This window comes from Procambarus clarkii, chromosome 6, assembly GCF_040958095.1.
Source record: "Procambarus clarkii isolate CNS0578487 chromosome 6, FALCON_Pclarkii_2.0, whole genome shotgun sequence".
NCBI classification, from domain to species: Eukaryota; Metazoa; Arthropoda; class Malacostraca; order Decapoda; family Cambaridae; genus Procambarus; species Procambarus clarkii.
Genome location: NC_091155.1, coordinates 31,181,307 through 31,306,306, shown reverse-complemented (window position 1 = coordinate 31,306,306; position 125,000 = coordinate 31,181,307). Strand labels below are relative to the sequence as shown.

The following is a 125,000-nucleotide window of genomic DNA, read 5'->3' as shown; positions in this document are numbered from 1 at the left end:
GGTCTCGAATTTCATCACGGTCAATTAGAATCTCCTTAAAAACCGCCCCTGAGCATCTGGGTGTTTTACCGCGCCTCGGAGGGGAGGTGAGGCCACGGGCCGAGGGGAGAGGGATGGGCGGGTACCCCCCCCTTGAGTCTGAGGGGAGACGCGGGATGAGTGGATAGTGATGGGTACGGCTACTGGGAAGGGAGTTGACGTACGAGTACTGTGAGGGGCAGATGAGGGAAGTATGGCTACTGTGAGGGGGGGAGATGAAGAGGGATTGGAATGGGAAGAAGACCACATGGAAGAGGGGGAGATGGGAAGGAACCAGTGTGAAAAGAGAGACTAGCAGTCAGAGGGGAAGCAGGAGCACACAAGAGAGGTAAAAGACGGAAGAGATAATTAATAGTTTTGTAAACGACATTCGAGCGAAAGATATATTTAGTGGCCGCAGTACACGGACCAATGAGCGTTAACCCATCATTTATCGCCTTATTTTTGCAGATAATGTGCACTATACAGGTGTTAGGTTTAGTTAACACAAGCCATGATTGGTTAGGTTAGATTATATTTGATTAGATTGAGTTAGATGAGGCTAGGTTAGGTTATATTCAGGTTATATTAAGTTAGGTTAGGCTTAGGTCAGTTTAGATTAAGTTAGGTTAACTTAGGTATGGTTATGATAGGGTAGCTTGAGTTAGGATAGACTAGGTTAAGACAGGCTAGATTAGGCTACTATAGACAGGCTTGGTTACTTTAGGTTCATATAACTAGAAATGGTTCAGTTAGGTTAGAATTTTAGATTAGACAATTGCCTTTTCAGAAGTAAACAGAACATGGAGGCTGCGAGTCCTTCCTCCAGAGATATCAGGAAATAGTGCAGATGGCGCTCCCGTCAGCCCTCAGTGCCGGTATCAACAACCAATTAGAATGCAGCCAGAGAGCGTAAATGTCACGTTAGGTAGAAATAATAATTAGACAGTAGATAACATTTATAAATACTGTGTGAGGGAGAGAGAGAGAGAGGGGAGGGGAATGGATACCTTTATGACGAGATATCAAGAACGCATACTTTACATTTTCTAGAAACACGAAGTAAACAAATGGATGAAAAGGGTGTAGCACGGAAAGATCAATATGTTCCGGATAACGTGGGTTTCCGGAACGTGTCTAGTTGTTTCTTGAACACATGTTTGTCGGAAGATATTGAATAGCCGCGTGGACCTCTGATGTTCATAGTGTTTCCTGATCGTGCTGTTGGGCCTCTACACTTCACCGGGTCTATTCTGCGTTTCCTTATATAGTACATATTATGTTATATATCTCTCTCGTTTCCTCTTGAGAGAATACATATATACACAGAGGAAGGCCAGGACCCACCCCCCCCACACACACACATACAAAGGAAGGCCGGGAAACCCCCCCCCCCCCTACAGACAGGAAGACTATGACCCCCCCCCCCCCACACATACACAGGAAGACCAGGACCCCCCCCACAAGGGAAGACCAGGACTCCCCCCCCCACAAGGGAAGACCAGGACCCCCCCCCCCACAAGGGAAGACCAGGACTCCCCCCCCCCACAAGGGAAGACCAGGACCCCCCCCCCCACAAGGGAAGACCAGGACTCCCCCCCCCCCACAAGGGAAGACCAGGACCCCTCCCCCACACAGGAAGGCTGGGACACCCTCCCCTCCTGACAGTATACACGTGATCTGACCCAGGTAAACAGCACGGTGTATCCCACGCCTGCCTGGGTATACATGCCTATCCACGCCTCTGGAACACATCCTATCCACGCCTCTTCGTCTGCACACCTATCCACGCACTCTCTTACACTCATCTTCCCCCCCCCCCCCGGCCCTCCTCGTGTACAAGACTTCTCCACGCCCATCAACGCTAAGTTTACACTCCACGCTCATCTAAGCCACATTTTATACACGTACATCCACGCCTGTTCTTTGATGGGAATATCCACTCTCGTGGATATCTATCTCTCTATCCACTCTCGTGGATAGTCCGTAAATCCTAGCTTCCTAATTTAGGCGTCTGTGAGCGCCCAACTACTTGGGCTGGACGGTAGGGCGACGGTCTCCCTTCCTGCAGGTCGGCGTTCAATCCCCGACCGCCCAAGGGGTTGGGCACTATTCCTTCCCCCCCGTCCCATCCCAAATCCTTATCCTGACCCCTTCCCAGTGCTATACAAGTCATAATGGCTTGGCGCTTTCTCCTGATGTCCTCTCCCTCATCAACGCCATCTCCTGTACACATTCATCAACGCCATCTCCTGTACACACTCATCAACGCCTCTTTAACATACTTAGGTTATCGATGCCTCATAAACATCCTTCCACACATAATGTCTATCCACGCCCTCATACATGATTATACATTCCTCATGTATATCTATACAGAGCTTATATATGTCTACCGATTCCTCATGCGTCTATACATGCCTCATGCATGTCTATACATGCCTCATACATGTCTAAACGCACCTCATGCATGTATATACACGCCTCATACATGTCTGAACGTCTTAAATCTATCCACTCTTCATACATATCCACGTCTCATAAATGCCTATAGACGCCTCATACATATGTATCCATGTCTCATACTGTCTATACACGCCTCATACGTATCTATCCATACCTTATACATGTCTATACACGATTTATACGCGTCTATCCACGCGCCTATCCCTCAAATTATCCCTCTCCCTCTCCTCCATCCCTGGGACCCTCCACGTCCCATCCCACAGTCATTTCCCCACCTCATCAGCTCTTATCATCTATGTTGACCAGACCACACACTAGAAGGTGAAGGGATGACCACGTTTCGCTCCGTCCTGGACCATTCTCAAGTCGATTTCGGTCCAGGACGGACCGAAACGTCGTCGTCCCTTCACCTTCTAGTGTGTGGTCTGGTCAACATACTTTAGCCACGTTAGTGTGTCTTATCATCTATCTATACTCCCACGCAGAGCCACGCCTTCTATCCAAACGCATACCACGCCCTCTCCTTCCATTCCGCCCTGACCCCATCACCTCTCTTCTGTTCGTCTACTGCTATTTCAACACTGTCTATCAGTCTTCGGTCTGTCTATGCCTGCGTGCCGTCATCGCCGTCTTCTCTTTCATCTCAAGGTGGAAGTAAACCTCTTAGGACAGCCTCTTAGGACAATGGACAACCTCTTTAGAGTGAGAGACTCTATTAAGATATAAGTGGAAGCTGGCTAATGAGTCGAAGGAATGTAAGGAAGTACTCGTACCCCTGTACAGGCGGTCAACAAGTGGAATGCACTGAAAGTAGTTGTGGAAGCCACCTCCATCCACAAAGCCAGACTCGATAAAGAATTCGATCAGCAGAACAGTTAAATTATAAAATTAACAGAGCAAGGCTAGCAAGCGGGGGTAGAAAGAGCTAGACCCTGCACTTGCGTAGACTCTGATAGGTAAGTACTTCTACCACCACTGCCGCCGCCGCGGCCTCCAGCGGCCGAGCAGAAAGCCATTGGGCAACAAATCTGGCGACTACCTACCTTACCTTGAGGCTACCTTGAGGTGCTTCCGGGGCTTAGTGTCCCCGCGGCCCGGTCGTCGACCAGGCCTCCTGGTTGCTGGACTGACTAAGCAGCAGGTAGCGACCATCGGGGTGTAGAACAAACCCAGCAGGTAAGTGTCAAGTCGGGCAGGGGGGGGGGGGTAGGCGATTATACCAGTGCGGGTATTATAGATTATAGCAGGGCGCGGATTATAGCTTACAGGAGGACGGGTATTATAGATTTAGGGTAATAGAATCATGGTGGTTGGTGGGGAAGGAGGGAGGGGTATGGGGTAAGAATAAGTGGTAATAGGTCATATTAGGGGCTATAGGAAGAGGGTTCTGGAGGGGGGAGGGGGGAAGGTGATGCTTGTTAAGAGGTAGGAATTTAAACAATCATTTTCCGGCGTCGTGTGTATTTTTTGTTGTTGTGATAAATAGTGCGGAAGACGAGTTATAAATAGGAAAATATGCAGTAGAAGTAGTAGCAACATCACCACCATCACCACCACCACCACCAGGAGGCATCTACACCATACAGGGTCGGCAGCTACAGGAATCAGAAAGAGAAGGATCTGGGAGTAGCTACAGTTTTAACACTACACCGGAGGCACACATAAACAGGATAACATCGCCAGCATATGGAACGCTGGCAAATAAATGAACGTTGTTTAGAAACTTGACTCAGGATTCCTTCAAGACAGTCTACACAACATTTGTTGGAGCAATACTGGAATATGCAGCACCGGCATGGAAGCCACATCTTGTGAAGCATAAAGCCAAAACTGAACAAGTACAAAGGTTTGCAACAAGACTGGTGCCGGAGCTAAGAGGTCGAAGCTATAGGTTAGTGGAACTGTCGCCACAACTGCTTAGGTTAACATATATAGTAATATGAAGACTATAGACAGGTTATCAAAGTTGAATTTTGGTTTGCGAAGTCGACTCACAACTAATTGGTCCTGGGTTCGATTCCCTGGCAGGGAAATACATCTGGCCTGTTTTTTTCAGCCCATCCTCATAAAAAAATGACCAAATACTCATTAATCCAACAGCCACACCCCCTCCCCAATGTTATGAGTGAAAAATACTTTACACATGACTCACAACTGATGACGTTCGAACTTTTCTCGAAGAGTGCTTCGCTCACTTCCAATGTTCGAATCCCACCTCATAAATGCTTCACTCACAAGCTGCAAATACAAATAATTGCCAACAGAACCAAAACACCTACCCTAACCTATCCTAGGTCTAACTATACACACACAATAATCACACAGTAATGTTAAATTATATATGAGAAAAAAATACGTTTATTAATACACTATGTTAAAATTGATGAGTGCGTCTTTTGTGGAGTTAGAAGAGTGTCGTTTTGAGTTCCATCCTGGAGAGTGCCAGTCGCTGGCCTAAGGGTACCTCGAAAAGCCTTAAAGGCTTCCTGTCCCTGAAAATGGGAAACCAGGTTTGTGGAGGCTTACTCTCGCTCTCAAGAGTCGCTAGTTTACAAATTATAGATAAAACGTAACGATATTATGCATGATATAATTTGGACATTAGATAATAATTATCATCAATAGCAATGTACAGAGTGAAGGCTGTCTGTTTCTCCCAGATGTTAAACACTAATGTGGGTATAGATTATATATAGATTACTAGTAATGTAGAGTGACTATGTAGTGTGTATGTTAAGTGTACAATGATCGCGGACAAGAGAGAGAGAGAGAGAGAGAGAGAGAGAGAGAGAGAGAGAGAGAGAGAGAGAGAGAGAGAGAGAGAGAGAGAGAGAGAGAGAGTTTTTGAACACCATAAACACCTTTGTGAGTGGGCATGTACACAGGACCCCCACGTATTGACAGAAGCAGCAGCCGCCCAAACCGCCATCACACTCACCCACTTCTGCCCGTGTTCCAACTACCTCTACCCCCCTCCCTCCTAACTGTCCAACTACACCCACCCTCTCCCCCCCCCCCCCACACACACAGCAGGGAAAAGGACACCACCTACCTGACGTAGTCTCTCTTGCAGTAGGTCTTGCCGTCCCTGACGAAGCAGGTGCAGTACTCGTCGAGGAACTGGTGGCAGTCGACGCACTTGAGGCAGGCGGCGTGCCACTCCATGTCCGGCGCCACCCGCAGGATGTACTGGTCGTGGATCACGGCTCCGCACCCTATACACACCGAGACTCTCCCGCCTCTCTCCGCTGCACCATACAGGCGCCAGTGGTTTGGGGGGGGGGAGAGGGAGGGAGGGAGTGAGAGGGAGGGAGGGAGGGAGGGAGGGAGGGAGGGAGAGAGGGAGAGAGGGAGAGAGGGAGAGAGGGAGAGAGGGAGAGAGGGAGAGAGAGAGAGAGAGAGAGAGAGAGAGAGAGAGAGAGAGAGAGAGAGAGAGACATGGAGGGAGGAAAGGAGGGAGGGAGACGAGAGAGTAAATGTATGTTAGTTGTTGGATTGGCTGATTTCGGGTTGCTTATACACTAGTTACTGATAATTATTTGTTGGTTGTACTAATAGGAAAATGCAAAATTAGTAATGGGTACTGCCTATTTCCACCACAAGCTCATACTCTACACCACACTTTCACACCCTAACCACACACACACACACACACACACACACACACACACACACACACACACACACACACACACACACACACACACACACACACACACACGCACACACGCACACACACCAGCCAGCTGCTATATCAAGGCCTCCCAGGAAAATCCAGTTGCTTAATTCTGTAGAAAAGGTTGATGACCGTGAGTGATGTCCCAGGAAACATGAAGGTATATGGAATTTGACAAATAACAGGTAAATCAAATATGCAGAGTGAGCGAAAAATTTGGATAGGTAAAGTTCATATTCTTAAAAAAAAAAAAAAAAAAAAAAAAAAAAAAAAAAAAAAAAAAAGCCGTGTCAACAACAAAGATGGCCGCCACCACCACAAGGCAACACAACACCAGATGAAAATGTCAAAGGTTTCACTGTGGAAAAAATAATGAAAATGTGTTTCTTTGGTAGGTTAGTGATTGACGAATTGCTAAAAATTTATGAAGGGAAATTTCTTAAATTAGATCAATAAAAATGAAGGTCTCAAGAGTGAAATTAATAATTTAAAAGAAAGTGTTTTGCAGCAGGACACGGAAATTACCAGCTTTACTGACAAGTGAAAATCAAGGAAATAGTGAAAGAAACCGAGATATGCAAAATGCAATGGGGCAAATTTGAAGAAATTAACAAAAATATATATACACTCCAAGGAACCTTACAGTGTAGCCAAAACAGGGAGTTAGTTAAGATATGCTACGAGAAATTTTATTGACAGGTCAAATAGATGACGTTACTAAAGGATTGGAAAAAGTGCATATAGAGGAACTCAAAGAAACATGAGCAAGTTGCAAAGGAGAGAAACACGATTAAAGCAATATAAGAAATGTACAACTGAAAGGGGACGTTTCACCAATACAGGATTTAATATTCGCCAGGAAAGAAGAGATTTGACAAACAATACCTTCCTCCCTTGGGTAAGAGCAACCAATATCCTCATCGAAATAAAATATGCAAAGTGTTATAATCCAGAAGCAAATATAAAAAATAAATTAGTTGAAATGCTTGAGTTTAGGAGAGGACACTATGGGGAACTTAGCAAGTTATTTAATGAATCTGATTGGAAAGACTTGGTGTCAAGAAAGGAAATGAGATGTATGCCAAATATCGTGAACTACATGAAGGTACACAAAATTTATACCAAAATAGATGCAGAACTAGAAAACAGGAATGGTTCAGCAAAAACTAAAAGAGAGCCTAATAACAAATGACAAGAAATGACAAATGACAAGGTTGCTGATGATGCTAAGCTAATAAGGAGGATGAGAGACTTGGACGATTGCCATGCCGATCAAGATAACCCAGAAAAAATAAGTGTATGGAGCAACACTAGGAAAATGGAATTCAGTGTGAATAAATGCCATGTTATGGAATGTGGAATAGGAGATAATAGGCCACGCACAACCTAAAAATTATGTGGAAAGGCATCAAAGAACTTACAAGGAAAGAGGTCTAGCGGGTGTTCTGAGGACCACATAAAGGACATTGTGCGAGGAGCCTATACTAAGCTCTCCAACTTCAGAATCTCTTTTAAATACATGGAGGGTGAATTATTAAAGCAACTGTCAACCTTTGTGAGACCAAAATTGGAATATGCAGCTGTTGTATCGTACCCATATCTTAAGAAACACGTCAATAAACTGGAAAAGGTGCAAAGACATGCTACGAAATGGCTTCCGGAACTGAAAACCCAGAGCACTTCGAGGAGAGGCTACAGGCGATAAATTTGCCAAAGCTGGAATATAGAAACAAGAGAGTCGATATGATCACTAAATACAAAATAGTAACGGAAATTGAAATAATTACAAAGGAATTTGAAATCTGCAACGAGGCCACAGATTCAAGCTAAAGAAACAAAGGTGCCGAAAAATATTAGAAAGTTATTCTTTGCAAACAGTGGTAGATACTCAGAACAAGTTAAGTGGGAAGGTGGTGGATGCCACAGCCTTTTGTTAGTAGTTTCAAAGCGTCACATGACAAAGAGTTTTAGGAAGATTGGACACTACGAGCCTTGCTCTCATCCTGAAACTACACTTAGGTAATTACACCCTCTACTACACACTTACACCCGCTACCACACACTCACACCCGCTACCACACACTCACACCCGCTACCACACACTCACACCCGCTACCACACACTCACACCCGCTACCACACACTCGCACCCGCTACCACTCTCTCACACCCGCCACCACACACTCACACCCGCCACCACACTCTCACACCCGCTACCACACTCTCACACCCGCTACCACACTCTCGCATCTTCCACCAAAAACTCTTAAACCATCCACTACACTCTCACATCAACCACCATACATCCACCACACCGTTGCCACTTGCAACAGGAAGACCGCCGCCAGTCAACCTCCGCTTGTCAATATGTCGCCAGACTAATTCCCATGAGAATGTTATTATGCCCAAGGCTACTTCAGCACTCCGGCTCTCGCTCACAATGCTATTTCCTCATTTTACAAATAGGCTATTACGATTCCGGGCATAAGAATCGCTTTTTCACATTTACTTCAAGCGTCAAAAACTGAATAAGTCTTGGTATTATTACTTTCATTTTAAATACAAGGCCAATATATATAATTGTTTCACTTTTGTCACGATACCGAATGAAAATGGCTATTCTAAGCGTTTTTACACTTTCCGGAAGCAACCTCGCACAAGCAATCTAACGAAGGTTTTTCCTGGTAGTCTAGGCTAGGTAATCCCGCGAAGGTTCCTGGTAGCTTAGGCTAGTCAATCCCGCGAAGGTTACTGGTAGTCTAGGCTAGGCAATCCCGCGAAGGTTCCTGGTAGCCTAGGCTAGGGATTCCCACGAAGGTTCCTGGTAGCCTAGGCTAGGCATTCCCACGAAGGCTCCTGGTAACCTAGCCTAGGAAATCCCACGACGGTTCCTGTAGCCTAGCCTAGGCAATCCCACGACGGTTCCTGTAGCCTAGCCTAGGCAATCCCACGACGGTTCCTGTAGCCTAGGCTAGGCAATCCCCACGAAGGTTCCTGTAGCCTAGCCTAGGCAATCCCAGGAAGGTTCCTGGTAGCCTAGGCTAGGCAATCCCAGGAAGGTTTCTGGTAGCCTAGCCTAGGCAATCCCACAAAGGTTCCTCGTACCCTAGGCTAGGCAACCCCACGATGGTTACCCCGTAGCCTTGGTAGCCTAGTGAGGTTTACTCAAGCACGTTTATGAACGTAGTTTTGTAAAGTATCTCCAGATACATTCAGCGAACCCCAGAACGTCACAGACGATGCGTCAATAACGTGGTTGAAGATAGGATGACCAAACCACACACTAGAAGATGAAGACACGACAACGACGTTTCGGTCCGTCGTGGACCATTATAAAGTCGATTGTGACCATCATCACAATCGACTTGATAATGGTCCCGGACGGACCGAAACGTCGTCGTCTCTTCATCTTCTAGTGTGGTTTGGTCATCACAATATATATTGTAGGTAGCAGTGTACATAAATAACTACTAAGAAAAGAAATTCAGAAATAAGTACAAAATATAGAATTTTGCTTGCATGGCTCTTAACTTTTTGAACACTTACATGGCATTTTTTCTGAATAATAATAATATAAATGCTACGAGTTAATGATAATAATAATTACATAAATAAATATATATCAGACACTCGTATAAAAGGATAATATGCTGGAAACAACATGGAAAGTGTAAGGAATTACTGAAATTATTCTCAATAGTCCCGACACCCTTAGACAGACATACACAACACACGTTGCCACAACAAAATGTATAATCCCGACAGTAATACAGAAATTACATAAGAAACGCTCTCTTAAAGCTTTTGTTCTTAGCTCTGCGGTATTACCAACTCAAAAACCGCCTTTGGTCTGCCAAATTAAATATCACGCATGCAAAATACATGTACAGCCATTTTTCTTGTTTGGGGTGGTATCGTTATTTGTAGTGCAGCTTATCCGGAGGGAGCGATATCCAGTGTCTCGCCGGAGGAGGCTATCGTGCCACACACACACCTGGATTTATGGTACAATATGCGCTTGGTGGAGTATAGTACAAGGACGGGGGCACGAGGGCGCTAACTCCATTTTGTGTACTCGCCTAGATTTACTCATCTAGATGTGCTTACAAGATCGAACAATAGCTCCTTAGCCCCCGCCTCACCAACTCTCGGTCAACTGAAGCAATGATTTTCAGTTCGTTTCTCTTTTGAAGCTCCTTATTGCGTTCACCTCAACCATCTCTTGCTTTAAGCTCGTTCCATTTTCTTGCAACTCTTATGCTGAAGAAGATTTTATGGCGTTTCTGTGTCGTCTGTCTCCAGCTGACAGTGTCCCCTGGTCCTACCATTTCTCATTTTAACATTGTCACTTTGTTCACTCTATCAGTTCACTTTAATATATTGTACGTTATCGTATCTTCCATAATTCTCGTTTCCTCCAAGTGATGAGGTTGATTTCACTCAGTCTTTCCCTATAGTTCAGTTCCGTCTGATGTGCGTCAAGTCTTCTCGCATATCTCTGTATCCTTTTAGGTTAATTTTATACATTTGTAAGTAAGGACTCCATGCCAGAGTTAAATATTCAAGTGTTGATCTTGTCCGGGTTGTATATAGAGTGCGCTGAAGGCCTCTTTAAACAAGTTTATGAAAGCTAATATTTACCAGTTTTGCTCATGTTTAAAACGTTATATTGTTAATGCAATCCTCAGGCGCCAGGTCTGGTGTAATATATTCTCCCACATCTTTATTTTTCTCTGGTTTCCGGGGGCAGCTTCCCTTTCAGCTTCTACTGTCACTGGGGGGTCTTCTCTCCCTCACCAATATCCTCATAACTTTTGGTTTGTTAGTGTTAGACAGTTAGTCGTTAGTTTGACCACAGCTTTGACGTTAGTACGTCTAGGTACTCCAGCTACTTCCTGAAGCATCTCGCAGCTCTTTGTTTCCACGTCTCGTCAGTTTTGTATTTGGTGGAGGTCTGTATTTACTATTTGTCCCGGCAGCATCGAGCTGTTAGCTCTTGGACCCCGCCTTTCTGTCAAAATCAAAATATGTATTACCAATTGTATCATACACACTCAAAATGTATCCCCCAATTCCCAGAATGTTATGTAAAGCGTCAGTCAAGTTTACTTTTCAAATTGCTGAAACTGAACATTTTATATACAGTTATCTGTAGCAATGCGGAGAATCTGTATTTTGAATACTAATGTGTGTTATTAACTAATCGTTTCCAAACTATTCTGATTGTGACAGTGTCAGTAGGTTTTGGTCTTCAGCCTCTTGCTAAGATTGCCTTCCATAATTGTGTGTGTTTTGGTGGGGTAAGAACAGCGGAGTTGTGTTTGCGTACCGGGAACGTCTCTGGTTGTCATATATCGCAACTCATTATCTCCTTATATTAATACTTACATCTTTATAAAAGAACGCTTCTGATAATTATTATAAACGGTTATAGGCCAACAATATATATATATATATATATATATATATATATATATATATATATATATATATATATATATATATATATATATATATATATTATAATATCTGATAGCAGATATCAGAGAATATCTGCTCAAAGGTGGAGGCCACACGGTTGGGGCTAGGCTCACCCAAATTGGCAAAGGGAATGGTCAGGGGTATGGGATGAACATAGGCTGCCAGGAGCCGCCAAAATTCAAATGGGAACAGCGTGCCAGTGCCACATTCAGACCCCCACGACGATTTTTGGCACTGCCCGCCAGCTACACAGCTAACTATTTTCATATCAAACTTTTGAAAAAATTACCTTTTGATCGTATATGCACCATTATTCACAGATCTCGGAAAAATTAACAGAAATTTCCTGACTGTAATTTGCCAGTACTCGCATAAAACAGACAATTCCTCCACAGCTTCAAAGGGGGGTTTCAAGGCCCCCTTTATCAGAGTAAGGGGGTTATCTTGAGATGATTTCGGGGCTTTAGTGTCCCCGCGACCCGGTCCTCGACCAGGCCTCCACCCCCAGGAAGCAGCCCGTGACAGCTGACTAACACCCAGGTACCTATTTTACTGCTAGGTAACAGGGGCATAGGGTGAAAGAAACTTTGCCCATTGGTTCTCGCCGGCGCCCGGGATCGAACCCGGGACCACAGGATCACAAGTCCAGCGTGCTGTCCGCTCGGCCGACCGGCTCCCCTGTAACTATTATTTGTTTTAGTATTTCACACCTCTAAGTTTCTCTAACTGGCGACCACCCACATTAGACATATTTTTTAGTGATGTGTAATATTTACACATTAGACATTTTTTGTAAGAGAAAGAAAGACAGAGACCGAGACAGTAGATAAATGGTTGGGTGGTTGGATGGGTGGAAAGATAAATGGACAGACAGATGAGTAGATGGATGGATAAGTAGAAAGATGGATAGACGAAAATAGATGGATAGATTGTTGCTTGGATAGAAAGATGAGTAGGTGCATGGATAGATGGATAGATAGATAAATGGATAGCAAGCTACATGGATATAGATGGATAGATAAATGGATAGAAAGCTAGATGGATGAATAGATCGAACAATGGATGGATAAATAGATGGATGGATAGACCGACAGATAGGTGAATAGAGGGAGAAATAGATGGATAGACAGATATATGAATATATACATAAATAGACAGATGTATGCTAGATAGATGGATGAGTGGATAAAAGGATAGATAGATGAAAAGTTTATATATTGATAGATGATGTTGATGGTGTAGTTGGTAGATGGTTGATAAAGATGAATATATATATATATATATATATATATATATATATATATTATGGAAAAATCACATGTGAAAAATAGAGAATACAAAACGCGTTTTCAGTTCAATTCGCCTTCATCAGAGCAAAAAAGAATGGCATTCTATTTTGCTCTGATGAAGACGAATTGAGCTGACAACGCGTTCAGCATTCTCTATTTTTCACGTGTAGTTTTCCTACATAACTACATGAACCACAGTACAGTCCCAACATAACTACATGAACCCCAGTACAGCCCCAACATAACTACATGAACCACAGTACAGCCCCAACATAACTACATGAACCACAGTACAGCCCCAACATAACTACATGAACCACAGTACAGCCCCAACATAACTACATGAACCACAGTACAGCCCCAACATAACTACATGAACCACAGTACAGTCCCTACATAACTACATGAACCACAGTACAGTCCCAACATAACTACATGAACCACAGTACAGTCCCTACATAACTACATGAACCACAGTACAGTCCCTACATAACTACATGAACCACAGTACAGTCCCTACATAACTACATGAAACACAGTACAGCCCCAACATAACTACATGAACCACAGTACAGCCCCTACATAACTACATGAAACACAGTACAGCCCCAACATAACTACATGAACCACAGTACAGCCCCTACATAACTACATGAAACACAGTACAGCCCCAACATAACTACATGAAACACAGTACAGCCCCAACATAACTACATGAAACACAGTACAGCTCCATATAATAAGATGTTAATTTTGTAAACCAAACTAGTCCTTTCATAAAATATTCTCAAGCAGTTTCCCAAAATAATCTCCCACGATTTACCAAACATTTCTTCACTGTGTAAATCAACGTATGTTGAAAATCACCGCCAACTGATGCAAATAGTTTCACTAACATTTCCCAGATTTGGCGAGAGCATATGTCAACCAATGCAAAACACTGATCTCCCCTCATAAAACGTATAGTTTTTGTGCTGTAAAACCTTGTACGTTGTACAAATGCCGAGAAGTAAATTAGCGGCAGTTAAAAAAAAAAACAGTCTTAAAAAGCCTTCGCATGACAATAATAACCGTTGTAAATCAACTCGCTTGTAAACGCTTGCAGGCGGTGTAAATATCTGCACACCCATGTACAGTATACTGTTCTCGGAGACGGCGAGTCTGTCAGCCTCAGTGTTGACGTAGTACAACTATTCCACCGGAATAATAAATAATGAGAAGAATTGTGCGCGTTAGCGTGCGTGCGTGCGCGTGCGTGCGTGTGTGTGTGTGTGTATGTGTGTGTGTGTGTGTGTGTGTGTGTGTGTGTGTGTGTGTGTGTGTGTGTGTGTGTGTGTGTGTGTGTGTGTGTGTGTGTGTGTGTGTGTGTGTGTGAGGGTATGGGTGTGTGTGTGTGTGATCCGCAGCCGGTCGATGAGGAGGAAGCACCTGCCACAATCACTCACAATGATCCCGTCCTCAATAAGAGGTCCCTTTCCACACACGGATTTATAGAGGAAGAACAGGAAACGCCCGGGGAAGGCAAGTATAGCAATCCAGCCTGAGAACACGGCGTATATAAGTATGTAGAGTGCAAGCGCGAACACGTCCCCAGAACACACGCGAGATCACATCCTAGGAGCGGGCGAGAGAACACGTCCAGAGTAGGACCACGTGACGACGAACACAAACGCCACACTATTTACAAAGCACAGTCCAGGTGTATCAACGCGGCAAAACAAAAAAATCAGCGCCATTAAAAAATATATTAGCTATCGCATTCACCATCATTGTTCTAAATTAGGCTATAACCACATTTGCTATAATCATCACAACTATAATCACCACTAGACCTGCGTAACTATCATTACCACCTTTTATCAATTACCTAATCCAACTATAAACACGCTCACCAAACCCCCTCCATCCTCCGTCAACCATCTACAACTAACCTCTTGAAGGACTCTCACTAGTCATCAAGACGTCCACCAGTGGTGTTACATCTTCACCACTGGTGGACGTCTTGGTAGTGGGTGGATGGGGGCACTGGGTGAAGGTGTGTTCCTTTCTAGGTCCATAAAGAACATCCTCCGAAATACTGGCATTAACTATTTAAAACATTAGCAGTTCATTTGTCTTTCAAAGCTTATGTAAAAGACGCTCATGTTAACTATCAATAATAAGCATATATGAATAGCAGGGTTCCACAGTTCCAGTCCCGCTCCTGTGCCAGGTAAGTCCACTACGGGCTCACCATAACCCGTGCTACTTGGAACTTTTTATTCCGTGTAGCTAAATCTAAAACGAGAAGATGAAGAAGAAGAAGCAGGGTTCAGGACAAATGTGTGTGTGAGCAACCAGTGCTCACACACAAGCAATAATTTGTGTAGCTCACTTCGCTTTCAGAGGATCCTTCTCTCGCAAATAATTACATTTAAATATTCCATAATATTTATTATTGTTCCTATAATCTTAAAATCATAATCACTCCACCACATTAGCACTAGGTTATCAGTATTTACATTATTGTAAATGTAATTACAATATTAAATATGATCAATATGTAAAAATATTGATCATACCCACATTCACCATAAAAAGGATAAATTATCATTTATGTCGAACAAATATATAAATGATAATTTATCTGTAGTATTATTTCATTGACTTATTACTATTATCATTTTTGTTTACAAAAGCACTGATGATTGTTATAGCTTCTGCAAGAACTTGCCTTCACCCTTATATTTTATAGTTTAACGAGGTGAACTTACAGTACGTCAAATGTATTGAATATCATGTTTAAATTAGTCACTCATATACAAGTTATCTGGAGTGCTGAAGTAACTTTTCATCACCAGCACACACATTCAAAATAAACCATGTAGTACCTTGCGTTCAGGATGATCTTAGCGTTGATATTAATATATTCGTGCAACAAGCAGAAGATGCAGGAGAGGGGATAAGAAATATTGAACGAGGATGATGGGAGACTGGAGAAGAGTGTATGTGAACTTGAAGGTAGGAGGACAAGAAGGAAGGCTGGTATGATGCGTGTCACTGGAAGCGAGGAGTGTGTGAGGCTTACACTCAGCATATAAGAAACGGGAGGATGAGGAGTAGCGGTACATAAGGAGGGAGTGTATTTCTATACAATGATGTATTATGTATTATGACTCGGTGGGGTGCTATTGTAGATGACTGCTGGCGTGTGGTGGTGCTTGCTTCTCCATGACGCTGTATATTAGTATTATTGTTAGTAGTAGTTGGCAGTAGTACTGTATGAGAACAATTCTTATATATATATATATATATATATATATATATATATATATATATATATATATATATATATATATATATATATATATGCGAACAAGCCTGAATGGTCCCCAGGACATATGCAACTGAAAACTCACACCCCAGAAGTGACTCGAACCCATACTCCCAGAAGCAACGCATCTGGTATGTACAAGACGCCTTAATCCACTTGACCATCACGACCGGACAAAATGAGGTGATAGCCGAGGCTATTTGAACCACCCCACCGCCGGCACTCGGATAGTTATCTTGGGCATAGCATTTTACCAAATCACCTCATTCTTTGGGGCAACACGTGAGGAACACAAATGCGGATTTGTGTTCCTCACGTGTTGCCCCAAAGAATGAGGTGATTTGGTAAAATGCTATGCCCAAGATAACTATCCGAGTGCCGGCGGTGGGGTGGTTCAAATAGCCTCGGCTATCACCTCATTTTGTCCGGTCGTGATGGTCAAGTGGATTAAGGCGTCTTGTACATACCAGATGCGTTGCTTCTGGGAGTATGGGTTCGAGTCACTTCTGGGGTGTGAGTTTTCAGTTATATATATATATATATATATATATATATATATATATATATATATATATACATATGTCGTACCTAATAGCCAGAACGCACTTCTCAGCCTACTATTCAAGGCCCGATTTGCCTAATAAGCCAAGTTTTCATGAATTAATGTTTTTTCGTCTACCTAACCTACCTAACCTAACCTAACCTAGCTTTTTTTGGCTACCTAACCTAACCTTACCTATAAATATAGGTTAGGTTAGGTTAGGTAGGGTTGGTTAGGTTCGGTCATATATCTTCGTTAATTTTAACTCCAATAAAAAAACATTGACCTCATACATAGAGAAAAGGGTTGCTTTATCATTTCATAAGAAAAAAATTATAGTAAATATATTAATTCAGGAAAACTTGGCTTATTAGGCAAATCGGGCCTTGAATAGTAGGCTGAGAAGTGAGTTCTGGCTACTAGGTACGACATATATATATATATATATATATATATATATATATATATATATATATATATATATATATATATATATATATATATATATATATAATATACATACACACACACACACACGCGTGTGTTTGTGTGTGTGTGTAACATTCTACAATACACTAATTATACAAGGCCAACATACATAATTGTACAAAGCTTCTATGTATAAATGTATAAGACTGTTGTAATTGTTCATTGCTATTATGTATAAAGTACAGTGCTGTAATGTACAATTGTACAGTGCTGTTATGTATATTTGTACAATAATAGTGAACGAGAATATATATAAATCTATAATAATCGGGCCTAAAATTTCACTAGATGACCAAACGGAATAATTACAGGCCTACGGACAAATAATAATTAATAAGCCATCGCGAGGGCCAAATAGAATAATCATGGACCCTATAAGAACACCAGATGTAATAATTCTACAAAAGGACCCGAACGAATAATTACAGAACTGAGGACCAGATGGTATAATTGCGCCACACCAGAGGAACGTACAATTCCCCAATAATCAGTGAGGCATTCGTGCGCTCGCCGCAGTCTGGCTCAATACACTTCTCGCTTCCTCACACAACGACAATCTCAGCTTCCCGGGGTGGTGGTGGTGGTGGTATGCCTGCTTGCCAAGCGTTATGTTGAAAATGTGTGTTGTTATATTAGTATGTGCTCAACTACTAATGGATATGTTATGAGTTTATCGATATACATGTCGGATTTAATAGCCAGAACGCCCTACTCGGATTAGTATGCAAGGCCCGAGTTGCCTAGTAAGCAGCGATTATCGTTATTTAAAAAAAAATCCATTGGGTTTATTTGAAATATTATTTTACTATATTAAGAACGTCAATTACTGACTTAATTATGTTAGCTTAGCTTTGGTTAAAAATAGGTTGGGTAGGTTAGGTTTGGTCATATTTCTACGTTAGTTTAACTCAAATAAAAAAATGAACTCGTATATAATGTAATGGATAGCTTTATCATTTCATAAAAAAAAAAAATAGAAAAATATATAACTTCAGGAAAACTTGGTTTATTAGACAAATCGGGCCTTGAATAGTAGGCCAAGTAGTGTGTTCTGGCTATTAGGTACAACATATATATATTGCCAGGGGCATATTAGCGGAAATATTACAATCGTGTCTCTTCACAATGTAATATTATCAAATCACATTATTAAATATAATGTGTAATATATATATATATATATATATATATATATATATATATATATATATATATATATATATATATATATATATATATATAATCAGTATAATGTACGTTTCACACTATACAAGGATACTATATAAACCACGGCGTCTCACCAGAACGTTGGTACACCAAGCCTGTGCGAACAGGCGTGTGAAGGAATTTCCGAACGCGGACCGGAGAGATCAGACACACGCCTCTGGTCAGTAGCACCCGCCCACAGGCACCATCAACCCTTGCACAAAGGGTTGTTGGTGCCTGTTAAATCAATGAATTTAACAACCAATGAGCATTAATGAATGCTCTAAAATCGCTTTCTAATAGTCGAAGATATCGCTTTTAATGTGCAAATTAAAATACATTAAAACACACATTCTTCATATTTTATGAATATTCTAAATTGACATTATAGAAATTATTTATAACAGTGATTAGATACAGTTTAATTAGTTGAAATTGCAATACTGCAAGATATGTAAATTGGCAAATTATACAGTAGCAGAGATCCATCATTATCTCCAGCGCAAGATAATACCTCTCCAAATTGTTTTACACCGACAATTCTACCATGTTAAATTGTTTGGTAAGAGAAACGAAGCATTCACGTAATTATATAATATGATCTAAGTATTAAGCATACCCGTTGAAGACATTATATATATATATATATATATATATATATATATATATATATATATATATATATATATATATATATATATATATATATATATATATATATATATAAATATATAATGTACCTAAAAGCCAGAACGCACTACTCGGCCTAGTATGCAAGGCCAGATTTGCTAATAGACAAAGTGATTTTCAATAGTTTCAAAATTTTGTTTCCAAATGGTTTGAATTAATATTATTATATTAGGAACATGAATTACTGAGTTATGTTAGTTCAGTTTAGGTTAGGTTAAGAGAGGTTAGGTTAGATTAGGTAGGTTTGGACATATTTCTACATTAGTTTTAAATCAAATTAAAAGAAATTAAATCATATATAATATAATGGAAAGCTTTATCAATTCCCAAGATTTTTTTTATAACAATTTATTACTTTACGAAAACTTGGCTTATTAGACAAATCGGGTCTTGCATACTTGGCCAAGTAGTGTGTTCTGGCTATTAGGAACAACATGTGTGTATATATATATATATATATATATATATATATATATATATATATATATATATATATAAATATATATATATATATATATATAAATATATATATATATATATATAAATATATATATATATATATATATATATATATATATATATATATATATATATATATATATATATATATATATATATATATATATAACACACACACACGTCAGACCACGGAGAAAGGATTGAAACAGGAATTTCCTTAAGTACTTTCGTATTTAATATATTAGTTGAAATGGAAATACTTTTTTTTTAATTTTTAATCATTCTTCTGAAGATGTATTATTAAATACGAAAGAACTTAAGGAAATTCCTGTTTCAATCCTTCCTTCGTGGTCTGACACCGTCATATATACATATATAAATATATACATACAGCCCATCCTCCTGTTTTGGTAGTACTTATAGTAACACAGAGGACCACAGTATATATAACCCACGTACAACGAAATTAGAAAGTAGAAATCGGCACTATTGAGTTGGACAAACAGGAAAACTATTTTTTACTTATGTTGCAAAGACAAACAAAACCTAACCTTCCAATGCCTAATATAGTAAAAATGTGTGCTATACTAGGCCTAGGATTATTTGAGTTTTTTTAGCTTCATTTTTTTCAGACATTATAAAGTGAATAGTACAAAGTTCTTCTATCAAACTGGCTTAGAACGGCAATCTTATTCCCGATCGTCCATGTGGTTGGGCACTATTTCTTTTCCCCGTCCCATCCCAAATCCTTATTCTGACCCCTTCCAGCTATATAGTCGTAATAGCTTGCCACTTTCCCCTAAGTTCCCATCCCTTTGTCCTATGGTGCCACATAGTTACAAAAGCTACTATGTAAACAGTAGAATGGGTTGATATAGAGCAACTTTTAAACCCAAATGTTCTTGGGAAAACAGTAGCCTAGCCGAGGTTAAGCAAAACATTAACAGAAAATGAGGATAACAAAAATATCCTTCGGGGAAGAACAGCCAAAATTTCCATCGAAGGAGGGCAGGTAAAATATGCTTAAGAGAAATATATCAAAAATAACCTTCGAGGAGGGGTGAGCCATATTGTTCCACAGAGTAGAATCCCAAAATATTAAATGTAACAAGAATTGACAAAATGTTCCTTAGAACACGATAGCCTCAATATTTGTTAAAACTCAATATCTCAAAAATATAACTAAAATTACAACTTAAATATATATGAAAGGCCAACCCGTCCTCTTAAAAAGAACGTCACTTTTGGCTGGTATGCGCGATATGGCTAAATTTGGACGTAATTTGAAATGAAATCGACTCACAAAAGTGACGTTGTGTTCCGTTTTCTATTTGAGTCGTCCGCCTTACGCGCAGAGGTTATAAGAGGACACTTTAAATTCACGTTTTTCATAACGTTTTGAAACTTTATGAGAATTTCCTGCCCACCTAACCTATCAGAGGACCCTTAACTTACTGTTGTTGAAAAAAGAAATCCCAAATTTATTTTAATTTTTTTTTCATTTTCAAATTACGTCCAAATTCGGCCATACGGGCAAACGGCCAAAAGCGACGTTCTTTTTAAGAGGACAGGTTGAAGGCAGCAGGACAGATAAAATATATTTACTGAAGCGATAGAATAACAATTTATTCTTAAAGGCAAAATATAAAAAACTGAGGCTAACATCTGGAAAAAACAAAGATATCCAAAAAATATAGCTATATTATAAAGATGGAAAAATTATATAGATATTTTAGAACGATAGCAAAAAAATATAGTAGCTATATTAGATAGCAAAAATATATAGCACTGTAGATATATTTAAACGCCAAAATATATTGTAACTATATTAAAAAGTTTAGCCAAAATACTGTATATAATAGCTACATCTGATATATAGTAAAAATATATAGAATCTATATTGAAAAGATAGCCAAAGTATCTAGAAGCTATATTAAAAACGATAGTAAAATATATAGCAGCTATATGGGAAATGTTGCCAAAATAGATAGAAGCTATACTGGACAGATAGCCAAAATATATAGAAGCTATACTGGACAGATAGCCAAAATATATACCATGTACAGCATAATGGTTGGGAAAAAAGCAAAAATATATAGTAACCCTATTGAAAAGATAGCCAAAATATTTACTGCAGCCTAACCAAAATATTATGGAAAGCCTGATAACACAATTGTAAATAATAATACAGTAGCTCATATATTCCTTGAGGCAGGATACCACAAATCGTCATAAGAGAATAATTTTAGCAGAAGACGATAATAACTGTACCCAAATAATACCTTTAAAATACCCAAAATATTCCTTGAAGTAGCGTAACAAAAATATTCCTTTATGGCCAAACGACAAATCAGAAATTTAAGAAACGACAACGTTTCGGTTCGTCCCGGACCTTTATTAAGTCGTGTAATGGTCCAGGACGGACCGAAACGTCGTCGTTTTTCCATTTTCTGATGTGTGGTTTGGTCAACATATCTTCGGTTCCGTTATTGTGACTCATCGTCTGCAAAAATATTCCTTAAAAAGTGATAGCCAAATTAACCATTGAAACAGGGAAACCAAAATTTTCCTTTAAGATTGATAGCCAAAATAATGCTTGAATAATGATAGCGAAAATAATCCTTGAATGATAATCAAAATAATCCCTGACGAATGATAACTAATATAATCCTTAAGAATAATAACCAAAATAATCCTTGAAGAATGATAACCAAAACAATCCTTGAAGAATGATAACCAAAATAATCCTTGAAGAATGATAACCAAAAAAATATCTGAAACGTGATAACGTACGTATTCGTGACAGGAACAGAGTATCTCACTTGAGTAAAGCGATACCCAAAAGTTCTAAAAATAAAAATCGCGATAAACAGGTCACTGTGATCAACTACCCAACAGTGCTAACGGTGGGCACGGTGACAAACTACCCCAACAGAACTATCAGTGGGCACGGCGTCAAACTACCCCAACAATACTAACGGTGGGCACGGTGACAAACTACCCCAAACAGTACTAACGGTGGGCACGGTGACAAACTCCCCAACAGTACTAACAGTGGGCATACCTGGAGAGGGTTCTGAGAGTTCTACTCACCGAGCCCGGCCTGAGGCCAGGCTCGACTTGTGATAACTTGGTCCAACAGGCTGTTGCTTGGAGCGACTCACAGGCCCACATATCCACTACAGCCTGGTTGGTCCGGCACTTCTTGCAAGAACTTGTCTAAGTGCCGCTTGAATAAATCCATCTTTGTCCCGGCAATATTTCCAACGCTTGCTGTAAGGGTGTTAAACAGCTGTGAACCTCTGATGTTCAGTGTTCTCTGATTGTGTCTTTGGCACACACCAGAACTTCACTGGTTCTATTCTGCATTTCCTTCCGTATCTTTCGTTCCAGTATGTTGTTATTCTACTGTGCAAATTTGGGATCTGGCCTTTAAAGATCTTCCATGTATATATTATTTGATATCTTTCTTGTCTCCTTTCCAAAGAGTAAATTTTGAGAGCTTTGAGACGGTCTCAATAATTATGATGTTTTTATCGTTTCTATTCGTGCCTTGTATGTACTCTGTATTCCCTCTAATTCAGAGATCTCTCCCGCTCTGAAAGGGAAAGTGAGTACCGAGCAATACTCAAGACGGGACAACACCAGTGATTTAAATAGTATTAGCGTTGCTGTGGGGTCTCTGGAGTTGAACGTTCTCATAATCCATCCTATCATTTTCCTAGCCGCCGCTATAGTTGCACGGTTATGTTCATATTCACTAAATGTCAGGTCGTCAGACATCTTAATTCCCAGATCTTTTACAAGTTGCTTTCCTCTATGTAGGTTTGATTGTGTCCTGTACCCTGTGTTTCGTTTAACTTCCTCGTTTCCACAATATCTAAGTACCTGGAACTTGTCACCAAATGATAAACTACCTAACAGTGGACACGATGACAAACTACCCCAACAGTACTAACAGAGGACACGGTGACAAACTACCCCAACAGTACTAACAGCGGGCACGGTAATAAACTTCCTCAACAATACTAACTGTGAGCATAGTGATAAACTACCCCAACAGTACTAACAGGGCACGATAATAAACTACCCAACAGTACTAACAGTGGGCACGGTGATTACCTCAGCAGTAGAAACGGATATGAGATTTAACATTTCGTTGGTACTACTTGCACATATTTTATTAGTAAAAACTATTAATTACAAAGTAATATGGCAAAATTGATCTTACAGAATATGTACAACTGTACATATCATATTTCTCCGCAGGAAATATGAACACGGGTATTTTTCAGGGGAAGATCTAAACGACAGATAATATCAGAACTTAAAGTTTATATTTCTCACAAGGTAATAGTGCACAGAATTTCCATTCAGTCACGCAGTGGATTTAATTATGATGACCCAATTGACGCAATGGATTTAATTATGACTCAATGGATTTAATCATGACTCAATGGATTTAATCATGACTGAATGACGCAATGGATTTAATTCAAGAATCGGTGATTAACGATGCCGTGACATAGACGCACTGAATGAAGAGAAATTGGCGAAATTTGCCAATTAGTTACACCATGTCTGATGACGTACAAACGTAATGGGTAAGAAGTCACGAACGTCAACGGACGAGTAGTGAATGAGACAACGGACGAGTAATGAATGAGACAACGGACGTATAATGAATGACAACGGACGAGCAATGAGTAACAACGGACGAGTAATAAGTAACAGAGGACGACAAATAGAGAAACCAAATAGCAGATCAACGGACGGTTGACGGATGAGACAGCCAGTGATGCAGTGACGGATGGACGGCACAAATAACAGGGCTGGACGCCAGTAGGTTGGTCGTGCCGGCAAGTAGCAGCAACCAGGGTAGTTGACGCCACAATGAGAGCCGAGGGTGACGGCCCGACACCGACACATTGATCGATGACACCGCTGCCGTGACACAACGTGACTGGCAGCTTAACATGCGATCGAAACTCGCTGCCTAATTACCTCCGCCAATTAAGTCTATAATTAGTCCATAAAATACTTTACACAGTAACTGTCACAAATAATCAATACATACATTTTCGATACAAGTCGGAAACTTAGAATAGCCATTTTTCAATTAAATTCAATCATTGAAATGTTGGGAATATTAGTCTCATCCACGAAGGTATTGACAGTATTAGTACACAATAGGCCACGGCTAAGATAATATTAGTGAGCCCGCATCACCCCATGATATATGCAAGCACTAGTTACCGGTAGCTCGCAAGACGTTCCTGGAAACACTGGCCAACATCCTAGTTCTTTGCTTTTTTTTCCGTGGCTAAGTAAAATTGTCTTAAGACACTGGTATATTTGTCTTTTAGCCCAGTCAAAGTTCTTTGCCAAAGCTCTCCAGTAGTGAAGGACTGTTAGTGCCGCCGCTAGAGGGCTCTTCTCGCTCCACTATCAACTTTCTCGCTATCGTTACACTAATTATTATTTGTTCCCATTTGACTGTCTCTTGTTCGGTTCCTTGTTCTAGTGGCGTTCTCGCACTCGGGACAGTTGTGGGGAGGGTGGGTTGTGATGGCCACCGAGGATTGGAGATTGGTGTGGGGACCGTGGGTTATGGATTACGGTGGGCAGTATGGGTTAGGGGATGTGGTGGTGATAGGAAGGGGTTGTGGTGGTGATTGTGGGATGCTGTTTGCAGTGGAAACAGTGGGTTGAGGACTGTGGTGAGGATAGCGGGTTGGGGTTTGTGTTGGAGACTGTAGGTTGAATGGCTGTGGTGGGGATAGTGGATTGCGGGGTGTAGTAGTCCAAGTGGGTTGAAGGTTGAGGTAAGGACAGGTGGATAGGGGTTGTAGTGGTGACAGTAGGTTGGGGGTTGTGGTGTGGAGGTGAGCCGAGGATTGTGGTGGAGACAGTGGGTTCTGTTGTGGTGGGGACAATGGGTTGAGGGTTGTGGTGAGGACAGTGGGTTGAGGGTTGTGGTGAAGACAGTGAGTTGAGGGTTGTGGTGAGGATAGTGGGATGAAGGTCGTGGTGAGGATAGTGGGATGAGAGTTGTGGTGAGGATAGTGGGATGAGGGTCGTGGTGAGGATAGTGGGATGAGGGTCGTGGTGAGGATAGTGGGATGAGGGTCGTGGTGAGGATAGTGGGATGAAGGTCGTGGTGAGGATAGTGGGATGAGGGTCGTGGTGAGGATAGTGGGATGAGGGTCGAGGTGAGGATAGTGGGATGAGGGTCGTGGTGAGGATAGTGGGATGAGGGTCGTGGTGAGGATAGTGGGATGAGAGTTGTGGTGAGGATAGTGGGATGAGAGTCGTGATAGGGACAGTGGAACGAGGGTTGTGGTAGGGACTGTAGGTTGAGGGCTGTAGTGAGGTTATAACGCCCGATCTCCTAATCACATGGCAAGCTCCTGGTTCTACCGCTTCTCCCACTCCATCTCACAGTGAACCTATACCGGCACATTTCGTTCACGCAGCTTGACAATTCAGGGGACGCAACGCTAGTGGCAAACGACGCACTCGTACCGATACGAACTGGTATGATTTTTCCCACAATATGAAGCGTTTAGCGGTCATTACGGCGCCTTGTTCGTCTGTAACAGTTAGCAAGCCCCGACGCACTCACAACCAGGGAGACGCGGCTCGGAGCTTACCTTTGATAGTTTCCGTCATAGCGGCGGGATAATGCCTACAGTCCAGCAGAATGGCCAGCGAAATTTCTCAACACTTCACTAAATCACACAGTCAACCTCTAAATAGGCAGCGCCAAACAACACTGACGACCCGCACATAAAGCCCGCCTGCCACAGCAGGACCCACCGAGCCCCGCCCACTCAGCGCCGATTGGTCGCCTCCGCGCATGCTCCACCGACATCTGACCAATGAGGTGGAGGGGCGACCTCTATACTGACCAATAGAGCGCGAGGGGCGGAGCCAGACTCTACCACTCAGGGCCACCAGCGCAAAAGGGCCACAAATGTCTGGTTACCATCAAAGTGAGGCGGCCAAGAAGGGCTTGTGCGGCAGGCAGACACTAATGTAGCCTGAAAATAGAAGAAAGAAAATTGTGTCCCTCAATATTTGAACTATATATCGTTCTAGGGCAGCCGCGGCGTCTCCTCTTACGCTCTACATATTTCTGGCAAGCGCGACGCATTGTTATCATACCAACTGTTGAGGATGATGAGGGATAGGATGATGGCAGCCAGTCCTGGAGCGTCTCTCATCCTGTTGATGGCTCCTTCAATACTACCCCAGATATCATACCTCCTCTCCTCTCCCTCCATTATATACATATACATTTCAGAAGTACACATATGCATACACAAATAAATACATACATTATATATATATATATATATATATATATATATATATATATATATATATATATATATATATATATATATATATATATAATATACTGGAGCACTGGGGGGATCCCGTGTGTGATCGCATATATTGTCGTCTACCACCCCCTTATATATATTTGTAATTGATTTATTTTATTTGAACTTTATTACACTAAATGAGTTACATACAAGGTACAAAGTTATTTGTTATAAGCTGTCGAGTTCCTCCAACTCGTCAGCTGGCGGGCAGGAACCCTGAATGTAATGCGGGTTCCCCCTCTGTATTGCCACGCTGAGGCGCTGGAAAATGAAGCTGGCAGCTCTAGGGTCTCTTGTTGTTTCGATTAGCTTAGAACTCAAATCCTTAGGTAAACTAGTGGCACTCTTACTCCAGGCGCCAAGTGTGTCGGAAGCAATGGGGACAAAATTGTAGTAGTGATACAGTTCTCTGTACTGGCGAGACTTGGCTGATTCCCAGTGAGTGGCAGCGCCACCCGGTTGTGCAACACTAAAGTCAATGCAAGGGTTAGCCAGGGTTGACTACGACAAGCAGTTACCCACGCTAACTGTTTGTCGTTCTTCCAGGGGTTCCCCGCTATCCCATCTGTGTGATCAACAGTTAATATATGCGTAAATTCCAACCTAAGATAAAAAATTACAAGACCATATTATTTCAAGGAATATATATCTAATATATATATAAGATATGTATAGAATATATATATATATATATATATATATATATATATATATATATATATATATATATATATATATATATATATATATATATATAACACGCTTGAATGATCCCCAAGCCAATATGCAACTGAAAACTCTACACCCCGGAAGAATTCGAACCCAGACAGCCAGGAGCACTATGCACCTTGGCGTATCTGATACCTTAACCGCTAGACCACACGACTGTAATATACAGTATATATATATATATATATATATATATATATATATATATATATATATATATATATATATAATGTGTCAATAAATAGTTTTCTTTTAAAACATGATTTTTTTTTGCCAAAACTTATTTAGGAACTTAACCAAAATATATCAATAATGACAAAACTCTGCCTATGGGAAGTAAACCTAGTCTTAAATGAACTAGAAATTAACGTTATCAATAAAATCTAATTACTAGAACAAAAACAAATACGTATTAGCTATTAGGAAATGCAGACACTGCCTACTAGCCGCAAAAATACGGTTCTGGCTATTAGACGATTTAAACCTGAAGCAGATATGAAGGCCATTCAGCTAGTGGCCTCCGTTGGAAATATTGCAGGATTGATCGATGCGGTAGCCATTATCCCGCTCGTGGCTCTTGCACACTCGGGACAACCACCTTGACTGATTGCATGGCCGCCTGCTCCTCATGCAATGATTATATTGGCCTTGTTTATTGCAATTATTGATCGGCCCGCGTGAGACGAGAATATGTGTCATCTGTACTCCACGTGTCTCCCGAGCACCGCTTGTCTCCTCTACTCCACGTGTCCCTGTTCACCGTGTGTCGCCTGTTCACCGTGTCTCCTGTTCACCGTGTGTCTCCTGTTCACCGTGTGTCTCCTGTTCACCGTGTGTCTCCTGTTCACCGTGTGTCTCCTGTTCACCGTGTCTCCTGTTCACCACGTGTCTCCTGTTCACCGTGTGTCTCCTGTTCACCACGTGTCTCCTGTTCACCGTGTGTCACCTGTTCACCGTGTGTCTCCTGTTAACCACTTGTCTCCGTTTAATAGTTGTACAACCTGTCATCTCATTTAATTCCTCACATTTTTATCGGATTCAATCAAACAGTCAAAACTGAACGGTTTTAATACAACTTGTACTACCGTAATATTAACGTTCTCTGACTTTCGGCCGCGATAGGTTAGGTGGGATAGGTTCCAACTTATCAATATGGTAAAATAATTGCATTTTTTACGGAGTGGCAAGTGGTTCGAATAGGCTGCACCTCAACGCTGAAGTCTGAAATATAAGCTTTGTAACAGTCACCTGGCGGTTGTTATCAGTGTTGTTCATTCTGTAACACTCACCCGGCGGCTGTTATCAGTGTTGTTCATTCTGTAACACTCACCCGGCGGCTGTTATCAGTGTTGTTCATTCTGTAACACTCACCCGGCGGCTGTTATCAGTGTTGTTCATTCTGTAACACTCACCCGGCGGCTGTTATCAGTGCTGTTCACTCTGTAACAATCACCCGGCGGCTGTTATCAGTGCTGTTCACTCTGTAACAATCACCCGGCGGCTGTTATCAGTGCTGTTCACTCTGTAACACTCACCCTTTTTCTTAAGAAGATAACCACCCGGCGGCTGTTATCAGTGTTGTTCACTCTGTAACACTCACCCGGCGGCTGTTTTAATGCTGCTAGGCTGGGAAATTGAGAGCGGGCAGAGCAGAAGGTCGAGACATCGGACAAAACAACCTCTCTATGTAAATTTGAGGCTATGTAAACAGCTTTTCGAATAAATAAACTGAATTTTGACGTCAAAATATTTAACGGACAAAATATGGTGTACTGATAATCATACCAGCTCACACACATTCACGTTTTCAGTGCGTGGTTGGCTTGGGTAGGTTAGGGTGTTTTAATATATTATTTTCTGTCCGTTGTGGCAACTTAAGAGAACGGGCTGCACTCTGAGGGGTGGTTTAGGCTGCTTCCCAGTGTCCGGTACCCTGGGAGAAGGCAGACTCTCCCAACAGTCACTGCTATAAGATCTGAGAGAGTGTAAGTACTCAGTATTGTGTCTAAAAGGTGTCAGTGATATGTTTAAATTGATGAGCTTATAGTTCAAGTACGTTTATTGAGACAATAAAATATATATCAAAGGGATAGAGTAGCTTAGGCTATTTCTACCCTCCCCCTTTTGATGAGGTATAAAATTTACACACCAGATTCATACACCGAGAGGGGTAACCCGCCACTCAGTGTGTTATGTCCAGGGCTAAGGTATCCTTGCTGGTTGGTCAGTAAGCCCGCCATACTGACCTTACATGAACTGGTAGGAGTTAAGTCCAAGACCAAACCAATTTAGTAATAGCAGCAACAATGTTGACCTTTCTTTCATTCATTTTATAGCGTTATAAGTGTTTGATGACTACAGATTGTTTACACAGGCTCCTAATGTCGTTTTCTTCGTTGATTGTAAGTTTACTATCCCTAAAGTTGAGGTGTTGTTGATAGAATGTACACACCAGGAATGTGTCAAACCCCTCGCATCAACGTTTTGGGATGTTTCACCTAGGTGTACATTGGTGACACATTATACAGTATACGCGCCTGCTGGGGCTGCTGCTGACGAGGCTTTTGGAGTGTAGTAAAGATATTAAACAGTAGCTAAGATGACTTTAGTGTAGGTATGGATTACGCTGATTGTCTTCCGTCCTGTCGGGAGAATGAACTGTCATTCTAGTTCTGTTCGGTCAGTGTTGCTATTGGCGTAGCTGTTGGCTCTCTGCAGTCACTAACGAAGAGCAGTGAGTATTTAAGGTTTAGGAAGAAAGAGGTGATGTTCTGACACAAGTAACTGCTGGCTACATGTGATGGAACCTCAGAAATGGCGTCACTGCGTCGTTCGTACTGTTGCCACGTCTTCCGTAAGACATGACTGTTGCCACGTCTTAGCAGTTAGACATGGAGGTTGTTTTCGTAGGTGGGTTTCGTGAAGACTTTGAACGTAAGTGCGTCACCGTATAATATTAGCGTCGAGGAAAAGAAATTATCACTATTTTTAAAGAAAACTTTTGCAGATTAAGTTTGTTCCTGAAAATGTTCAAGCCAAAATGGCGTAGTGTTATGATTAAAACATTAATACCTGAAAGCCATTTTACCGTACTGGGGACGATGATAGAGACGCGTCCTTCTTTTTAAGGATTCCGTGAATACATTGGAAAGCGCGCCACAAATTGGAGACCCCATTGCCATGGCGAATTGTTGATGACAGAATTGAGAGCCAAACCATAAGTAATTACAGCGTCGCATTGGTCGATCAGGTCGATGAAATCGTTAGAGAGTGAGAGAGAGAGAGAGAGAGAGAGAGAGAGAGAGAGAGAGAGAGAGAGAGAGAGAGAGAGAGAGAGAGAGAGAGAGAGAGAGAGAGAGAGAGAGAGACTAATGTTAAAGCAGGATAGTTCGGTTTGTCCTTCGGTAAGTTCAATGATTTCTTGACGAACTTTAGTAAAAAGTGAGATGATCCGCAGACTTCTTGTTCTTCACTGTAATGTTGCTAATTATATACAGTGAACCTCCAGGATGTTTAAGATGAGCATTGATAATAGTGCGTGATGTTATAGCCTAATGTTTCTCCCCGTCGCTGTCAACACTTGCTGATCTTCACTACTATAAGAACACAAGGAGGCCTGGTGGCTGAGCGGACAGCGCTTGGTACTCGTAATCCTATGGCCTGGGGATCGATCCACGGCGATGGCGGAAACAAATGGACAGAGTTTCTTTCACCCCTGATGCCTCTGTTCACCTAGCAGTAAATAGGTACCTGGGAGTTAGACAGTTGCTACGGGGTGATTCGTGGGTGTGTGTGGGTGAAAAAAGTAGATTCATTGACATGAGGCGGGGCGAAAGAGCCAGAGCTCAACCCCCGTAAGACCAACTAGGTGAATACAAGAAGCAAGGAACACTGTAGTAGGCCTACTGGCCCCAATCATGGTAGGCTCTATTCAAATTTAACCAATTTATACTTGTGAATTAATCTACACAAGTTTGCAGGCGATGAGTCACAATAACGTGGCTGAAGTATGTTGACCAGACCACACACTAGAAGTTGAAGGGACGACGACGTTTCGGTCCGTCCTGGACCATTCTCAAGTCGATTGTGAGAATTCTCACAATCGACTTGAGAATGGTCCAGGACGGACCGAAACGTCGTCGTCCCTTCAACTTCTAGTGTGTGGTCTGGTCAAAATACACAAGTTTTAAACATTACCAAATTGGTACTTATGTTTGTTGGTAATTTAGATCTACAACACTATTGCCGTGCCAATATTTGCACTTTTATCGGAATTTCTCCAGTTTACGAAACATTGTCAAGAGTTGTGAGGTGTTTGACACTTGCAAGACCATCTCCTTGTCTCCAGCTTGTAAACTGCCTTTCAGCCCAGTGTAAACTTGTATCTCATCTTCCCTTGTTCTAAGTCTCCCAGAAGAATGTAAGTTGAGTTCTCCTAACCAGACCTATGATTCATCGAGCACGTGTACACTCACGAAACCTATACATATTTTCGCAATTATCTTGAGATGATTTCGAGGCTTTGCGTCCTCGCGGCCCGGTCCTCGACCAAGCCTCCTTTTTGTTACACACCCCCAGGAAGCAGCCCGTAGCAGCTGTCTAACTCCCAGGTACCTATTTACTGCTAGTGAACAGGTGCATCAGGGTGAAACAAACTCTGCCCATTTGTTTCCACCTACATTGGAGATCGAACCCGGAACCTCAGGACTACGAATCCCGATCGCTGTCCAATCAGCCGTCAGGTCTCTTAATTGTTGGGGGCTAAGTTTGCATTTATTAAACAGAGTTGTGAGGCCGTCTATAACAACAATAACCTTAGGGCGAGAACGGCCTCGCAGCATTTTAAAGCTTGTAAACTGTTGAATACAGATTAGGCCGCCATGTTGATTGGGGAAAGATATACAGGATTCTTCAGTGCAGACGTAAATCCTTGACGAATCCCAGGCCTGTCTTAATATGATTCTTAATACTAGAGACTAACTTACTCATCCTAATATATTGACCAGAATTACAGAGCATTATACAAGCGAACACTTAATAACGCAATAGGTAATTGAAGGATAACTTTGACATTTCAATTAGACACTGATACAGTTATAGAGGGTTGTCAATGTTGGTCCCAAGAGACGCACATAACTAACACATCACTACTGCCAAATTTGCAATTATTTTAAATGTCAATAACACGTACCCTAAAAAAACACATTAAAAAAAGTCCCGCACCACAACTACAAAAAAAGACGATCATGTGTGAGAGATGAGGAACTGTGAGGGAGGAGGAACAGCACTGTGAGGACTAACTATGAGAGGATCAGGTAAGAATATGATTAGTTGAGTGAGTGTAGAAGGTGAGGTGATGAAAATATGAGGGGATGAGGATATATGAGGGGATGAGGATATATGAGGGGATGAGGATATATAAGGGGATGAGGATATATGAGGTGATGAGGATATAGCGAAACGGCACGTTGCTGCCATTATAACGAATAAGATTTTTATCTTAAACAACACTTCGCTTAGTCAACCTTAATTGTCATGTGTAGCGAGCTACAGGAAGGGAGAGAGACAGAGAGAGAGAGAGAGAGGTTATGTGATGCAGTAAGATGAGAGAGAGAGACAGAGAGAGAGAGAGAAAGAGAGAGAGAGAGAGAGAGAGAGAGAGAGAGAGAGAGAGAGAGAGAGAGAGAGAGAGAGAGAGAGAGAGAGAGAGAGAGAGAAAGAGAGAGAGAGAGAGAGGAACTGTGAGGTGTGGGGAGAGTGAGAGACAACAGGAGAGAAATCTCTCCTACACCGGACAACTTATATAAGCCTTAGCTGCCACCACCCTGAATTGAAATATGAATTCTATTATTAATATTTCCGGATCAGGAACCTGGAGGGAAACAAGGGAAATTGAATCTTAATATTCTAATGTCAGAGTAGAGGCATGGCTGGAGGCCAGGAGCCGTGTCCTTCTGAACCACTCACTGCTCACTGCGGAGGAGGTGGTGGTGGTGGTGAGGGGGGCTTGGGGGTGAAGGGAACGGTATGTCCTCGACACTTAAGTGATTGTTCAACGAACCTGGCAGCGTCTGGGAGGAGTAAATGTCACGGGGAAACTAGGTCAAGGACCAGTGAGCCCACTAGTACGTTGCTTCCCTGTTTAAGGTCAATAGAAGTGATGATGTATATGAGAGGGAGAAGAGAGAGCAGTACCTACAGCCACAGTGATCTCTACTCTGCATGCGGGGTTGACGGTCTATCCTCACAGGCTCCTGCAACACACCCCAAGACACTGTCCTAACTCTGTTGTTGTTTTTAGATTCTGCTATGCGGAGCAACAAATTCCAAGTAGCACGGGCTATGGTGAGCCCATAATGGACTTACCTGGCACTGGAGCGGGGCAAGTAGCACGGGCTATGGTGAGCCCATAATGGACTTACCTGGCACTGGAGCGGGGCAAGTAGCACGGGCTATGGTGAGCCCATAGTGGACTTACCTGGCACAGGAGCGGGGCAAGTAGCACGGGCTATGGTGAGCCCATAGTGAACTTACCTGGCACAGGAGCGGGGCAAGTAGCACGGGCTATGGTGAGCCCGTAGTGGACTTACCTGGCACAGGAGCGGGGCAAGTAGCACGGGCTATGGTGAGCCCATAGTGGACTTACCTGGCACAGGAGCGGTGCTGTGTGAGCCAGACCTGTTCTGCTGTTATACGTTATGCTGTTCTACTGTTCTTCTGTTGCAAGGATATCTAAGGTGATGAGGCTATATGACGTGATGAGGATATATGAAGTGATGAGATGTTGAGGATATATGAGGTGATGAAGTTATGAGGTGATGAGGATATATGAGGTGATGAGGATATATGAGGTGATGAGGATATATGAGGTGATGAGGATATATGAGGTGATGAGGATATATGAAGTGATGAGGATATATGAGGTGATGAGGATATATGAGGTGATGAGGATATATGAGGTGATGGTCGTGCACTGCCAGATTTTAGGTAGAAATGACATGGGTTTTGGTGTAGCGTGTCAGGTTGCAATGGGGAGGTTAGGGGTGAATGGAAGGGATGTGTGTGGTGGGTGGAGGCAGGGATGTGTGTGGTGGGTGTAGGCAGGGATGTGTGGGGTGGGTGGAGGCAAGGATGTGTGTGGTGGGTGGAGGCAAGGATGTGTGGGGTGGGTGGAGGCAAGGATGTGTGTGGTGGGTGGAGGCAGGGATGTGTGGGGTGGGTGGAGGCAGGGATGTGTGGGGTGGGTGTAGGCTGGGGTGGGTGGAGGCAGGGATGTGTGTGGTGGGTGGAGGCAAGGATGTGTGGGGTGGGTGGAGGCAGGGATGTGTGGGGTGGGTGGAGGCAGGGATGTGTGGAGGGCGGTGATGAGATGGGTTGAGAAACAAGATGGAAGAGGTGGACAAATGGATGATGGAGAAATGAGGACGGGAAAGAGATGAGGGGAGTGGAAAGGAGAAAGAGAGGGGAAACGAGGGGAATGAGGGTCTTGGGAGGGGAGGTGGCTGGGAGGGGAGGTGCTGGGAGGGGAGGTGGCTGGGAGGGGAGGTGCTGGGAGGGGAGGTGCTGGGAGGGGAGGTGCTGGGAGGGGAGGTGGCTGGGAGGGGAGGTGGCTGGGAGGGGAGGTGGCTGGGAGGGGAGGTGCTGGGAGGGGAGGTGGTGGGAGGGGAGGTGCTGGGAGGGGAGGTGCTGGGAGGGGAGGTGGCTGGGAGGGGAGGTGGCGACGCTCCCTACATGTGAAAGTAATCACCTAAATTGATCTTGTGATATTTAAATCGATAGGTGTTAGAAGGGCGTGAAGGGAGGGAGTGAGGGAGGGAGTGAGGGAGGGAGTGAGGGAGAGAGGGAGGGAGGGAGGGAGGGAGGGAGAGAGGGAGGGAAGGATAACAGGGTATGATCCTGAGAGTAAAAGGTGTAGTCACCTACACTGTACTCACCTAGACGTACCTGAATGGTCGAGCTAGGCTCCTAAACCCAGCGTCCCAACATTCATAGTTTAGTCACCCAACGCACACAGGAAAATAAAGGATGGGACGTGGATCTGGGCGAGTCCTCTCTCACAGGCGCCAGGCCTAACCTAACCTTCGTCCTGGCACTGTTACCGCTGACTTGTCTCTCTCAGTATAGTGGTAAATGCTCTAACTTTCTTAACAAACGTGATCTGACTTCAGCTTTAGCCTCTAGACTCTTATTCCTAACTTTCTCTTCTGTTGCTGTCTCTCTCTCTCTCTTGTCTCTGTCTTCACTTCTAAGACTTTGAAGTTATTCTTTCTGCTGTTTTCTTGATTGTTAATAACCGTTATGGTATTCTTTTTACTTTCTCATCTTTCACCTCACATTCTTACCTTATATATTGACTCTCTCTTCCACTCATTCTTTGTTGGGTCAATATACACACAGCACTGCTCCTGTGTCAGGTAAGCTACGGGCTCACCATAGCCCGTGCTACTTGGAACTTGTTCCGAGTAGCTGAATCTATAACAACAACAACACTCATTCTTTACCCGACGTGATGATGGTCCAGGACGGACCGATACGTCCTCACTTCCTTTAGTTACCGATGGTTGGGTTGGTTGTGTAACGATCAGCCAGGTTGTTGCCACCTGCTCATTGCACACTCACTTGAATACTCTGGCACAGCTCCCACGTTTTTTATTATCAGATTTACATTTATAATTGTGTACTGAGTGATCTTCTACGACATCTTCATCTATTCCTCTTATTAACAACTCTGACACTGAAGAGGTTCTCTATGACGTCAGGGTTTCAGCTTACCCTTAAAATTTTACATGACGTTATCATGTCCCCGCCCCTTTTATCCCCTCTCCTCTTGTTTCCTTTTAGCTCCGGTCCCTCAGCTCAGGAACGAGCATTGTTACTTATCTCTGGACATTTTATAGCTTTGTAGGTAGGGGCTGATGGAGGTAGTGTAGCTGATATCGGCCTGACAGCTGAGTGGACAGCGCTTCGGATTCGTAATCCCGAGGTTCCGGGTTCGATCCTCGGTGGAGGCGGAAACGGTAGAGCGACTGTCTCGCTTCATGCAGGTCGACGTTCAATCCCCGACCGTCCAAGTGATTGGGTACCATTCCTTACCTCCCCCCCCCGCCCCCCACGTCCCATCCCAAATCCTTTTCCTGGCCCTTTCCCAGTGCTATCAAGTCATAATGGCTTGGCGCTTTCCCCTGATGGTTCCCCGGTGGAGGCGGAAACAAATGGGCAGAGTTTATTTCACCCTGATGCTCTGTTCACCTAGCAGTAAATACGTACGTGGGAGTTAGACAGCTGCTACGGGTTGCTTCCTGGGTGTGTGTGTAACAAAAAAGAGGCCTGGTCGAGGACCGGGCCGCGGGAACGCTAAGCCCCGAAATCATCTTAAGATAACCTCAAGATATAACCACCCAGGTAATTTTTTTTTTATGCAAGAGATCATCAAAAATACAATGAAGTTCCCCGTCATCGTATACTGCTATACAGTTCTTCCCACTTGTGCTCCCATCCATACCCAGCATTTGGCAGGGTTAAATTCAAACAGCCATTTTTCATACCTCCTTTAAAATGTCAAGATGTGTTTGCAGGGTTTCACAGCCTTCTCTGTTCTGATTCTTATTAGTTTAGCGTAATCTACAAAATTGGTATGAAGGAGTTAGTTTAATTTTTAAGGTCATTGATATAAAGTAAATAAAGGATGGACCCCAGCACCGACCCATGAGGTACTCTGCTCGTAACCTCTCTCCACTCTCATACCTTCACTCTCTGTAACCCTTCTCTTCCTAACTGAGAGGTACTCTCTCTCTTTTTTTTTGAGATATACAAGAGTTGTTATACTCTTGTACAGCCACTAGTGCGCGTAGCGTTTCGGGCAGGTCCCTGGAATACGATCCACGCCGCGAAGAATCGTTGTTACAACCAAGTACACATTTTACTGTTGAGTTAAACAGAGGCTACAGTTAAGGATTTGCGCCCAGTAAATCCTCCCCGGCCAGGATACGAACCCATGACAAAGCGCTCGCGGAACGCCAGGGGGGTATCTTACCACTACGCCACGGAGACTGGTGGAGACTCCACGGAGTCTCTGCCACTAGACCACAGAGACTCTCACCTTAACACTCCTTCAGGTGCTGTTACCTGCTTCTCTAGCTCCTGCAGACGTCTCTTGTGAGGGACAGTAAATGATTTCTGACCTTCGTGTTGTCAACTTTTACAGCCATTCCTCTCTATCTTGTTGGATGTATGTCATCGTACGAGTTTGTGTTGTTACTTGGTGAATTAAGAGAGTAGTAAGTTGTGGCTACAATAAATCTTAAGGCACTAAAAGGCATGTATTGATCTATTAACACTTTAATAATGTATCTCTTTGTTATGTTCTTTCATCATTGTTCAATAAATCACTGAACTATATTATTAACAGATCTCTAACCCTGTCCATGGAGGACAGAAGAAAATGTTTATATGTTGGTTAGCATTGTAAATGTCTGGCCACGTCTGTGGTAGAAAATAATAATAATAATAATAATAATAATAATAATAATAATAATAAATCACCTTGTCATCATACTTCAATCACGTCACCTTTTACTTGTTGCTTTCTCAATTTTTCTTCATAAGGAAGGATTTTAATTCCTGGGATTAACTTAATCATCGTACGGTCAGCACGTTCTAGTGAATGTATGTCCATTGTATAGTATGGAGACCAAAACTGAACTACATTATCTAAGTTGGGCTTAACAAGAACAAGATATACCTGAAGAATAATATTAATTGTTTTAATGCAAATGTTTCTAGAAATATCATATTTAACTCATTCCGAACATTACGCATTGATTCTTTGATTTTAAATTCCTACTAATCGTGACCCCCAAATACTTTTCGCATACAGACCGCGATTTTAATACTAGCCAGCAGATATGTGGTAACTATCATCATTACTAACCACAGAACCTTACATTTTTCAGCATTAAACTGCATCTTCCAATCTTCCATTTGAAAAGACTACCTAGACCGTCTTTCTGTGATTTTGAATATTATTCCACTGCATTTATTTTTCGTCTAGATTTTGTGTCGTCTGTAAATATTGCTGCTCAATCCATCCAGAATCTAAAGAAAAGAATATATATGTTTATCATATATATATACATTATATATATATATATATATATATATATATATATATATATATATATATATATATATATATATATATAAAATGGTGAACAACAGAGACAGAACCTTGAGGCACTCCACTTACAACGGTTTCCTATCATGACTCCATTTATACTAATTCTTTGTTTCTTTTGATATATATCCATACCCTTATCCAGGTTAAGATACACCTCCAGTACCATGAGCTTCTACTTTACTAATCAGTCTATCGTGTGGCACTGTAGCTAAAGTTTTGCTGAGAGTCAGGGTACACAACGTGACGAGGTTTTCCACCATCAACAACCTCAAATTCTTCTGCATTGCCTGTTTTTATTAGTCCATTCTACTAAAATTAAAATCTTCTATTATACAGACAATCATACCTAGTTGCTTTATATACACACATATGACTTTCTTACATTCTGTCGAGGTGACCCATAGATTGTCAACGAGCAATCTGAGAGCAGCAGTACACCGAGAACTTCAACAAGATCTTGTAGATCTGAGGCAAAGTGAAATTGACACCAGTAATTCCATCTATCATCATACTATCATGCAAAAGGAGCCACACATATATGGATCATCCAATAAAATCAGCAGACTTCTAGATGTTACTACTGCTCGGCTTAGACTCGGTTACAAGTATCTCTGGGAATTCTCATTATCTGCTGATGTAGACCTGACCAAATGTAAACTGTGTCAACAAGATTATTCGCACACCCTCCGTCACTATGTGATGGAGTGGGAAAAGACACGTGAATTCAGAGACAATTCTATAACAAATGTTCCAGCGATGTGTAAATATTTCATTCAAAATGATCTGTTACCAGAAATTTTAGCCAAATATCCCCAGTTTGCTAACTGTAGGTAGTAACTAAGTGATTGTAACCTATCCACCGCTGCCCACTGGATGGGGGGCGGTGTGCAGGACAAACATACAAATTGTGACACTAGCTCTCCACATATGTCAGTTGCTTAATTTAGAAACTGTACTTGAGGTCGATCTCGAACCCATTGTTGATGTGACGATTTATATTGAATTTTGTAACTAGCTCATCAAGATTGTAACTTGCTTAGCTAAATGAATTGTGGGGTTCAGTCCCTGAGCCCATTATGTGCCTCTGTAACCCTTTCCACTACCGCCCACAAGATGGGTATGGGGTGCATAATAAATGAGCTAAACTAAAACTAACCCATGGCATAACTGGCCGACCCCTCACAGTGTTCAAGAGAGAACTGGATAAGCACCTCCAAAGGATACCTGATCAACCAGGCTGTGACTAATACGTCAGGCTGCGAGCAGCCGCGTCCAACAGCCTGGTTGATCAGTCCGGCAACCAGGAGGCCTGGTCGACGACCGGGCCGCGGGGACGCTAAGCCCCGGAAGCACCTCAAGGTAGCCTCGGAGAAGAAAATAATGAGTACTCAGAGAAGACCTTGTGGATCCTCACTGAACACCTTGATATTTTCTTCTCCTACAACCCCTATTCTTTTAGTATTTGTGTATATATATCTAACTTTATTTTAAAATTTCATTACACAAAAAGGGTTACAACATTGGTTACATGCAGGGTACAAGGCCGCTTGTCACAAGTTGTAGAGCTCCTCCAGCTCCTCAGATGGTGGGCAGGAACCATGAATGCAATGAGCATTTCCTCTCTGGATCGCCACACTAAGGTGCTGAAAGAGAAAACTGGCGGCTCTAGGGTCTCTAGTTATTTCAATTAGCTTGGACCTCAACTCCTTCAAAAAACTTGCCACACTTTTACCCCAGGCACCAAGTGTCTCTGAGGCAATGGGGACAAAATTGTAGTGGTGATCAAGGTCTCCGTATTTACGTGACTTGGCTGCTTCCCGGTGATTTGCAGCTCCTCCTGCCTGTGCAGCACAAGTTAACATAGGTGTTGGCTAAGGTTGAAACGCAAGTGTAGTCCCACACCAACTGTCTATCATTCTTCCAGGGGTTCACCGTGATCCCGTCTGGGTGACCGATAGGCTCATCAGAGTTCCGGGGCATTAGGTAACGGGTCTCTCTCTCTGCTGGACATCCGGCCATGGTAAGGCTTCTCTTGATAATGTCGTAAACCTCGCCGTGTCTTACATGCCATCCTCCTGTCCTTTGGCAGAGAAGGCCATGCCGTCCGTACCTGTCGGCCACTGCCTCGCCGCAAATACACCTGTATTCGGTGTGAATTGGGGCAGCGGGGCGGAGAGCCACAGCAATTCGGAGAGCCTGCGGTGTGAGATGGGTGCCGGTTGCTGACATTGGGGTTGCTAATAGGAAGTCCCCTGCATGGGGAGCTGCTACAGCTCTAAGTCGGGCAGTATCATGTGGTGTTGTCGCAGCTTCTAGTAATGTCGCAGCTTCTTGGTCGGCAATGGGGTGATCCCAGCTGGATTGCTTATGGGCTTCAGAAAGCAGTGGTTGGGGTGCTGGTCCTGCGAGAGAGACCCATTTGGTTGTGCAGTCTGTAAAGCTGGAATCATGTACCCCTGCCTGTTGAACTAGGTGCTCAGGTAGGATTTCCTTCACCAAGTTGTCAGACGCCACTGAAGAAGACAGGAACGCTGGTACCGCAATTTGTGTTGCTGTGCGCACGCCGAGGCCCCCGAGTCTGACAGGAAGGGAGGCCTGTTTCCACTGTGAGTCGCTGAGAGAAAGGTTGAGGGATTTTTCTAGCATTGATTTCAGCAAACTGTCGTACTCTTCTAATTTAATATTAGTGAAAGATGGCGAACATCTAAGAAAGTAGGTCAGCCTGGGGGAGGGACAAGCATCTGGTGATGAGGTAAAGTGCATCATGAGCATCGATGTCTTCAATCCTCTCGTTCATCCTCTTCAGGTCAGTGATCTTCTTACCAAGGACCTCGTCGATGGCATTCCCTCCAAGAGGAGCACCTAGGAGTGTGCTGTTCTCAGGGTTGGTTATGTGAATATCAGGCAAAACAACCTTTATTTGCTCTATTATGTTCTGGTTGGTGGAGGTTATTTCGCACTTGGAAGAGTTCAGGGTGAGGCCTACACTTGCTCCTGAATTATTTTTATGCCATCCAGGAGGGAGTCTGGGGAGCCGGCTAGAGTACAATCGTCCAAAAACCAAATGTTGAGCTCACTGGACAGGTTATCGGTGACTTCCTTGATGACTAGACAGAAAAGAAAAGGAGCAAGGAGGTCACCCTGTTGGACACCTTCTTGTAATTCAATTTCATGTTCCCCAAAAAAGCAGAGTTAGATTCTTGCTGTAGCATGAGTTTACAAACGGGCAGAGGGAAGGAAAAAGGTGATGAACCGCACTGAGTACTGCATTCCTTCTAACCAGATTGAAAGCATTTTAGAAGTCCAGTTTTTTCAGGGCTTTTTCATCTGTAATGTTGGCAATGCTGGCTCTAGCTGCATGAGCCGCTGCCTCACACCCTTGGGGAATGCCAAACCCAAGTTGTTTAGGCTTCAGCATGTCTGCTGCTGCCTGACTAACTGCTCTAGCAGCAACCTTAGCGACGAGGCGCCGGAGTGAATTGCCCACAGCTATCAGTCTGATTCCTCCATCTTTTTTCCTCAGGGCACAGAGTGAAGCACCAAAAAAGAGAGGCCGTATGGTCTCTGGTATGTTGCCAGCTAGACATGTGTAGACAAATCTAGTTAGTTCCACCAGGAGGCCCTGTGCAATGTCTCCCAGTGCAGGGTTGAGCATTTGTTTGATGTGGTTGGGTCTTAGTCATGTGAACCCGCCTGCTGATCCTGGTGGGAAGGATAAAGCTGCTTTATGCACCATGGATTCGAGCACACACACACTCATGCGTGTATATATATATATATATATATATATATATATATATATATATATATATATATATATATATATATATATATATATATATATATATATTGGTGTATACTGGCAGCAGGTTTTCTTTCAAACATGTTTCATTGAATATGACCAAGTAAGGACAAGACAAGAACATATCGATGCCAACACAGAAGACAATGTCCAACATAACAGGCCAATTACACTGGATTAATCTTTGTGTTTAGATAGGAGATGCCTCGTATGGGCCAATAAGCCTTCTGCAGCCCCTATGTTTATCCCTTATGTATCCCCCCATGTTTTCACCTTCATTGTATTATCACCTGACCTAATGCGGGTATAAAATCAACTAGTATTGTAAGATCTGTTCACTTGAGAATGAACCATGGAGGTTCGAAACGTCGTGCAAATTATACAAATAAGTGTAATACACTCTATAGTAAATCACTTCTTTTCTTCACCTTAAAAGTACGAAAATGAGTTTTGGAGAACTCCTATTTCAATTAAGCCCTGATGCTAAGAAAATAGTTAGAGGGATAGAAGCCCTAAACCAGAAAATAATAAATACAGAATATGCGGTCATATTCAATGAAACATATATATATATATTATATATACACTCTACATTTTACATTTTCTCTGATGTATATTGTTGGTCCTCTTCCTCGTCTATTCTCTCAGTGGAACATAACTTATACCTCCTTTATTTTATATTCTGACAATAATTCTCTGCATGGTACATTCGTCCATGTTTCTGTCAAAGCAATAATATCTATAGATTGAGAGCAGACAAGTGTACCTAGATCGTGTATTTGGTTTGTAATACTCCTACTGTTTGTGTATACACCTTTAGTGTGCTCCTGTTTATTTCACTGATCGCCTATTTTCTTATTTTTTCAAACTTTTTATATTTTCTTCACAACTCTCGTTTCCATTTTGATATGTATTGCTCTTATTAAGAAAACTACCTTGTTTGTCACAAACGGAACCAGGTTGTTTGTTTATGTTTTTAAAGTATTAAATCATGAAAAACTGTTTTGGTACCACTTTTTTATGTTGTACCAATTTTTACGTGGCTTCTAGTGGCCTTGACGAGGGACAGGGAGCCGGAGGCTTGTTAAAAGTCCCCCTTCCCCCCTCTTCCCCCATTTTTCCTTGTGATTTTATCCAGCTTAATTTTGAACTGCTAAGATAGTAGTTCGTTTAAAATTAAGCTGGATAATATCCTCATGAATAATAGGGAGGCCTTTGACAAGCCGCCGGCTTCATATCCCCATCGAAGCCACTTAAGATGGTAGCCCTCAGGTAAGGATTTGGTACATTAGGCTAAATTAATCTAACCCTGAACGAATAATAATAATATTTTAGTTATGCAATAACTCAGCATTTAAGAAAACGAATATTTTATGAACTTATAGAAGAAAACGGACATTTTTTCAAGCGGTAACTTTCTAAAACTTTTATGATTCGTAGAAATGTCTTTAATAATAATAATAATAATAATAATTATAATAATAATAATAATGAGGGGTTTATCTGTAGGCATAAAGAATACATATTATATGCAAAGCGTTTTAGGCATTACTTTATTTCGCAATATATTTTTTACAATTCAATAAATCAATAGCAGTCTCCGTGGTGTAGTGGTAAGACACTCGCCTGGCGTTCCGCGAGCGCTATGTCATGGGTTCGTATCCTGGCCGGGGAGGATTTACTGGGCGCAATTCCTTAACTGTAGCCTCTGTTTAACGCAACAGTAAAATGTGTACTTGGATGAAAAAACGATTCTTCGCGGCAGGGGATCGTATTCCAGGGACCTGCCCGAAACGCTACGCGTACTAGTGGCTGTACAAGAATGTAACAACTCTTGTATATATCTCAAAAAAAAAAAAAAAAATAGATAAACAACCATGAATTAATTGTTCTAGAACTTTAGCAAGTGATATATAATAATTTAAGTGATATAAATTATTATATCACTTAAATTATTATATCGCTCGTCTGGTGTCGAGCTTAAGTCCTACCAACCCCTAGAGAGCTATTAAGGCCGCCACAACAGCTGACTGACCAACTAGCAAGAATACCTCAGTCCTGAACTGCAGTAAATCTGAAGTTATCAGTCCCCGTGGTGTAGTGGTAAGACACCCGCTTGGCGAATTGCGAGCACTTTGTCCTGGGTTCGTATCCTAGCCGGGGAGGATTTACTGGGCGCCAGTCCTTAACTGTAGCCTCTGTTCACCCAGCAGTAAATGGGTACCTGGTTGTTAAACTATTTGGCGGGTCGTATTCCAGGGAACATATGATTAAGGACTTGCCCGAAACACTATGCTAGTGGCTGTGCACGAATGTAAAAACTATTGTATATATAAAATAAATAAATCTCAGTGTATACACACAGTGAAGCTGAGTACACCTCCCAGTGTATACACTATATATACAATAAATAGTATACACACTATTTATTGCGGTGCATCAACTCCTTCATCACAATCGACTTGAGAATGGTCCAGGACGGACCGAACGTCGTCGTCCCTTCACGTTCTGGTGTGTGGTCTGGTCAATATACACACTGGTTTGTGTGTATACATGTATTTTGTATTTGTATTTAAACAAATACATGTATTTGTATACAAAATACATGTATTTACAAAATACATATATTTTGTGTATACAAGTGTGTATACACACTCGTATGCACACTTAGGTTTGTAAACAAACATCAACATTATTTTTTTTTTTGGCAGGGATATTCCTGCGCGGGCCCTAAGCCTCTGGCTGGCCCACTAAGTGTTGCTTGTTTCTGTTTTACTTGGGCGGAGTATGAGTAATTATGACTCGTTTGGTCGCTTCAGTAAGATTTTGTCCCATGTGTTTAACAACTTCTTCTGCTCTGTTCAATCTAAGTTGAAATCTTAATGGGTTTGTAACTGTGCACTGTGTTAGATAATGTTCCAGTGGTCTGTCTGGCATTTCTCCACAGTGCTGACATTTCCTCTCATCTTCCGGAACCTGTATGCCTATTTCCCATGCACATGGGTATCCAAGCCCGTTGCGATGTAAGTGTACTGGTGTTGTTCTACTGCTCCTCTTCATCAAACTAAGTGGTTCGTAATTGGTTGAATTCTTGTACCAACTCGCAGATCCTGATGTTGCAACTGCTGTGTTGTGGTCACTGTACATCTTTTGCATTGCTCTGTTTCTAATTACTTTCTTAATCTGTGATAGACTCTGTGGCATGTAAATGTCTACATTTCTTCTCTTAGTTGCAAGTTTTGCAGCTTCGTCTGCAATGTCATTTCCTAATATTCCCACATGACTTGGCACCCAGTTGATAAGTTCCCATCGGCCTTGTCGTTTGAGTGTTTGCATTAATGATATAACGTTTGTGATCAGATGGATATTATCACATATGTGTTCTTGTTGCAAGGCTTCAGTGGCAGTTCTCGAATCTGTATGTATGATAACATGTTGTCGGTGTCGAGCAAGAGCATGTTCCAAAGCCTGTTGAATGGCTAGCATCTCTGTTTGTAAAGTCAAACACCCATTTGAGAGTCTCCAACTATTTACAGTGTTTCCTGCTTTAACTGCAGCTCCGGTTTCTTGTCCCTGCTGGTCTACTGATCCATCTGTGAAGTAAGTGAAGCTGTCGGATGCCATGTTTGCTTCTATATGCATCTGTGCAATGCTACGTAGCAGATGAGGATTTGTCTGGTTCTTTTTTCCTTCAAGAACCATAATCTTAAAGTCTGCTGGTGGAGATTCCTAAGGGGCTTGCATAACAAAGTCTGCATGTATTTCGTCGACACCCCTTTCAGTGATTGTGTTTGTTATATCGAATGTATTGATGGTGTTTATCGCACAATGGGTCCACCTGTTGCTATTGGAGGCTCTTCTGTCCAGAGTTAGTGCTCCAGTGATTATATATTTAAGTGAACTGATTCTAGGTCTAGTCAATATCTTGGTCAGCATGCATGCAGCAATCCCTTTTACCCTCATTTCAATCGACGATAGCTTGGTTTCTAGTCTTAGGTTCAGTATTTTAGTCCACCTGGGAGCTCCTGTTATGACTCGCATTGCATCGTTTTGAATAACTTCAACGTTTGCCCACTGACCAGGAGAAAGAGTGAGTAAGGGCAGGCGCTGCATAATCAACTAGGGAACGAACGGCGTGTATGTAAAACATTAACACTTTGTGTCCCGCTCCTAGACGGGGCCCTGTGATTGCTCTCATTATATTTAGTCGTGATTTTGCTTTATCCTTCAGATATTGAATTTGCTTGTTGAATGTAATTTTAGAATCTATTCACACCGAGATATTGATATTGTGTAACCCACTGAAGGTTAATGTCTTGAATGCGTAAGTGCCTGTCTGGAGTGTTGCCGCCTAGTCTCATTGCCTTAGACTTCTGTGCAGATATTTTTAGCCCTAAAACGCTGCATTCAGATATTACGTTAACTAACGCCCCTTGTGCTTTATTTAGAAGTGAAGGAACTGTAATGACTAATACTATATCATCAGCATAGCTTAGCAATTTAACCTCTTCTGTAAATGTCATGGTAACGAGGTTTTCCATAAGGATGTTAAAAAGACTAGGACTGAGGACTCCTCCTTGTGGAGTCCCATTCTCGTGCAAGTGGTAGTCCGACACTTGTCCTTGTAACTTCACTCTGGCATACCTGTGACGTAGGTAATCTTGAATCCATGCTAGCATAGTTCCCTTTACACCTTTATTAACCAAGGTGTGTAAAATTGCTTGCAGGGTTGCAAGTTCGAATACTTTTTCTAGATCAAGGATGATCACTATAGCTGGACCCGAGTTAACTGTTCCTAGTAATATTGCTATGCAGTTGGCAGTACCTACTCCTCTTGTGAAGCCAAATATGTGTTTATGAAGGTCTCCAGTCTTCCACAGTAGCCTATTTAAGACCATTCGTTCTGCAGTTTTACTAATGCATGATGTTAATGAAATGGGTCTGTAATTGCCAGGTTCTTTCGGCTTAGGAATTGGAATGTCTACTTTCTTCCAAGAGGTCGGCAGTTTGCCTTGCTGCCAAGGTGCATTGATAACCTCCAATATTCCTTGTTCTCCAGCAGAACCTGCATGTGCGATCATTGAGTGTGTAATGTTATCAGCACCTTGTGCACTGTCCTTACCACTTTTTTTGGCTCTGATTAGTTGTTGTTTGGTGAAGGGACAGTCACATTCGTCATTTGTAGATATGCTCTCATGAATGACTGTCAACCTCTCTTGTTTTAATTGTTCTTGCTGCCTTCTGACCATTGCAGGAAGCTGATATGAAGATGTTCTTTCTACAAATTGGAGAGCAAGTCTCTCAGCCTCCTGCAATGGTTGAATACATGCCTGTGGTCGGGCTGGTCGACCTGATATGGTTTTAATCTGACCCCATATCTTGCTAAGACTACTATGTTCATTTAGTCTTTGACATCACTCAAACCATCTTGCCTCCTTTAGTTCTCTAGATACTCGTCTTGCTTCAGATATCACAGCTCTTAGCAGAGTTCTTCCTTCTGGTGTAGGGTTTCTCTTTAGATGTTTTCTGAAGATGTTGACTCTGTGGTTCTGTTCTTTAACTTCATTACTATAGAACCAATAGTTCTTTCGTTTTGTGTTTTCCGTGATAATGATTGGAATAGCTTTGTTTGCAGCAGCTGCAATGGCTTCCTGCAGATTGGTCTCGTGTATGTTCAAATCCTCAGGTGGCGTATATGTTGCATACCATTTTTCAAGTTCTTCTTGGTATATATTCCAATTGGCCTTTCTTAAATTCCACCTAGGTTGTGCAGGTGGTGTAGGAGGTCGTTCTATGTTTAGTGTTGTGACACTACCATAGTGGTCACTAGTGATCACCGGGTCTACTTCCCACTTTGCCTGATGCTTGAGTGCTGTTGAGATTAATGTAAGATCAAGGGAACCTCCTAGAATGTGAGTGGGTTCCCCAGTGTTGAGCAGTGTAATTTCATGTACTTCTCGCAGAGCTGCAGCTAAATGGCGCCCATCTGCATTGGCTGGTTATGGGTTCTGTTACAGCCCTCTGGGAAGGGTTCAAGATTACGACTAGTATTGTAGAGCAGAGCGTGTACTCACCTAGTTGTGCTTGCGGGGGTTGAGCTTTGGCTCTTTGGTCCCGCCTCTCAACTGTCAATCAACTGGTGTACAGATTCCTGAGCCTATTGGGCTCTAATAGACAAGTCTAATAGACAAGTCACTGTGTGTGTGTGCAGTGACTTGATACTTAAATTATTCAAGGATTCCAGTAAGAGTGTTGAATGTTGTCTGGAACTGGAGTTTGCGTTGTTCTCATTGCTGAGTTATGTTGAGTAATTATGGGTCGGAGGAAATTCTGGATTGTAGATCCCTAGGCACAGATACTGAGGGGTGAGATGTGGTAAATAATTCATTGTGTCGGGGAACAAGCGGCAGCCAGTTTGCACATACAGTACATGTTAGGCTTATATCAAGGTCTCCCCCCACCCTTCAAGGGTCAAACTACTGACCCTCCCCAGGATGCAACCCCACAACGAGCTGACTATTGCCTCATGCCCGAAACGCTTTGCGTAATAGTGGCTTTAGGCATTGTATGTACTAGCTCTACCTATAAGTCAAACAATCCTTGTAAATATTTATTGTATGTATGTACCTTACCTAAACAAAATTGTATTGTATTGTATTGTATTGTATTGACTAACTCCTGGGTACCCATTTGCTGCTGGGTGAACAGTTGTATTAGGTGATAGGAAACAAGCACAACGATTTCTGTCCCGTCTGGGATTCGAACCCTGAATTCTCGATTGGGAATCGAGAGCGAACCAGACTGTTTACTACCGGGGAACAACAAAGTGTTACCAGGGCAGAGCGAGTGTAGGATTGAATTTCAGAGAGCATTTAAACTGCTTTAGAAACTCCTATTTTTTACATGACACTTGTGCTACACAGCCTCCCCGGCTTGGTGCCTTCTTTTGATAATTACATTATATGACAATTAAAATTTAGTTTGTTATCACTGTGAACATAAATAATTTCCCCTCAGATATATATATATATATATATATATATATATATATATATATATATATATATATATATATATATATATATATATATATTTTTTTCAATCTCAGTATAGTTAATTCTTAGTTCAATTTGATTTGTCGACGCTTTCATACAATATGAAATGCGGGTTTTCAATGTTAAGAGAGTTAGTGGGGAGGTAGACATGGATTTTGTTTATGCTTGCGGGGGTTGAGCTCTGGCTCTTTGATCCTGCCTCTCAACTGTAAATCAACTGAAGTACAGATTCCTGAGCCTACTGGGCTCTATCATATCTACATTTGAAACTGTGTATGGAGTCAGCCTCCACCACATCACTGCCTAATGCATTTGAGTTTCTCCTTGATATATATCACATCAGTGTGATATCTGTGTGTGATCCCACTAGTGATATTAGTTCCCTTACTGCTATTGTATCTTTACCGACATTACTGGAATAGTTCCGCGATTGATAGAGATTTATTCCTTATATAATCAAACTTCTCGTGAAGCCACAATCAAGATAACTTGTTTTAAAAGTGGAAAATGTCTTTTCTTTAAGATTAGCTAAAATTTAGCTCTTGTTTAATTACCGTCCCGCTGTGTGAGAGAACAGCGTGAGACTTTGTGAGAGAACAGCGTGAGACTTTGTGAGAGAACAGCGTGAGTCTCTGTGAGAGAACAGCGTGAGACTTTGTGAGAGAACAGCGTGAGACTTTGTGAGAGAACAGCGTGAGTCTTTGTGAGACTCTGTGAGACTGTGTGAGACAAGGGGACCTTTGTGGTCCGCGGTTTGTTATAAACATTTGTGAGAAGGATATATTTATAGGCTGTCAGTTAAAAACTCATGTACTCATTATATCTTTATTGGATATATCATGTAGGAGCTACATACATTCAGGAACAAAAAACATATTCAACAGGAGACAGTGAGACAGACTGACGGATATACAGAGACGCAGACAGACAGACAGACTGATAAGGACAGATACAACTTTATGTAAGTGACAGATTGGACTAAATAGATGCAGTATATTAGAATAGATTTTGAAAAGTAAGCAAAGAGTTCTAAGCTTATCACCTTGCTAAGGGCTCAAGATGCAACTTAGCTTATCACCTTGCTAGGGCTCAAGATGCAACTTAGCTTATCACCTTGCTAGGGCTCAAGATGCAACTTAGCTTATCACCTTGCTAAGGGCTCAAGAAGCAACTTAGCTTATCACCTTGCTGGGGCTCAAGATGCAACTTAGCTTATCACCTTGCTAGGGCTCAAGATACAACTTAGCTTATCACCTGGCTAGGGCTCAAGATGCAACTTAGCTTATCACCTTGCTAGGGCTCAAGATGCAACTTAGCTTATCACCTTGCTAGGGCTCAAGATACAACTTAGCTTATCACCTGGCTAGGGCTCAAGGTGCAACTTAGCTTATCACCTTGCTAGGGCTCAAGATGCAACTTAGCTTATCACCTTGCTAGTGCTCAAAATGCAACTAAGCTTCCTGTTCCTTCAAGATGGACATCTAGAAATGCATAGGCACTACACATCAAGAAGTCAACACCAGCAATCAACAGCCAATTAATGCACAACTATATTCTACCCACTTCAAGACTCCGCTCCAATATAGAAGCATCAAGAAATATGGGCCAATAAAAATAGGCCTTCTGCAGTTACCTACCTTTAATACCTGTTTGTATTTCATTGTTTCGTGTTGTGTCTTGTGTTAAAAGTTTATTTTCACCTCATCCAAAACTATTGTAACATGTCACTTCACCCAAATGTAGGTATAAAAACTCGAAAGATGTTTAAGCTCTATTCAGTTAAAGTTGTGTGTGTGTGTGTAAACTGAAGTCTTTGAAAATGTAATAAGTTTTACGAAACGCGCTCAAGTGTCGCGTCAGACTAGAAATAAAAATGAATTTTGGAGAATTGATCTTTGAATTACCATCAACAGTGAAAAGAAACGTAAGAAAGATCGAGAAAATTCGTGTTAGAATTATTAATCTTACTTTTTCGGTCATATTTAATAATATATGTCTACAGGAAAGACTGCTACCAAAATATACTAATATATATATATATATATATATATATATATATATATATATATATATATATATATATATATATATATAGTGTGTGTGTGTGTGTAAATCACGAAAATAAACACGTGATTAAAAATGTGACAGTGTCAGACCGCAGAGGAAAATTGAAACAGGAATTTCCTTAAGTACTTTCGTATATTATTACATCTTCAGAAGGAGTGATTTTACAGGTCAAGTATTGGACATAAATAGGCAGGAGAGAGTGATGGAGTGAGGTGAGGTACAATAACAAATGAATGGGAATTAGGTGGACACAAATGAGCCGCACAAGAAATGCTGAAGGCCTATTGGCCCATACGATGCAGCTCCTATCCATACCCACCAACAGGCCCACACATGGATTATAATAGCATAAGATAGTAAATATTTACAATGAATTAGGTAGACAAATGTGTTCCAATGATCCTACTTAAATCGCCCTTTAATTGATCTATCAAAAATGGATCTAAGTTATATAAACCACTGCTAATGTTCATATTACTTTCTTTTGTAATCTGTATCAAAGCAGATTCAATTATGTTTCTGTTATAGGTGCTTTTACAATTCGTTATTGAAGAAGTCATCTCCCAATCAATTTGGTGAGCACCTTCTGACAGATGAACAAACAAAGCATTAGACAATTGGTCATGTCTTACAGAGTATTTATGTTGCGAAAGTACTTCAGGAAATTCCTGTTTCAATTTTCCTCCGTGGTCTGACACTGTCATATATATATATATATATATATATATATATATATATATATATATATATATATATATATATATATATATATATATATATATATATATACATATATATATATATATATATATATATACATATATATATATATATATATATATATATATATATATATATATATATATATATATATATATATATGTATATATATATAAGCTGTCCAATATAACAACAGTCTTCAACAATTTGAGTAAAAGTGGCCTTATACAAGTAAGACCACATCGCAAATGGTGGAACCAGCCTAGAACCCCAGCTTCTCAAGTCCCAGGGGTTTGCTAGCAGGTTGGTTCCAGATCTGAGGAAACTGGGATAATAAGCTAGCCAAACATAATTTAAATTCAGCATTAGATAAAGGAGCCAGGGGAGACATGATCACAACATACAAGATACTCATAAGTGTTGAACAAGTAGACAGGAACAGACTATGACGAGAGGGAGCCCAACGAGGGTTCATTGATGCAAATACAATAATTACAGGATGTGAGAGACGTCAACAGGTGGAGTATATTAGGAAGGGAGGTAGTGGTGGCTGGCAGCATATCTGGATTCATATGTGGATAAAATAATGCCCAAATTACTCTGGATTCCTCACAGCAGGCGACCGATGGTTAAAAGACGGAGCCCAGGAGCTAAAAACGTAAAACCCTTTAAGCACAACTAGGTGAAATATAATCTCACTCACACGACCCCCCCCCCCCCCCCCCACACACACACAAACCATGTCCTCTCAATATCAAACGTTTTGCTTGAACTGTGAAGTAGACAGGTACGAGTCTTGAAGCTGAAGATTGTTCACAATTGTTCCTTAGAATCACCATCACACATTTCTTTACTCACATTACGAGGAGTAATTTCTACCCCCAATGAATGTTCTGTTTTTTTAATTCGATGAAAACGCCAAATTATAACTCTGGAAGTAACGACTGGAACTGTCTTTTCCAGCCAGGATCATGAGCCACGCAGTACAGTGACGATACTAAAATTATATCACACGGAAAATTGTGGAATCCTATATGAAATAGCTACCTGCTATATATCTTTTCGAGAACAAGTGATGTCTCCACTTGCTAGGACACATCCTAGTGAAGTCTCCAGCTGCTAGGACACATCCTAGTGAAGTCTCCAGCTGCTAGGACACATCCTAGTGAGATCTCCAGTGAGTTTAGTCAACAACTAATCGATGGAATACAGAAGTCTGCAAGAAGACCTCGAGAAGTCTGACGTGGTCATCATAGAGCTCACTAGAACCTAAGAGAACTTAAGGCAGACATTTGGTTCACAAGAACTAACTTAATTAAACATCTTGAACCGTCTTGCTCACAAAATCACGAATGAACTTGGCGTCGAGCAACAACGGCATCATTGCTCACAAGAACTTGAGGGATTTAGTGCTGTCGTGGGTGACCAACATGCTCTTGAAGGTCCACACGACCATGGAGACGAAGAAGCAGACCAGGAGGAAGGTGTCGATGGTGGGGAAGCCTGTGATGGGCGTCGTGCGGGCGTACATGATGTAGAGGGCACAGCGGACGACCTCTACCACCCCCGCAAACATCCAGTAGTCGTACATGGAGGAGATGTTGCAGATGGAGACCAGGATGAATCCGAACATCATAAACGCCGTTCCAAGCGTGTATGACTGGAAACAAATGGCAAGAGGTCAGTCTCGTGTGACGCATTCGAGTCCAATGGGATTTAGGTTTATACATAATGATGTGAGGCAGAAAGATATACATATGTATAGTTAAGCATTCAAGGCTAAATAGGTACAAGGCTAGTAGGCTAGCCTCTCTCCCCCGAAGTCACTAATAGGCAAGTACTGAGAAACCATAAGCTAGCACACAAACAAATGACAAACTATCCACACAAAATTTCCTACTGTCCAAGTGGATGCGCAACATTCCTATCCTCCGCTCTATCCTAAATCCTTATCCTTTCCAAGTGCTATGTAGTCCTAATGGCTTAATGCTGTTTCCTGATCATCACCTTACCTTAACTAGCCACAGCAAGAAACGAGAAACTAGCCAAGCAAGCGGCCAACTAGCCACACACATACGAGGACAGCACACACACGAACACGAACTCACCTTGAGGTTAAAGGTCAGGACCTGCTGGAGGAGGAGGGTGATGAGGTAGTGGATGAAGATGTAGCCCTTGTTCCAGACGGGGAGGTAGGGGTCGTACTTGGCTCTGGGGGCCTTGACGTCGGTGAAGGTGTCGGGGTCCCCGAGGCGTGGGGACCCGGGGGACCAGCCGGGCCCGTACATGAGGGACCGTAAGGTGTTGCCCCACGTCTCCTGGTTCCTCGCTTTCTTGATCACATTACGAATGTAGAAGAACTGTGAAGATAGACGCGTCTTAGTGGGTAATGTCGAACTAAACGGAACAATAATAATAATAAAAATGTCAACAAAAGCTTAGTTCAAAAGCATAGGAAATTAAAAAGCTGCCAAGACTATGCAGGAAATATGAGTAAAGGCTTTTGTTTTGAGAAGAGACGTGTTTGTACTCAGCGATCTGCGCTTATAAGTACTATCACTCTCCAGTGATGTGACGATACAGGGGAATTATTCCTGTCTAAAATACACTAGTACTTATCTTTTCTAGATAACGTCACTTTCATACCACGAGGAGAAGACCGCTAGTGTCCTAGGATACATATCTTGGTTTACACCACATCCTCCTCCCCCCCCCCTCCTCCATCCCCTCGGTCCCATCCCAGGTCCTTATCCTGATCCCTTCCGAGTGCTGTATAGTCGTAATGGCTTGGCGCTTTCTACTCATAGTTCCTTCCTGCCTCGCCCGGTCCCTGGCAGCGGAGTAGTAGTAGTTTGCTGCCAGACTCTTGATGCAAGTTGTCGTACGGTAAGTGTCGTACGGTAAGAGTCGTACTACAGTAAGTGTTGTATGATAAGTGTCGTACGGTGAGTGTTGTACGGTAAGTGTTGTACGGTAAGTGTCGTACAGTAAGTGTCGTATGGTAAGTATCGTACGGGAAGTGTCGTACGGTAAGTGTTGTATGATAAGTGTCGTATGATAAGTGTCGTACGGTAAGTATTGTACGGTAAGTGTCGTACCGGAAGTGTCGTACAGTAAGTGTCGTATGGTAAGTGTTGTACACTAAGTGTCGTACGGTAAGCGTCGTATGGTGTCGTACCGGAAGTGTCGTACAGTAAGTGTCGTACGGTAAGTGTCATACAATAAGTGTCGTACGGTACAGTGGACACTTACACAGTGACTGATCACTTAAGCTGCAGGTATGTGTACATGTACTTCTCTGCGGCAACCTGCAAGGTTGACCTCCACAGAGACTGCAAATATTAACCTCCAAAAGGTAAATGCGAAGGCTTGCAGGATTAATTGTTACCGTGCTGACTCAAAGTGCAGAACACATCATGGGTGAGGTGTGGATAGGTGTTCCCGGTCCAGGATGAACAAACAGTCGAGTGTAGCAGCAGACATCCAAGTTCAGTATGACCCAAAGGTCAGGCCCGGGACCAGATTCACGAAGCAGTTACGCAAGTACTTACGAACGTGTACATCTTCCTTAATCTCTCACGGCTTTGGTTACATTTATTAAACAGTTTACAAGCATGAAAACTTAGCAACCAACTGTTGTTATTGTTATGAACAGCCTCCTGGTGCTTCGGCGCTCATTAACTGTTTAATAATTGTAAACAAAGCCGCCAAAGATTGAGAAAAGATGTACAGGTTCGTAAGTGCTTGCGTAACTGCTTCGTGAATCCGGTCCCAGGTCTGTCCAGCTCACTATCACCCCCAATCATACACTATTTATTTGCTAATTAAATTATATTTCTTCAGTTACAGCCCCGCTCCTGTGTCAGGTAAGTCCACTACGGGCTCACCATAGCCCGTGCTACTTGGAATGTTTTGTTCCCAGTAGCTGAATCTTAAACAACAACATTATAACTGGGTCAGAGAGAACATTACCTGGGTCAGAAAGAACATTACCTGGGTCAGAGAGAACACTACCTGGGTCAGAGAGAACACTACCTGGGTCAGAGAGAACACTACCTGGGTCAGAGAGAACACTACCTGGGTCAGAGAGAACACTACCTGGGTCAGGGAGAACACTACCTGGGTCAGAGAGAACACTACCTGGGTCAGAGAGAACATTACCTGGGACAGAGAGAACATTACCTGGGACAGAGAGAACATTACTTGGGACAGAGAGAACATTACTTGGGACAGAGAGAACATTACTTGGGTCAGAGAGGACACTACCTGGGACAGAGAGAACATTACCTGGGGCAGAGAGAACATTACTTGGGTCAGAGAGAGCATTACTTGGGTCAGAGAGAGCATTACTTGGGTCAGAGAGAACATTACTTGGGTCAGAGAGAACATTACCTGGGGCAGAGAGAACACTACCTGGGTCAGAGAGAACATTACCTGGGACAGAGAGAACATTACTTGGGTCAGAGAGAACATTACCTGGGACAGAGAGAACATTACCTGGGGCAGAGAGAACACTACCTGTGTCAGAGAGAACATTACCTGGGTCAGAGAGAACATTACCTAGGGCAGAGAGAACATTACCTGGGTCAGAGAGAACATTTCCTGGGACAGAGAGAACATTACCTGGGTCAGAGAGAACATTACCTGGGTCAGAGAGAACATTACCTAGGCCAGAGAGAACATTACCTGGGTCAGAAAGAACATTACCTGGGACAGAGAGAACATTACTTGGGTCAAAGAGAACACTACCTGGGTCAGAGAGAACATTACCTGGGACAGAGAGAACATTACCTGGGTCAGAGAGAACATTACCTGGGTCAGAGAGAACATTACCTGGGGCAGAGAGAACATTACCTGGGTCAGAGAGAACATTACTTGGGTCAGAGAGAACACTACCTGGGTCAGAGAGAACATTACTAGGGTCACAGAGAACACTACCTGGGATAGAGAGAACATTACCTGGGAAAGAGAGAACATTACCTGGGTCAGAGACAACATTACTTGGGTCAGAGAGAACATTACCTGGGTCAGAGAGAACATTACCTGAGACAGAGAGAACATTACTTGGGTCAGAGAGAACATTACCTAGGACAGAGAGAACATTACCTGGGTCAGAGAGAACATTACCTGGGGCAGAGAGAACACTACCTAGGGCAGAGAGAACATTACCTGGGGCAGAGCGAACATTACCTGGGGCAGAGAGAACATTACCTGGGTCAGAGAGAACACTACCTAGGGCAGAGAGAACATTACCTGGGGCAGAGAGAACACTACCTGGGGCAGAGAGAACATTACCTGGGGCAGAGAGAACATTACCTGGGGCAGAAAGAACATTACCTGGGACAGAGAGAACATTACCTGGGACAGAGAGAACATTACCTGGGAAAGAGAGAACATTACCTGGGGCAGAGAGAACATTACCTGGGGGCAGAGAGAACATTACCTGAGTCAGAGAGAACATTACTTGGGTCAGAGAGAACACTACCTGGGTCAGAGAGAACATTACTTGGGTCAGAGAGAACACTACCTGGGATAGAGAGAACATTACCTGGGACAGAGAGAACATTACCTTGGTCAGAGAGAACATTACCTGAGACAGAGAGAACATTACTTGGGTCAGAGAGAACATTACCTAGGACAGAGAGAACATTACCTGGGTCAGAGAGAACATTACCTGAGACAGAGAGAACATTACTTGGGTCAGAGAGAACATTACCTAGGACAGAGAGAACATTACCTGGGACAGAGAGAACATTACCTGGGACAGAGAGAACATTACCTGGGACAGAGAGAACATTACCTGGGGGCAGAGAGAACATTACCTGGGACAGAGAGAACATTATCTAGGGCAGAGAGAACATTCCCTGGGACAGAGAGAACACTACCTGGGGCAGAGCGAACACTACCTGCGTCAGAGAGAACATTACCTGGGGCAGAAAGAACATTACCTGGGGCAGAGAGAACATTACCTGGGGGCAGAGAGAACATTACCTGGAGATACGGAACAATTGAACACATCGACAAAATTATAGAGCCATTAAAAGGGGAAAAAAGTGCTATGTTGTATTCATAGTTTTTTGCAAAAAAAAAAAAATGATATATGGAATAATATCCCGTATAATTAATACTATGGGAATATCAGGTGTAAGAGGGAAACGGATTTTCAATATAGTAATGAAGATATTACAGAGAACATATTACATCAGTCAGAGTTCCGGTGCTGTGTTCCAGCACGCTCGGTCCACACCTCCTGTGTCATGGCAGGCGAGGCTGTGGTGCTGGGGTACTGGCCCAGGGAACCTTTACTACCAACAATTAATCAGTAAAGCACTCAGACTACTGGGACCGATTCATAACACTCAAACTTTTTACTCCTTGGAACGAAGACGAGAGAAATATCTTGTACTACACACACACACACACACACACACACACACACACACACACACACACACACACACACACACACACACACACACACACACACACACACACACACACACACACACACACGGCCGGTGGCCGAGCGGACAGCACGCTATACACGTGATACTGTGGTCCCGGGTTCGATCCCGGGCGCCGGCGAGAAACATAGGGCAGAGTTTCTTTCACCCTATGCCCCTGTTACCTAGCAGTAAATAGGTACCTGGGAGTTAGTCAGCTGTCACGGGCTGCTTTCTAGGGTGTGTGTGTGGGGGGGGGGAATAGTAGTAGTTAGAAACAGTTGATTGACAGTTGAGAGGCGGGCCGAAAGAGCAGTGCTCAACCCCCGCAAGCACAACTAGGTAAATACAAAATTAATTAGTAGTTAGTTACAGTTGATTTATTGATAGTTGAGAGACGGGCCGAAAGAGCAGAGCTCAACCCCCCCGCAAGCACAACTAGGTGAATACACACATGGACAATTCTGAAATCTCCACATACCTGAGTGAGATGTGATTGGAAGTGTGAAATAAAGCCAGCAAAATGTCAGGGTGCAATAATGATAATGAGAAAACACAATGTCAACATAGCAGGTTAATTAATGGTTTTTCAAATTCCTGCCCAACACACATAAAAATATCGCTGGAACAACAGTGGAAGAATTCAAGAGGGAACCTAAGAAAATTCTGTTGGAGATACTGGATCAGCCTGGCTGTGATGGCGTTGTGGGGCTCCGGGCTACCAACACAAACAGCCAGACAGACCGGACAATCACCAGAGAAGGCTGGCCTCAAGCTTGGCTGTAGGAGTGGAAAACCTCAGGAAATTATCAAGAGATAGAGATAAGGGTACAGGCGGATGATGGTAGACGTTCAAGTATCTGAGAGATAACATTACCTGTAGATACAAGATACCGGAGGCCTGAGGCTGGTCGACGAGGCCGTACACGATCTCCTCGTCGTCTTTCTCTGCCGCGAAGGTCCCGAAGAGACGGTCCCAGATGATCAGGAAGCCGCCGTAGTTCTTGTCCAGACAGTACTTGTTGGCACCTGTCAGGGAGAGACCTTCAGCTACCTTCTCTTCTGTGTGCAGGCGATGGGTCACAATAACGTGACTGAAGTAGTTTGACCAGACCACACACTAGAAGGTGAAGGGACGACGACGTTTCGGCCCGTCCTGGACCATTCTGAAGTCGATTGTGAGTGTGAGAATTCTCAAGTTGACTGTGAGACAATCGACTTGAGAATGGTCCAGGACGGACCGAAACGTCGTCGTCCCTTCACCTTCTAGTGTGTGGTCTGGTCAAACTTCTCTTCCGTTGTTGTGACAACTGCTGTGCTACTGTTTCCTCTCCTACTGCTACAACTACTTTCCCACCATTAATACTACCATTTATACTACTACAACTGCTACTTCCGCCTCCAGATATGAATTAACACCAGTAACAGGTAACTTCATGCTCAGTTGCATCTAACGCAGCCTTGTATTTCTAGCATATTCTACCAATTACAAACCGCTCAAATTATATAGGCCTGGGCGATGACCGGGCCGCGGGGAGGCTAAGCCCCGAAACCAACACAAGGTATTCACAAGGTATAGGACTTCTGGGTCAGTATGTAAATATTACTCACTATTTTGAATACAACAGGAATAAGTAACATTTCTTTCAATGATAGATTTAGAAAGATCAATCTTTTTGAGGATTCTTCCAGTCATTTGGATTGTTAAAGTCTTGCCTAAAAAGAGTTCACTAGTTATTTTATTATATAGTGTAAGAGCTTACTAGTTTTTGTGATATAATTTATTGCCAGCTTTACTTTGGGTTTTGAACTCTTAAATTTAAATGTAGATCATATGGTATAATTATAATGATGACTTGTTATTCTATACATCATAACTTTCTTATATAAAATGTACTGAAATGTTGATTAACTCAATTGTAAATAAACAACTAATTATGAATAAAGTTTTTACATTTTAAATAAATTATTTTCTGAATAATTGTATAACTGTAATTTGATATGATTCCCAAATGGTCACAGAAAATGAATTTGAATTTTGATGATGAATTTCATCATCAAAATATTCCTGTTGTATTCAACTCACTGAATGAATTTATGAATGTCAATAAAGTTTTCATGAAATAACAAAATAAACGTATTTTTGTTTTTAGTAATTATCCGTAAATGTTTAAACTGTAGAAAGTGATTTGCAATTTCTATGGTTTTATCAATAAATATTATAAAACATATTATATTATATAAAATATTATAGAACAAATCCCAAAATAACAGAAACGCGTCAGTACCAGCTTGGTAGCTTCACCAAGGTGGTAGTGCCAGGTAGAAGGGTGTTTGAGTCATTAAGCTGTCAGTGAATGGTAGTTATACACGAGCAAGAATTTCTGTCTTAAACACGTGCATCTTTGTGTTCAGTTACAAGGAGCAGAACATCACCCCTCACGAGTCTCAGGCTCCCGGCCCACACAGGTTAACACATTGTATTATGTACGTTGTGGCGAACGAAGATATGGACGGCCTGGTTTATGTGAACGATATTATAGGATATGAACAAAGAGAACGGGTTTGGTGACGTTTTCTTTGGTGACGGGTTGGTTTACCAACCCGTCACCAAAGAAAGCCTCACCGGGATAACATTACATTTGTCAAGTACTGACATATTGCCGTTCGTGGCAGGTTACTTTGTACTTATTGAGTCCAACTTTTGTTATGTTGGAAACAATGAGTCAAAACGTACCCAGAACACCTGACATGGCAATATACTGCAGCGATGTGCGTTGTGGCCAAAACGGCAGCATTTCCCTTACCATGGTGGACGCGGTGGTGAGAAGGCGTGTTGATGAACCACTCAAGTGGACCGCACTTGCCGATCATCTCCGTGTGGATGATGAACTGGACCAGCAGGTTGAGGTGGAAGTGGACGCAGATGGCGGGTAGGGGGACGCCCAGCAGCGCCATGGGCTGGTAGTACCCGATGGCACACAGTCGCTGGAACATGGACTGTCTGAGGGCGACGGAGACGTTGTAGTCCTCGTGGGAGTGGTGGACCTGGTGCCACGCCCAGATCACGCTCACCTCTGTAGGGACACCAAGGGAGAGGTGGGTAGTGCCCAGCTGTGGTGGTGATGAGGGGGGGGGCAGGTCCTCTAAGGGAGTGATGATGGGGTACTCTGCGTGGGCATTGTAGTAACTAACCAGATAGATGACACAATGGGCTTCGAGTGCTAATACTCGACCCTGCAAGCACACTTATGTGAGTGTACACACACACACACACACACACACACACACACACACACACACACACACACACACACACACACACACACACACACACACACACACACACACACACACAGCTGCATATATGTCCCACATATATATCCCACAGTACATATCCCACAGGGCTCTGTACTCAGCCCTATCTTGTTTCTGAAATATGTAAATGATCTTCTGGAGGGTATAGATTCATTTCTCTCAATGTTTGCGGATGATGCCAAAATTATGAGAAGGATTAATACAGAGGAGGACTGCTTGAGGCTTCAAGAAGACCTAGACAAGCTGGAGGAATGGTCGATTAAATGGTTGTTAGAGTTTAACCCAAGCAAATGTAATGTAATGAAGATAGGTGTAGGGAGCAGGAGGCCAGATACAAAGTATCATCTGGGAGATGAAATACTTCAAGAGTCAGAGAAAGAAAAAGACTTGGGGGATGATATCACGCCAGACCTGTCTCCTGCAGCCCATGTCAAAAGGATAACATCAGCGGCATATGCCAGGCTGGCCAACATAAGAACGGCATTCAGAAACTTGTGTAAGGAATCATTCAGAACTTTGTATACCACATATGTCAGGCCAATCCTGGAGTATGCAGCCCCAGCATGGAGTCCATATCTAGTCAAGAATAAGACTAAACTGGAAAAGGTTCAAAAGTTTGCCACCAGACTAGTACCCGAGCTGAGAGGTATGAGCTACGAGGAGAGACTACGGGAATTAAACCTCACTTCGCTGGAAGACAGAAGAGTTAGGGGGGACATGATCACCACATTCAAGATTCTCAAGGGAATTGATAGGGTAGATAAAGACAGTCTATTTAACACAAGGGGCACACGTACTAGGCACGCACTAGGCACTCAGTTTCCACTCAGGTGGAAACTGAGTGCCCAAGTGAGACACAGAGATATTAGAAAGAACTTTTTTAGTGTCAGAGTGGTTGACAAATGGAATGCATTATGAAGTGATGTGGTGGAGGCCGACTCCATATACAATTTCAAGTGTAGATATGATAGAGCCCAATAGGCTCAGGAACCTGTACACCTGTTGATTGACGGTTGAGAGGCGGGACCAAAGAGCCAGAGTTCAACCCCCGCAAGCACAATTCAGTGAGTACAATTAGGTGAGTACACACACACACACACACACACACACACACACACACACACACACACACACACACACACACACACACACACACACACACACACACACACACACACACATACACGAAAAAAAGCGCGTACACAGGCGCGCACACATACGAAAATGTGATGAAAAATACCACACCAGCAACTTACCGTGAGAGGCGCGGTGGAACCAGTAGTAGACGAAGTCTGCGGCCAGGAAGCCTGCCCACCAGGCGGCCGCCGAGTTCCAGGGGATGTCGATAAAGCGGTACTGGTACAGCCACAGGTACCCGCTCATCTCGAACCACCGGGTGAACAACCTAGAGCACGACCACGTATGGTAATCAGCGGGAGCGAGCACACGTCTAAACTACTCCTTCAGGGGTTAGGGGGAAACATGTCTAAACTACTCCTTCAGGGGTTAGGGGGAAACATGTCTAAACTACTCCTTCAGGGGTTAGGGGGAAACATGTCTAAACTACTCCTTCAGGGGTTAGGGGGAAACATGTCTAAACTACTCCTTCAGGGGTTAGGGAGGACATGTCTAAACTACTCCTTCAGGGGTTAGGGAGGACATGTCTAAACTACTCATTCTGTCTATAGTATACATTGGGAGACTTTGATAGGAGTGCAATAAGAACAGGCTGGGTGGAGAGAGGAACATATAAGAACATGTATAGGGTGAGTAGCTGAAAGAACATTAAATAATATATGTGGGGTGACAATGGAGGGAAGAACATGAAAGAAGAATATATTCAACTAGCGGGAATAATGCACATCCAACAGGAAGTTTAATGTGATTCTACAGGACAAACAAAATGCAAACTCCATGACTGATTGTCAATCGTGGAGCTTAATTAATAAGCACCAGGACCGACCAGTCCTTATAGACGATCAATGGTGCGGTGGTCACGATGCTGTGTACATTTTGGTGGTGATCTGGACGCCATGGGTTCGAGTCCTGGTGGGTCATTTAGAGTCTGAACCATAAACAATGAATGCAAGCTGGATTTTTGTCTTGATTTTGGAAGGACATGGGTAAGAACAGGTCTGGGAATAGACATTGTATGGGCTTGCAATTTGCATTATTGTGGCAAAAAGTTTAACTGGTTACAAGAATATATTGGATAGGTATATAGGTGAGAAGGGTGACTTATATGGACCAAAAGGCCTCATATGGTGCTCCCTAATTCTTATCTTGTTATTGATCTGAGAGAATTGTTAAGGATTTGTATTTTGCACTACTATACGTACCTTAATTTTCTGCCTAACTGTTTTTGCTAGTTTGACAAATTGTTGATGTAGACAGATTTCCCAATTCTTAATTCGTTTGTATATAGCTTCCTCTTTTTCGATAAGATTTTTTAGTGCCATTGTTAATTTTGTGTCGTTATTATTGTTAAACATAATTAATTTGATATACTACATTCATAGGCTTCAAGTAGAAAGTTTTTAGTGTATTTTAATTTGCATCAACATTATAATTGTCAACTCACACGCCTCTGGAGTCGTGCCACATCCAGTTACCAAGTAACTTCTTTATATCACAAAATCAGCTCTACGGAAGTCTGGCATCCTAACAGTTTTCATTCCACACTCTCCCATGCTATGTTATATCTGGCCTCCTGTAACCACTGTTCTCTAACTAGCTCCCTATTCCAGTGTTCTTTAGTGTTCCTTTGTTGCTAGCCACTATGCCTAAAATATGATTTCCTCATGCTGGCGCTATAGTATGTTATGAAAGCACATTATTAATTTAGAGAAAAATGTATTCTACGTCAGTATTCCCTGTTTTATTATTCCAATTTATTCTATCAATATTAAAGTCAACGAAAATGTAACTTTTGTTACATTTTCATTTTCACATTAGACATGAAAGATAATCATTCCTTTCATTGTGTTAGTTTGGTGACCATCATATATTCAAATTTTTAGGCTAGCATTAGCTAGGCTAGCTAGGCTAGTTTGTGTGTATTACACAGTTCTGATTCCCTGTTTGACATCCTAGTTATATTTTCTCTGTGTATATTGCTACTCATCCTCCTCGCTAAATTAGTCTATCAGAGGGAAATATTGTGTATTCTGCTGGAGAAAGACGTAAAGCCTCATGCGGGAGCAGCACCAGGGTACATCATGGGCCAGTGACGCATACCAGGAAAAATGCACTAACCGGCTTTTGTGTGGAACAAGTTCTAGTTATATCCAGATAAACCTAACACTGTATTTTCCACCGTGGATCAGTTCTTGTCCTTGACTGCATGACTTGTTTTTCTGCACCCAATTTACGTCAATATCTGCCTGCTCCTCCTACCCTCTTGCTCCACCCTGAGTTAGAGGGAGGAGTAAGTACTGGCTGAAGGAACACACAAAACATGCAATGGAGTGCACAGAGCTTTGTAAGAATGTAAATAAGGGACTATAAGAATACAGAAGAATGCCGGATGCATAATAGTCCATGCGAGACAGTTTTAATTTTCAAAATAATAATTGAAATAATAATAATTAAAAGAACAGACGTGAGTGAATATGAATGTAGTAATATGTATGAATGTGCTCAGTGAGCCGTTGTCATGTATATTTAATTAATTGTTCAATAGAATCGATCATTGAACCGCAATGTTCGGCGTTGTGAACACGGGCACGAATTTTAGGTTAAGTGGGTTAGTTTACCTGTCTCGAATTATCAACCAGTTAGCTAATTGTGTATTGTGGGAGACTTGATTTAATCGATAATCGCAACGTGCATTCGTACACACCTTAGATAAAATAGATTATAGTAAGTATTCAGAACATGACTTTACTAAGGGCGCTCATGTTTGATAAACATTGATATTCTCTTTGGCATATTTGCTGTGGTTGACACTGGAGAGGAATGTGACGATGTGTACCTCGACTTTAACAATGGTTTCGATTCTGTACCTGACGAAAACTACATCAGGAAGGCATGGGTGTTTCAGTCAGCTTCACCAGGAACAACAGGGAGACTACCAGCTGGATATTTGGAATTAGGAAGGAACTACTGCCACAAGGAGATGGCTTACTGTCAGGCATTTGGAGTCATATTGAGATCAGATTCATGTTGTATGAACTGTGTTGTCTGAGTAATTTTGATCACACGTTAGCCCCAGACTCTGATGATGTAGAATGCTGAGGAGGTGCTAATTTCTATATCTTCATGGTATGATGGGTTTATATTAGTTCTCATTCAAATTGTCTCATCATCCTAATATTGTGATATTAAGTGAGTCAATATCTGTCCCGCCACTCTAATGGTAAACTACATTTTAATTTAATATATATCACTTTGCAAATTGTAGGCCGAATGTTACTGTGTGCCAAATATGTAAGATTGATTTAGATTACTGTACACCTGATTAGTCCAGCCATTATTCGTAACGAGTTACGTAGTTGTTACGGATAGAGCTTCTGATTCTAAATCTGAATGGAGTGAAATCCGAGTGGGGGAACCCTCTGTAAGTGGAGGACCCCAGATCTGTGTCTTCGGACCTGTGTTGTCTACCATAGACGTCGATGTTTTCGACTCAGGATTCAACAGCAACATTAATACATTTGCAAATGATACAAAAAGGACGATGAATAAATTTAAAAATAATAAAAATTGCTACGAAACGATTTCAGTACGCTTTTAAATTGGACGAAACATTGACAGATGCAGCTTATTGCTGACGTATGTAAGTTTAGGAGCCAAAGTGATGTTAGTAGAAACCGGATATTAGTAGCTGAACAACGTCTAAAGTTCAAAATCTAAATAAAAAAAACATCTAGAAATCATTATTAGTAGGGACATTAAACCAAAAACCAGCCACTGGTTTTTGGGTTAAAACCAGCCACATTTATGAAATAAAGCAAATAGGATACTAAGATTTGTATCTAGAAGCGTTAACAATGTGAACCTCTAATGTTATTTTTCAGTTTTAAATTGCCCTCGTTTTGATTTAAATTATACACTTTAGTTCTAGGTAGCCTACTATAGCGCGGGCATAAACTCACAGGAACGCGTACAGTGAAGAATGATAGAGTAAATCCCAGGAAGTAGAGACCTTCTTTACAAAGACAGACCAGGAGGGCTTAATAACATTCATCAGCAAGGCAGGAGAAAGAAGCGACATGACTGAAGGACTGAGCTGGATAAAGTGGTATTACAAATGCTAAATCTATAGGATTGTAAGTAACGCTAAATAGAACATGATATAATGTGTAATAGATTCTGAAGAGAAGTGGGTAAATATTGGTTTGGAAATAGGGTTGTTGAATTGTGGAACACATTGCCAATTAACATAACAGATGTGAACTCACTAGACTGTTAGAAGGCTAGGTTAGACAAATACATGAGTGGGTGGTATTCGGTGTTATAAAGGAGCTGCCTAACATTGGTGAGAAAGTATTCTGTAGTTTCCTCAGTTTTTCATGTTCTACTTCCCAAAGCGTTAATCTATTCTTCCTTTGCACTAGCTTGTAAGACAGTCTCGCGGAACGTCTACGATAGGCTGCGTAGCGGCGCATACTTAGCACATGATGTGTTGAGGGGCTCAGGGTTGTCACTTGGGTACATAGTGTCGGAGTGTACATAGTGTCGGAGTGTACATAGTGTCGGAGTGTACATAGTGTCGGAGTGTACATAGTGTCGGAGTGTACATAGCATCAGGGTGCTGGGGGGAGCACAGAGACCTGGCCAACTCCAACATGGAGGCGGAAGTCGACGGAGCGTTTGTTGACAAATGTAATTTGTGTTTCTATAATAATAATAATAATAAATAAATAATAAACTTTTATTCAGGAAAAGTACATACATAGTTGATATACAAACATAATGTTGGATTTATAGATAGAGCTCATACATACAATACCTAAATCCACTAATACGCATAGCGTTTCGGGCAAGGAAACTGTGTTTATGTGTTTTGCGTTTATGTCGTTACATAAACACTGAAACACGGTAAATATAACGTTAAGGTTATAATTATTAATAAAATGTTAAATTTTAGTTCCTAGTCCAGTCCTCTCTGCCACGGCAAGGTTCTGTACCATCATATACAACGGCAAACAGCCCACCCGTCAGCACAGTAAGCAACCCACCCGTCAGCACAGTAAGCAACCCACCCGTCAGCACAGTAAGCAACCCACCCGTCAGCACAGTAAGCAACCCACCCGTCAGCACAGTAAACAACCCACCCGTCAGCACAGTAAACAACCCACCCGTCAGCACAGTAAGCAACCCACCCGTCAGCACAGTAAGCAACCCACCCGTCAGCACAGTAAGCAACCCACCCGTCAGCACAGTAAGCAACCCACCCGTCAGCACAGTAAGCAACCCACCCGTCAGCACAGTAAACAACCCACCCGTCTGTGTCAAACGATCACATGAAGTGGTTAAAGCTGAATCTATTGGTCGATATGCTGACGATGAAAACAATAAATTATACTGTTGGTTTGGTCGTGAGGGTAGGCTATTTTTTTCACTAGGCTGGAAAAACAAATTGAAAAGCAGAGCTGAACCGGTAATTTTGAGATTTTGAACATTACACCTCAGTTTGCTGGAACATCTTGAACCCCAGTTCACGGAGGAGTGGTCGCGTGTGCCTCTGGAACATCTAGGACCCCGGTTCGAGACTTCCATTACTCTTAAAAATCACATTTCACACCATTGTCAGTTTGGTAGTTTTAATTTGGTGTTGGACCTAAGACCTATCAGCCGTGGGAGGGCTATTAAGGCCACCACAACAGATTACTAACCAACCAGCAAGTATACTTTAGTCTTTAACATAATCAAAGGCTAAAGTAAACTCAGTGTATTTGCCCCGGGAAGCTGGGTACACCTTAGTGTATATGCCCCGAGAAGCTGGGTACACCTTAGTGTATATGCACCGGGAAGCTGGGTACACCTTAGTGTATATGTACCGGGAAGCTGGGTACACCTTAGTGTATATGTACCGGGAAGCTGGGTACATCTTAGTGTATATGTACCGGGAAGCTGGGTACACCTTAGTGTATATGTACCGGGAAGCTGGGTACACCTTAGTGTATATGTACCGGGAAGCTGGGTACATCTTAGTGTATATGTACCGGGAAGCTGGGTACACCTTAGTGTATATGTACCGGGAAGCTGGGTACACCTTAGTGTATATGTACCGAGAAGCTGGGTACACCTTAGTGTATATGTACCGAGAAGCTGGGTACACCTTAGTGTATATGTACCGGGAAGCTGGGTACACCTTAGTGTATATGTACCGGGAAGCTGGGTACACCTTAGTGTATATGTACCGAGAAGCTGGGTACACCTTAGTGTATATGTACCGGGAAGCTGGGTACATCTTAGTGTATTCACATGAGTGTTGGCACCCGACGAGCCCCACAAACGCCTGTTGTCTCCCAAGGCCAAACATCACCGGTTATACCTGTTGTGGCGGGCAATAGATATGTAGCGGACATATCAAGTCTTATGCAATATAAGACTTGATATATATACTTTTGTACTCGGGAGCCCGCGAATAGCAGGTACTAATAGTATGGGGAAGTCTCAACCAGTGAGCCTCCTGTTGCTAGGAAGGTGTGGGGCGGATCCTAGGTAGTGGGCTGGGTGCTGGGTAGATGTTCTCTACTCCCCCACTATCTCGCCTCACTACCAGGAACGTGCCGGACACTACAGTAACTTTCTGTAGATAATTGAGGGCTCACAAGCCTCTCGAGACCGCACAGGAGACGGTAACCACAGCCATGGGGTCCAGAATGCACACACCTACACCCCACTACCCCACCACCCAGTAAAAACTCGCATAGCCCGGGGCTCCACCCTGATGGGTCTGCTTCAGAGGGCCTTCCCCGGTTTATCCCGACTAAGGTCAAAGGCAGGGGGGAAAGAGTGTGGGAGGGAGGGTAATAAAAGGAGGCCTGCTCGAGGACCGGGCCCCAGGGACATTGAGCCCCAAAATCATCGCAGGGTAACCCTGAAATAACCAAATTGGATAATAACATAAATAACTCCAAGAACATGCGAGGCGTGTAGCCTTTAGGCTTAACGCAGAAGTGAAGAGGGATTAGGTTTATATTCTCTTTGTAGTTTTACACTTGGGCTAAATGAAGGTTGAGTGAAGCTTCTCCAGGAACCGTGGGACGGAACACCCAGGGGTGACGGGGAACACCCAGGGGTGACGGGGAACACCCAGGGGTGACGGGGAACACCAAGGGGGTGACGGAGAACACCCAGGGGTGACGGGGAACACCCAGGGGTGACGGGGAACACCAAGGGGGTGACGGAGAACACCCAGGGGTGACGGGGAACACCAAGGGGTGACGGGGAACACCAAGGGGGTGAGGGGTAACACCCAGGGGTGACGGGGTACACCAAAAGGGTGACGGGGAACACCAAGGGGGTGAGGGGTAACACCCAGGGGTGACGGGGTACACCAAGGGGTGACGGGGAACACCAAAGGGTGACGGAGAACACCAAGGGGGTGACGGGGAACACCAAGGGGTGACGGGGAACACCAAGGGGGTGACGGGGAACACCAAGGGGGTGACGGGGAACACCAAAGGGTGACGGGGTACACCAAGGGGTGACGGAGAACACCCAGGGGTGACGGGGAACACCAAAAGGGTGACGGGGAACACGAAGGGGGTGACGGGGAACACCAAAAGGGTGACGGGGAACACCAAAGGGTGACGGAGAACACCAAGGGGGTGACGGGGAACACCAAGGGGTGACGGGGAACACCAAGGGGGTGACGGGGAACACCCAGGGGGTGACGGGGAACACCAAAAGGGTGACGGGGAACACGAAGGGGGTGACGGGGAACACCAAAAGGGTGACGGGGAACACCAAGGGGGTGAGGGGTAACACCCAGGGGTGACGGGGTACACCAAAAGGGTGACGGGGAACACCAAGGGGGTGAGGGGTAACACCCAGGGGTGACGGGGTACACCAAGGGGTGACGGGGAACACCAAAGGGTGACGGAGAACACCAAAAGGGTGACGGGGAACACCAAGGGGGTGAGGGGTAACACCCAGGGGTGACGGGGTACACCAAGGGGTGACGGGGAACACCAAGGGGGTGAGGGGTAACACCCAGGGGTGACGGGGTACACCAAAAGGGTGACGGGGAACACCAAGGGGGTGAGGGGTAACACCCAGGGGTGACGGGGTACACCAAGGGGTGACGGGGAACACCAAAGGGTGACGGAGAACACCAAGGGGGTGACGGGGAACACCAAGGGGTGACGGGGAACACCAAAAGGGTGACGGGGAACACGAAGGGGGTGACGGGGAACACCAAAAGGGTGACGGGGAACACGAAGGGGGTGACGGGGAACACCAAAAGGGTGACGGGGAACACCAAAGGGTGACGGAGAACACCAAGGGGGTGACGGGGAACACCAAGGGGTGACGGGGAACACCAAGGGGGTGACGGGGAACACCCAGGGGGTGACGGGGAACACCAAAAGGGTGACGGGGAACACGAAGGGGGTGACGGGGAACACCAAAAGGGTGACGGGGAACACCAAGGGGGTGAGGGGTAACACCCAGGGGTGACGGGGTACACCAAAAGGGTGACGGGGAACACCAAGGGGGTGAGGGGTAACACCCAGGGGTGACGGGGTACACCAAGGGGTGACGGGGAACACCAAAGGGTGACGGAGAACACCAAAAGGGTGACGGGGAACACCAAGGGGGTGAGGGGTAACACCCAGGGGTGACGGGGTACACCAAGGGGTGACGGGGAACACCAAAGGGTGACGGAGAACACCAAGGGGGTGACGGGGAACACCAAGGGGTGACGGGGAACACCAAGGGGGTGACGGGGAACACCAAGGGGGTGACGGGGAACACCAAAGGGTGACGGGGTACACCAAGGGGTGACGGAGAACACCCAGGGGTGACGGGGAACACCAAAGGGTGACGGGGAACACCAAGGGGTGACGGGGAACACCAAGGGGGTTACGGGGAACGGAACACCAAGGGGTGACGGGGAACACCAAGGGGGTTACGGGGAACACCAAAGGGTGACGGGGTACACCAAGGGGTGACGGAGAACACCAAGGGGTGACGGGGAACACCAAAGGGTGACGGGGTACACCAAAGGGTGACGGGGAACACCAAGGGGTGACGGAGAACACCAAGGGGTGACGGGGAACACCAAGGGGTGACGGGGAACACCAAGGGGTGACGGGGAACACCAAAGGGTGACGGGGAACACCAAGGGGGTGACGGGGTACACCAAGGGGTGACGGGGAACACCAAGGGGGTGACGGGGAACACCAAAGGGTGACGGGGAACACCAAGGGGTGACGGGGTACACCAAAGGGTGACGGGGTACACCAAAGGGTGACGGGGAACACCAAGGGGTGACGGGGAACACCAAGGGGTGACGGGGTGCACCAAGGGGTGACGGGGAACACCAAGGGGGTGACGGGGAACACCAAAGGGTGACGGGGAACACCAAGGGGTGACGGGGTACACCAAAGGGTGACGGGGTACACCAAAGGGTGACGGGGAACACCAAGGGGTGACGGGGAACACCAAGGGGTGACGGGGAACACCAAAGGGTGACGGGGTACACCAAAGGGTGACGGGGTACACCAAAGGGTGACGGGGAACACCAAGGGGTGACGGGGAACACCAAGGGGTGACGGGGAACACCAAAGGGTGACGGGGTACACCAAAGGGTGACGGAGAACACCAAGGGGTGACGGAGAACACCAAGGGGTGACGGAGAACACCAAGGGGTGACGGAGAACACCAAGGGGTGACTGGGAACACCAAAGGGTGACGGGGAACACCAAAGGGTGACGGGGAACACCAAAGGGTGACGGGGAACACCAAGGGGTGACGGGGAACACCAAGGGGTGACGGGGAACACCAAAGGGTGACGGGGAACACCAAAGGGTGACGGAGAACACCAAGGGGTGACTGGGAACACCAAAGGGTGACGGGGTACACCAAGGGGTGACGGGGAACACCAAAGGGTGACTGGGAACACCAAAGGGTGACTGGGAACACCAAGGGGTGACTGGGAACACCAAAGGGTGACGGAGAACACCAAAGGGTGACGGGGAACACCAAGGGGGTGACGGAGAACACCAAAGGGTGACGGGGAACACCAAGGGGTGACGGGGAACACCAAAGGGTGACGGGGTACACCAAAGGGTGACGGGGCACACCAAAGGGTGACGGGGTACACCAAGGGGTGACGGCGTACACTAAGAGGTGACGCAGGATGTGAGGGTTCGCCGCCTCCACAACACCCTTGTGTTGACCCAAGTCTGCGTAGAGAACGATGCTAATTCCATTCTGTTTACTACGCCAGATAATACGCAAACTACGCCACAGAGTACACAGACTACGCCACAGAGTGCACAGGCTACGCCACAGTGAACACAGGCTACGCCACAGAGTACACAGACTACGCCACAGAGTACACAGGCTACGCCACAGAGTACACAGACTACGCCACAGAGTGCACAGGCTACGCCACAGTGAACACAGGCTACGCCACAGAGTACACAGACTACGCCACAGAGTACACAGGCTACGCCACAGAGTACACAGACAACGCCACAGAGTACACAGACAACGCCACAGAGTACACAGACAACGCCACAGAGTACACAGACAACGCCACAGAGTACACAGACTACGCCACAGAGCACACAGACTACGCCACAGAGTACTCAGACTACACCACAGAGCACACAGACTACGCCACAGAGCACACAATCTACGCCACAGAGTACTCAGACTACACCACAGAGTACACAGGCTACGCCACAGAGCACACAATCTACGCCACAGAGCACACAGACTACGCCACAGAGCACACAGACTACGCCACAGAGCACACAGACTACGCCACAGAGAACACAGACTACGCCACAGAGTACTCAGGCTACGCCACAGTACACAGACAACGCCACAGCGCACACAGACTACGCCACAGAGTACACAGACAACGCCACAGCGCACACAGACTACGCCACAGAGTACACAGACTACGCCACAGAGCACACAGACTACGCCACAGTGTACACAGACTACGCCACAGAGCACACAGACTACGCCACAGTGAACACAGGCTATGCCACAGAGCACACAGACTACGCCACAGAGTACAGTAATAGTTTCTCAGTAGCAGGAACAATAACTTAAATTAAAAACACTTACAAGACTGTCAGGCAGAGACCCACCTTATCTTTGTCTCATAAGAAAACATTATAAATTGTAGACGTCAATCTCAGTATGGTCGAGGCCTAACTTGTAGGTCAGGCAACATGGTCGACGCCTAACTTGTTGGTCAGGCAACATGGTCGAGGCTTAACTTGTTGGTCAGGCAACATGGTCGAGGCCTAACTTGTAGGTCAGGCAACATGGTCGAGGCCTAACTTGTAGGTCAGGCAACATGGTCGACGCCTAACTTGTTGGTCAGGCAACATGGTCGAGGCCTAACTTGTAGGTCAGGCAACATGGTCGAGGCCTAACTTGAAGGTCAGGCAACATGGTCGAGGCCTAACTTGTAGGTCAGGCAACATAGTCGAGGCCTAACTTGTAGGTCAGGCAACATGGTCGAGGCCTAACTTGTAGGTCAGGCAACATGTCGAGGCCTAACTTGTAGGTCAGGCAACATGGTCGAGGCCTAACTTAAAGGTCAGGCAACATGGTCGAGGCCTAACTTGTAGGTCAGGCAACATGGTCGAGGCCTAACTTGAAGGTCAGGCAACATGGTCGAGGCCTAACTTGTAGGTCAGGCAACATGGTCGAGGCCTAACTTGTAGGTCAGGCAACATGGTCGAGGCCTAACTTGTAGGTCAGGCAACATGGTCGAGGCCTAACTTGAAGGTCAGGCAACATGATCGAGGCTTAACTTGTAGGTCAGGCAACATGGTAGAGGCCTAACTTGATGGTCAGGCAACATGATGGAGGCCTAACTTGATGGTCAGGCAACGTGGTCGAGGCCTAACTTGTAGGTCAGGCAACATGGTCGAAGCCTAACTTGAAGGTCAGGCAACATGGTCGAGGCCTAACTTGTTCGTCAGGCAACATGGTCGAGGACTAACTTGTAGATCAGGCAACATGGTCGAGGCCTAACTTGTAGATCAGGCAACATGGTCGAGGCCTAACTTGTAGGTCAGGCAACATGGTCGAGGCCTAACTTGTAGGTCAGGCAACATGGTCGAGGCCTAACTTGTAGGTCAGGCAACATGGTCGAGGCCTAACTTGTAGGTCAGGCAACATGGTCGAGGCCTAACTTGTAGGTCAGGCAACATGGTCGAGGCTTAACTTGTACTAGATCCTCTCCCAACCCACCAGAGGACCCAAAACAGAAAACGGGACAGTACGTTACTTTCAACCAACCGCCACCATTTTCTAATACGACAATTTCTGACCTTATGTAACCCATACGAGCGAAATTCGGCGTCCTCTGTAGGAGGACAGGTTGGATAGTTTGTGTATATCTCTATTGTTAGCCTCAGTTTCAGAAGGCCCTATGGTCGAACACTTCGCCCCATGTTCACCGCTGCTCTTGGAAAGTGAGGTCGGTGAAGGAACATGTTCAGACCGACCTCCAGGCTGTGACTGATAAGGCAACATGATCCGCTGAACAAGTTCAGCATGAATGCAACCTGGACCATTATTTCCTGGAACTTGTTAATATATTTAAAAAATATTTGACCATGATAAAAAAAATTGCACTTGTTCTTAACACGCTATGTCTGTGCTTGTTCTTCATTCTTATACGGTGTATAGCCCCTGAAGTAACAGTCTAAGAATGGTAGTGTCAATAACTAACATGCAGAGAAGAGCACATTCATATTCTCATATATTTGTCAAGATAAGCATGGATAAGCCGCGAGACGCAAGTCGCTGCGTCATTGTTTCTCGCGAAGACATGATAATAGCATTCTAGACATGATAATAGACATTCACATATATCTACCTACCCATATATATATATATATATATATATATATATATATATATATATATATATATATATATATATATATATATATATATTATATTATATGTAAAATCGTTGAAACAATCCTCGCTTCTTGCTTTTACCTTTGATACACTAATCCCATCACTGTGATGTAGCAATGTGGCTTCGGCTTTGAACTGCTCCAGTTTGTCAGTCCACCAGTCTGTGTTCCAGTCTCCAGTCCAACAACCCACCTCAGTCTGTGCGTGTTGCAGTCCCTCAAACCATTACAGGCGGTCTCCTCCAGTCCGTCCAACCATTTCATTTCCTACACCAATCCGTCAAACCGTCCCAGTTTCTCTGCAACTGCAAATGACTGGTCAGTGAACAGCCTTAAAGTATCACAAATATTTCTTGTGAAGTCCAAGAAAACGCGAGTGTTGGTTTGGACATGGTGAAGGTCAGGTTCAATGCGTCGTAAGGGACCAGAATTGCCTTAGGTTACTGTGTAAATATAATTTAAAATTGGTGAAAGATACTCCCTTAATTCGTTAAATGTGCACCTCTGATAGTGCTGCTAACTATGAGTAGTTTTAGAGGTCGCAAGACAAAACTCGAAGTCAGAAGGTTAGCATGACCATGGAGTCAGGTGTACACGGAATCGGAGTACATAGTGTCAGGTGTAGATGGTGTCAGCTGTACCGTGCAAAAACTCATATTTTGGAGGCCCTTGGCTGACCTTGGCACCCAAGGTAAGGGTGTGACAAGTGTCAAGTGGACAAAACAAAGATGACAGGTACTGGTGTAGGCAAAGTGTCAAGAGTTTACCCAAACACTTGAGGTAGTGGTGTTTCAATCACTGTTTCCTGTTTACTTTTGATTTGCATATTTTCATGAATATTTGTATAACTTTTTACCGAGTCCTGTATAATGAATATCCTTACATACAATAACATGTGTATAGGAAGACATTAAAATATGTGAATAAAGTAGCCTGCCGAAGGCCTATTGACCCACGCCTGGTATCTGTGGATGTCTAACACTCACTCATGAACTTGTACAATCGATGCTTAAAACTTTTAAACAAGTTTTACTCACTCAAGCATGTTTTAATAACTTTTAAGCATGTCTTAAGCAAATTCCAGAAAGTTTTACTCTGTGATATTACTAACTTGCCCTTTTATTCTTCTGTCATATTTCCGTACCAATATTTCAGTTTTATTTCTAAAATATAAACTTATCCCGTTGAAACCATTATTTCGTACTGTCTCGTGTTAATATTTTTAGCACCTACTTATATCGCTTCATATATATTTGTATACTAGTTACAAAATGTTGTATTCTTAACTCTCTCCTCCTTTGAGATATCCTAGTGCCCTGGGTTAACTTGTCATCTCTCTGTGTACACATTAAAGAGAAAAACGTCTAATTTTAATACAATATGATACCATTTGGATCTGACGCAAACAAGATCAAATTGAAGGATACTATTAAAGCCTATGTGTCTTACGCTTCTAGATATTAATAACTTAATAGATGGCCACGTGTCTAACATTTAAGCGTTTCTTTCTTTGTTTCGGATTCCTAATAATCATGTCTCAGATAACTTTACTTTCCGATTTAGTAATTTAAGTGTTGTTGAGCTGATGTCGAGTACTTTTTGTCTCTAGGCTTTGAACCTTACATTTATCACCAGTGAACGGTATATATAAATTTTATATTCATTGTGCGAGTGTATTAAAGTCTTCCTGTAACTTGAATCTAAGTCTGAATTAATTAAAAGCCCTATTTAAGTGCGACACAGTGGTTGCGAGGATCAGGTTGGGTTACCGTTACCTGTGGCAGGTGGCTACAGGTGACGGATCTCCCAATCCTGAGCACTCCAGGTGCAAAACTCTGTGAGCAGGAACTGCGGCATGATCTCCCACACCACATCACTGAATGCCCAGTTATTTGACTTTTCAGACCAGTTGGCATGAGGCACCTGGAGCTTTGCAATTACTTTATTCACTCTCGTATTCTTGAAGATATCCTCACAGTGTACCCAAAATTTGCGAGTGCAGGCTACTAAACATATGGCCCTGTATGACTAACCATCCTGCGAGATGGAGACTTTTAGTATCACTGCTACCTTAGTCACTCTTGTGTTGATGATATCCTCATAATGCACCCAGGGTCTGTCAGTGCAGACTACTTATCACATGCCTCTGTATGACTAACCATCCTGTGTGATGGGGATTTTTTAACATCACGTAGCTAGCTTTTTGACACGCTGTACTTCCCTTCATATAGTCTAGGGTAGCTGCACAAATCCAGATGTACTGCATCTAATAATTGATTTAAACGGTGAATAACCGAGAGTCCCAAAATAGTGCCCTGAGGAACTGTTGGAATGACACTATGAATGACATAGGGAATGACACTATGAATGACATAGGAAATGACACTATGAATGACATAGGAAATGACACTATGAATGACAGGAAATGACACTATGAATGACATAGGAAATGACACTATGAATGACATAGGGAATGACACTATGAATGACAGGGAATGACACTATGAATGACAGGGAATGACACTATGAATGACATAGGAAATGACACTATGAATGACATAAGGAATGACACTATGAATGACAGGGAATGACACTATGAATGACATAGGAAATGACACTATGAATGACATAGGAAATGACACTATGAATGACATAGGAAATGACACTATGAATGACATAGGAAATGACACTATGAATGACATAGGGAATGACACTATGAATGACATAGGAAATGACACTATGAATGACATAGGGAATGACACTATGAATGACAGGGAATGACACTATGAATGACATAGGAAATGACACTATGAATGACATAGGAAATGACACTATGAATGACATAGGGAATGACACTATGAATGACAGGGAATGACACTATGAATGGCATAGGGAATGACACTATGAATGACAGGGAATGACACTATGAATGGCATAGGGAATGACACTATGAATGACAGGGAATGACACTATGACACTATTCAAGCGAAAAGACTACCTCAATTCCGTGGTGGTGTTTCATAATATTTATGTAGCATGTTTAGTTCTACTGAAGGAATGTGGCGGGTTTATCACCATTCAAACCTCCTCAAGTATCACCGATGATTTTTTTGACAACATATTTTTCTTTAGCTCTCATCGCTGAAGGTCATGGCACGGAGACGTTAAAGACTGAAAAAAGGGACATGAAAAAAAAAACCGTCATAACAACACAAAACATTTATAAAAAAAAATTTGGAAAAAACTTTAAAAAGACGAGCCCGCCGCCTGACACTCACTCACTCTTAGTATAAATTGTTATTCTGTATTTATTTTTAAGACGTATTTTGTTAAAACTGTCAACTCACTTCCCTGAAGGTCATCAGTATCATGTCACATTTATAATGATCTCATTCTCGTACATAAGAGTTCGCACAAAAAGTAGGCGCCATGACGTGTTCTTACTGCGCATATTCTTCCTCCTTGTTACAGAAAAACAACATTAAGAAATCCTGAACACCTGTGTGGGTGGCAGTGACAAAGAAATATTTATACAGAATTTAAACAGTTGATAACATAATTGGTCACCGTGGCTTGATCTAACGTGCCTGTATGAGGTTTGTAACGTACCTCTGTGGCCGTCACATGATCAAAACAAGATTGACTTCACTGTAACTTCAGAACTTGTTGAAAGGTGAGCGAGTTAGCGTCTAGTCAGGTCCAAACGACAATCCGAACAGCACTTCCAAGGTCTGGTGTAGGACAACTGGTCCAGATTTTTTTAGCTGTATAGTGAAGCATAAGTCTTTTGTTATCGTTTGAGATTAACTTGCTTAGGTCTAGCATATTAACATGTCAATGTTAGTATATGGCATACTAACAAGTGCTGGAGGGACACTGCTGATATATGCGAATAGCCTAATATCCTTTCTTATGCCAATTGCCTTAAAAATAAATTAATAACATTCGAAGCCATCTTAGAATTGCTTAACTCAATAGCCTTGAGTTGAAAATAATAGCCTGGAACTATTACTTCTCCAAAACCTTAGTTCAGGAAATATATTATTTTATCAGCAGGATGATCGCGCGAGAAGGGTCCCAAGCCTATTCTTCCCTATTTTAGCGTTCAACACAACCAACAATTACTCGACACCCAAACTTGGTGTATCACACGGCCCTGGGACACACCCAGGAATGACGCTGCCCAAAAGGAACACAAAACAACATTCAAGGATAAAGATTTTTAAAACCGGGAACAGTAGCCCGCCACCAGACTCTGCATCATCCAGGGTCAGCAGGACAGCCTACTCCTAACCCATCGCCCCATCCTGGTGAGAGAGTAATTATCAAAAGAAGCCGAAAGGAATGTATACCACAATCTGTGTGCTAGATATTCAGAAGCCGCCAAATGTCATTCAAAATACCAATGCGAGGGGGAGTTTAAACAACTATGGGCGAGGCTGCAAGAGATCATATCGTTCGTAGAAATACTGTCTGTTGGACGGGGCTACTATTTGTCCTATATATCACAGGTATGGGCAATATATCGCAGGTATAGGCCATATACTGCAGGTAGGGAGAGGCCCATATATCCAGAAGGGGCAACAAATCGCTGACGAGAACACCACGTAGCCTCGATAAGCCTAAGTACAGGTTTCCTGTCCACGACGATGGGAAACCATGTCACTGGAAGGGGGTAATATATCGTTGGTAGGGGCAACATATCACTTGATGGGGTAATATGGAGCCACTGTCCCTAGTCTGAAACACTTGTTGTTGATACTGTCGGGGCCACAATTACTAGAGGAGACCATAAGAGAAACAAATTGCTGGTAAAAGCCACACATCGTTGACAACGACAGCAAATCGCAGATAGTCTCCGTAAACGGCTGACCAGTGCTGGTCAGTGACCACGAGCAGCTGGTAGGGATCGTAAAATCTCCATCAAGAGGCTGAAACATCCTGCAGTGAAATGATTAGCGCCCACGGTCATTCCTCCCGCAAGCGAGGAGATCCGGGTTCGAATCCTGGGAGAGGCGAGGCGTTTGGGGTTATCCAACCCTTATTGTTCGTTCCTGTTCACTCAAGCAGGAATCGAGTGCCTGGTTGTAAGGCGACTATCAGATAGCGTTTGCGGAAAGACGAGCAGAGTAAGATTTAGACAAGCTGTAGAAGTTGATGTAGCAGAAGCAGACGTAGCACTCGTGTACACACAAACGCTTGCATGTGAACCCAAACATTTACATACGAAACAAAAGTAAAAGAAAATAGCTAGCAGTAGGAAACCAGTCGCTGGCAGAGGTACCAATCGTTGAAATGTAGTGCCAATCGCTACCAGAGGAACTCAGTCGCCGGTAGGAGTAACCAATCACTGGTAGATGATTCTGATCACTGGATGGAGATGTCTGTCATTGGCATGAGGAACCAATCGCTTGCATGCACTTATCTAGTTGTCCTTACTTAGTTCTTGGCTCTTGGGTCCCGCCTCTCAACTCCTAAACGACTGCTGTATAGGTTCCAAAGGCTATTGGGCTCTGTCATAGCTACATTTAAAGCTGTGTATGGAGTCTACCGCGGCCACTTCACTTCTTAGGGCATTCCCAGTTGTTCACTAATCTGACACTGACAAAATCTATCTACTGTTTCTGTGGCTCATTTGGGTACTTAGTTTCGTCAATGTCCTCCTTGTTCCCTGCTAAACAGTCTATCCTTGACTGCCCTGTCTATTACCCTGAGTATTTTGTAAGTGGTAGTCATGTGTGCCTTGTTTGTTCCCTCTTTGAGTGTCCTGAAGCTTAACACATGTAGTTTTTCTTCGTAGCTCATACCTCTCAGCTCCAGATAAGGACTCCACGCTGACGCCGCATATTTCCGAATTTTGTCTGACAATTGATTTACAAGATTATGAACTACTCTTTGTTCAGAATCCTAAAGGCAGTTCTTATATTATCCAATCTTCCATTTACAGTTGATGTGATTCTTTTGATGTGGGCTTCAAGTGACAGGTTGGGGTAATATCATCCCCCAGGTCTTTTTAGGATTTCCTCTCCCATGTGACACAGTGTGGCTGGTCTCTAGTTACCCGTACCTAACTTCATTGCTTTACACTTGCTAGAGTGAACTCTAGTAGCCAATTGAAGGACCATGCTCTTATATTGTCAAGGTCTACTTGTAGTTTCTTGCAGTCTTCCATCGTATTTATCTTCCTCGTAATTTTTGCATTCTGGCAAACACTGCGAGGAGTGAATCTATCCCCCTCTTTTAGATCATTCACCTACGAGATCTTCATTCACTTCTCTGTTATTCTCATTGAAAGAGTCCATTCCAATTCTCGGTTTTCATCATTTGTTTCCTAACAATATTGTTTCCCCTGTGTGTGACTGTGAAGAAATTTGAGTTATCTTTGCTCTGGCTGCAAAGTCATTTTCAACCTGCTTTTCTGCTCCCTTCTCACTCTGAGGTACTCATTCCTGGCTCTCTGGCATCCTCCTCTGATCTCTGCTGTTCTTTTGTTCTTGTAGATTTGCCCACGCCTTCGTGCTTATGTGTCTTGCTTCATTACAGCTATAGCTAAACCGTGGATTTTCCTTGTGCCTTTCATTGTTCTCCTTCTGAAGAGGGACACGTTTGCCAGCTTCCTCCCAGTTGAGGACTTCCCTTTGAGTTCCATCTTCCATTGTATCTTTGGCAGGTGGTCTCTCGTTTCCTCGTTCTCTCCCTGCAATATGCCAACCTTCTTCTTCGTATCTTTTTCCTTCATCAATACATCCTGACGTCTACAGATATCCAAATGCCATTACACAGTGATTGCTCATTCGTAAAGTAGGTTCGAATAGATTTTCCTGATACTGCTCGTATATGGAACCAGTCAGTTGCACCTAGAGTCAACCATGTGAATTAATCGCTTGTAGATCGCCACGCAATTGCTTGCGTGGCGATCCACTTGAATGTCTAACGCTTCCACGGTGAAAAATAGTATGTCGAATCAATTATTTACAAGTGGAACCAACTGTTTGCATGTGGACCCATTCACTTGGAAATGGAACCTATCGTTTGTACGTGGACAAAAAATAGTTACCCGGTGAACTAGTTACATCACTGACCTCGATAATGGCATAGCTTCACTTTTTTCTCCTTGAGCGCGATCTTGTCCACAAAAACCACCGATGAAAAACAGTCCGGGGGAACGAACAAAACCAACGCTGGTTAGCGCAAAAACTTGAGACCTTTGTCTGTCGATTTTTGCTCGGTATAGTCTTTGTAGTAGTCGATGGATATGATCAAACACCTCCTGGTTCCCTCAAGGTTTCCTCGCAACCCGTCCTCTTAAAAGTAACGTCGCTTTTCGCTTGTATGCGCGCTATGGCCAAAAGTGGACGTATTTTGAAATGAAATCGACTCACAAAAGTGACGTACTGTCCCGTTTTCTGTTTGAGTCGTCCGGCTTACTCGGAAAGGTTAGGAGAGGAAACTTTCAATTAACGTTTTTCATAAAGGTTTTGAAACTTTATGAGAATTTCCTGCCCACCTAACCTACCAGAGGACCTATTATTTTCATGTTTTTTCATTTTCAAATTACGTCCACTTTCGGCCATACGGGCAAACGACCAAAAGCGACGTTATTTTTTAAGAGGACAGGTTTCCTAGAGTACCAACTCTATCTCTTCTGGAGTGCTAGCAAGCATATACCCCCGTACATACTATCTCTTCTCACTACTTCTTCTCGGCCATCACTGTCCTTCACTGTCAAAAAGCAAGTAGTTGGGAAAAAACAATGTCACTGAACCTTGAAGCGGCAGAAAAAGGACTTGGACGTGGCGCGCGCGAGCGCACACAAACGAACACACACACACACACACACACCCACACACACGCACACCACACACACACCACACACACACCCACACACACGCACACACACACACACACACACACACACATATTGGGTAGCCAATAAAGCAGAAGAGATAAAAGAAAGAGTTAGTGAGGCAGACCCAGACATAGGGGCAATAGTGGAAACTAAAATAAATGGCATGATCTCGGATGCAATCTTTCCAGAGGGGTACCAGGTGATAAGAAAAGAAAGGACACAGAGACAGGGAGGAGGAGTGGCACTACTAATAAAGCGAAAATGGAAGTTTGATGAGCTGGAAATCCGGGTACCAATGAAAGCACAAGCTTCATACATGGAACTCTGACAGTGGATGGGAAGAAGATTGTAATCTTGATACTCTACAATCCCCCACCAAACAGTAGAAGGCCCAGGCAGGAGTACGAGGACAGCAACAAGACATGTATGGATGAACTGCAGAGGGCAGCAACTTTAGCGCATAGAATGAGAGCGAAGCTGCTGGTCATGGGGGACCTAAATCACGGAGAGATAAATTGGGAAACGAGGAATCCGCATGGCGGGGAGGAGACCTGGGGAGCGAAGCTGGTAGACGTTATTGACAGGAATTTCCTAACACAGCATGTGAAAGAAGATACTAGGGAAAGAGGAGGGGATACGCCCAGCCTATTAGATCTCATTATCACTCAGAATGTAGAAGACATCGAGCAGTTGGAACATGAAATACCACTAGGAGCTAGTGACCATTGTGTCCTAGTCTTTGACTACATGATGGAGCTTAAAATTGTGACCAAAGGACAAGAGGTCCGGGAAAGGAGACTTGATTACAGAAAAGGGGACTACAGAAGGATAAGGGACTACCTGGGAGAAGTGCAGTGGGAGGAAGAACTTAGAGGAAAAACAGTGCAAGGTATGATGAACCAAGTCATATTGAAATGCAAGGAGGCTGAAGATAGATTTATTCCAACAATAAAGGAAAAAAGCAGGAGGGAATATAATAACCCATGGTTTAATAGACAGTGTCAGGAAGCAAAGGTGAGAAGCAGGAGGGAGTGGAGGAAGTACAGAAGACAAAGGACAGAGGACAACAGGATTAGATGTAACAGAGCTAGGAATGATTACATTAACATAAGACGAGTGTCGGAAAGAAATTATGAGAACGATATTGCAGTCAAAGCGAAAAAGCAACCAAAATTACTACATAGCCATATAAGAAGGAAGATGTCGGTAAATGACCAAGTGACAAGACTGAGGAAAACAGAAGGGGCATATACAGAAAGCGACAAGGAAATCTGCGAGGTACTGAATGCAAAATTCCATGGAGTGTTCACAACCGAGCCTGAGCAGCTCCCATTGTTAGAAGAGATTACCCAAGATGAAAGACTATCGGATATAGAGGTGACAGCAGAGGATGTAATGAAACAGTTGACAACACTGGATGCAAATAAAGCTGTTGGACCAGACAAAGTATCACCGTGGATACTCAAAGAGGCAGCGCAGGCTCTCAGCGTGCCTCTGGCAATGATCTTTAATGAGTCACTTATGTCGGGAAATTGCCCAGTTGCTGGAAGGAGGCAAATGTCGTACCGATTTTCAAAAAGGGTGATAGGGAGGAGGCACTTAACTACAGACCCGTATCACTGACAAGCATCCCCTGCAAAATACTTGAAAGAATAATTAGGCTAAGACTTGTTGAGCACCTGGAGAGCATTGGGTTTGTAAACAAGCACCAACATGGGTTCTGGACAGGGAAATCATGCCTAACAACCTTTTAGAATTCTATGATAAAGTAACAAGGATAAGGCAGGACAGAGAAGGCTGGGCAGACTGCATATTTCTTGACTGCCAAAAGGCCTTTGATACGGTACCGCACATGAGACTGCTATACAAACTTGAGAGGCAGGCAGGAGTAAGCGGAAAGGCCCTAGTATGGGTGAAGAACTACCTAACAGGAAGGAGCCAGAGGGTAATGGTAAGGGGCGAAAAGTCGGACTGGCGAACAGTAACAAGTGGAGTACCTCAAGGATCGGTGCTGGGACCAATCCTCTTTCTAATTTACGTAAATGATATGTTTACAGGAGTGGAATCATACATGTCAATGTTTGCAGATGACGCAAAATTAATGAGAAGTTGTGACAGACGAGGATTGTAGGATCCTCCAAGAGGACTTAAACAGGCTGCAGAGATGGTCAGGGAAATGGCTACTGGAGTTTAACACCAGTAAATGTAAAGTTATGGAAATGGGATCAGGTGACAGGAGACCAAAGGGACAGTACACAATGAAGGGGAACAGCCTACCTGTAACGATTCGAGAAAGAGACCTGGGAGTGGATGTGACACCTAATCTAACTCCTGAGGCACATATAAATAGGATAACGATAGCAGCGTACTCTACACTGGCGAAAATTAGAACTTCATTCAGAAACCTAAATGAGGAAGCTTTTAGGGCGCTTTACACTGCCTACGTGAGACCCGTCTTAGAGTATGCCGCGCCATCATGGAGCCCCCACCTGAAGAAACACATAAAGAAACTGGAGAAGGTTCAGAGGTTTGCGACGAGGCTTGTCCCAGAGCTACGAGGGATGGGATATGAAGAGCGGCTGAAGGAACTGAACCTTACGACACTAGAGAAAAAAGGGAGAGAGGAGATATGATAGGGACATATAAAATACTCAGGGGAATTGACAAAGTGGAAATAGATGAAATGTTCACACGTAATAATAACAGAACGAGGGGACATGGGTGGAAACTGGAAACTCAGATGAGTCACAGAGATGTTAGGAAGTTTTCTTTTAGCGTGAGAGTAGTAGAAAAATGGAATGCACTTGGGGAACAGGTTGTGGAAGCAAATACTATTCATACTTTTAAAACTAGGTATGATAGGGAAATGGGACAGGAGTCATTGCTGTAAACAACCGATAGCTAGAAAGGCGGGATCCAAGAGTCAATGCTCGATCCTGCAAGCACATATAGGTGAGTACACACACACACACACACACACACACACACACACTCACACACACGTGGTGTTGGTGACTGTGTTGTGACGCCTGTGCACACCTCACTCAAGCCTATATCCTACCCTCTCTCCCTCTCCTTCCCTCCCTCCACCTCTCCTTCCCTCCCTCCCTTCACTTATCCTTCCCTAAATTCCCGTCCTTGACCAGATATGTTTTGAATAACATTATCTTGAAGGTTGTCGAGTGTTATGTACTCAACTACTGGCGAATACAACTCTTGATGAGTAAACAAACACACACGTGAATCTCTTTATAGAGGACGTCGTCGCCTGTGTGTGAAACCCACTCCTTAAGAAACAACAAAGATTCGGAAAGGTCACGAGAAATGCAGTCTAAATCTGTTACTCTTCCCGGTGGCTTAGCATTATTCGTAAACATTTTAATCATTCATTTTGTCGGGGACAGGAAGCCTGTGTGTATGTACTTAAGGCTTGTATCGACGTTTACACCACCTCCCCTCCCCCCCCCCGCACCTCCATCCCGCCTCTCAAGGTCGAACTATTGACCCTCTCCAGGATGCAACCCCACAACAGTTGACTAACTTTTCTGGTAATCTATTTACTGCAAGGTGAACAGAGGCATGAGGAGAACGGAAACGTGCCCAATCAATCTTGTTCTACTTTACAATCGACGAACCCGGGAACTCCAATTATAAGTTGAGAACTAAGTCGACTGCAAATGATAAGGAGGAACATTTGTAGAACATGTCAAAATAACGGGGGCTGGAAATGTATGCACTAATCTGATAATGAAGAGAGTGAGGACCTTCTGGTCCGTCGTGGACCATTATCACGGCGTGCAATGGTCCTGGACGGACCGAAATGTCCTCATTCCTGTTATTCCCTTTGTTTCCATGTGTGTGGGATGGGAGCCGGATCTCATCTGTACATACATGGCCAGTACAAGGTCCATGTTCACCTAGTTCCCTCCTGTCACATGTGTCATCCACGGTGTGTGTCATCCACGGTGTGTTTCATCCACGTGTGTGTCATCCACGGTGTGTGTCATCCACGGTGTGTTTCATCCACGGTGTGTGTCATCCACGGTGTGTTTCATCCACGGTGTGTTTCATCCATGGTGTGTTTCATCCACGGTGTGTTTCATCCATGGTGTGTTTCATCCACGGTGTGTTTCATCCACGGTGTGTTTCATCCACGGTGTGTTTCATCCACGGTGTGTTTCATCCACGGTTGTTTCATCCACGGTGTGTTTCATCCACGGTGTGTTTCATCCACGGTGTGTTTCATCCACGGTGTGTTTCATCCACGGTGTGTTTCATCCACGTGTGTTTCATCCACGGTGTGTTTCATCCACGGTGTGTTTCATCCACGGTGTGTTTCATCCACGGTGTGTTTCATCCACAGTGTGTTTCATCCACGGTGTGTTTCATCCACGGTGTGTTTCATCCACGGTGTGTTTCATCCACGGTGTGTTTCATCCACGGTGTGTTTCATCCACAGTGTGTTTCATCCACGGTGTGTTTCATCCACGGTGTGTTTCATCCACGGTGTGTTTCATCCACAGTGTGTTTCATCCACGGTGGTTTCATCCACGGTGTGTTTCATCCACGTGTGTTTCATCCACGGTGTGTTTCATCCACAGTGTGTTTCATCCACGGTGTGTTTCATCCACGGTGTGTTTCATCCACGGTGTGTTTCATCCACGGTGTGTTTCATCCACGGTGTGTTTCATCCACGGTGTGTTTCATCCACGGTGTGTGTCATCCACGGTGTGTTTCATCCACGGTGTGTGTCATCCACGGTGTGTGTCATCCACGGTGTGTGTCATCCACGGTGTGTTTCATCCACGGTGTGTTTCATCCACGGTGTGTGTCATCCATGGCGTATTTTAACCGCAAAAACAGTCTCTTGTGCGGGAGACTATCAAATCTCTTTTATAGCTCCTAATAGACGCAATCTGCCCAACCTTACCTTAATGAAGCACCTCTGACGGCCCCTTCACACTGTGGAACCTTCCTTATAAATCAAAATACAAAGAAAACAGTCATCTGGATTACATACTATCCAAGTTCTTGTCTACGAGTTTCTTGCCGGCACTGGTCAAAATTATTGTCTGCCTGGATCTCTGAAGCTCTTGTGTTTACAGCCCCTGGGTTGTCTTGTGTTAATTAGCTGACGTTTGAGTGTTGTTACATCAGCGTGTGTAAGGTCTCACCTGTTTGGTAAGGCCTTACACATACTCTCATGTGTGTGAGTGTACATAGTGTAGTCTGGTAAAGGTAGGCTCCATAGAGACTCGTTGAGAAAGATTTAACGGATAGTCACTCACTAATCAGGAAGGGAAGGGAACTATGATGAGAAAGTACAAAGCCATTACGACTATTTAGCACTGGGATAAGGATTAGGGATGGGACGGGGGGTGGGGGGGATAGGAATGATGCCCAACCACTTGGACGGTCGGGGATTGAACGCCGACCAGGAGCTTCAGGGGTAGAAATAAGAATAGTAGGCTATGAAGGCCATCTGTATATTCCCCTCTACGCCGCCATAGGGACGTGTACTCACTTGAAGGACTCGTAGAGGACCGCGGAGCCGAGGGAGCCAGGTTATCGTTGAGGCGCCCCACCTGCTTCCCCCTCAGGAGGCCGTACACGTGTTCCAGCACCACCGTCACCACGAACCACGGGATCGCCTGCAAGCACACGTGACACACACCTGCTCAGTCCAGCGCGGCAAGGAGGAAGATATCATGGTGGTGGTGGTTCACCAGGTGTTTCACTGGTGGTGTACCGGGTGTTTCAGTGGTGGTGTACCGGGTGTTTCAGTGGTGGTGTACCGGGTGTTTCACTGGTGGTGTACCGGGTGTTTCACTGGTGGTGTACCGGGTGTTTCACTGGTGGTGTACCGGGTGTTTCAGTGGTGGTGTACCGGGTGTTTCACTGGTGTTCCATAGGGGCTCTACCATGCACCTACATGCTTGTGTCAGTGCTGCCTGTATAGTGCAGTACTGTGCTGCTACGGTGTATACCGTGCTGCTACGGTGTAAACTATTCTGCTACGGTGTATGCTGTGCTGCTTCGGTGTATACTGTGCTGCTACGGTGTATACTGTGCTGCTACGGTGTATACTGTGCTGCTACAGTGTATACTGTGCTGCTACGGTGTATACCGTGCTGCTACGGTGTATACTGTGCTGCTACGGTGTATACCGTGCTGCTACGGTGTATACTGTGCTGCTACGGTGTATACCGTGCTGCTACGGTGTATACCGTGCTGCTACGGTGTATAGTGTACTGCTACGGTGTATAGTGTGCTGCTACGTGTATACTGTGCTGCTACAGTATACACCGTAGCAGCACAGTATACACCGTAGCAGCACGGTATACACTGTAGCAGCACAGTATACACCGTAGCAGCACACTATACACCGTAGCAGTACACTATACACCGTAGCAGCACGGTATACACCGTAGCAGCACGGTATACACCGTAGCAGCACAGTATACACCGTAGCAGCACGGTATACACCGTAGCAGCACAGTATACACCGTAGCAGCACGGTATACACCGTAGCAGCACAGTATACACTGTAGCAGCACAGTATACACCGTAGCAGCACAGTATACACCGTAGCAGCACAGTATACACCGAAGCAGCACAGCATACACCGTAGCAGAATAGTTTACACCGTAGCAGCACGGTATACACCGTAGCAGCACAGTACTGCACTATACAGGCAGCACTGACACAAGCATGTAGGTGCATGGTAGAGCCCCCTATGGAACACCAGTGAAACACCCGGTACACCACCACTGAAACACCCGGTACACCACCAGTGAAACACCCGGTACACCACCAGTGAAACACCCGGTACACCACCAGTGAAACACCCGGTACACCACCACTGAAACACCCGGTACACCACCACTGAAACACCCGGTACACCACCAGTGAAACACCTGGTGAACCACCACCACCATGATATCTTCCTCCTTGCCGCGCTGGACTGAGCAGGTGTGTGTCACGTGTGCTTGCAGGCGATCCCGTGGTTCGTGGTGACGGTGGTGCTGGAACACGTGTACGGCCTCCTGAGGGGGAAGCAGGTGGGGCGCCTCAACGATAACCTGGCCTCCCTCGGCTCCGCGGTCCTCTACGAGTCCTTCAAGTGAGTACACGTCCCTATGGCGGCGTAGAGGGGAATATACAGATGGCCTTCATAGCCTACTATTCTTATTTCTACCCCTGAAGCTCCTGGTCGGCGTTCAATCCCCGACCGTCCAAGTGGTTGGGCATCATTCCTATCCCCCCCCACCCCCCGTCCCATCCCTAATCCTTATCCCAGTGCTAAATAGTCGTAATGGCTTTGTACTTTCTCATCATAGTTCCCTTCCCTTCCTGATTAGTGAGTGACTATCCGTTAAATCTTTCTCAACGAGTCTCTATGGAGCCTACCTTTACCAGACTACACTATGTACACTCACACACATGAGAGTATGTGTAAGGCCTTACCAAACAGGTGAGACCTTACACACGCTGATGTAACAACACTCAAACGTCAGCTAATTAACACAAGACAACCCAGGGGCTGTAAACACAAGAGCTTCAGAGATCCAGGCAGACAATAATTTTGACCAGTGCCGGCAAGAAACTCGTAGACAAGAACTTGGATAGTATGTAATCCAGATGACTGTTTTCTTTGTATTTTGATTTATAAGGAAGGTTCCACAGTGTGAAGGGGCCGTCAGAGGTGCTTCATTAGGTAAGGTTGGGCAGATTGCGTCTATTAGGAGCTATAAAAGGAGATTTGATAGTCTCCCGCACAAGAGACTGTTTTTTGCGGTTAAAATACGCCATGGATGACACACACCGTGGATGAAACACACCGTGGATGAAACACACCGTGGATGACACACACCGTGGATGACACACACCGTGGATGACACACACCGTGGATGAAACACACCGTGGATGACACACACCGTGGATGAAACACACCGTGGATGAAACACACCGTGGATGAAACACACCGTGGATGAAACACACCGTGGATGAAACAACACCGTGGATGAAACACACCGTGGATGAACACACTGTGGATGAAACACACCGTGGATGAAACACACCGTGGATGAAACACACCGTGGATGAAACACCACCGTGGATGAAACACACTGTGGATGAAACACACCGTGGATGAAACACACCGTGGATGAAACACACCGTGGATGAAACACACTGTGGATGAAACACACCGTGGATGAAACACACCGTGGATGAAACACACCGTGGATGAAACACACCGTGGATGAAACACACCGTGGATGAAACACACTGTGGATGAAACACACCGTGGATGAAACACACCGTGGATGAAACACACCGTGGATGAAACACACCGTGGATGAAACACACCGTGGATGAAACACACCGTGGATGAAACACACCGTGGATGAAACACACCGTGGATGAAACACACCGTGGATGAAACACACCGTGGATGAAACACACCGTGGATGAAACACACCGTGGATGAAACACACCGTGGATGAAACACACCGTGGATGAAACACACCGTGGATGAAACACACCATGGATGAAACACACCGTGGATGAAACACACCATGGATGAAACACACCGTGGATGAAACACACCGTGGATGACACACACCGTGGATGAAACACACCGTGGATGACACACACCGTGGATGACACACACCGTGGATGAAACACACCGTGGATGACACACACCGTGGATGACACATGTGACAGGAGGGAACTAGGTGAACATGGACCTTGTACTGGCCATGTATGTACAGATGAGATCCGGCTCCCATCCCACACACATGGAAACAAAGGGAATAACAGGAATGAGGACATTTCGGTCCGTCCAGGACCATTGCACGCCGTGATAATGGTCCACGACGGACCAGAAGGTCCTCACTCTCTTCATTATCAGATTAGTGCATACATTTCCAGCCCCCGTTATTTTGACATGTTCTACAAATGTTCCTCCTTATCATTTGCAGTCGACTTAGTTCTCAACTTATAATTGGAGTTCCCGGGTTCGTCGATTGTAAAGTAGAACAAGATTGATTGGGCACGTTTCCGTTCTCCTCATGCCTCTGTTCACCTTGCAGTAATAGATTACCAGAAAAGTTAGTCAACTGTTGTGGGGTTGCATCCTGGAGAGGGTCAATAGTTCGACCTTGAGAGGCGGGATGGAGGTGCGGGGGGGGGGGGAGGGGGAGGTGGTGTAAACGTCGATACAAGCCTTAAGTACATACACACAGGCTTCCTGTCCCCGACAAAATGAATGATTAAAATGTTTACGAATAATGCTAAGCCACCGGGAAGAGTAACAGATTTAGACTGCATTTCTCGTGACCTTTCCGAATCTTGTGTTGTTTCTTAAGGAGTGGGTTTCACACACAGGCGACGACGTCCTCTATAAAGAGATTCACGTGTGTGTTTGTTTTACTCATCAAGAGTTGTATTCGCCAGTAGTTGAGTACATAACACTCGACAACCTTCAAGATAATGTTATTCAAAACATATCTGGTCAAGGACGGGAATTTAGGGAAGGATAAGTGAAGGGAGGGAGGGAAGGAGAGGTGGAGGGAGGGAAGGAGAGGGAGAGAGGGTAGGATATAGGCTTGAGTGAGGTGTGCACAGGCGTCACAACACAGTCACCAACACCACGTGTGTGTGAGTGTGTGTGTGTGTTGTGTGTGTGTGTGTGTGTACTCACCTATATGTGCTTGCAGGATCGAGCATTGACTCTTGGATCCCGCCTTTCTAGCTATCGGTTGTTTACAGCAATGACTCCTGTCCCATTTCCCTATCATACCTAGTTTTAAAAGTATGAATAGTATTTGCTTCCACAACCTGTTCCCCAAGTGCATTCCATTTTCTACTACTCTCACGCTAAAAGAAAACTTCCTAACATCTCTGTGACTCATCTGAGTTTCCAGTTTCCACCCATGTCCCCCTCGTTCTGTTATTATTACGTGTGAACATTTCATCTATTTCCACTTTGTCAATTCCCCCTGAGTATTTTATATGTCCCTATCATATCCCTCTCTCCCTTCTTTTCTCTAGTGTCGTAAGGTTCAGTTCCTTCAGCCGCTCTTCATATCCCATCCCTCGTAGCTCTGGACAAGCCTCGTCGCAAACCTCTGAACCTTCTCCAGTTTCTTTATGTGTTTCTTCAGGTGGGGGCTCCATGATGGCGCGGCATACTCTAAGACGGGTCTCACGTAGGCAGTGTAAAGCGCCCTAAAAGCTTCCTCATTTAGGTTTCTGAATGAAGTTCTAATTTCGCCAGTGGTAGAGTACGCTGCTATCGTTATCCTATTTATATGTGCCTCAGGAGTTAGATTAGGTGTCACATCCACTCCCAGGTCTCTTTCTCGAATCGTTACAGGTAGGCTGTTCCCCTTCATTGTGTACTGTCCCTTTGGTCTCCTGTCACCTGATCCCATTTCCATAACTTTACATTTACTGGTGTTAAACTCCAGTAGCCATTTCCCTGACCATCTCTGCAGCCTGTTTAAGTCCTCTTGGAGGATCCTACAATCCTCGTCTGTCACAAACTCTTCTCATTAATTTTGCGTCATCTGCAAACATTGACATGTATGATTCCACTCCTGTAAACATATCATTTACGTAAATTAGAAAGAGGATTGGTCCCAGCACCGATCCTTGAGGTACTCCACTTGTTACTGTTCGCCAGTCCGACTTTTCGCCCCTTACCATTACCCTCTGGCTCCTTCCTGTTAGGTAGTTCTTCACCCATACTAGGGCCTTTCCGCTTACTCCTGCCTGCCTCTCAAGTTTGTATAGCAGTCTCATGTGCGGTACCGTATCAAAGGCCTTTTGGCAGTCAAGAAATATGCAGTCTGCCCAGCCTTCTCTGTCCTGCCTTATCCTTGTTACTTTATCATAGAATTCTAAAAGGTTTGTTAGGCATGATTTCCCTGTCCAGAACCCATGTTGGTGCTTGTTTACAAACCCAATGCTCTCCAGGTGCTCAACAAGTCTTAGCCTAATTATTCTTTCAAGTATTTTGCAGGGGATGCTTGTCAGTGATACGGGTCTGTAGTTAAGTGCCTCCTCCCTATCACCCTTTTTGAAAATCGGTACGACATTTGCCTCCTTCCAGCAACTGGGCAATTCTCCCGACATAAGTGACTCATTAAAGATCATTGCCAGAGGCACGCTGAGAGCCTGCGCTGCCTCTTTGAGTATCCACGGTGATACTTTGTCTGGTCCAACAGCTTTATTTGCATCCAGTGTTGTCAACTGTTTCATTACATCCTCTGCTGTCACCTCTATATCCGATAGTCTTTCATCTTGGGTAATCTCTTCTAACAATGGGAGCTGCTCAGGCTCGGTTGTGAACACTCCATGGAATTTTGCATTCAGTACCTCGCAGATTTCCTTGTCGCTTTCTGTATATGCCCCTTCTGTTTTCCTCAGTCTTGTCACTTGGTCATTTACCGACATCTTCCTTCTTATATGGCTATGTAGTAATTTTGGTTGCTTTTTCGCTTTGACTGCAATATCGTTCTCATAATTTCTTTCCGACACTCGTCTTATGTTAATGTAATCATTCCTAGCTCTGTTACATCTAATCCTGTTGTCCTCTGTCCTTTGTCTTCTGTACTTCCTCCACTCCCTCCTGCTTCTCACCTTTGCTTCCTGACACTGTCTATTAAACCATGGGTTATTATATTCCCTCCTGCTTTTTTCCTTTATTGTTGGAATAAATCTATCTTCAGCCTCCTTGCATTTCAATATGACTTGGTTCATCATACCTTGCACTGTTTTTCCTCTAAGTTCTTCCTCCCACTGCACTTCTCCCAGGTAGTCCCTTATCCTTCTGTAGTCCCCTTTTCTGTAATCAAGTCTCCTTTCCCGGACCTCTTGTCCTTTGGTCACAATTTTAAGCTCCATCATGTAGTCAAAGACTAGGACACAATGGTCACTAGCTCCTAGTGGTATTTCATGTTCCAACTGCTCGATGTCTTCTACATTCTGAGTGATAATGAGATCTAATAGGCTGGGCGTATCCCCTCCTCTTTCCCTAGTATCTTCTTTCACATGCTGTGTTAGGAAATTCCTGTCAATAACGTCTACCAGCTTCGCTCCCCAGGTCTCCTCCCCGCCATGCGGATTCCTCGTTTCCCAATTTATCTCTCCGTGATTTAGGTCCCCCATGACCAGCAGCTTCGCTCTCATTCTATGCGCTAAAGTTGCTGCCCTCTGCAGTTCATCCATACATGTCTTGTTGCTGTCCTCGTACTCCTGCCTGGGCCTTCTACTGTTTGGTGGGGGATTGTAGAGTATCAAGATTACAATCTTCTTCCCATCCACTGTCAGAGTTCCATGTATGAAGCTTGTGCTTTCATTGGTACCCGGATTTTCCAGCTCATCAAACTTCCATTTCCGCTTTATTAGTAGTGCCACTCCTCCTCCCTGTCTCTGTGTCCTTTCTTTTCTTATCACCTGGTACCCCTCTGGAAAGATTGCATCCGAGATCATGCCATTTATTTTAGTTTCCACTATTGCCACTATGTCTGGGTCTGCCTCACTAACTCTTTCTTTTATCTCTTCTGCTTTATTGGCTACCCAATATGTGTGTGTGTGTGTGTGTGTGTGTGTGCGTGTGTGTGGGTGTGTGTGTGTGTGTGTGTGTGTGCGTGTGTGTGGGTGTGTGTGTGTGTGTGTGTGTTCGTTTGTGTGCGCTCGCGCGCGCCACGTCCAAGTCTTTTTTCTGCGCTTCAAAGGTTCAGTGACATTGTTTTTTCCCAACTACTTGCTTTTTGACAGTGAAGGACAGTGATGGCCGAGAAGAAGTAGTGAGAAGAGATAGTATGTACGGGGGTATATGCTTGCTAGCACTCCAGAAGAGATAGAGTTGGTACTCTAGGAAAACCTGTCCTCTTAAAAATAACGTCGCTTTTGGTCGTTTGCCCGTATGGCCGAAAGTGGACGTAATTTGAAAATGAAAAAAAATGAAAATAATAGGGTCCTCTGGTAGGTTAGGTGGGCAGGAAATTCTCATAAAGTTTCAAAACTTTATGAAAAACGTTAATTGAAAGTTTCCTCTCCTAACCTTTCCGAGTAAGCCGGACGACTCAAACAGAAAACGGGACAGTACGTCACTTTTGTGAGTCGATTTCATTTCAAAATACGTCCACTTTTGGCCATAGCGCGCATACAAGCGAAAAGCGACGTTACTTTTAAGAGGACGGGTTGCGAGGAAACCTTGAGGGAACCAGGAGGTGTTTGATCATATCCATCGACTACTACAAAGACTATACCGAGCAAAAATCGACAGACAAAGGTCTCAAGTTTTTGCGCTAACCAGCGTTGGTTTTTGTTCGTTCCCCGGACTGTTTTTCATCGGTGGTTTTTGTGGACAAGATCGCGCTCAAGGAGAAAAAAGTGAAGCTATGCCATTATCGAGGTCAGTGATGTAACTAGTTCACCGGGTAACTATTTTTTGTCCACGTACAAACGATAGGTTCCATTTCCAAGTGAATGGGTCCACATGCAAACAGTTGGTTCCACTTGTAAATAATTGATTCGACATACTATTTTTCACCGTGGAAGCGTTAGACATTCAAGTGGATCGCCACGCAAGCAATTGCGTGGCGATCTACAAGCGATTAATTCCACATGGTTGACTCTAGGTGCAACTGACTGGTTCCATATACGAGCAGTATCAGGAAAATCTATTTCGAACCTACTTTACGAATGAGCAATCACTGTGTAATGGCATTTGGATATCTTGTAGACGTCAGGATGTATTGATGAAGGAAAAAGATACGAAGAAGAAGGTTGGCATATTGCAGGGAGAGAACGAGGAAACGAGAGACCACCTGCCAAAGATACAATGGAAGATGGAACTCAAAGGGAAGTCCTCAACTGGGAGGAAGCTGGCAAACGTGTCCCTCTTCAGAAGGAGAACAATGAAAGGCACAAGGAAAATCCACGGTTTAGCTATAGCTGTAATGAAGCAAGACACATAAGCACGAAGGCGTGGCAAATCTACAAGAACAAAAGAACAGCAGAGATCAGAGGAGGATGCCAGAGAGCCAGGAATGAGTACCTCAGAGTGAGAAGGGAAGCAGAAAAGCAGGTTGAAAATGACTTTGCAGCCAGAGCAAAGATAACTCAAATTTCTTCACAGTCACAACAGGGGAAACAATATTGTTAGGAAACAAATGATGAAACCGAGAATTGGAATGGACTCTTTCAATGAGAATAACAGAGAAGTGAATGAAGATCTCGTAGGTGAATGATCTAAAAGAGGGGGATAGATTCACTCCTCGCAGTGTTTGCCAAGAATGCAAAAATTACGAGGAAGATAAATACGATGGAAGACTGCAAGAAACTACAAGTAGACCTTGACAATATAAGAGCATGGTCCTTCAATTGGCTACTAGAGTTCAACTCTAGCAAGTGTAAAGCAATGAAGTTAGGTACGGGTAACTAGAGACCAGCCACACTGTGTCACATGGGAGAGGAAATCCTAAAAAGACCTGGGGGATGATATTACCCCAACCTGTCACTTGAAGCCCACATCAAAAGAATCACATCAACTGTAAATGGAAGATTGGATAATATAAGAACTGCCTTTAGGATTCTGAACAAAGAGTAGTTCATAATCTTGTAAATCACTTGTCAGACAAATTCGGAAATATGCGGCGTCAGCGTGGAGTCCTTATCTGGAGCTGAGAGGTATGAGCTACGAAGAAAAACTACATGTGTTAAGCTTCAGGACACTCAAAGAGGGAACAAACAAGGCACACATGACTACCACTTACAAAATACTCAGGGTAATAGACAGGGCAGTCAAGGATAGACTGTTTAGCAGGGAACAAGGAGGACATTGACGAAAACTAAGTACCCAAATGAGCCACAGAAACAGTAGATAGATTTTGTCAGTGTCAGATTAGTGAACAACTGGGAATGCCCTAAGAAGTGAAGTGGCCGCGGTAGACTCCATACACAGCTTTAAATGTAGCTATGACAGAGCCCAATAGCCTTTGGAACCTATACAGCAGTCGTTTAGGAGTTGAGAGGCGGGACCCAAGAGCCAAGAACTAAGTAAGGACAACTAGATAAGTGCATGCAAGCGATTGGTTCCTCATGCCAATGACAGACATCTCCATCCAGTGATCAGAATCATCTACCAGTGATTGGTTACTCCTACCGGCGACTGAGTTCCTCTGGTAGCGATTGGCACTACATTTCAACGATTGGTACCTCTGCCAGCGACTGGTTCCTACTGCTAGCTATTTTCTTTTACTTTTGTTTCGTATGTAAATGTTTGGGTTCACATGCAAGCGTTTGTGTGTACACGAGTGCTACGTCTGCTTCTGCTACATCAACTTCTACAGCTTGTCTAAATCTTACTCTGCTCGTCTTTCCGCAAAACGCTATCTGATAGTCGCCTTACAACCAGGCACTCGATTCCTGCTTGAGTGAACAGGAACGAACAATAAGGGTTGGATAACCCCAAACGCCTCGCCTCTCCCAGGATTCGAACCCGGATCTCCTCGCTTGCGGGAGGAATGACCGTGGGCGCTAATCATTTCACTGCAGGATGTTTTCAGCCTCTTGATGGAGATTTACGATCCCTACCAGCTGCTCGTGGTCACTGACCAGCACTGGTCAGCCGTTTACGGAGACTATCTGCGATTTGCTGTCGTTGTCAACGATGTGTGGCTTTTACCAGCAATTTGTTTCTCTTATGGTCTCCTCTAGTAATTGTGGCCCCGACAGTATCAACAACAAGTGTTTCAGACTAGGGACAGTGGCTCCATATTACCCCATCAAGTGATATGTTGCCCCTACCAACGATATATTACCCCCTTCCAGTGACATGGTTTCCCATCGTCGTGGACAGGAAACCTGTACTTAGGCTTATCGAGGCTACGTGGTGTTCTCGTCAGCGATTTGTTGCCCCTTCTGGATATATGGGCCTCTCCCTACCTGCAGTATATGGCCTATACCTGCGATATATTGCCCATACCTGTGATATATAGGACAAATAGTAGCCCCGTCCAACAGACAGTATTTCTACGAACGATATGATCTCTTGCAGCCTCGCCCATAGTTGTTTAAACTCCCCCTCGCATTGGTATTTTGAATGACATTTGGCGGCTTCTGAATATCTAGCACACAGATTGTGGTATACATTCCTTTCGGCTTCTTTTGATAATTACTCTCTCACCAGGATGGGGCGATGGGTTAGGAGTAGGCTGTCCTGCTGACCCTGGATGATGCAGAGTCTGGTGGCGGGCTACTGTTCCCGGTTTTAAAAATCTTTATCCTTGAATGTTGTTTTGTGTTCCTTTTGGGCAGCGTCATTCCTGGGTGTGTCCAGGGCCGTGTGATACACCAAGTTTGGGTGTCGAGTAATTGTTGGTTGTGTTGAACGCTAAAATAGGGAAGAATAGGCTTGGGACCCTTCTCGCGCGATCATCCTGCTGATAAAATAATATATTTCCTGAACTAAGGTTTTGGAGAAGTAATAGTTCCAGGCTATTATTTTCAACTCAAGGCTATTGAGTTAAGCAATTCTAAGATGGCTTCGAATGTTATTAATTTATTTTTAAGGCAATTGGCATAAGAAAGGATATTAGGCTATTCGCATATATCAGCAGTGTCCCTCCAGCACTTGTTAGTATGCCATATACTAACATTGACATGTTAATATGCTAGACCTAAGCAAGTTAATCTCAAACGATAACAAAAGACTTATGCTTCACTATACAGCTAAAAAAATCTGGACCAGTTGTCCTACACCAGACCTTGGAAGTGCTGTTCGGATTGTCGTTTGGACCTGACTAGACGCTAACTCGCTCACCTTTCAACAAGTTCTGAAGTTACAGTGAAGTCAATCTTGTTTTGATCATGTGACGGCCACAGAGGTACGTTACAAACCTCATACAGGCACGTTAGATCAAGCCACGGTGACCAATTATGTTATCAACTGTTTAAATTCTGTATAAATATTTCTTTGTCACTGCCACCCACACAGGTGTTCAGGATTTCTTAATGTTGTTTTTCTGTAACAAGGAGGAAGAATATGCGCAGTAAGAACACGTCATGCGCCTACTTTTTGTGCGAACTCTTATGTACGAGAATGAGATCATTATAAATGTGACATGATACTGATGACCTTCAGGGAAGTGAGTTGACAGTTTTAACAAAATACGTCTTAAAAATAAATACAGAATAACAATTTATACTAAGAGTGAGTGAGTGTCAGGCGGCGGGCTCGTCTTTTTAAAGTTTTTTCCAAATTTTTTTTTTATAAATGTTTTGTGTTGTTATGACGGTTTTTTTTTTCATGTCCCTTTTTTTCAGTCTTTAACGTCTCCGTGCCATGACCTTCAGCGATGAGAGCTAAAGAAAAATATGTTGTCAAAAAATCATCGGTGATACTTGAGGAGGTTTGAATGGTGATAAACCCGCCACATTCCTTCAGTAGAACTAAACATGCTACATAAATATTATGAAACACCACCACGGAATTGAGGTAGTCTTTTCGCTTGAATAGTGTCATAGTGTCATTCCCTGTCATTCATAGTGTCATTCCCTATGCCATTCATAGTGTCATTCCCTGTCATTCATAGTGTCATTCCCTATGCCATTCATAGTGTCATTCCCTGTCATTCATAGTGTCATTCCCTATGTCATTCATAGTGTCATTTCCTATGTCATTCATAGTGTCATTTCCTATGTCATTCATAGTGTCATTCCCTGTCATTCATAGTGTCATTCCCTATGTCATTCATAGTGTCATTTCCTATGTCATTCATAGTGTCATTCCCTATGTCATTCATAGTGTCATTTCCTATGTCATTCATAGTGTCATTTCCTATGTCATTCATAGTGTCATTTCCTATGTCATTCATAGTGTCATTTCCTATGTCATTCATAGTGTCATTCCCTGTCATTCATAGTGTCATTCCTTATGTCATTCATAGTGTCATTTCCTATGTCATTCATAGTGTCATTCCCTGTCATTCATAGTGTCATTCCCTGTCATTCATAGTGTCATTCCCTATGTCATTCATAGTGTCATTTCCTATGTCATTCATAGTGTCATTTCCTGTCATTCATAGTGTCATTTCCTATGTCATTCATAGTGTCATTTCCTATGTCATTCATAGTGTCATTCCCTATGTCATTCATAGTGTCATTCCAACAGTTCCTCAGGGCACTATTTTGGGACTCTCGGTTATTCACCGTTTAAATCAATTATTTAGATGCAGTACATCTGGATTTGTGCAGCTACCCTAGACTATATGAAGGGAAGTACAGCGTGTCAAAAAGCTAGCTACGTGATGTTAAAAAATCCCCATCACACAGGATGGTTAGTCATACAGAGGCATGTGATAAGTAGTCTGCACTGACAGACCCTGGGTGCATTATGAGGATATCATCAACACAAGAGTGACTAAGGTAGCAGTGATACTAAAAGTCTCCATCTCGCAGGATGGTTAGTCATACAGGGCCATATGTTTAGTAGCCTGCACTCGCAAATTTTGGGTACACTGTGAGGATATCTTCAAGAATACGAGAGTGAATAAAGTAATTGCAAAGCTCCAGGTGCCTCATGCCAACTGGTCTGAAAAGTCAAATAACTGGGCATTCAGTGATGTGGTGTGGGAGATCATGCCGCAGTTCCTGCTCACAGAGTTTGCACCTGGAGTGCTCAGGATTGGGAGATCCGTCACCTGTAGCCACCTGCCACAGGTAACGGTAACCCAACCTGATCCTCGCAACCACTGTGTCGCACTTAAATAGGGCTTTTAATTAATTCAGACTTAGATTCAAGTTACAGGAAGACTTTAATACACTCGCACAATGAATATAAAATTTATATATACCGTTCACTGGTGATAAATGTAAGGTTCAAAGCCTAGAGACAAAAAGTACTCGACATCAGCTCAAACAACACTTAAATTACTAAATCGGAAAGTAAAGTTATCTGAGACATGATTATTAGGAATCCGAAACAAAGAAAGAAACGCTTAAATGTTAGACACGTGGCCATCTATTAAGTTATTAATATCTAGAAGCGTAAGACACATAGGCTTTAATAGTATCCTTCAATTTGATCTTGTTTGCGTCAGATCCAAATGGTATCATATTGTATTAAAATTAGACGTTTTTCTCTTTAATGTGTACACAGAGAGATGACAAGTTAACCCAGGGCACTAGGATATCTCAAAGGAGGAGAGAGTTAAGAATACAACATTTTGTAACTAGTATACAAATATATATGAAGCGATATAAGTAGGTGCTAAAAATATTAACACGAGACAGTACGAAATAATGGTTTCAACGGGATAAGTTTATATTTTAGAAATAAAACTGAAATATTGGTACGGAAATATGACAGAAGAATAAAAGGGCAAGTTAGTAATATCACAGAGTAAAACTTTCTGGAATTTGCTTAAGACATGCTTAAAAGTTATTAAAACATGCTTGAGTGAGTAAAACTTGTTTAAAAGTTTTAAGCATCGATTGTACAAGTTCATGAGTGAGTGTTAGACATCCACAGATACCAGGCGTGGGTCAATAGGCTTCGGCAGGCTACTTTATTCACATATTTTAATGTCTTCCTATACACATGTTATTGTATGTAAGGATATTCATTATACAGGACTCGGTAAAAAGTTATACAAATATTCATGAAAATATGCAAATCAAAAGTAAACAGGAAACAGTGATTGAAACACCACTACCTCAAGTGTTTGGGTAAACTCTTGACACTTTGCCTACACCAGTACCTGTCATCTTTGTTTTGTCACTTGACACTTGTCACACCCTTACCTTGGGTGCCAAGGTCAGCCAAGGGCCTCCAAAATATGAGTTTTTGCACGGTACAGCTGACACCATCTACACCTGACACTATGTACTCCGATTCCGTGTACACCTGACTCCATGGTCATGCTAACCTTCTGACTTCGAGTTTTGTCTTGCGACCTCTAAAACTACTCATAGTTAGCAGCACTATCAGAGGTGCACATTTAACGAATTAAGGGAGTATCTTTCACCAATTTTAAATTATATTTACACAGTAACCTAAGGCAATTCTGGTCCTTACGACGCATTGAACCTGACCTTCACCATGTCCAAACCAACACTCGCGTTTTCTTGGACTTCACAAGAAATATTTGTGATACTTTAAGGCTGTTCACTGACCAGTCATTTGCAGTTGCAGAGAAACTGGGACGGTTTGACGGATTGGTGTAGGAAATGAAATGGTTGGACGGACTGGAGGAGACCGCCTGTAATGGTTTGAGGGACTGCAACACGCACAGACTGAGGTGGGTTGTTGGACTGGAGACTGGAACACAGACTGGTGGACTGACAAACTGGAGCAGTTCAAAGCCGAAGCCACATTGCTACATCACAGTGATGGGATTAGTGTATCAAAGGTAAAAGCAAGAAGCGAGGATTGTTTCAACGATTTTACATATAATATAATATATATATATATATATATATATATATATATATATATATATATATATATATATATATATATATATATATATATGGGTAGGTAGATATATGTGAATGTCTATTATCATGTCTAGAATGCTATTATCATGTCTTCGCGAGAAACAATGACGCAGCGACTTGCGTCTCGCGGCTTATCCATGCTTATCTTGACAAATATATGAGAATATGAATGTGCTCTTCTCTGCATGTTAGTTATTGACACTACCATTCTTAGACTGTTACTTCAGGGGCTATACACCGTATAAGAATGAAGAACAAGCACAGACATAGCGTGTTAAGAACAAGTGCAATTTTTTTTATCATGGTCAAATATTTTTTAAATATATTAACAAGTTCCAGGAAATAATGGTCCAGGTTGCATTCATGCTGAACTTGTTCAGCGGATCATGTTGCCTTATCAGTCACAGCCTGGAGGTCGGTCTGAACATGTTCCTTCACCGACCTCACTTTCCAAGAGCAGCGGTGAACATGGGGCGAAGTGTTCGACCATAGGGCCTTCTGAACTGAGGCTAACAATAGAGATATACACAAACTATCCAACCTGTCCTCCTACAGAGGACGCCGAATTTCGCTCGTATGGGTTACATAAGGTCAGAAATTGTCGTATTAGAAAATGGTGGCGGTTGGTTGAAAGTAACGTACTGTCCCGTTTTCTGTTTTGGGTCCTCTGGTGGGTTGGGAGAGGATCTAGTACAAGTTAAGCCTCGACCATGTTGCCTGACCTACAAGTTAGGCCTCGACCATGTTGCCTGACCTACAAGTTAGGCCTCGACCATGTTGCCTGACCTACAAGTTAGGCCTCGACCATGTTGCCTGACCTACAAGTTAGGCCTCGACCATGTTGCCTGACCTACAAGTTAGGCCTCGACCATGTTGCCTGATCTACAAGTTAGGCCTCGACCATGTTGCCTGATCTACAAGTTAGTCCTCGACCATGTTGCCTGACGAACAAGTTAGGCCTCGACCATGTTGCCTGACCTTCAAGTTAGGCTTCGACCATGTTGCCTGACCTACAAGTTAGGCCTCGACCACGTTGCCTGACCATCAAGTTAGGCCTCCATCATGTTGCCTGACCATCAAGTTAGGCCTCTACCATGTTGCCTGACCTACAAGTTAAGCCTCGATCATGTTGCCTGACCTTCAAGTTAGGCCTCGACCATGTTGCCTGACCTACAAGTTAGGCCTCGACCATGTTGCCTGACCTACAAGTTAGGCCTCGACCATGTTGCCTGACCTACAAGTTAGGCCTCGACCATGTTGCCTGACCTTCAAGTTAGGCCTCGACCATGTTGCCTGACCTACAAGTTAGGCCTCGACCATGTTGCCTGACCTTTAAGTTAGGCCTCGACCATGTTGCCTGACCTACAAGTTAGGCCTCGACCATGTTGCCTGACCTACAAGTTAGGCCTCGACCATGTTGCCTGACCTACAAGTTAGGCCTCGACTATGTTGCCTGACCTACAAGTTAGGCCTCGACCATGTTGCCTGACCTTCAAGTTAGGCCTCGACCATGTTGCCTGACCTACAAGTTAGGCCTCGACCATGTTGCCTGACCAACAAGTTAGGCGTCGACCATGTTGCCTGACCTACAAGTTAGGCCTCGACCATGTTGCCTGACCTACAAGTTAGGCCTCGACCATGTTGCCTGACCAACAAGTTAAGCCTCGACCATGTTGCCTGACCAACAAGTTAGGCGTCGACCATGTTGCCTGACCTACAAGTTAGGCCTCGACCATACTGAGATTGACGTCTACAATTTATAATGTTTTCTTATGAGACAAAGATAAGGTGGGTCTCTGCCTGACAGTCTTGTAAGTGTTTTTAATTTAAGTTATTGTTCCTGCTACTGAGAAACTATTACTGTACTCTGTGGCGTAGTCTGTGTGCTCTGTGGCATAGCCTGTGTTCACTGTGGCGTAGTCTGTGTGCTCTGTGGCGTAGTCTGTGTACACTGTGGCGTAGTCTGTGTGCTCTGTGGCGTAGTCTGTGTACTCTGTGGCGTAGTCTGTGTGCGCTGTGGCGTTGTCTGTGTACTCTGTGGCGTAGTCTGTGTGCGCTGTGGCGTTGTCTGTGTACTGTGGCGTAGCCTGAGTACTCTGTGGCGTAGTCTGTGTTCTCTGTGGCGTAGTCTGTGTGCTCTGTGGCGTAGTCTGTGTGCTCTGTGGCGTAGTCTGTGTGCTCTGTGGCGTAGATTGTGTGCTCTGTGGCGTAGCCTGTGTACTCTGTGGTGTAGTCTGAGTACTCTGTGGCGTAGATTGTGTGCTCTGTGGCGTAGTCTGTGTGCTCTGTGGTGTAGTCTGAGTACTCTGTGGCGTAGTCTGTGTGCTCTGTGGCGTAGTCTGTGTACTCTGTGGCGTTGTCTGTGTACTCTGTGGCGTTGTCTGTGTACTCTGTGGCGTTGTCTGTGTACTCTGTGGCGTTGTCTGTGTACTCTGTGGCGTAGCCTGTGTACTCTGTGGCGTAGTCTGTGTACTCTGTGGCGTAGCCTGTGTTCACTGTGGCGTAGCCTGTGCACTCTGTGGCGTAGTCTGTGTACTCTGTGGCGTAGCCTGTGTACTCTGTGGCGTAGTCTGTGTACTCTGTGGCGTAGCCTGTGTTCACTGTGGCGTAGCCTGTGCACTCTGTGGCGTAGTCTGTGTACTCTGTGGCGTAGTTTGCGTATTATCTGGCGTAGTAAACAGAATGGAATTAGCATCGTTCTCTACGCAGACTTGGGTCAACACAAGGGTGTTGTGGAGGCGGCGAACCCTCACATCCTGCGTCACCTCTTAGTGTACGCCGTCACCCCTTGGTGTACCCCGTCACCCTTTGGTGTGCCCCGTCACCCTTTGGTGTACCCCGTCACCCTTTGGTGTTCCCCGTCACCCCTTGGTGTTCCCCGTCACCCTTTGGTGTTCTCCGTCACCCCCTTGGTGTTCCCCGTCACCCTTTGGTGTTCTCCGTCACCCTTTGGTGTTCCCAGTCACCCCTTGGTGTTCCCAGTCACCCTTTGGTGTTCCCAGTCACCCTTTGGTGTTCCCCGTCACCCCTTGGTGTACCCCGTCACCCTTTGGTGTTCCCAGTCACCCCTTGGTGTTCTCCGTCACCCTTTGGTGTTCCCCGTCACCCTTTGGTGTTCCCCGTCACCCCTTGGTGTTCCCCGTCACCCCTTGGTGTTCCCCGTCACCCTTTGGTGTTCCCCGTCACCCTTTGGTGTTCCCCGTCACCCTTTGGTGTTCCCAGTCACCCCTTGGTGTTCTCCGTCACCCCTTGGTGTTCTCCGTCACCCCTTGGTGTTCTCCGTCACCCCTTGGTGTTCTCCGTCACCCTTTGGTGTACCCCGTCACCCTTTGGTGTTCCCCGTCACCCCTTGGTGTTCCCCGTCACCCCTTGGTGTTCCCCGTCACCCTTTGGTGTACCCCGTCACCCTTTGGTGTACCCCGTCACCCTTTGGTGTTCCCCGTCACCCCTTGGTGTTCCCCGTCACCCCTTGGTGTTCCCCGTCACCCTTTGGTGTACCCCGTCACCCTTTGGTGTACCCCGTCACCCCTTGGTGTTCCCCGTCACCCTTTGGTGTTCCCCGTCACCCCCTTGGTGTTCCCCGTCACCCCTTGGTGCACCCCGTCACCCCTTGGTGTTCCCCGTCACCCCTTGGTGTTCCCCGTCACCCTTTGGTGTACCCCGTCACCCTTTGGTGTACCCCGTCACCCCTTGGTGTTCCCCGTCACCCTTTGGTGTTCCCCGTCACCCCCTTGGTGTTCCCCGTCACCCCTTGGTGTACCCCGTCACCCCCTTGGTGTTCCCCGTCACCCTTTGGTGTTCCCCGTCACCCCTTGGTGTTCCCCGTCACCCCTTGGTGTTCCCCGTCACCCCTTGGTGTTCTCCGTCACCCCTTGGTGTTCCCCGTCACCCTTTGGTGTACCCCGTCACCCTTTGGTGTTCCCCGTCACCCCTTGGTGTTCTCCGTCACCCCTTGGTGTACCCCGTCACCCTTTGGTGTTCCCCGTAACCCCCCTTGGTGTTCCCCGTCACCCCTTGGTGTTCCGTTCCCCGTAACCCCCTTGGTGTTCCCCGTCACCCCTTGGTGTTCCCCGTCACCCTTTGGTGTTCCCCGTCACCCCTGGGTGTTCTCCGTCACCCCTTGGTGTACCCCGTCACCCTTTGGTGTTCCCCGTCACCCCCTTGGTGTTCCCCGTCACCCCCTTGGTGTTCCCCGTCACCCCTTGGTGTTCCCCGTCACCCCCTTGGTGTTCTCCGTCACCCTTTGGTGTTCCCCGTCACCCCTTGGTGTACCCCGTCACCCCTGGGTGTTACCCCTCACCCCCTTGGTGTTCCCCGTCACCCTTTTGGTGTTCTCCGTCACCCTTTGGTGTTCCCCGTCACCCCTTGGTGTACCCCGTCACCCCTGGGTGTTACCCCTCACCCCCTTGGTGTTCCCCGTCACCCTTTTGGTGTACCCCGTCACCCCTGGGTGTTACCCCTCACCCCCTTGGTGTTCCCCGTCACCCTTTTGGTGTTCCCCGTCACCCCCTTCGTGTTCCCCGTCACCCTTTTGGTGTTCCCCGTCACCCCCTGGGTGTTCCCCGTCACCCCCTTGGTGTTCCCCGTCACCCCTTGGTGTTCCCCGTCACCCCCTTGGTGTTCTCCGTCACCCTTTGGTGTTCCCCGTCACCCTTTTGGTGTTCCCCGTCACCCCCTTCGTGTTCCCCGTCACCCTTTTGGTGTTCCCCGTCACCCCCTTCGTGTTCCCCGTCACCCTTTTGGTGTTCCCCGTCACCCCTTGGTGTTCCCCGTCACCCCCTTGGTGTTCTCCGTCACCCTTTGGTGTTCCCCGTCACCCCTTGGTGTACCCCGTCACCCCTGGGTGTTACCCCTCACCCCCTTGGTGTTCCCCGTCACCCTTTTGGTGTACCCCGTCACCCCTGGGTGTTACCCCTCACCCCCTTGGTGTTCCCCGTCACCCCTTGGTGTACCCCGTCACCCCTGGGTGTTACCCCTCACCCCCTTGGTGTTCCCCGTCACCCTTTTGGTGTTCTCCGTCACCCTTTGGTGTTCCCCGTCACCCCTTGGTGTACCCCGTCACCCCTGGGTGTTACCCCTCACCCCCTTGGTGTTCCCCGTCACCCTTTTGGTGTACCCCGTCACCCCTGGGTGTTACCCCTCACCCCCTTGGTGTTCCCCGTCACCCTTTTGGTGTTCCCCGTCACCCCCTTCGTGTTCCCCGTCACCCTTTTGGTGTTCCCCGTCACCCCCTGGGTGTTCCCCGTCACCCCCTTGGTGTTCCCCGTCACCCCTTGGTGTTCCCCGTCACCCCCTTGGTGTTCTCCGTCACCCTTTGGTGTTCCCCGTCACCCTTTTGGTGTTCCCCGTCACCCCCTTCGTGTTCCCCGTCACCCTTTTGGTGTTCCCCGTCACCCCTGGGTGTTCTCCGTCACCCCTTGGTGTACCCCGTCACCCTTTGGTGTTCCCCGTCACCCCCTTGGTGTTCCCCGTCACCCCCTTGGTGTTCCCCGTCACCCCTTGGTGTTCCCCGTCACCCCCTTGGTGTTCTCCGTCACCCTTTGGTGTTCCCCGTCACCCCTTGGTGTACCCCGTCACCCCTGGGTGTTACCCCTCACCCCCTTGGTGTTCCCCGTCACCCTTTTGGTGTACCCCGTCACCCCTGGGTGTTACCCCTCACCCCCTTGGTGTTCCCCGTCACCCCTTGGTGTTCCCCGTCACCCCTGGGTGTTCTCCGTCACCCCCTTGGTGTTCCCCGTCACCCCTGGGTGTTCCCCGTCACCCCTGGGTGTTCTCCGTCACCCCCTTGGTGTTCCCCGTCACCCCTGGGTGTTCCCCGTCACCCCTGGGTGTTCCCCGTCACCCCTGGGTGTTCCGTCCCACGGTTCCTGGAGAAGCTTCACTCAACCTTCATTTAGCCCAAGTGTAAAACTACAAAGAGAATATAAACCTAATCCCTCTTCACTTCTGCGTTAAGCCTAAAGGCTACACGCCTCGCATGTTCTTGGAGTTATTTATGTTATTATCCAATTTGGTTATTTCAGGGTTACCCTGCGATGATTTTGGGGCTCAATGTCCCTGGGGCCCGGTCCTCGAGCAGGCCTCCTTTTATTACCCTCCCTCCCACACTCTTTCCCCCCTGCCTTTGACCTTAGTCGGGATAAACCGGGGAAGGCCCTCTGAAGCAGACCCATCAGGGTGGAGCCCCGGGCTATGCGAGTTTTTACTGGGTGGTGGGGTAGTGGGGTGTAGGTGTGTGCATTCTGGACCCCATGGCTGTGGTTACCGTCTCCTGTGCGGTCTCGAGAGGCTTGTGAGCCCTCAATTATCTACAGAAAGTTACTGTAGTGTCCGGCACGTTCCTGGTAGTGAGGCGAGATAGTGGGGGAGTAGAGAACATCTACCCAGCACCCAGCCCACTACCTAGGATCCGCCCCACACCTTCCTAGCAACAGGAGGCTCACTGGTTGAGACTTCCCCATACTATTAGTACCTGCTATTCGCGGGCTCCCGAGTACAAAAGTATATATATCAAGTCTTATATTGCATAAGACTTGATATGTCCGCTACATATCTATTGCCCGCCACAACAGGTATAACCGGTGATGTTTGGCCTTGGGAGACAACAGGCGTTTGTGGGGCTCGTCGGGTGCCAACACTCATGTGAATACACTAAGATGTACCCAGCTTCCCGGTACATATACACTAAGGTGTACCCAGCTTCTCGGTACATATACACTAAGGTGTACCCAGCTTCCCGGTACATATACACTAAGGTGTACCCAGCTTCCCGGTACATATACACTAAGGTGTACCCAGCTTCTCGGTACATATACACTAAGGTGTACCCAGCTTCTCGGTACATATACACTAAGGTGTACCCAGCTTCCCGGTACATATACACTAAGGTGTACCCAGCTTCCCGGTACATATACACTAAGATGTACCCAGCTTCCCGGTACATATACACTAAGGTGTACCCAGCTTCCCGGTACATATACACTAAGGTGTACCCAGCTTCCCGGTACATATACACTAAGATGTACCCAGCTTCCCGGTACATATACACTAAGGTGTACCCAGCTTCCCGGTACATATACACTAAGGTGTACCCAGCTTCCCGGTGCATATACACTAAGGTGTACCCAGCTTCTCGGGGCATATACACTAAGGTGTACCCAGCTTCCCGGGGCAAATACACTGAGTTTACTTTAGCCTTTGATTATGTTAAAGACTAAAGTATACTTGCTGGTTGGTTAGTAATCTGTTGTGGTGGCCTTAATAGCCCTCCCACGGCTGATAGGTCTTAGGTCCAACACCAAATTAAAACTACCAAACTGACAATGGTGTGAAATGTGATTTTTAAGAGTAATGGAAGTCTCGAACCGGGGTCCTAGATGTTCCAGAGGCACACGCGACCACTCCTCCGTGAACTGGGGTTCAAGATGTTCCAGCAAACTGAGGTGTAATGTTCAAAATCTCAAAATTACCGGTTCAGCTCTGCTTTTCAATTTGTTTTTCCAGCCTAGTGAAAAAAATAGCCTACCCTCACGACCAAACCAACAGTATAATTTATTGTTTTCATCGTCAGCATATCGACCAATAGATTCAGCTTTAACCACTTCATGTGATCGTTTGACACAGACGGGTGGGTTGTTTACTGTGCTGACGGGTGGGTTGCTTACTGTGCTGACGGGTGGGTTGCTTACTGTGCTGACGGGTGGGTTGCTTACTGTGCTGACGGGTGGGTTGCTTACTGTGCTGACGGGTGGGTTGCTTACTGTGCTGACGGGTGGGTTGTTTACTGTGCTGACGGGTGGGTTGTTTACTGTGCTGACGGGTGGGTTGCTTACTGTGCTGACGGGTGGGTTGCTTACTGTGCTGACGGGTGGGTTGCTTACTGTGCTGACGGGTGGGTTGCTTACTGTGCTGACGGGTGGGCTGTTTGCCGTTGTATATGATGGTACAGAACCTTGCCGTGGCAGAGAGGACTGGACTAGGAACTAAAATTTAACATTTTATTAATAATTATAACCTTAACGTTATATTTACCGTGTTTCAGTGTTTATGTAACGACATAAACGCAAAACACATAAACACAGTTTCCTTGCCCGAAACGCTATGCGTATTAGTGGATTTAGGTATTGTATGTATGAGCTCTATCTATAAATCCAACATTATGTTTGTATATCAACTATGTATGTACTTTTCCTGAATAAAAGTTTATTATTTATTTATTATTATTATTATTATAGAAACACAAATTACATTTGTCAACAAACGCTCCGTCGACTTCCGCCTCCATGTTGGAGTTGGCCAGGTCTCTGTGCTCCCCCCAGCACCCTGATGCTATGTACACTCCGACACTATGTACACTCCGACACTATGTACACTCCGACACTATGTACACTCCGACACTATGTACACTCCGACACTATGTACCCAAGTGACAACCCTGAGCCCCTCAACACATCATGTGCTAAGTATGCGCCGCTACGCAGCCTATCGTAGACGTTCCGCGAGACTGTCTTACAAGCTAGTGCAAAGGAAGAATAGATTAACGCTTTGGGAAGTAGAACATGAAAAACTGAGGAAACTACAGAATACTTTCTCACCAATGTTAGGCAGCTCCTTTATAACACCGAATACCACCCACTCATGTATTTGTCTAACCTAGCCTTCTAACAGTCTAGTGAGTTCACATCTGTTATGTTAATTGGCAATGTGTTCCACAATTCAACAACCCTATTTCCAAACCAATATTTACCCACTTCTCTTCAGAATCTATTACACATTATATCATGTTCTATTTAGCGTTACTTACAATCCTATAGATTTAGCATTTGTAATACCACTTTATCCAGCTCAGTCCTTCAGTCATGTCGCTTCTTTCTCCTGCCTTGCTGATGAATGTTATTAAGCCCTCCTGGTCTGTCTTTGTAAAGAAGGTCTCTACTTCCTGGGATTTACTCTATCATTCTTCACTGTACGCGTTCCTGTGAGTTTATGCCCGCGCTATAGTAGGCTACCTAGAACTAAAGTGTATAATTTAAATCAAAACGAGGGCAATTTAAAACTGAAAAATAACATTAGAGGTTCACATTGTTAACGCTTCTAGATACAAATCTTAGTATCCTATTTGCTTTATTTCATAAATGTGGCTGGTTTTAACCCAAAAACCAGTGGCTGGTTTTTGGTTTAATGTCCCTACTAATAATGATTTCTAGATGTTTTTTTTATTTAGATTTTGAACTTTAGACGTTGTTCAGCTACTAATATCCGGTTTCTACTAACATCACTTTGGCTCCTAAACTTACATACGTCAGCAATAAGCTGCATCTGTCAATGTTTCGTCCAATTTAAAAGCGTACTGAAATCGTTTCGTAGCAATTTTTATTATTTTTAAATTTATTCATCGTCCTTTTTGTATCATTTGCAAATGTATTAATGTTGCTGTTGAATCCTGAGTCGAAAACATCGACGTCTATGGTAGACAACACAGGTCCGAAGACACAGATCTGGGGTCCTCCACTTACAGAGGGTTCCCCCACTCGGATTTCACTCCATTCAGATTTAGAATCAGAAGCTCTATCCGTAACAACTACGTAACTCGTTACGAATAATGGCTGGACTAATCAGGTGTACAGTAATCTAAATCAATCTTACATATTTGGCACACAGTAACATTCGGCCTACAATTTGCAAAGTGATATATATTAAATTAAAATGTAGTTTACCATTAGAGTGGCGGGACAGATATTGACTCACTTAATATCACAATATTAGGATGATGAGACAATTTGAATGAGAACTAATATAAACCCATCATACCATGAAGATATAGAAATTAGCACCTCCTCAGCATTCTACATCATCAGAGTCTGGGGCTAACGTGTGATCAAAATTACTCAGACAACACAGTTCATACAACATGAATCTGATCTCAATATGACTCCAAATGCCTGACAGTAAGCCATCTCCTTGTGGCAGTAGTTCCTTCCTAATTCCAAATATCCAGCTGGTAGTCTCCCTGTTGTTCCTGGTGAAGCTGACTGAAACACCCATGCCTTCCTGATGTAGTTTTCGTCAGGTACAGAATCGAAACCATTGTTAAAGTCGAGGTACACATCGTCACATTCCTCTCCAGTGTCAACCACAGCAAATATGCCAAAGAGAATATCAATGTTTATCAAACATGAGCGCCCTTAGTAAAGTCATGTTCTGAATACTTACTATAATCTATTTTATCTAAGGTGTGTACGAATGCACGTTGCGATTATCGATTAAATCAAGTCTCCCACAATACACAATTAGCTAACTGGTTGATAATTCGAGACAGGTAAACTAACCCACTTAACCTAAAATTCGTGCCCGTGTTCACAACGCCGAACATTGCGGTTCAATGATCGATTCTATTGAACAATTAATTAAATATACATGACAACGGCTCACTGAGCACATTCATACATATTACTACATTCATATTCACTCACGTCTGTTCTTTTAATTATTATTATTTCAATTATTATTTTGAAAATTAAAACTGTCTCGCATGGACTATTATGCATCCGGCATTCTTCTGTATTCTTATAGTCCCTTATTTACATTCTTACAAAGCTCTGTGCACTCCATTGCATGTTTTGTGTGTTCCTTCAGCCAGTACTTACTCCTCCCTCTAACTCAGGGTGGAGCAAGAGGGTAGGAGGAGCAGGCAGATATTGACGTAAATTGGGTGCAGAAAAACAAGTCATGCAGTCAAGGACAAGAACTGATCCACGGTGGAAAATACAGTGTTAGGTTTATCTGGATATAACTAGAACTTGTTCCACACAAAAGCCGGTTAGTGCATTTTTCCTGGTATGCGTCACTGGCCCATGATGTACCCTGGTGCTGCTCCCGCATGAGGCTTTACGTCTTTCTCCAGCAGAATACACAATATTTCCCTCTGATAGACTAATTTAGCGAGGAGGATGAGTAGCAATATACACAGAGAAAATATAACTAGGATGTCAAACAGGGAATCAGAACTGTGTAATACACACAAACTAGCCTAGCTAGCCTAGCTAATGCTAGCCTAAAAATTTGAATATATGATGGTCACCAAACTAACACAATGAAAGGAATGATTATCTTTCATGTCTAATGTGAAAATGAAAATGTAACAAAAGTTACATTTTCGTTGACTTTAATATTGATAGAATAAATTGGAATAATAAAACAGGGAATACTGACGTAGAATACATTTTTCTCTAAATTAATAATGTGCTTTCATAACATACTATAGCGCCAGCATGAGGAAATCATATTTTAGGCATAGTGGCTAGCAACAAAGGAACACTAAAGAACACTGGAATAGGGAGCTAGTTAGAGAACAGTGGTTACAGGAGGCCAGATATAACATAGCATGGGAGAGTGTGGAATGAAAACTGTTAGGATGCCAGACTTCCGTAGAGCTGATTTTGTGATATAAAGAAGTTACTTGGTAACTGGATGTGGCACGACTCCAGAGGCGTGTGAGTTGACAATTATAATGTTGATGCAAATTAAAATACACTAAAAACTTTCTACTTGAAGCCTATGAATGTAGTATATCAAATTAATTATGTTTAACAATAATAACGACACAAAATTAACAATGGCACTAAAAAATCTTATCGAAAAAGAGGAAGCTATATACAAACGAATTAAGAATTGGGAAATCTGTCTACATCAACAATTTGTCAAACTAGCAAAAACAGTTAGGCAGAAAATTAAGGTACGTATAGTAGTGCAAAATACAAATCCTTAACAATTCTCTCAGATCAATAACAAGATAAGAATTAGGGAGCACCATATGAGGCCTTTTGGTCCATATAAGTCACCCTTCTCACCTATATACCTATCCAATATATTCTTGTAACCAGTTAAACTTTTTGCCACAATAATGCAAATTGCAAGCCCATACAATGTCTATTCCCAGACCTGTTCTTACCCATGTCCTTCCAAAATCAAGACAAAAATCCAGCTTGCATTCATTGTTTATGGTTCAGACTCTAAATGACCCACCAGGACTCGAACCCATGGCGTCCAGATCACCACCAAAATGTACACAGCATCGTGACCACCGCACCATTGATCGTCTATAAGGACTGGTCGGTCCTGGTGCTTATTAATTAAGCTCCACGATTGACAATCAGTCATGGAGTTTGCATTTTGTTTGTCCTGTAGAATCACATTAAACTTCCTGTTGGATGTGCATTATTCCCGCTAGTTGAATATATTCTTCTTTCATGTTCTTCCCTCCATTGTCACCCCACATATATTATTTAATGTTCTTTCAGCTACTCACCCTATACATGTTCTTATATGTTCCTCTCTCCACCCAGCCTGTTCTTATTGCACTCCTATCAAAGTCTCCCAATGTATACTATAGACAGAATGAGTAGTTTAGACATGTCCTCCCTAACCCCTGAAGGAGTAGTTTAGACATGTCCTCCCTAACCCCTGAAGGAGTAGTTTAGACATGTTTCCCCCTAACCCCTGAAGGAGTAGTTTAGACATGTTTCCCCCTAACCCCTGAAGGAGTAGTTTAGACATGTTTCCCCCTAACCCCTGAAGGAGTAGTTTAGACATGTTTCCCCCTAACCCCTGAAGGAGTAGTTTAGACGTGTGCTCGCTCCCGCTGATTACCATACGTGGTCGTGCTCTAGGTTGTTCACCCGGTGGTTCGAGATGAGCGGGTACCTGTGGCTGTACCAGTACCGCTTTATCGACATCCCCTGGAACTCGGCGGCCGCCTGGTGGGCAGGCTTCCTGGCCGCAGACTTCGTCTACTACTGGTTCCACCGCGCCTCTCACGGTAAGTTGCTGGTGTGGTATTTTTCATCACATTTTCGTATGTGTGCGCGCCTGTGTACGCGCTTTTTTTCGTGTATGTGTGTGTGTGTGTGTGTGTGTGTGTGTGTGTGTGTGTGTGTGTGTGTGTGTGTGTGTGTGTGTGTGTGTGTGTGTGTGTGTGTGTGTGTGTGTGTGTACTCACCTAATTGTACTCACTGAATTGTGCTTGCGGGGGTTGAACTCTGGCTCTTTGGTCCCGCCTCTCAACCGTCAATCAACAGGTGTACAGGTTCCTGAGCCTATTGGGCTCTATCATATCTACACTTGAAATTGTATATGGAGTCGGCCTCCACCACATCACTTCATAATGCATTCCATTTGTCAACCACTCTGACACTAAAAAAGTTCTTTCTAATATCTCTGTGTCTCACTTGGGCACTCAGTTTCCACCTGAGTGGAAACTGAGTGCCTAGTGCGTGCCTAGTACGTGTGCCCCTTGTGTTAAATAGACTGTCTTTATCTACCCTATCAATTCCCTTGAGAATCTTGAATGTGGTGATCATGTCCCCCCTAACTCTTCTGTCTTCCAGCGAAGTGAGGTTTAATTCCCGTAGTCTCTCCTCGTAGCTCATACCTCTCAGCTCGGGTACTAGTCTGGTGGCAAACTTTTGAACCTTTTCCAGTTTAGTCTTATTCTTGACTAGATATGGACTCCATGCTGGGGCTGCATACTCCAGGATTGGCCTGACATATGTGGTATACAAAGTTCTGAATGATTCCTTACACAAGTTTCTGAATGCCGTTCTTATGTTGGCCAGCCTGGCATATGCCGCTGATGTTATCCTTTTGACATGGGCTGCAGGAGACAGGTCTGGCGTGATATCATCCCCCAAGTCTTTTTCTTTCTCTGACTCTTGAAGTATTTCATCTCCCAGATGATACTTTGTATCTGGCCTCCTGCTCCCTACACCTATCTTCATTACATTACATTTGCTTGGGTTAAACTCTAACAACCATTTAATCGACCATTCCTCCAGCTTGTCTAGGTCTTCTTGAAGCCTCAAGCAGTCCTCCTCTGTATTAATCCTTCTCATAATTTTGGCATCATCCGCAAACATTGAGAGAAATGAATCTATACCCTCCAGAAGATCATTTACATATTTCAGAAACAAGATAGGGCTGAGTACAGAGCCCTGTGGGATATGTACTGTGGGATATATATGTGGGACATATATGCAGCTGTGTGTGTGTGTGTGTGTGTGTGTGTGTGTGTGTGTGTGTGTGTGTGTGTGTGTGTGTGTGTGTGTGTGTGTGTGTGTGTGTGTGTGTGTGTGTGTGTGTGTGTACACTCACATAAGTGTGCTTGCAGGGTCGAGTATTAGCACTCGAAGCCCATTGTGTCATCTATCTGGTTAGTTACTACAATGCCCACGCAGAGTACCCCATCATCACTCCCTTAGAGGACCTGCCCCCCCCCTCATCACCACCACAGCTGGGCACTACCCACCTCTCCCTTGGTGTCCCTACAGAGGTGAGCGTGATCTGGGCGTGGCACCAGGTCCACCACTCCCACGAGGACTACAACGTCTCCGTCGCCCTCAGACAGTCCATGTTCCAGCGACTGTGTGCCATCGGGTACTACCAGCCCATGGCGCTGCTGGGCGTCCCCCTACCCGCCATCTGCGTCCACTTCCACCTCAACCTGCTGGTCCAGTTCATCATCCACACGGAGATGATCGGCAAGTGCGGTCCACTTGAGTGGTTCATCAACACGCCTTCTCACCACCGCGTCCACCATGGTAAGGGAAATGCTGCCGTTTTGGCCACAACGCACATCGCTGCAGTATATTGCCATGTCAGGTGTTCTGGGTACGTTTTGACTCATTGTTTCCAACATAACAAAAGTTGGACTCAATAAGTACAAAGTAACCTGCCACGAACGGCAATATGTCAGTACTTGACAAATGTAATGTTATCCCGGTGAGGCTTTCTTTGGTGACGGGTTGGTAAACCAACCCGTCACCAAAGAAAACGTCACCAAACCCGTTCTCTTTGTTCATATCCTATAATATCGTTCACATAAACCAGGCCGTCCATATCTTCGTTCGCCACAACGTACATAATACAATGTGTTAACCTGTGTGGGCCGGGAGCCTGAGACTCGTGAGGGGTGATGTTCTGCTCCTTGTAACTGAACACAAAGATGCACGTGTTTAAGACAGAAATTCTTGCTCGTGTATAACTACCATTCACTGACAGCTTAATGACTCAAACACCCTTCTACCTGGCACTACCACCTTGGTGAAGCTACCAAGCTGGTACTGACGCGTTTCTGTTATTTTGGGATTTGTTCTATAATATTTTATATAATATAATATGTTTTATAATATTTATTGATAAAACCATAGAAATTGCAAATCACTTTCTACAGTTTAAACATTTACGGATAATTACTAAAAACAAAAATACGTTTATTTTGTTATTTCATGAAAACTTTATTGACATTCATAAATTCATTCAGTGAGTTGAATACAACAGGAATATTTTGATGATGAAATTCATCATCAAAATTCAAATTCATTTTCTGTGACCATTTGGGAATCATATCAAATTACAGTTATACAATTATTCAGAAAATAATTTATTTAAAATGTAAAAACTTTATTCATAATTAGTTGTTTATTTACAATTGAGTTAATCAACATTTCAGTACATTTTATATAAGAAAGTTATGATGTATAGAATAACAAGTCATCATTATAATTATACCATATGATCTACATTTAAATTTAAGAGTTCAAAACCCAAAGTAAAGCTGGCAATAAATTATATCACAAAAACTAGTAAGCTCTTACACTATATAATAAAATAACTAGTGAACTCTTTTTAGGCAAGACTTTAACAATCCAAATGACTGGAAGAATCCTCAAAAAGATTGATCTTTCTAAATCTATCATTGAAAGAAATGTTACTTATTCCTGTTGTATTCAAAATAGTGAGTAATATTTACATACTGACCCAGAAGTCCTATACCTTGTGAATACCTTGTGTTGGTTTCGGGGCTTAGCCTCCCCGCGGCCCGGTCATCGCCCAGGCCTATATAATTTGAGCGGTTTGTAATTGGTAGAATATGCTAGAAATACAAGGCTGCGTTAGATGCAACTGAGCATGAAGTTACCTGTTACTGGTGTTAATTCATATCTGGAGGCGGAAGTAGCAGTTGTAGTAGTATAAATGGTAGTATTAATGGTGGGAAAGTAGTTGTAGCAGTAGGAGAGGAAACAGTAGCACAGCAGTTGTCACAACAACGGAAGAGAAGTTTGACCAGACCACACACTAGAAGGTGAAGGGACGACGACGTTTCGGTCCGTCCTGGACCATTCTCAAGTCGATTGTCTCACAGTCAACTTGAGAATTCTCACACTCACAATCGACTTCAGAATGGTCCAGGACGGGCCGAAACGTCGTCGTCCCTTCACCTTCTAGTGTGTGGTCTGGTCAAACTACTTCAGTCACGTTATTGTGACCCATCGCCTGCACACAGAAGAGAAGGTAGCTGAAGGTCTCTCCCTGACAGGTGCCAACAAGTACTGTCTGGACAAGAACTACGGCGGCTTCCTGATCATCTGGGACCGTCTCTTCGGGACCTTCGCGGCAGAGAAAGACGACGAGGAGATCGTGTACGGCCTCGTCGACCAGCCTCAGGCCTCCGGTATCTTGTATCTACAGGTAATGTTATCTCTCAGATACTTGAACGTCTACCATCATCCGCCTGTACCCTTATCTCTATCTCTTGATAATTTCCTGAGGTTTTCCACTCCTACAGCCAAGCTTGAGGCCAGCCTTCTCTGGTGATTGTCCGGTCTGTCTGGCTGTTTGTGTTGGTAGCCCGGAGCCCCACAACGCCATCACAGCCAGGCTGATCCAGTATCTCCAACAGAATTTTCTTAGGTTCCCTCTTGAATTCTTCCACTGTTGTTCCAGCGATATTTTTATGTGTGTTGGGCAGGAATTTGAAAAACCATTAATTAACCTGCTATGTTGACATTGTGTTTTCTCATTATCATTATTGCACCCTGACATTTTGCTGGCTTTATTTCACACTTCCAATCACATCTCACTCAGGTATGTGGAGATTTCAGAATTGTCCATGTGTGTATTCACCTAGTTGTGCTTGCGGGGGGGTTGAGCTCTGCTCTTTCGGCCCGTCTCTCAACTATCAATAAATCAACTGTAACTAACTACTAATTAATTTTGTATTTACCTAGTTGTGCTTGCGGGGGTTGAGCACTGCTCTTTCGGCCCGCCTCTCAACTGTCAATCAACTGTTTCTAACTACTACTATTCCCCCCCCCCCACACACACACCCTAGAAAGCAGCCCGTGACAGCTGACTAACTCCCAGGTACCTATTTACTGCTAGGTAACAGGGGCATAGGGTGAAAGAAACTCTGCCCTATGTTTCTCGCCGGCGCCCGGGATCGAACCCGGGACCACAGTATCACGTGTATAGCGTGCTGTCCGCTCGGCCACCGGCCGTGTGTGTGTGTGTGTGTGTGTGTGTGTGTGTGTGTGTGTGTGTGTGTGTGTGTGTGTGTGTGTGTGTGTGTGTGTGTGTGTGTGTGTGTGTGTGTGTGTGTGTGTGTAGTACAAGATATTTCTCTCGTCTTCGTTCCAAGGAGTAAAAAGTTTGAGTGTTATGAATCGGTCCCAGTAGTCTGAGTGCTTTACTGATTAATTGTTGGTAGTAAAGGTTCCCTGGGCCAGTACCCCAGCACCACAGCCTCGCCTGCCATGACACAGGAGGTGTGGACCGAGCGTGCTGGAACACAGCACCGGAACTCTGACTGATGTAATATGTTCTCTGTAATATCTTCATTACTATATTGAAAATCCGTTTCCCTCTTACACCTGATATTCCCATAGTATTAATTATACGGGATATTATTCCATATATCATTTTTTTTTTTTTTGCAAAAAACTATGAATACAACATAGCACTTTTTTCCCCTTTTAATGGCTCTATAATTTTGTCGATGTGTTCAATTGTTCCGTATCTCCAGGTAATGTTCTCTCTGCCCCCAGGTAATGTTCTCTCTGCCCCAGGTAATGTTCTTTCTGCCCCAGGTAATGTTCTCTCTGACGCAGGTAGTGTTCGCTCTGCCCCAGGTAGTGTTCTCTCTGTCCCAGGGAATGTTCTCTCTGCCCTAGATAATGTTCTCTCTGTCCCAGGTAATGTTCTCTCTGCCCCCAGGTAATGTTCTCTCTGTCCCAGGTAATGTTCTCTCTGTCCCAGGTAATGTTCTCTCTGTCCCAGGTAATGTTCTCTCTGTCCTAGGTAATGTTCTCTCTGACCCAAGTAATGTTCTCTCTGTCTCAGGTAATGTTCTCTCTGACCCAGGTAATGTTCTCTCTGTCCTAGGTAATGTTCTCTCTGACCCAAGTAATGTTCTCTCTGTCTCAGGTAATGTTCTCTCTGACCAAGGTAATGTTCTCTCTGTCCCAGGTAATGTTCTCTCTATCCCAGGTAGTGTTCTCTCTGACCCAAGTAATGTTCTCTCTGACCCAGGTAGTGTTCTCTCTGACCCAAGTAATGTTCTCTCTGACTCAGGTAATGTTCTCTCTGCCCCCAGGTAATGTTCTCTCTGCCCCAGGTAATGTTCTCTCTTTCCCAGGTAATGTTCTCTCTGTCCCAGGTAATGTTCTCTCTGTCCCAGGTAATGTTCTTTCTGCCCCAGGTAATGTTCTCTCTGCCCCAGGTAATGTTCTCTCTGCCCCAGGTAGTGTTCTCTCTGCCCCAGGTAATGTTCTCTCTGCCCTAGGTAGTGTTCTCTCTGACCCAGGTAATGTTCTCTCTGCCCCAGGTAATGTTCGCTCTGCCCCAGGTAATGTTCTCTCTGCCCTAGGTAGTGTTCTCTCTGCCCCAGGTAATGTTCTCTCTGACCCAGGTAATGTTCTCTCTGTCCTAGGTAATGTTCTCTCTGACCCAAGTAATGTTCTCTCTGTCTCAGGTAATGTTCTCTCTGACCCAGGTAATGTTCTCTCTGACCCAAGTAATGTTGTCTCTGACCCAGGTAATGTTCTCTCTTTCCCAGGTAATGTTCTCTCTATCCCAGGTAGTGTTCTCTGTGACCCTAGTAATGTTCTCTCTGACCCAGGTAGTGTTCTCTCTGACCCAAGTAATGTTCTCTCTGACCCAGGTAATGTTCTCTCTGCCCCAGGTAATGTTCTCTCTGACCCAGGTAATGTTCTCTCTGACCCAGGTAATGTTCTCTCTGTCCCAGGTAATGTTCTCTCTGACCCAGGTAGTGTTCTCTTTGACCCAAGTAATGTTCTCTCTGTCCCAGGTAATGTTCTTTCTGACCCAGGTAATGTTCTCTCTGGCCTAGGTAATGTTCTCTCTGACCCAGGTAATGTTCTCTCTGACCCAGGTAATGTTCTCTCTGTCCCAGGAAATGTTCTCTCTGACCCAGGTAATGTTCTCTCTGCCCTAGGTAATGTTCTCTCTGACCCCAGGTAATGTTTCTCTCTGACACAGGTAGTGTTCTCTCTGCCCCAGGTAATGTTCTCTCTGTCCCAGGTAATGTTCTCTCTGACCCAAGTAATGTTCTCTCTGTCCCAGGTAATGTTCTCTCTGACCCAGGTAGTGTTCTCTCTGCCCCAGGTAATGTTCTCTCTGACCCAAGTAATGTTCTCTCTGACCCAAGTAATGCTCTCTCTGACCCAAGTAATGCTCTCTCTGACCCAAGTAATGTTCTCTCTGCCCCAGGTAATGTTCTCTCTGTCCCAGGTAGTGTCCTCTCTGACCCAAGTAATGTTCTCTCTGTCCCAAGTAATGTTCTCTCTGTCCCAAGTAATGTTCTCTCTGTCCCAGGTAATGTTCTCTCTGTCCCAGGTAATGTTCTCTCTGACCCAGGTAGTGTTCTCTCTGACCCAGGTAGTGTTCTCCCTGACCCAGGTAGTGTTCTCTCTGACCCAGGTAGTGTTCTCTCTGACCCAGGTAGTGTTCTCTCTGACCCAGGTAGTGTTCTCTCTGACCCAGGTAGTGTTCTCTCTGACCCAGGTAATGTTCTTTCTGACCCAGGTAATGTTCTCTCTGACCCAGTTATAATGTTGTTGTTTAAGATTCAGCTACTGGGAACAAAACATTCCAAGTAGCACGGGCTATGGTGAGCCCGTAGTGGACTTACCTGACACAGGAGCGGGGCTGTAACTGAAGAAATATAATTTAATTAGCAAATAAATAGTGTATGATTGGGGGTGATAGTGAGCTGGACAGACCTGGGACCGGATTCACGAAGCAGTTACGCAAGCACTTACGAACCTGTACATCTTTTCTCAATCTTTGGCGGCTTTGTTTACAATTATTAAACAGTTAATGAGCGCCGAAGCACCAGGAGGCTGTTCATAACAATAACAACAGTTGGTTGCTAA

The 125,000-nt window shown here is 44.2% G+C and overlaps 3 protein-coding genes across 8 annotated transcripts in view; 1 reads left to right on the top strand and 2 right to left on the bottom strand.

Moving 5' to 3' along the window:
* The window catches only part of LOC123753960 (LIM1_Isl and LIM2_Isl domain-containing protein tup), a 74,341-nt gene extending 47,920 nt beyond the window's left edge, over nt 1–26,421 (bottom strand). The window contains exons 1-2 of one of the 4 annotated variants that reach the window (XM_045735982.2): nt 26,281–26,421; nt 5,537–5,732 (exon numbers count right to left, since the gene is read on the bottom strand). In XM_045735982.2, the coding sequence (XP_045591938.1) occupies nt 5,537–5,732; nt 26,281–26,299 (215 nt within the window). In that variant the 5' untranslated portion in view covers nt 26,300–26,421. The other 3 variants (XM_045735981.2, XM_045735980.2, XM_069307962.1) reach the window with 3 other exon arrangements.
* A 24,170-nt stretch (nt 26,422–50,591) lies between these two features.
* On the bottom strand, nt 50,592–89,908 carry LOC123753958 (alkylglycerol monooxygenase). Of its 3 annotated transcripts, XR_011223439.1 has the most exons (7): nt 76,489–76,685; nt 63,585–63,733; nt 61,818–62,087; nt 59,888–60,039; nt 54,676–54,927; nt 50,929–54,227; nt 50,592–50,858 (listed from the first exon to the last, which is right to left on the bottom strand). XR_011223439.1 is itself a non-coding variant. In XM_069307938.1 (6 exons), exons 2-6 carry the CDS (start codon nt 63,709–63,711, stop codon nt 53,955–53,957), a joined length of 1,074 nt encoding a protein of 357 aa, XP_069164039.1. In that variant the 5' UTR covers nt 63,712–63,733; nt 89,780–89,908; the 3' UTR covers nt 50,592–53,954. The 3 variants fall into 3 exon arrangements, 2 of the variants coding, with proteins under 2 accessions (XP_069164039.1, XP_069164031.1); XM_069307938.1 differs by lacking the exon at nt 76,489–76,685 and adding an exon at nt 89,780–89,908 and having other exon boundaries at nt 50,592–54,227; XM_069307930.1 differs by having other exon boundaries at nt 50,592–54,227.
* Nucleotides 89,909–91,254: 1,346 nt separating this feature from the next.
* LOC138354098 (alkylglycerol monooxygenase-like) lies at nt 91,255–121,894 on the top strand. The gene is made up of 4 exons (XM_069307925.1): nt 91,255–91,378; nt 117,441–117,589; nt 119,097–119,366; nt 121,145–121,894. Exons 2-4 carry the CDS (start codon nt 117,463–117,465, stop codon nt 121,420–121,422), a joined length of 675 nt encoding a protein of 224 aa, XP_069164026.1. The 5' UTR covers nt 91,255–91,378; nt 117,441–117,462; the 3' UTR covers nt 121,423–121,894.
* Nucleotides 121,895–125,000: the final 3,106 nt, after the last annotated feature.

Excerpts from the sequence above, each read along its gene's own strand:
- LOC123753958 (XM_069307930.1), bottom strand. The coding sequence starts at position 76,670 with ATGAAATGGTTGGACGGACTGGAGGAGACCGCCTGTAATGGTTTGAGG. Across the intron at positions 63,734-76,488 it reads ATGGGATTAGTGTATCAAAG|GTTGTTCACCCGGTGGTTCG; the intron begins GTAAAAGCAAGA and ends GTCGTGCTCTAG. Across the intron at positions 62,088-63,584 it reads GTTCCACCGCGCCTCTCACG|AGGTGAGCGTGATCTGGGCG; the intron begins GTAAGTTGCTGG and ends GTGTCCCTACAG.
- LOC138354098 (XM_069307925.1), top strand. The coding sequence starts at position 117,463 with ATGAGCGGGTACCTGTGGCTGTACCAGTACCGCTTTATCGACATCCCC. Across the intron at positions 117,590-119,096 it reads GTTCCACCGCGCCTCTCACG|AGGTGAGCGTGATCTGGGCG; the intron begins GTAAGTTGCTGG and ends GTGTCCCTACAG. Across the intron at positions 119,367-121,144 it reads TCACCACCGCGTCCACCATG|GTGCCAACAAGTACTGTCTG; the intron begins GTAAGGGAAATG and ends TCTCCCTGACAG.